Raw genomic sequence first — 121,668 nt, 5'->3', positions numbered from 1 at the left:
TAGTCTTAGCACTTTGGGAGGCTGAGGCTAGCAGATTATTTGAGTCCAGGAGTTAAAGACCAGCCTGGGCAACATGGAGAAACCCCATGTCTACAAAAAATACAAATAAGTAGCCAGGCGTGGTGGTGCATGGCTGTAGTTCCAGCTTCTCAGGAGGCTGAGGTGGGAGGAGTGCTTGAGTCTGGGAGGTTGAGGATGCAGTGAGTTTTATTCATGGCACTGTACTCCAGCCTCGGTAACAGAGCAATACCTTGTCTCATAAAAAAAAAGAAAAGAAAAGAAAAGAAAAGAAAAACTCCCAAATCCCCCAAAACAAAAAACCTTTTTTCTTTTCTTTTTGAGACGGAATTTCGCTCTTGTTGCCCAGGCTGGAGTGGAATGGCACGACCTCGGCTCACTGCAACCTCTACCTCCTGGGTTCAAGCGATTCTCCTGCCTCAGTCTCCCAAGTAGCTGGGATTACAGGTGCCCACCACCAGGCCCGGCTAATGTTTGTATTTTTAGTAGAGAAGGGGTTTCGCCACGTTGGTCAGGCTAGTCTCGAACTCCTGATCGCAGGTGATCTGCCCTCATCGGCCTCCCAAAGTGCTGGGATTACAGGCGTGAGCCACCGTGCCCAGCCAAAATCTTTTTTTTTTTTCAATTAAAAAAGTTGCAGCCAGGCATGGTGGCTCACACCTATAATCCCAGCACTTTGGGAGGCCAAGGTGGGAGAATCACTTGAGTCTAGGAGTTCAAGACCAGCCTGGGCAACACAAGGATACCTCATTTTGAAAATGACAAAAATCATTCTTAACCCACCCCCACCCCCATTTAGAGAAACCAGTCTTGACATTTTGGCATATTTTTAATATTTAAAAAATATGTGAGATTAGGTCAGACATGGAGTTTTATAGCCTACCCATTTTACTTACATCATGAGCATTTTTTCATGTCATTACATATTATTCACAAACATGCTTTTAATGGTTGCATAATATCATACTCTACAGAGTTCTTTAAGGCATTTTAAAAAGTGACAACTAAATTTATTGCCACCCTAGAATACGAAAGTTTCAGTGCTGTCGAACCTGTCTTCCAAGCAATTACTGGTTTATCTCATGCTATTATCAAGTTGTACCCTAAAGGATAAGTACATTTTAAGAAATATTAAAGTAAAAGACAAAACCTTAGCATAGGCTGCAATTTAGGCAAAGTAAAAAGAGAATCTGGTGTTATCTGTCAACAAACAATTTAGAAAGCTTTTTCCATAAAATTAAATAATGACGTGATATGTCATTCACTGTACTTGCAGCAGCATAATTACAATAATGAGACTTATTTAATATAATGAGACTGTATTTTTAAAATGTTATTCCAAGCATGCTACTTGGTGTTGCTTTGCTATTAAGCTACTTAACATTTTCCATTTAAGTTTTTAGGAAATCCAGGAAGCAATGTGAGGAGAAATTTTTGTTGAATTATAAAGCATATTGAAATGGAAAAACAAAAGCCTCTCTTGCATCCTCTAGAGTCATGTAGCAACAGAGTTGGAAGCGTATAGCTTTAGCTAGAGTCCATAAGCCCTCTGCAATGAATACAAATTTATAGTGCTTTAAAACATAATAAAAAGAGCATACTTGATATTTTATTTCCTCTCCTGTCATCGTGGCTATCAAAAAGTTGCAGTTAATGTCACCTTTGGAAATTTGTCTGGAAACAAAACCAAAATTATTATGGCACCGATGCACATAAGGATGATAAATGCAAAGAGCAGGGCACTCTTGGCCAGAAGAGAAAATGGAAATGGCACTGAAGAAATTACTTGCTGGTAGGAAAAGCAGAGTCAGGCTGATTAAGTGCTGTTGCACTTGCAGATAAAAGGCCCGGCCCTGAGAAAGACATTGACCACACATTTTCCAGGAGAGGTCTTTCCTCTCTAGAATGAGACTCTTCAACTTTCAATTTTGTGATTAGTCGCTTGTTTCAGAGGGAGAGGAGAGCTCATCAAATACTGATGGCAAGATCTGGGCCATTAGAAGGATGAGTTTTTAAATCCGAGTTGCTCTTGCACTGCCTGGCTAGATGACCATAAGCATGTTTCTGAAATTATTCAAGCCCTGGTTTTTTAATCTGGAGAATGGGGATAATGATATTACCTATATCATAATGTTGTTGTGAGGTTTCACTGAGATGGTATGTGTAAAGCACATAAAGAATAAAGTTTCAATAAATGTTTGTGTTTTTATTGTTACTTGCTATGAACTGCCCTAGATACTTTCTGGTTTTTCTTTCTTTCTTTCTTCTTTTTGAGACAGTCTCACTCTATCTCCCAGGTTGGAGTGCAGTGGCGTGATCTTGGCTCACTGCAACCTCCACCTCCCTGGTTCAAGTGATCATCCTGCCTCAGCCCCTCCAGTAGCTGGGATTACAGGTGCATGCCGCTATGCCTGGCTAACTTTGTTTTGTATTTTTAGTAGAGACAGGGTTTCGCCATATTGGCCAGGCAGGTCTTGAACTCCTGACCTCAAGTGATCCACCTGCCTCACCCTCCCAAAGTGCTGGGATTACAGGTGTGAGCCACCATGCCCAGCCTTATACTTTCTTTCTTTTGAGACAGGGTCTCACTCTGTTGCCCAAGCTGGAGTGCAGTGGCCATGATATGCAGTCTCGACCTCCTGGACTCAAGTGATTCTCCCATCTCAGCCTCCAAAGTAACGGGAACTCTAGGCATGTGCCCCCACCATGCCCAGCTAATTTTTTTTTCTTGTAGAGTTGGGGTCTCACTATAAATAGATGAATCCCCAAATTGGGATTGGACCAGTAGAGTTCTTGACTTCACACAGGAAAGAATTCAAGAGTGAGCCAACAGAATAAAGTGCGAGCAATGGAAGTTTATTACAGGAATAGAGTATGGGAAAATGACTGCTCCGTAGACAGAGCAGGGCTACCCCACAGGCAGAGAGTAGCATATACAGATTGCTGTCTAGCTAGATCTATAGCCATTCCTTAATTATATGCTACATAAGGGGTGGGTCATTCACAAATTTTCTAGAAAAGGGGTGGAGAGGTTCCAGAACCAAGAGTTCCTCCCCTTTTAAACCATATAAGGTAACTTTCGGGCTTTGCCATGGCCATTTGTAAACTCATGGTGCTGGTGGGATTGTCTTAGCATGTTAATGCATTATAATTGGCTTATAATGAGCAGTAAGGGCAACTAGAAGTCCCTTTCGTCGCCATCTTGGCTGTAGCTGGTTTTGGCCAGTTTCTTTACACCATCCTGTTTTAATCATATTCTATTATTGATCAGCAGGATCATGACGGGTGCTCAGAAAACAAGTGCTGCTGATTACCAACCTCAGCTACGTTGCCCTGGTTGGTTTTGAACTCCTGGGCTCAAGTGATCCTCCTGCCTTGGCCTTCCAAAGTGCTGGGATTACAGGTGTGAGCCACCATGCCCAGACTGGTTAAACTTTCTATTGGTAAGGTGCTATACCACCTCTTCACCTTGTGACAGGGACCACAATTACCACCAAAAAATCCATTCCCTCCTTTCTTATCATCAGAACCACAGTTTTACTTAGGACAGCAGTATACTCAGACAAAACATTACATTTCCCAGCTTCCAGTGAAACTGAGCATGGCCACTAAGATTTCGGTAGAAAACACCAGCTGGGGCTTCAAGGAAAGCTGGCTCAGATTTCAAGGTATGACTTGGAAGGTCAACAAGACGGCTGTAGCTTCAGCAACTCTTTTGGAACTACAAGGGAAAGACAAGTGTAGGGGAGAAGTTACCAAAGCTGTCTCAGTTCAGAAATTCTTGAGGCACTGAAGTAATGCTAGCAACCTTTTGTTTCCAGACTTTTTGTCTCTTGAGAAATACAAGCTCTTATGTGTTTAGGTCACCATTACTTTGAGTTTGTTATGATATGTTGCCAGACCAAGTTGTGACTCACATACATCACACCGTGTTAAATTCCTTGAAAAATAAGGACAACTTCATCATTCAAGGTATCATTACAATAACATCTCATTGTGTGAGGTAATCTGGGTGACTTTGTGTTTGAAACAAATAAATGAAAAACTGACTGCAAACTCTCCCTTACAGAATTTTTGTGAAGATGGAATGAAAAGAAAGCACGTAAGTTTACCTGCTTAGCACAGCCCCTGACACATAGTGGTTACTTGGTTCATAGTGGCTAACATTATAGGGCTACCACAAAGGGAAACAAGCTAGAAAAAAATCCTGTTTATCCTTGGAATAAAAAGCAGGGACAATCATTTTTATAGCTTAGCCATTGGCAGTCTGTATTGTTATTTTCCGAACCTCTTTTTGTCTGACAGTTCATTATTCAGGAGGATTTCAGCTCAAAAATAATTGAGAAGGCAAGGCCTTAAGGAAAGGCAATGGATTTCATGAGACTGCAATTACAAAAGGAGTGCCCTTCTATTTGAAGAGAGTGCCAGATAACAATTTGTGATCTCTGGATGTTATGTTTCTGGGACATGACCGCACCCTGTACCCAATATCTGAAGGGATTATGTCACTGTTGAGTGCTCGGGTAGGATGTAGATTCAGGAAAAGGCAGCTGTGCCTGCCGCTGAGAGTGTTTGTTGGGCATGGGCTGTTTGTTGCCTCTTCATTCTTCTTCATAGGTCGCACATGCAAATTCAGGTGGAGGTAGTATGTAACATGTGGTGGAAATTTGGGCTGTGATGTCAAAAGGTCACTCATTGGGTAAGCAGGTCTATTCTGAGCTGACTCTAGTCAGCCATATTGGTTCCAGCCAGTTTCAACCTGTCACCCAATTTTGTTGCAAAGGGAAGGGATTGTAACAAACTATTTCCTTATCTGCTGCCCTGCAAGACAACCTGGAGAATTTGTTGTTAGTTACCACATTCTCTAAGCCTGTAGGACACAGTTTCCAGAGGTTGGCTTACTCTTTCCTGATTCTCTACTCCTATTTGCCCCTAGTATAGTCAGGAACATAACATGGAGGAAGAAGGGACTCAGTGGCTCTTTGTGAAGTTTTTATTTTATTTTATTTTTTGAGAGAGTCTCACTCTGTTGCCTAGGCTGGAGTGCAGTGGCATGATCTCGCCTCACTACAACCTCTGCCTCCCACATTCAAGAGATTTTCCTGCCTCAGCCTCCTGAGTAGCTGGGATTACAGGCACATACCATCACACTCAGCTAATTGTTTTTGTATTTTTAGTGGAGACAGGGTTTCACCATGTTGGCCAGGCTGGTCTCGAACACCTGGCCTGGCCTCAAGTGATCTGTCTGCCTTGGCTTCCCAAAGTGCTGGGATTACAGGTGTGAGCCACCGCATCGGCCTGTGTGCAGTTTTTAAATGGTGAAAACATCTGTAAGGACCTTCCCCACAACCTGTGATGGTCAGTGTGACAAATGACTAATAATTAACTTTGAAACTTTCATATGGATGTCATTCCCAGAATGGAACCTGAGATCACTATTCACATGCCAAGGATTTTTTTTTTTTTTTTAAGACAGAATCTCGTTCTTGTCACCCAGTCTGGAGTGCAGTGGCGCAATCTTGGCTCACTGCAACCTCTGCCTCCTGGGTTCAAGCGATTCTCCTGCCTCAGCCTCTTTAGTAGCTGGGATTACAGGTGCCCACCACCATGCCCAGTTAATTTTTGTACTTTTAGTAGATACAGCGTTTCGCCATGTTGTCCAGGCTGGTGACAGTGAAAAGCTAATTCAACTCTATATTATATATAAGAGACACATATAAATCAAATAGATTATGGTATATCCACACAATGGAGTCTTTTGCAGATGACAGAGAAATAAAGAAAATTTTTGTGTACTGATATAGAGTGATCACCAAGATATATTTTAGCAAAACAAGATGAAGGTCTAGAACTGAATTATAGTATGCTAATGTTTGATTAAGACAAAGTGTGTGCATATGTGAATGTGTGTGTATACACGTGCACTCACACACACATCTGTATATACTTATATTAAAATGGTTATCTATACATAAGGTAGTATAAAAGTGAAAAAGATAGGGATGAAACCTGTCCCTAACTGCAATCCATTCCCTTTGCAACAAAAGGTATCTAAAAAATAACTTCAGCTGGGCATCCTGACTCATGCCTGTAATCCCAGCTACTTGGGAAGCTGAGGTGGGAGGATCATTTGAGCCCAGTAGTTTGAGCCTGTAATAAGCGATGACTATGCCACTGTGCTCCAGCCTGCGTGACAAGGCAAGACCTTGTCCCTACAAAAACCAAAAAACATGTCTTGATATATAATTCTGTTTTTGTAATCATATTTGTTTTATTTAATTAAATGAATAAAACAGAATCAAATGAAGACAGCAGGCTTTAAAAATGAAAAACAATCTGAAACTAATGAACCTAACTGTATGTCAAGTTGGTAGCATATTCACACAGAGAAAAAAATCACTTCAAGTGACTTTAAAATACAGTATTTTTCCTGTACATCTTTTTTTTTTTTTTTTTTTTTGAGACGGAGTCTTGCTCTGCCGCCCAGGCTGGAGTGCAGTGGCCGGCTCTCAGCTCACTGCAAGCTCCGCCTCCCGAGTTCACGCCATTCTCCTGTCTCAGCCTCCCGAGTAGCTGGGACTACAGGCGCCCGCCTCGTCGCCCGGCTAGTTTTTTTTTTTTTTGTATTTTTTAGTAGAGACGGGGTTTCACCGTATTAGCCAGGATGGTCTCGATCTCCTGACCTCGTGATCCGCTCGTCTCGGCCTCCCAAAGTGCTGGGTCCTGTACATCTTTATGAGATATAATTTAAGAACAAAAGAACTGCAAAGAAACTTGAAACGCGATCAGTATTTATTGATAGTAGAAATATTGGCATTGTTTGAAACTATTCTAGATATATTGAAAAGTAAAGTGAAATTAAAACTTACATAAATATAATTTAGAATGAAGATATTCAGTAATCAGTACAAGAGCAGAGAAATAATGTACAAAAATCAAGGATATTTATATTCGTGGGTAACAAAACCCAAAAGAAATGTATAAATAAATATGAATAAAATAATTTAAAACAATTTTACAAAAAGAAAAAAATATAAAAAAAAGATTTAAAAAATCAAGGAAGTTAAAACATTGTAATTTTAAATTTGAATTGAAAGGATGAACTCAAAATTATATTTTTCTCTTAAAAATGTAATTTTAGCTCTGTTCTCCAAAACACCTAGAAGTAATAAAAAGCAAGTAATGACGAGCTCCAGTTGTGCCTAGATTATAGTCTCTAAATATCCATTTTCTTTACGAAGCTGCCAGAGGTCTTTGGAAAAATGACAGGAAATGTACACTACCTTTATGAGCTGGAAAACAAAGAAGTTATAAATTGAGTCAACAGTATAAAAGAGCCATCTTTTTTTTTTTTTTTTTTTTTTGAGATGGAGTCTCGCTCTGTCCCCCAGGCTGGAGTACAGTGGCGTGATCTCGGCTCACTGCAAGCTCCACCTCCCGGGTTCATGCCATTCTCCTGCCTCAGCCTCCTGAGTAGCTGAGACTACAGGCGCCCGCCACCACACCCGGCTAATTTTTTGTATTTTTAGTAGAGACGGGGTTTCACCGTGGTCTCGATCTCCTGACCTTGTGATCCGCCCGCCTCGGCCTCCCAAAGTGCTGAGATTACAGGCGTGAGCCACCACGCCCGGCCGAGCCATCTGTTTTTTTGAGATGGAGTCTCACTCTGTCACCTAGGCTGGAGTGTGGTGGCATGATCTCGGCTCACTGCAACCTCCGCCTCCCAGGTCCAGGTGATTCTCCTGCTTCAGCCTCCTGAGTAGCTGGGACTACAGGCATGCACCACCATGCCTGGCTAATTTTTGTATTTTTGGTAGAAACAGGGTTTCGCCATGCTGACCAGGCTGGTCTTGAACTCCTGACCTCAGGTGATCCTCCTGCTTCGGCCTCTCAAAGTGCTAGGATTACATGCATGAGCTACTGCACCTGGCCATAAAAGAGCCATCTTGAAGGCCTTTCTCTGATCTGAGAAGAGACGTTTTGGACAGAAATCAAGATAAATAATGACTGCAGCTCATCAAATATATTAAAAATCTGTGAGTTCATAATGACACTGAAGGAAAAACTAATTGGTCACCATTTGGAGGTCGTTAGGGCATTATAACTCATTTACTGTCATTACCCTGAAAATAAGGAAAGAATTAAGCATTTTCCTGTATTTCCTGTATGCGCTATGCCGAGGATAGCCAAACTATTAATAAAGGAAAGTTTTTCTTTACATAAAAAAAATCCAGCTTATAATTGTAGGCGGAAAAAAATGAAAGGATTAGAAAATCACCATTTTGCAACTCCTGAAGATATAATGGATCTAGGCAACCATCTTCCGTGGATGCTAAAATAAGTAGATTAAAGGTTGATGGAGGAACTTTACAAATGAAGAATTAGGCTACTACTTGAACCCACCTGATCGATCTTAACATCACTAAATGTGGGCCAGCCAGACATTCCGTGCCTCTTGATGTGATACAATAGGAAGTGCACTGCAGCATCACCTATGAAGTGTTCTTGCCTAAAGTAGGTTGAACCAAATAGAATCAAATCTCTAAATCTAACTATCATTTTGCCGGAAATGCCGGGGATGGAGGAAAAGTTAAATGACATTATGAGAAAGCAACCAGCCACATCTAAAATGTGTAACACTCTAAAGGATAAATGATTCTCCAACAAATTTATTGTACGAGAATGAAAGGAGAGATGAGGGACTCATAAAATAAAAGAGAGTTAAGGGACTTTATAACCAGATAAAATGTGTAGACCTTGTTTGAAGCCTGACTGCCTTTGAGACAATCAGAGAAATTTTAACACACACTGGGTATTAGATGAAGTAAGTCAAGGAGCCCTTGTTAACTTTGTCAGGTGCGATAATGGAAAGATGATTATGTTTTAAAAAGTTTGTTAGTTAGCAATACATACTGAAATGCTGATTAATCATATGATATCTGGGTCTTTAAAATATGCCGGTGTCCTAAAATACTAAACAAAAAGATTTAAAGAAAGGTATAGCCATCAGGCAGAAATGTTTCAGAGATGACCAGGAGGGTAGAATGGGAAAAGTATTCCTTGGTTTAAACAGTAGGTGAGTCATTGGTGACTTTACAAGAGCATCTACAGACAGATGGGTGGTTGAGGAGCAAGCCAGACCAAATATTTGGGGAGTAGTTACAGGAAAGGGGGTGGACAAGTGCAGTCAGTGAGAAATTACTTATTTTTTCCTTTGAGACAGGGGTCTCACTCTATCGCCTAGGCTGCAATGCAGTGGCACGATCTCAGCTCACCACAACCTCCACCTTCCAGGTTTAAGCAATTCTCCTGTCTCAGCCTCCTGAGTAGCTGGGATTACAGGCATGCGCCACCACACCTGGCTAATATTTTGCATTTTTTAGTAGAGATGGGGTTCAATCACTTGAACCCAGGAGGCGGAGGTTGCGGTGAGCCGAGATCATGCCATTGCACTCCAGCCTGGGCAATAAGAGCGAAACTCCATCTCAGAAAAAAAAAAAAAAAAAGGCTGGAAAGATATAATAAAAATAGTAATAGTAATAATAATAGTAACTAGAGGAGTTTGAGAAAGGTTTGTGTGCTGACTTTTTTTTTTTTTTTAATGTGAAGAGATTCTATAGAGAGGGAAGGGGGATAATGCTTGCCTTTTTTTTGAACTTTCAGAATTCGGTCTACAACACCATGTTCTCTTTTCCTGTGACAGAGAGACAGGCAATATTCTCGAGAATGTCTTCTCCTTTTCCCCTGAGTCCCAGAGTGAGTAAACTTGGAGCAGAGTTTCCAGCCAAGGTATGATGGATGTGTAGGGAGAGTGAGAATAAACCTTTATTGTCTTAAGCAACTGACATTTTGCAAGTGTTTGTTATTGCAGCATAACTTAGCCCATTTGATTTAGGGATACATTTTAACATAATAAAATATAGAAGAGGTTTAATGGATTCTGAGAGTAGCATTCAGTCAGACATACATTTGCAGTAACATCTTATCAATGTGGCCAAGGGAGAATTTAATGCCACCAAGTGTGTGTTCTCCATCTGGGTCCCATAGTAATGGTACTTACATCTGTTTTTTCTGGTAGGACCACAGAGAAGGTTTCTGTGTTTTCAGAGAAGGCTTTTCTCTTATCTTTTCACAAGAATGGAAGTTAAAAATAGATCCCCCTTTGGCAGCATCACGCTACCCTTCCTTCCCTTCAAAATGGGTTGCACTAGCAGAGGGTGGCCCAGTCTACGGACCCTAAAATCAGAGCAAGAAGAGCTGGAGCTGGGGCTGGGGAGTGAGGCAGGTTGAGACACTTAAAACATTAGGAAGTCTGTAGAGGACTTGGTAAGTATTCAAAGAACACTCGTAAGGAAAGTAAAATGGTTGGAAACTTTGACCCAGTCTAGGTCTGGAAACTCTGAGGACCAAGCATGGTGGGATATTTGGAACTCCTTCCCCATCTTCAGGCAGGATCTGGGATTTGTTGCCTGCCTGAATCCTGGGTGCATTTATTCAGGCACTGCAGTTACCCACTTAGCAGCTCTCCCTGGTTTCCCTCGGTGGAGCCCCACTGGGCAGGAATGTGATTAATTTGCCCATGGCCTAAAATCCTAGCTAATGCTTTGGTGGATCAGGCTTTGTCTTAGAAATATTTTCCAGTGGACAGAAAAACAGCTCTTTCTGGCTCACCACAGGGTCTGTCTCTAAGGGTGCTCTCAGAACTGCTGACACAGGGATATATTTCTATGAGGCAGCAATTAGCCAACTGCCCTGGGGCTGATCCCTTCTACACTTGCAGCAGGTTCACAGGAGGGATCCCTGCTGGATAGCCTAAGCCCAGTTCATCTCAGGACTCAAACTTGCTTGGGCATGATCTGGAAGGCTGATGTGTCCCAGGGGGTTGGGCTTTTGAATGAAGAGCCTCATGGAAAGGAACCACATAAAGGGAAAAAAGAATTGAAGTTCACAGGTTGGTTTAAAGATAGCAAGAAGCCAAGTATTGGGGACAAGAGAGGGCAGGGTTGTGAGGGTGTTGTGGTGGATATCTGCCACTCCCATTCACTCCCATTGCCCTCTGTGTCAGCTTGCCGGGCTTCACTCCTACGTCCTGGAGGAGGGAGAAGGAGCGGCAATAAACATCAAATGAGAATGGAAAGAGTTGCTCTGCTGGTAACCTCAGTAAGACATAAAGGGGACCAAGACACCTTACTGTGAAGCTTCATCTGAGAGCTCCCTGATTTTTCAGTTTTCCGTGGCTATCCCCAGGGTCACCTCTGGCTCCTGCTCCCACTGGCCCCTTCGCCCCACCCCTCAGCCCCCAGATTTGGAATTCAGGCACTTTCCCAGGATTATTTCCCTCCCTCCCTCCCTCCCTTCCGTCCTTCCTTCCCTCCCTCCCTCTCTTTTTTTTTCTGTTTCTGACAGAGTCTCACAGTGTCACCCAGGCTGGAGTGCAGTGGCACAATCTTGGCTCACTGCAACCTCTGCCTCCCAAGTTCGAGCAATTCTCCTGTCTCAGCCTCCCGAGTAGCTGGGATTACAGGTGTGCACCACCATGCCCAGCTAATTTTTGTATTTTTAGTAGAGACGGGGTTTCACCATATTGGTCAGGCTGGTCTTTTTTTTTTTTTTTCTGAGACAGAGTCTCGCTCTGTCACCCAGGCTGAAGTGTAGTGGCGTGATCTCGGCTCACTGCAAGCTCCGCCTCCCGGGTTCACGCCATTCTCCTGCCTCAACCTCCCGAGTAGCTGGGACTATAGGCATGTGCCACAACACCCAGCTACTTTTTTGTATTTTCATTAGAGACGGGATTTCACCGTGTTAGCCAAGATGGTCTCGATCTCCTGACCTTGTGATCCGCCCGTCTCGGTCTCCCAAAGTGCTGCGATTACAGGCATGAGTCACAGCGCCTGGCCCTGGTCAGGCTGGTCTTAAACTCCTAACCTCAGGTGATACACCCGCCTGGGCCTCCCAAAGTGCTGGGATTATAGGCAGAAGCCACCGCACCCAGCCTTTCCTGCTTTCTTTCAAAGACCCCTTCATGGAAGGTGTTTATACATGTGGCAGATTTTATTGAATATTTAGGGTCCAGAAATGGTATCACATCACTGCCCAGCTCAGCCTCCCCTGGAAAGTCTATCTTACCACAAAGCAATCTGCCTGAGGTCACCTGCCAATTTTGGTGACTGGTTATCAGGCACACTGACTATTCCTCACCTCAGGGCCCTAAGTGCCTCACTGCTAAAGGGCATTCTCAGACACCAGACCTGAGACAGGGGGTTTTATGCCCCAATACCAAGCCGCAGCTGATGGGGAGCCTATGTTGGTAGATAAGTACCCCAGCTTCCCAGTCTCACAGTGGGGAGATCGTGTAGCATGTTCTACAGAGCTCTGCGGAGAGGCTCAGCACCAGCAGTGTTCTCATTAACATATGCCACTGTAGGGTGGCTATAATTAACAATAATATATTATGTCATTTCAATAGTGAGAAGGAAGATATTGGATGTTCCCAACACAAAGAAATGATAAATGTTTGAGATGATTGATATGCTAATTATCCCGATCTGATCACTCTACATATGTATTGCAACATCACTATGTATCCCATGAATATATACAATTATTATTTGTCAATTAACAAAATAAAATTTAGTTTAAAAAAACACAGAAAAACAAAAATCCTTCATGGCTTCTGTCTTTTTCCTGTCTCTCACTTTACCCACCCCCTCACTTCTGTTTCCTGGCAACACCTCCCGGCAACCTGCCTACACCTAAGCCCTTCCTTAGCAGCTGCTTTTTGTAAAATCTAAACCAAGACACCTACTCTCTGTATTTCATGTGCTACTAGTTTAAATTCTCTGCCCTCTCTTAGTTTTTCAGGCCTTTGGTTTTATAGCTGACGTCTCATGAATAAGGAGCTGTGTCTTTGAAATTTCAGCCTTCCTTTTCCTCTTGCCTCCACCAGTGTCTGTTTGCAGTAGATGGAAGCAGTAAAGAAATTTCTCTGCCCCTTGATATGAATTGTGCATGGACTGTGGCCTCTTGCAAGGCAGAAATGACTGCAGTAAGCTTGCTTTTATGCAGTTTTACTTCCATCCAGTGGCAGGATATGTTTCTCCTTGGATGCAGTTGGAGTGGGTGGTGGACACAGGGACTTACGGAGTAAAAGCAGGGAGGATATCAGGTCTTGCAACGTTATGGTTGCTTTAGAGGTCAAACTTGCTTGGGCATGATCTGGAAGGCTGATGTGTCCCGGGCTTGGGCTTTTTATTAAGAGCCTTACGGAAAGGAACCACATAAAGGGAAAAAAAGAATTGAAGTTCATAGGTGGGTTTAAAGATAGCAAGAAGCCAAGTATTGGGGACAAGAGAGGGCAGTGTTGTGAGGGTGTTGTGGTGGTTTCTCTGGGGTAGGATTAGCAGCATTCAGGCACTAGCTCCTCTGTCAAGGAACAGGCTATAGCAGGTACAGCTCCATTCTGAAGCTGGTCATTGTGGAGACAGGTTTCTTCTCATGATGGCTTCCTAATTGGATCAGTGATGGTATGACTTCATGGCCAACAACTGTTATGGCAGCTTGTGATCCACCCGCCTCGGCCTCCCAAAGTGCTGGATTACAGGCGTGAGCCACCGCACCCGGCCCTGGTCAGGCTGGTCTTAAACTCCTAACCTCAGGTGATCTACCCTTCTGGGCCTCCCAAAGTGCTGGGATTATAGTAAGTGCTGAGTGAGGTACATGGAAGGTGGCTTCAAGGGTACATTGGAGGCACCTAGTAGTGCTAAGTGGCACCATTTGGGAGGAATTTGATGGATGGTTGGATTTCCTACAGCATAAATGAGAATGAAATCAAGGTTATCCTTTTAGGTGATGTCTATTTTGATTATTTTTAACCTCCAGGCTCGTGTGTCCTGGAAATACGCATTACATCAAGTTGCTTAATTTTTTTATTTTTTATTTTTTTATTTTTTGAGATGGAGTTTCGCTTTGTTGCCCAAGGTGGGGTGCAATGGTGTGATCTCGGCTCACTGCAACCTCCTCCTCCCGTGTTAAGTGACTCTCCTGCCTCAGCCTCTGTGTAGCTGGAATTCAGGGGCCCACAACCATGCCCAGCTAATTTTTATATTTTTAGTAGAGATGGGGTTTCACCATGTTGGCCAGGATGGTCTTGAACTCTTGACTTCAGCTGATCCACTTGACTTCAGGTGATCCACCCACCTCGGCCTCCCAAAGTGCTGGGATTACAGGCATGAGCCACCACGCCTGGCTTAAGTTGTTTAATTTCACTGAGTGAATGCACAGTAGTATGTTCATGGACAAACCAGGTACAAAGGGATGTTTTCCCATAAAGCAAACACATGATGGCAGATACTGCGTGAGGCCAGAGGTTCTGTCATATTTGAACTTGGGTGGAACCCTGTGAGAATGACACAGCGGTAAGGGCTTCTGACACCTTGAAGAAAGCCTAGAATTGGGAATGATTTGAACAGATGAATCTGTTAAGAAAATTTCACTAGGAAGATTGTGTGAACCAATTCTTTGGAAGAATGAAATTCATAGCTGCTTTAAGATCATGCAAATGGCCAAGTGTGGTGGCTCATGCCTGTAATCCCAGCACTTTGGGAGGCTGAGGTGGGTGGATCACTTGAGCCCAGGAGTCCAAGACCAGCCTGGGCAACATAGCAAAACCCCGTCTCTACAAAAAATAAAAAAAAATTAGCCCAGTCACAGTGTTGTGACGCATGTACCTCTGGCCCTAGCTACTTGGGAGGCTAGTGTGGGAGGATTGCTTGAACCAGGAGGTTGAGGCTGCAGTGAGTCATGATCACGACACTGCACTCCAGCCTGGGCAACAGTGAGATTCTGTCTCAAAAAATAAAAAAGATCATACAAATTATTACAACATTAGGACTCAGTGAAACTCAATAACATTTATTGAATGTGTTATTTACTTGGGTACATAAACTCCTTAAAATTGAGTGTGAACTTTTTCTGGATAAAAGATTTGTAGTTTCATCAGATTCTCAGTGTTGAGTTTGTGACGCGCCCCCCCACACCCAAAGATTAAAAGCCTTGAGTATACTTTTTTTTTTTTTTTGAGACGGAGTCTCGCTCTGTTGCCCAGGCTGAAATGCAGTGGCACGATCTCGGCTCACTGCAAGCTCTGCCTCCCGGGTTCATGCCATTCTCCTGCCTCAGCCTCCCGAGTAGCTGGGACTACAGGTGCCCACCACCACGCCCTGCTAATTTTTTGTATTTTTAGTAGAGACAGGGTTTCACCATGTTAGCCAGGATGGTTTCGATCTCCTGATCTCATGATCTACCCGCCTCGGCCTCCCAAAGTGCTGGGATTACAGGCTTGAGCCACCACACCCGGCCGAGTATACTCAAAAGAGAAATACCCTGGGTCACATAAATCTACCAACATTTAACCTCTGTCCTGTTGCTGTTCATGAGTGCGTTTGTACTTCAATGGTAACAGAAACCACCACCACCACCTCCTCCATCATGAGCCTGAGGATCATGTTGCCAAGCTGACATATATGCTTTTGTGTGTATGGAAATGGGTTTTATACTCGGATATAGGTTTGAGTCCCTGTTCTGCTAGTTAATAATTATATGACACTGATTCAGGAACTTTATCTCCGGTGTTTTGTTTTCTCTTCTCCTAAGAGTCCTACCTCCTATGTTGCTGTGAGGATTAGAAAGAATGTATGTGACCTCCTTGGAATTCCTTCTTTACTCTCATAACTCTTTGTTATAGGACTTAGGTTGCTGTATTGATTAGGGTTAACTTTTAGAGAACAGAATCTACTCAAGCTATAGAAAAGTTGATTTTTTTTTTTTTTTTGAGTCGGAGTCTCGCTCTGTTGCCCAGGCTAGAGTAGAATTGTGCCCAGGTGGCACAATCAGGGCTCACTGCAACCTCCACCTCCTGGGTTCAAGCTGTTCTCCTGCCTCTGCCTTCTGAATATCTGGGGTTACAGGTGCCCACCACCACGCCTGGCTAATTTTTGTATTTTTAGCAGAGACAAGATTTCACCATGTTGGCAAGGCTGGTCTTGAACTCCTGACCTCAAGTGATCCATCTGCTTCAAGCCTCTCAGAGTGCCAGGATTACAGGCATGAGCCACCAGGTCCGGCCAAAAAGTAGAAATTTGAAGGACTAAAGAAACAGATTCTAGGCAGAGTATTCAGAAATGATTCTCAAAGCCACACTGCAGAATCAGAACACCAAGGAAGCTGCTGCATATTCTCTTGTCAGGAAAGCATTTATTGAATGGGGAAGCTGCCGTAATGGTTGTTGGCCATGAAGTCATACCATCGCTGATCCAATCAGGAAGCCATCATGAGAAGAAACCTGTCTCCACAATGACCAGCTTCAGAATGGAGCTGTACCTGCTGTAGCCTGCTCCTTGACAGAGGAGCTAGTGCCTGAATGCTGCTAATCCTATCGCAGAGAAACCACATACCTCTGTGACCATTTTTTAAAAATTGTTATTTTGAGACAGAGTCTTACTCTTTTACTCAGGCTGGAGTTCAATGGCACAATCACAACTCACTGCAGCCTTCAACTCCAGGCTCCAACTTCAGCCTTCCAAGTAGCTGGGACTGCAAGTGTGCACCACCATGCCTGGCTAATTCTTTAATTTTTTGTAGAGACAGCGTTTTGCTATGTTGCTCAGGATGGTCTTGAACTCCTGGGTTTAAGAGATCCAACTGTCTTGGCCTCCCAAAGAGCTGGAATTAAAGGGGTGAGCCACCATGCCCAGCCTCTTTGTGACCATTTTTAAAGTATAAATGTAGAAACACCAAAAAAGGGGGGCTCTTACCTCATAATCTGATTTAAGAAACCTAAATCATACCCAGAGCCCTAGCTGCAAGGGAGTCTGAAATATGTAGAATTTTTTTTCTTTAATCTTTCATCTTCTTCAATATAAGAAAGCACCCTAGGAAGAGGCCGGGCATGGTGGCTCAAGCCTGTAATCCCAGCACTTTGGGAGGCCGAGACGGGCGGATCACGAGGTCAGGAGATCGAGACCATCCTGGCTAACACTGTGAAACCCCGTCTCTACTAAAAAATACAAAAAAAAAAAACTAGCCGGGCAAGGTGGCGGGCGCCTGTAGTCCCAGCTACTCGGGAGGCTGAGGCAGGAGAATGGCCTAAACCCGGGAGGTGGAGCTTGCAGTGAGCTGAGATCCGGCCACTGCACTCCAGCCTGGGCGACAGAGCAAGACTCCGTCTCAAAAAAAAAAAAAAGAAAGCACCCTAGGAAGAGATAAGGTAGATATTGAATGTTAATCTGCCATGTGTATTCTAGTAGTTTTTGTGCAAGTATTATTAGCAGAGACAGAATTTCACCATGTTGACAAGGCTGGTTTTGAACTCCTGACCTCAAGTGATCCATCCGCCTCAAGCCTCCCAGAGTGCTGGGAAAAAAGGCGTGAGCTACCATGCCTGGCCAAAAAGTAGAAATTTGAAGGGCTAAAGATTATTGTTAATTATTTTGTCCAAGTAGTATTTTTATTATTTTTTCTGTTCCAGATGCTTTTTATTGTTGCTCCAAGTTTAAGAATTTTCAGTGATGGCAGAAAACCAACACTTTCAGACAACATCTCGCATAGCCCTGCTCAACTTCTGAATCTTGGTCTTGGCAGACATGTCAACATATTTCTTCCCAATGCACACAATCATTCCACCTATGATTGACAGATCAGTCTTACCCTCCAATTTCAATACTTGGCCTTGACTTAGGAATCTCTTCAGGACTGTTTTTAATTCAGAGAGTGTGGCTTCCTCTAAAGGAGATGCAGTGGTCACTGTGCAAGGTACCTCTCCACGGTGGACACTCATCATGATAGAAAAGGCAGAAACAACTCCTTGGGTGTTGCTTAAGTGACCATGTTCAGCAAGCAAATTGATCGGGGTCATGAAGGAAGAGAACGTCTCTTTGGCTGTGATGTCATTTAGGCTTTTCATTTAATGGAACGCTTCACATAGGGATTCAAAATAGAAGCAGCCACTTTGGGTTCCTTCAGGATTTGTGCTATTCTCAACAGCTCCTTTTCTACTTGCTCCAGCTTATTCTGGTTCGATGCAGCAGAATGAAGAGCCATGGCATAGAGACCTTCAATACTGTATACCTGAACAGGAGGCCTCACAGGCTTGGCAATGGTCTGACCACAGATGTACTGAAGCATTGCACCTGCAGGGAGAGCCTAGCCACTGCTGGAGGGTGGCCATCATCTCCCGGGCACCTTTTTACTATTTTTAATTATAGAAGTAATATATAGGCTGGGTGTGGTGGCTCACACTTATAATCCCAGCACTTTGGGAGGCAGAGGTGGGAGGATTGCTTGAGCCCAGGGGTTTGAGACCAGCCTGGGCACCATAGCAAGATGCTGTCTCTATAAAAAATACAAAAATTAAGGCCAGGTGTGGTGGCTCATGCCTGTAATCCCAACACTTTGGGAGGCCAAGGTAGGTGGATCACTTGAGGTCACGAGTTCAAGACCAGCTTGACCAATATGGTGAAACCCTATTTCTGCTAAAAATATAAAAATTAGCCAGGAGCGGTGGCATGCGTCTGTAGTCCTAGCTACTAGGGAGGCTGAGACAGGAGAATTGTTTGAACCTGGGAGGCAGAGGTTGCAGTGAGCCAAGATTGTGCCACTGCACTCCAGCCTAGGTGACAGAGTAAAACTCCATCTCAAGCAAATGAACAAACAAACCAAATATAAAAATTATCCAGTCATGGTGGTGCATGTCTATAGTCCCAACTACTCGGAAGGTTGAGGTAGAAGGATTGCTTGAGCCCATGAGGTCAGTACTGCAGTGAACTGTGATTGTGCCATTGCACTCCAGCCTGGGTGACAGAATGAGACCCTGTCTCAAAACAAAAACAACAATAACAAACAAAACAAAAAAGTAATACATAGATATATTCTCTTTGTAGAAAACGAGAACAGAACAAATCTGTAGAATAAAAAGTAAACATCCTGACCCACTCAGTTCCCACATTGCTTCCTAGCAGGAGTCACTGACAGCAGTTTATCAGCTATTGGTTCAATCTTTTGTCTGTGCCTGCATATGTATATAGAGGTATGTACACATATCTAAGAATTTTTTAAAACATAAATATGCTAATGCTAGTCCATAACTTTACTTAGAAATCTTTCCATGTCTGGTCATAAAGATCTAATAGGGGTCAGGAAACTTTCTGCAAAGGGCCAGATAGTAAGGATTTTAGGCTTTGTGGACCACATACAGCAGCCGTCCCCAACCTTTTCAGCACCAGGGACTGGTTTCGTGAAAGACAATTTTTCCATGAATGAGGGTATGGGGGAGATGGTTTCAGGATGAAACAGTTCCACCTCAGATCATCAGGCATTAGATTTTCATAAGGAGTGCACAGCCTAGATCCCTTGCATGTGCAGTTCACAATAGAGTTTGCGCTCCTATGAGAATCTAATAGATCTGGCAGTAGACAGAGCTCAGGTGGTAATGCTCTCTTCACCTGCCACTTGCCTCCTGCTATGCTACCTGGTTGCTAACAGGCCACTGATCTGATACACAGTCTCTGTGACATAGTCTTCTTTTTTTTGTTGCTATTTGTTTTTGTTTTTTTATTTATTTATTTATTTATTTATTTATTTTTTTTTGAGGCGGAGTCTCGCTCTGTCGCCCGGACTGGAGTGCAGTGGCCAGATCTCAGCTCACTGCAAGCTCCGTCTCCCAGGTTTACGCCATTCTCCTGCCTCAGCCTCCCGAGTAGCTGGGACTACAGGCGCCCGCCACCTCGCCCGGCTAGTTTTTGTATTTTTAGTAGAGACGGGGTTTCACCGTGTTAGCCAGGATGGTCTCGATCTCCTGACCTCGTGATCCGCCCGTCTCGGCCTCCCAAAGTGCTGGGATTACAGGCTTGAGCCACCGCGCCCGGCCTTGTTTTTGTTTTTTTAAACAATCATTTAAAAATGTCAAAAACATTCTTTTTTTTTTTTGAGACGGAGTCTTGCTCTGTCCCCCAGGCTGGAGTGCAGTGGCACTATCTCGGCTCACTGCAGCTCCGCCTCCTGGGTTCATGCCATTCTCCTGCCTCAGCCTCCCGAGTAGCTGTGACTACAGGCACCCGCCACCACACCTGGCTAATTTTTTTGTATTTTTAGTAGAGATGGGGTTTCACCATGTTAGCCAGGATGGTCTCAATCTCCTGACCTCGTGATCCGCCCGTCTCAGCCTCCCAAAGTGCTGGGATTTCAGGCTTGAGCCACTGCGCCCGGCCTTGTTTTTGTTTTTTTAAACAATCATTTAAAAATGTCAAAAACATTCTTTTTTTTTTTTGAGACGGAGTCTTGCTCTGTCCCCCAGGCTGGAGTGCAGTGGCACGATCTCGGCTCACTGCAAGCTCCGCCTCCTGGGTTCATGCCATTCTCCTGCCTCAGCCTCCCGAGTAGCTGTGACTACAGGCACCCGCCACCACACCTGGCTAATTTTTTGTATTTTTAGTAGAGATGGGGTTTCACCATGTTAGCCAGGATGGTCTCAATCTCCTGACCTCGTGATCCGCCCGTCTCAGCCTCCCAAAGTGCTGGGATTTCAGGCTTGAGCCACTGCGCCCGGCCTTGTTTTTGTTTTTTTAAACAATCATTTAAAAATGTCAAAAACATTCTTTTTTTTTTTTGAGACGGAGTCTTGCTCTGTCCCCCAGGCTGGAGTGCAGTGGCACGATCTCGGCTCACTGCAAGCTCCGCCTCCTGGGTTCATGCCATTCTCCTGCCTCAGCCTCCCGAGTAGCTGTGACTACAGGCACCCGCCACCACACCTGGCTAATTTTTTTGTATTTTTAGTAGAGATGGGGTTTCACCATGTTAGCCAGGATGGTCTCGATCTCCTGACCTCGTGATCCGCCTGCCTCGGCCTCCCAAAGTGCTGGGATTACAGGCTTGAGCCACCACACCTGGCCTTTTTTTTTTTTTTTTTTTTGAGATGGAGTCTTGCTCTGTCACCCAGGCTGGAGTGCAGTAGCATGACCTCGGCTCACTGCAACCTCCGCCTCCCAGGTTCCAGTGATTCTCCTTCCTCAGCCTCCCTAGTAGGTGGGACTACAGTTGCATGCCACCACGCCTGGCTAATTTTTGTATTTTTAGTAGAGACAGGGTTTCACCATATTGGCCAGGCTGGTCTCAAACTCCTGACCTCAGGTGATCCGCCCACCTTGGCCTCCTAAAGTGCTGGGATTACAGGCATGAGCCACCGTGCCTGGCCCCACATTTTCTTTATTCACTCATCCTTCAATGGATATTTAGGTTGTTTCCATAGCCATCTTGGCTATAGTGAATAATGATGAAATGAACACAGGGGTACAGATATCTTTTTGGGATCCTGATTTCAATTCTTTTGGATATGTACCCACAAGTGAGATTGCTAGATCATATGGTAGTTCTATTTTTAATTTTTTGAGGAAATTCCAAACTGTTTTCTACAGTGGCTGCCATCACTTTGCATTCCTACCAACAGCATGCAGGAGTTCCACATCCTTGTCAACACTTTCTGTCTTTTTCTTTTTGATAAGCGGGGATTCTGGGCCAACTCTCTCTCCCCTGGGAAAAGCTGAGAACTGGACTTTTTTTATCCACAAACTCTGTGCTGTGTGAGGGGAAGGGCCAATGGCGCCTATCAGCCAGAGACTCCACCTCCATTCTCCCCTCGGTATCCAAACTATAACCGATCATGAGACTTCCAGGACTGGCAAAATATAGCTAGTTTTTTGGGAAGTCCTCTCACAAGAGTTGGGGTGCTGGACACAAAGACCAACCTCTCTCCTCCTCTGGTGGAAGCTTGGGAGTGAGGGGATCTTCTCATGGTCATACGGCTCGGGGTTAGGGGCAGGGTCTCCAGTAAGAGAATGTCCATAGTCTCCTTACTGGCTTCGGTGAGTCTGATGTAGCATTTTCTGGGGGTGCAGGAGCCTTTCAGGTAGTTTCTGATCTTCCGCAAAGGGAATTTGTCAATGAATTTTTGTTGAATCAGTATGTGGAGGGGAGGGGGAAGGATAATTCAGGGTTTTTTATACTGCCATGTTGCTGACATAACAACCTTATTAACATAACTACTTATTTTTTTGTGAGTCTAGAAAGTTGTTAATCCTTTTTGAACCTCATTTCTTTTAAAAATAACTCTATAAGGCCGGGCGCGGTGGCTCAAGCCTGTAATCCCAGCACTTTGGGAGGCCGAGACGGGCGGATCACGAGGTCAGGAGATCGAGAGCATCCTGGCTAACACGGTGAAACCCCGTCTCTACTAAAAAATACAAAAAACTAGCCGGGCGACGAGGCGGGCGCCTGTAGTCCCAGCGACTCGGGAGGCTGAGACAGGAGAATGGCGTGAACCCGGGAGGCGGAGCTTGCAGTGAGCTGAGAGCGGCCACGGCACTCCAGCCTGGGCGGCAGAGCAAGACTCCGTCTCAAAAAAAAAAAAAAAAAAAAAAACTATAAATTAGAGGTGGCAACACTGAGACTTTATTAGGTTACAGTAAGTATTAAATGAAATCATGTATGCATTTTGTGTGGATGTTACTGGCTCCTACTCCCAGTTGAGCAGAAGACTAGATCCATTTCATGGACTCACTAGGGGTGGCTTACATTTCCTTAACACAGAACTGGCTAATTAAAAGATGGCTTTAGCCATTTGCTCCCTCTCCTACTCTGGATTATCTTCTCTGAGAGCCAATATTTCTGCCCAACACTTTTTTTTTTTTTTTTTTTTGAGACAGGGCCTCACTCTGTTGCCCAGGCTGGAGTGCAGTGGTGCTATCTCGGCTCACTGTAACCTCCGCCTCCTGGGTTCAAGCAATTCTCCCGCCTTAACCTCCCGAGTAGCGGGAATTATAGGCACCCACCACCACACCTGGCTAATTTTTGTATTTTTAGTAGAGACAGGGTTTCACCATGTTGGCCAGGCTGGTCTCGAACTCCTGGCCTCAAGTGATCCTCCCACCTCGGCCTGCCAAAGTGCTGGGATTACAGGCATGAGCCACCATGTCCAGCTTCTGCCCAGCACTTCTAACCCTCCTCCAGCATCTACTTCCTCTTCTTCTTCAATGCCTGGGAGATGGGCTTTATTCCAGGCACTACTGCTGGTTCCTCCACTAGGATCTGAACCTTCCTCTCACCCATAAACAGGTCCTTTCATAGGGTCAGAACAATGCTTTGGTCTGTGGTCTGTCTTGGGGGTTGGGGGACTGCCGCCCTCCCACATCCCTGTTAGAGATATGATAGGAAAGCTGGGCTGCGTGCGTACCAGCATCTTCCAGCATTGATATGTAGCCTTGCCCCTTACTGTTTAGAACCAGTTTCCTCTGCTCCTTCCTTCACTCTGAGGACTTTGTAATTGGACAAATGTTAATATCCCTGCTTTTTCCCCCTTAGGATCAATTTTCTCTCAGGAGGCTCCTCATTGACTCATGCAAACAGATTTCTGGCAGGAACTGCTCCAAAGCCTTCCAGATGTTCACAGGCATGGATGAATCAGAGCAAAAATGGACAGATGCAACTGAAATGGAGGGTTCTGCTATGTAAGTAAAGCATCCAGCCTTCCACATTGGGAGTCACCACTAGTCCTAAGCTTGAGTTCAGTCATCTTTAATTGAGGTACATAGAGTAGGGCAGCTTTGAAGTCATTTACACCTGAAACTGGACCCCTACCCAGTGTCTTTCTCTCTATGTGACCTGGAGTGAGCTACTTAACTTTCTGAGTTTCAATTTACTCACAGTTAAAATAGTAATACTAATTTTCATTTTATGGTTTGTTGTGTGCATTATTAAATAATATTTAGAAAATATCTGGCAAGCACTAGGTTTGCTTTTTATTCTTTTTCCATTGAGCATCTCTTTTGTGACTTACTAAGGCTGAGTTTTATTTTATTATATTTCTATTATCCTTCTTTTCGTGTAGTCTTTTTCTTTCTCTTTTTTTTCTTTTTTCTCTTTCTCCCCTCCTGCCTGCCTGCCTGCCTACCTTCCTTCTTTTTTCCTTTGCTGTGTTTTTAAAGCAGTAGATGAATGTCAGAGAACAGGACCCCATCATTAGAACACTGACAAGTTTTTCTAGCAGAAACAACAATATTTTGTTCCAACAATTGTGTAGGCTTAATATATAAGTAACTTCACAATATCCTTAAAAAATTAAACACAGATTAGAGTGTTCTAAAATTATTTAAAAATTTAAAAATGTTAAAAATCGGCTGGATGCGGTGGCTCACACCTGTAATCCCAGCACTTTGGGAGGCTGAGGCGGGTGGATCACCTGAGGTGGGGAGTTCGAGACCAGCCTGACCAACATGGAGAAACCCCATTTCTACTAAAAATACAAAATTAGCCAGGTGTGGTGGTGCATGCCTGTAATCCCAGCTACTCTGGAGGCTGAGGCAGGAGAATCACTTGAACCCAGGAGGCAGAGGTTGCAGTGAGCCGAGATCATGCCATTGCTCTCCAGCCTAGGCGACAAGAGCAAAACTACATCTCCAAAAAAAAAAAAAAAGTTAAAAATCACACAGAAGCTCACAACTTACATGAACAAAAGAACTTTTTATATTTTATATTACTTACCATAAACCAACAGCAAATATCTATTTCTCAAAGGCACAAATTCTGCATAAAATTTAGCAATGCCTTCCCACACCTGTTACCCAAATACAATTCAATAAAATCAGTGACGCCAGGGTATTGTGAAGCTTCAACTACAACTGGATGTAAAATGAGCTTATCTAAGCTGTTGTTATGGTGCTAACTTTATAAAAAATGTATCTGAGAATGGACTTTCTCTTTCTACCTAATCTAAAAGGTAGGATGCTGGAGATAGTGAATTACCCCAAACCACAAATGGGAAACAGATGGCTTTTCAGCCAGAGACAGAACCAATTATTTATAACCTTCTCCTCATCATCCTTTTTACAAACTAAACCTGGCAAATGGTTGGGAACATGAGCTCACAAGTCAGTAGGACAACAAAATATGCTGGTTATACTGTAGGCTAGTTTCTTCCTGAAAGAAAGCACAGTAGTGCAGGATGAAAATAGGGGTGATGAAAGCAACTTAAGGTTACTTTTGATTTTTAAAAATAGTAATTCTGGACTGGGTGCTGTGGCTCATGCTTGTAATCCCAGCACTTTCGGAGGCTGAGGGGGGTGGATCACCTGAGGTCAGGAGTTTGAGATCAGCCTGGCTAACGTGGTGAAACCCCGTTTCTACTAAAAATACAAAAAATTAGCCAGGCGTGGTGGCGTGTGCCTGTAATCCCAGCTACTTGGGAGGCTGAGGCAGGAGAATCGCTTGAACCCGGGAGGTGGAGGTTGCAGTGAGCTGATATCGCACCGTTGCACTCTGGCTTGGGCAACAAGAGTATAACTCCGTCTCAAAAAAAAAGTAATTCTGGCTGGGTGCAGTGGCTCATGCCTGTAATCCCAGCACTTTGGGAGGCTGAGGTGGGTGGATCACCTGAGATTAGTTTGAGACCAGCCTGACCAACATAGTGAAACCCCCCCCTAATAAAAATACATGGTGGGCATGGTGGCGGGCGCCTGTAATCCCAGCTACTCAGGAGGCTGAGTCGGGAGAATTGCTTGAACCCAGGAGGCAGAGGTTGCAGTGAGCCAAGCCATTGCACTTGACAGAGCAAGACTGTCTCAAATTAAAAAAAAAAAAAAAGTAATACCACCAGAGCTACTGAATGAAAGGTTTCCAAGTGTTCTAATATTAATTCTGAAGTGTCAACATCATGTTTTCAGAAGGATGTTATTGAATCACAACATATTGTCACTTGAAGGCACCTCTAATCTCAGTTTACAAATAAGAAAGTGTGATGTACTTGTTGGGCAAACACAGTGGGCAATGGACCAGCCAGTGGGGATACCCCAATTAATCCTGAGTTACAATTCTAAATACTACCTCATTTGTACACACTGGGAACTGGGAAAATGTCAGGTTACAAGCAAAATATATTTGCATAGACCTTTACATTTTTCACTGTGCTATTCTCGACAACACTGTCGATTACTATCCTCTTTGAAATTCACGTCTAACTCAGACCAGCAATGAAGTCTCTTTAATTCTTAAAACCAGTAATGTCAGTGTTGCTGATCTACATGTAGGATTTCAGAATTTAACCAGGCCAGAAAGTACAACTGTGTTCAACTCAACTAGGACCAGGAAGTTCCCAAGTGGACTTTGCATTGAATAGAGTTTTAAAATTCCACAGAGGCCCACCAGTGGATTAAGTATGTATTCTTGGAACACCAAAAAACAGGAGGCCTTGTTGGTATCACTGGCAATCCCTAGATGACAAAGTTTCAAGTAAGGTGAAATGAAGACAGGGTCTTGCTCTGCCACCAGGCTGGAGTGCGGTGGTATGACCTCAGCTCACTGCAGCTTTGAATTCTCGGGCTCAAGCGATCCCCTTGCCTGAGCCTCTTGAGTAGCTTGGATTACAGGCACATGCTGCTGTTCCCCACTATGTTTCTATAGAGACAGGGTCTCACTATGTTGCCCAGGCTGGTCTTAAACTCCCGGCCCAAAGCCATCATCCTGATTTGGCCTCCCAAAGCACTGGGATTACAGGTATGAGCCACTGTGCCTGGCCCAAGAAAGTAATGTGTTTTATAAAGTTTAGCGCATAAGGAATTCAATAAGGAGAGGTCATAGTCCTCCCTCAGGTATCATGTAGAAGCAAAGCAGAGCTCATATGTACTTAAAATGTCATCCAGGGTCACTGTCTGAAGTGCTAATTTTATGTTTCTTTTTACACAAAAAAAGAAAAAAAAGTTAATCTTCCAATTCAACCAGTCAGTCACCTAGTATAATAACTGAATGAGTTGCGTATAGTTCCTCCATTTCAAATGGTTTACATAATTGGATATAATAGAGAGCAATATTCAGCAAAAGGTGATCACTATAAACATGAAATATCATTATGAAAGTGCTTGAGGAACATTGGGGGTGGGTCAGGGCACTGGATAAAGGTGGAGTTAATCTAAAAAAGAAGAGACTTCATTGAGAAGGAGTTTGAAAGGAGATAGGCAATCTGGCAGCTGAAAAAGATGGAGAATCCAAGCCATGTGTAATATATATGTGCCTGCTTGAATTTTCATTAGGACCAAATTGTCCCTAATGGCATGAAAAATAATAAAATACAAAGTTGGATGAAAGTTAGATTTTTGAACCCAGAAGAAAGTGCTTATAGCTATGATATCCTTAATTTTTTATGAAATTTTCTGTTTAATAGTTTATAATGATAAACCTCTAGTTGAGTGGAAAAATCTGGCACTGGATAATTTTGCTTAATTATATAACTGAGAGTTGGCAGAGCTTTTAAAAAAAATTAGCTTGTACCATGTAAAAGTGCTGGTATTTGATCTTGACCATTTTTGACCTAACAAACTGGCAGTGTTTTATGCTTTGACATAAAACATGGATTAATAATGTCATAAAAATAGTTATATATACCAGGTGCGATGGCATGCCTATAAGCTCAGCACTTTGTGAGGCCAAAGCAGGAGGATTGCTCACATCCAGAAGTCCAAGACCAGCCTGGACAATATAACAAGACCTCGTCTCTCCAAAAAATCAGAACCTATCCAGGTGTGGTGGTGTGTGCCTGTAGTCCTAGCTACTTGGGAGACTAAAGTGGGAGGATCACTTGAGCTCAGGAGGTTGAGGCTACAGTGAGCTGTGATCGTGCCACTGTCCTCAGCCTGGACGACAGAGTGAGAGACCCTGTCTCAAAAAAATAAAAAAATAACTCAAGAAGAGCTATATATATTTATATATATAATATTTGACTTATTACATACAATTTGTCTTATTTCATATTTTATTTCTATACATAATATAATTCAATATATGTAACATTAAAACCCTACTAAACATACCATCATTTTGATGACTGAGAAATCACTTCCTTCTTCTTCACTAGACATTCACTGAGCACCTATTATGTTTTCAGCACTCTGCTCCTTGCTAAGATACAAGGATGAGTAAAATATATTTCTTGCCCTTGACCTTCTCAGTTTAGTAAGGGAGATGAACACCTTAACAGATCATTACTCAGAGAGACTGTGTGTATAGGGGTTAAGAAGGAAGGCCCTGAGGTCAGACAGACCCAGATGTTTAGTCTGGTCTTCACCACTTTTGCTAAGTGACAAAGCTCTCTTAGCCTTGTGGAAGTAATAACAGTACCTCCCAGGGTTCTTGTGAGAGTTAAATATGGTAATGCACGTGAAGTTGCTTAGCATTGTACTGTACTTCACAAGTACTCAGGAAATGCTTAGTATTACTATATGTGTTAAATGCGACTTATATAATTAGATGTAGTTGGTACTTGCTTCCTTTGAGTGGAGTTAGGTCAACTGGTTTTAAGGATAAACAACATATGACAGTGACAATGGTTTGTACTGAACTATAGTGAACTCCTCATAGTAGTTTAGAGAAAAATCTCATCATCTTTTCCTGGAAATGAAACCTGTTATCAATCAGAAGTGCTGGTCTAAGGAAGTAAGGAAGTGGCTGAACAGATTGAACACACCTCTCAGGAGTGGGGCTGGCTTTTCTAGGAACTCAACATTCTTTTAACGCTTTTGGTTAAAAAAAAAAAAAAAAAAAAAAAAGAGGGGCCGGACGCGGTGGCTCAGGCCTGTAATCCCAGCATTTTGGGAGGCCGAGGCGGGCAAATCACGAGGTCAGGAGATCGAGACCATCCCGGCTAACATAGTGAAACCCCATCTCTACTAAAAATACAAAAAAATTAGCTAGGCATGGTGGCAGGCAGGTAGTGGCTGCCTGTAGTCCCAGCTACTCAGGAGGGTGGGGCAGGAGAATGGTGTGAACCTGGAAGGCGGAGCTTGGAACTTGCAGTGAGCCGAGATCTTGCCAATGCACTCCAGCCTGGGTGACAGAGCAAGGCTCTGTCTCAAAAAAAAAAAAAAAAAAAAAAAAAAAGAGGAACTGAAACAGGAATTGATTTGATGATAATTAAGAACTTAAATTCTCTTCTCCAGTTCACGTTTGTCTTCTCAGACAAAATAGTTATTGCCAAGATGCCCAGACACATGAATGCCTTTATCAAAACCTACTGAATAGTCTTTCCTTCAATAAATACGATTGAGCCTTACTGTTTGCCAGGCACTGTGCTAGGCTCTGGGAGTATGAAGGTAAGCAAAACCACAGGCTGGTGGCGGAGACAGACATTCTTGAAATAAGCCTCCACGCTGGGCGCGGTGGCTCACGCCTGTAATCCCAGCACTTTGGGAGGCTGAGGCGGGCGGATCACGAGGTCAGGAGATCGAGACCATCCTGGCTAACACGGTGAAACCCCGTCTCTACTGAAAATACAAAAAAATTAGCCGGTAGTGGCGGGCGCCTGTAGTCCCAGCTACTCGGGAGGCTGAGGCAGGAGAATGGCGTGAACTCGGGAGGCGGAGCTTGAAGTGAGCCGAGATCGCGCCACTGCACTCCAGCCTGGGCGACAAAGCGAGACTGTCTTAAAAAACAAACAAACAAACAAAAAGAAATAAGCCTCCACATACATAATAATAGTTGCTCTAAGTGAGGAGCTTAGAGTAGGGGCCCTGATTTAGGCTGGGGCATAGGTTTGTGGAGGCAGGGAAGAGTTCATTTAGGGAAGTAACATCTAAAAGTACCACTTACCCTTTAGAAGAGCTGGCGATTGTCTCTCCCTCTCTTTTTTTTTTTTTTTTTTTTTTTGAGACAGAGTCTTGCTCTGTCACCCAGGTTAGAGTGCAACGGCGCAATCTTGGCTCAGTGCAATCTCCGCCTCCTGGGTTGAAGTCATTCTCATGCCTCAGCCCCCCGAGTAGGTGGGATTACAGGTGCCTGTCATCACACCTGGCTAATTTTTGTATTTTTTAGTAGAGACGGGGTTTCACTATCTTGACCAGGGTGGTCTCGAGCTCCTGACCTCATGATCCACCCCCACCTTGGCCTCCCAAAGTGTTGGGATTACAGGCGTGAGCCACTGTGCCTGGCTGATTTTCTCTTTAGTTCCAAAACCGCCAGCAAGTTCAGGAGATAAAAGCTTAGTCAAATAAATTTTTGGTTTCCATATGGAAAATGTCATGTTGATATAGATTATTTATTCTATCACCCAACTATATTGATAACATTAAACATGGCCTTTCTATCTGTCATTCTGCCCCAATGGAACTTTCATTTCATTAATATTATACAAAGTAAAATCATCTACCTCTGGAATGATTTTATCATTATTAACACACATATACACATATACTTAATTATGGTTCTTTATGCACACTAAAGAAGCTGGGAAAATTTTAGAAGATAGTAGAATGAAATGGTTCTTCCTTTCCTTTTTTTTTTTTTTTTTTTGAGACGGAGTCTCGATCTGTCGCCCAGGCTAGAGTGCAGTGGCCAGATCTCAGCTCACTGCAAGCTCCGCCTCCCAGGTTTACGCCATTCTCCTGCCTCAGCCTCCCGTGTAGCTGGGACTATAGGCGCCCGCCACCTCGCCCGGCTAGTTTTTTGTATTTTTTTAGTAGAGACGGGGTTTCACCGGGTTCTTCCTTTCTTGTCTGGGAGGGGTTCCTTGCTCTGGAAAGATACTTCATGTATAAATACAGTGTTTCTCTGTGGTCTTCCTTTCGGATTTTTGGAGGTTGATGGGAAGGGCTGAATTTCAGCACACACTGAAAACAGCGTATCTTGTAGGAGGGATTATAATATCCCAAACATTGTATAAAAGTGGCATTTTGAGATTTCCTCAGAAATGTATTAAAAACGCAGGGAGGAAAAAAATGATTGTAGCAAGTATTCAGCCATTTTGTCCTTTATTCAAATATTTACAGGAATATTCACACTTATTTTTTTCAGCCTTAAATAAGCAAAGCTTGATTTTTTAAAAGAGGCTGTCTTCTAGGTGTTGCAAGTGGAATCTGCTTGTATTGATTGGGTTGCTCTTCAGTCATTTCCTTCAGCGTGCACATATCTTCGTTTTTATGTTTTTCTCAAGCAATCAGTAAATAACGTATTTATCAAACTTAAGAGAGTGTCCAAACAGAATTTCTTTGGAAAAGCTGGGTTTCTTTCTTGCTGAGGCATACAGTTTATGAGTTCTTTAGCCAGTTGGATTATAGCAGCTCAGTGAGATCATAGCAAGTAACCTGGTTATGTTGTACTGATATTCATCACAGGAAATGAACTCATCTCCACAAATTATTTGCTGCAAAATAAATTAACTCCTTTAGTAGAAAATTATCACAGGATCAGCACGTCCCACTTGTCAAGGAAGGAATATGAGCACAGTGTAGCTTTACTGTAACAGCAGTAAACCATTATTTTGTTGCTCACAGTAGTTTCAACATAAATCTAAAATAATATCATCAAATGAACTCTCTGATTGGAGTCATTGATCACTAAATTATTAGAAGCCCAAGAAATTGCTAAGTTTCACCGGGCATGGTGGCTCATGCCTGTAATCCCAGCACTTTGGGAGGGCTAGGCGGGCGGATCACCTGAGGTTGGAAGTTCAAGACCAGCCTGACCAACATGGAGAAATCCTGTCTCTACTAAAACTACAAAATTAGCTGGGTGTAACCCCAGTTACTCAGGAAGCTGAGGCAGGAGAATTGCTTGAACCTGGGAGGTGGAGACTGCAGTGAGCTGAGATCGTGCCATTGCACTCCAGCCTGGGCAACAAGTTGGAAACTCTGTCTCAAAAAAAAAAAAAAAGAAAAAAAGAAAAAGAAACTGCCAAGTTTCAACAAAGTCAGTCATGTTAGTTGTGTGAAATATTTCATAATACATTCTAATAAAAAGATTATTCATGTAAGGTTATAACAATGATATTGTGCACTTTTACAATTGCATAGCTTTTCCTATGAACCTGACACTATGTTAGGCACTTACATGCATTATTTTATGTCCTTTGTACAGCAAACCTAGAATGGTTTACTCATGGGTTTCTTCCCCAGATCACAGATAAAGAACAGAGAACTGATTGTGCTAAAAAAATTTTCTGTGCCTGTGATCAGTGTATTATATTTGGTATCTATGTTGGGCTGAGAATAAGAAAATAGAAACTAGAAGGACACTAGAAACAGAGGGAAGATAGGGAATTGGAGGGGACCAGAGCTAGAAAAGGAAATTATAGTAATAGATTACTATATGCCAGAGACTGTGTATATGATGGGACAAACAAACTTTTCTTTTTCTTTTTCTTTTTTTTTTTTTTTTGAGACAGAGCCTTGCTCTGTGGCTCAGGCTGGAGTGCAGTGGTACAGTCTGGGCTCACTGCAAACTCTGCCTCCCTGATTCAAGCAATTCTCGTGCTTCAACCTCCCAAGTAGCTGGGATTATAGGTACGTGTCATCATGCCTGGCTAATGTTTGTATTTCTAGTAGAGTCGGGGTTTTGCCCTGTTGGCCAGGCTGGTCTTGAACACCTGACCTCAAGTGATCTGCCTGCTTTGGCCTTGAAAAGTGCTGGGATTACAGGTGTGAGTCATCGTGCCTGGCCAAAAACTTTTTTTCTATACTTTCACGGTATTCTTAATATTTCTGCCACAAGATTCAGGAGTTTTTCCCACAGCAAGCAATTTTCCAGTTCTCTATGGACATCAAGTAGTGTCCTATGAATCAACTTAATTCTGACTCTATCTCTATCTGGTGATAGTACAGACACCACAGGTCAAGGGCTCAGTCAAGACTGCCCCAATTTCATATGCCGGGTTGTAACCTGTTCTTATAGCCAACAGGAATCCAGGGTTCCTATGACTGCCTCTCACATTCGTTAATTTGCTAGACCAGCTTGGAGAACTCAGGAAAATAGTTAACTCCCTATATTTGCTGTTTATTACAAAGGTTAGAACTCAGAGGCAGCCAGATGGGAGTGATGCACAGGACAAGCTACATAGGAAAGTGCACAGCTTCTATGCTGTCTCTAGGTGGGATTTTTTTTTTTTTTTTTTTTGAGATAGGGTCTTGCTCAGTCGCCCAGGCTGGAGTGCAGTGGTGCAATCACTGTTTACTGAAGCCTCGACCTCCCTGGCTCAAGCAATCTTCCCACCTTATAGTCCTAAGTAGCTGGGACTACAGGCCACACTACCACGGCCAGTTAATTTTGGACTTTTTGTAGAGATGAAGTCTTGCCATGTTGCCCAGGTAAGTCTGAAACTCCCGGGTTCAAGTGATCTTCCTGCCTCAGCCTCCCAAAGTGCTGGGGTTACAGGCATGGGCCACCCTGCCCTACGGGCTTTTCTTTTCTTTTGAGACAGGGTCACCCAGGCTGGAGTGCAGTGGTGCAATCAGAGCTCGCTGTAACCTCAAACTCTTGGGCTTGAGTGATCCTCCTGCCTCATCCTGTTGAGTTGTTAGGCTTAAAGGCATCCACCACCATGCCTAGCTAATGTTTTGGTTTTTTGTTTTTTTGTTTCTTTGTAGAGACAGGGTCTTGTTTTGTTGCCCATGCTGGTCTCAAACTCCTGGGCTCGAACGATCCTCCCACTCGGCCTCTTGGAAGTGCTGGGATTCCAGGCAGGAGCCACCGAGCACAGCCTGCGGCTGGATGTCTATGTGAGACAGTAGGCGGCACTCTAAGCGTCTCCGAACGTTTTTCGGCACTCTATTGTGTGCCGTACCTCGTGCTGCACTCTACTCACGTTTGATTCTTTGTATACACTCTGCCTCACTCCTCATCTTGGAATCATTCACTGTACCATACGCCTCAGTCTTTTTGTCTTGGAATCTTGTTTGTTTGTTTGTTTTGTTTTTTTGAGACGGAGTTTCGCTGTTGTTGCCCGGGTTGGAGTGCAATGGCGCGATCTCGACTCACTGCAACCTCTGCCTCCCGGGTTCAAGCGATTCTTCTGCCTCAGCCTTCCGCATAGCTGGGGTTACAGGCGCATGCCACTACGTCCGGCAAATTTTTTATTTTTAGTAGAGACGGGGTTTCATCATATTGGTCAGGCTGGTCTCAAACCCCTGACCTCAGGTGATCCGCCCGCCTCGGCCTCCCAAAGTGCTGGAATTACAGGTGTGAGCCACAGCACCCGGCCCCGTCTTGGGATCTTTAGTAGTGCCGGATGCCCTAGGTTTTCATCTTGGGATTATTTGGGGGCCATATGCCCCAGTCATTTTGTCTTGGAATCATTTGGGAGACTGTATGCTCCTGTCTTTTTTTTTTTTTTTTTTTTTTTTTTGAGATGGAGTCTCACTCTGTCGCCAGGGTGGAGTGCAGTGGCTCGATCTTGGCTCACTGCAACCTCCGCCTCCCTGGTTCAAGCGATTCTCCTGCCTCAGCCTCCCAAGTAGCTGGGATTACAGGCATGCGCCACTATGCCCAGCTAAATTTTGTACTTTTAGTAGAGATGAGGCTTCACCATGTTGGCTAGGATGGTCTCCATCTCCTGACCTCGTGATCTGCCCGCCTCGGCCTCCCAAAGTGCTGGGATTACAGGCGTGAGCCGCTGCGCCGGACTGTCCCGGTCTGTTTGTTTTGCAATTGTTTGCAGTGCCGTACTCCCTGATCTTTTCGTCTTGAAATTCTCTGGGAAACTGTACACCCAATCTTTTCATCTTGGAATCCTGTAGCGGACCGTATTGCCCTAGTGTTTTTGTCTTGGCATTGTTTGCAGTGCTGTACACCCCAATCTTTCCGTCTTGAAAACCTTTGGGATACTGTACCCTTGGTCTTTTCATCTTAGAATTCTTTGCGGGATTGTACGCACCCGTTTTTCATCTTGGAATCTTTTGGGAGACCGTATGACCCAGTCTTTTTGTTGTGGGATTATTTGGGATACTGTATTCACCAGTCTTTCCATCTTGGAATGTTTTGGGAGATTGTATGCTCCAGTTTTTACGGCTTGGAATCGCTTGCAATGCCCTATGCCCTAGTCATTTCACCTTGGAATATTTTGGGATGTCATATGCCCCAGTCTTTTGTCTTGGAGTCATTTGCTGTGTTGTATGCGCTAGTATTTTTATCTTGGAATTCTTTGGTGGACTGTACACCCCACTGTTTTCATCATGAAATCTTTTGGGAGACGCTATGTTCCAGTCTTTTCGTCTTGGCATCTTTTGCGGTGCCACAGCTCTAGACTTTTTGTCTTGGAATTTTTAGGGGCAGCTTAAGCCCCAGTCTTCTCATTTTGGAATTCTTTGGCAGACTGTATTCACCAGTTTTTTCATCTTGGAATCTTTTATGAGATCATACATACCAATCTTTTTGTCTTGGAATCGTTTGCAGTGCCATCTGCCCCAATCTTTTCATCTTGGAACTCTTTGGGGGGACTATACACCCCAGTCTTTTAATCTAGGAATCTTTTGGGAGTCCGTATGCCCCAATCTTTTTGTCTTAGAATTCTTTGTGGCATTGTACACCCCAGTCTTTTCATCTTGGAATCTTTTGGGAGACTGTATGCCCCAGTCTTTCTGTCTTAGAATCATTTGCAGTGTCATACTCCTCAGTCTTTTAATTTTGGAATCGTTTGCAGAGCTGTATTTCCTGGTTATTTTTCTCTTGGAATTATTTGGGGGACTATATGCCCCAGTCTTTTCATCTTGGAATTTTTCAGGGAACCGTATATTCCAGTCTTTTTATCTTGGAATCATTTGCATTGCTTTATTCCCTACACTTTTTTTTTTTTTTTTTGAGACAGAGTCTCGCTCTGTTGCCCAGGCTGGAGTGCAGTGGCGTGATCTTGGCTCACTGCAACCTCTGCCTCCCGGGTTCAAGCGATTCTCCTGCCTCAGCCTCCCAAGTAGCTGGGACTACAGGCGCCTGCCACCATGCCTGGCTAATTTTTTGTATTTTTAGTAGAGATGGGGTTTCACCGTGTTAGCCAGGATGGTCTCCATCTCCTGACCTCATGATCCGCCTGCTTCGGTCTCCAAAGTGCTGGATTACAGGCGTGAGCCACCGTGCCCGGCCATTCCCTGGTCTTTTTGCCTTGGAATCATTTGTAGTGTCATACACCTCAGTTCTTTCATCTTGGAATTCTTTGGGGGACCGTGTGCCCCAGTGTTTCCATCTTGGAATCACTTGCAGGGCTGTACTCTTCAACTCTTTGGGGACACCGTATGCCCCAGTCTTTCCCATCTTGGAATCTTTTCGGAGACCCTATGCCCAGTCTTTTTGTCTTGAACTCATTTGCAGGGCTATATTGCCCCAGTCTTTTCATCCTGGAATCTTTTGAGAGATCGCATGCCCCAACCTTTCCATCCTGGGATCATTTGCAGTGCTGTACTCTCTGATCTTTTTGTGTCATAATAGTTCGTGGTGTCATCTTGGAATTATCTTGTCATCTTGGAAGTGTCTTTTCATCTTGGAATTATTTCGGGGACTATAAGTCCCAGTTATCTGTCTTGGAATTGTTTTCGGGGATGGATGCCCCAGTCTTTTCATTTTGGGGTCTTTGGAGAACCGTATGCCCCAGTGTTACTGTTTTACGATTCTTTGCAGTACCGTGCACTGCAGTCTTTTCATCTTAGAACCCTTTGGGCTACCATACTCCCGGTTCATCTTGGAATTATTTGGGAGACCGTATGCCACAGTTTTTTTCAGTGTACCACAGTTTTAAACATTTATGTTCACCTATTGAGAGACATCTTGGTTACTTCCAGTTGCCTCAGTTTTTTTGTCTTGGAATTCTTTGGAGGTACTGTATTTCCTCTTTTTGTCTTGGAATCATTTGCGGTGCCATACACCCCAGTCTTCTCATCTTACAATTCTTTGGGGGTACAATATGCTCCAGTCTTTTCATCTTGGGATTCTTGCACTGAACGCAGGTCCCAGTTTTTTTGTCTTGGAATTCTTTATGGGACCACACACCCCAGTCTTCCTGTCTTGGACAGGTTCACGGCACTCTATTGCATGCAATCCCGCCGGCAGCCCTCTACACAGCTTGGAGCCGCCTGCGCTACGGTATGCAGCACTCTCCACGGTAGCTCCCTGGGGACTCAGCTTTTCCCTTCCCCATCTTTAGGCTGCAACATCATGGCAATGCCCAATAAAAAACAACGTAAGCAGTAGCCATCACGCTGCCAACACTGGCAGTGCCCTCTTGGGCAGTGGCCACTCTCTGCTGGGCGCGTTACTAAGCCCAGAGCACTCTATGGACTCATCGTCTCCATCTGGTGTGCACATATCCTGCTTGCTGCTCCAGTTGCCCTAAAAATATGCCCCAGACTTGTTTTGAGCAGATATAGTAAGATGCACAGACACACAAATGATTGCCAATGAACAAGTCACAGTTTATTATACTCACAGTCCCCAAGACACGGGAGGGGGTCACTCCACACAGGGCCGCACAGGGAAGTGAAAAAGCAGAATGAGCAGGTGTAGAGAGAGGGAAAGCACTGGCAGACTCTTTATTATGGATTTCTCAGGAAGGAATGAGCAAAGCAAGGTAAGCAAATGGTGCAAATTTAGGATTGGGGAGTTTGCATTGTTTCAGCAGATTCTGCGCTATAGGGTGCATTGCCAATTGTGTAAAAACTGGTTTTGGAGAGTCTGAGTAAACTTGTAGCAATAAACACATAACATTAAATTTACCGTATTTACCATTGTAAGCGTACAGTTCAGTAAAATTAAGTATATTCACATTATTATGCAACAAATCCCCGGAACTTTTTCTTCTTGCAAATCTAAAAGTCTATAACCGGTAAACACTGATTCTCCTTCCCTCTTTCTGGCCTTTGGTAACCTCTTCCTACTGTTTCTGTGATTTTGACTGCCTTATTTAGTCTTTCTTTTCTTTCTTTTTCTTTTCTTTTCTTTTTTTTTCTTTTCTTTTCTTTTTTTTTTTCCAGACAGGGTCTCACTCTGTTACCCAGGCTAGAGTGCACGTGCCGCGTTGTGATCACAGCTCACTGCAGCCTCGAACTTCCGGGCTCAAGTGATCCTCCTACATTAGCTTCCCGAGTAGCTGGGACTACAGGCATTCACCACCACACCCTGCTAATTTTTAAATCTTTTATAGAGACAGAGTTTCCCTGTGGCTGGTCTCAAACTCCTGACCTCAAGGGATCCTCCCTCATGGCTGGGATTACTGGTGTGAGCCTCTGTGCCTGGCCGTTTTTTTTTTTTTTTAGAGACTGGGTCTCACTCTGTCGCCCAGGCTGGAATGCAGTGGTGGGATCTCAGCCTTTCAAATAGCTGGGATTACAGGTGTGCACCACAACACCTGGCGATTTACTCCTTTAGATCCTTCATCGGAGTCCTTTTGTGACTGGCTCATTTTTTTTTAAGGACCCTACGTATTGTTTTCCATAATGGCTATATTATCTTACATTCCTACCAACAGCTCCCAAGGGGCCCAACTTCTCCATTTTCTGGCCAACATTTGTTATTTTTGTTTCTTTTTTCTTTAATAGTGGGGATGTTATGGGCTGTGTTGAGGATCAGTACACAAACATTCGCATTTGAATACAATTCTTAACATACTAGAATGAAAATCTCAAAAGCCATGTCGTTGTGATCTTTTCTAAAATGATTCCAGTGACTTCCCAGCTTCATAGCTGGGAGCAAATTTTCCTTAAGGGCTGTTAATTTACAATGTAATATAATATAAATTACATGCTCACATTTTCAATCTTTCACGGCATATTAACAAAGTTATTAGGAAAATTGGACTGCCATAACCAAAGATGTTACAGAGTGCACATAATCCTTTTCTTTCTTTCTTTCTTTTTTTTTGAGACAGAATCTCAATCCGTACCCAGGCTGGAGTGCAGTGGCATGATCTTGGCTCACTGCAACCTCTGCCTCCCAGGTTCAAGCGATTCTCCTGCCTCAGCCTCTCGAGTAGCTGGGATTACAGGTGAGTGACACTATGCCTGGTTAGTTTTTGTATTTTCAGTACAGACGTGGTTTCACTATGTTGGCCAGGCTGGTCTTGAACTCCTGACCTCAAGTGATCCTCTTGCTTCAGCCTCCCAAAGTGCTGGGATTACATGCGTGAGCTACCACACCCCGGCCAAGTGCACACAATTCTGACAGGGAGAGTAAAGATTAAGGAGTGGTTTTCTTTTCTTTCTTTTTGTTTTTCTTTTTTTTAGACACAGGATCTTGCTTCGTCAGCCAGACTGGAAGACATTGGTGCGATCACAGCTCACTGCAGCTTTGAACTCCTGGGCTCAAGCGATCCTCACGCCTCAACTGCCAGAGTAGCTGGGACTACAAGTGTGAGCCACCATGCCCACCCGACACCGCCCCCCTCCCTCCAACCCCTTTTGAAAGTAAAATATTTAGAATGGCTTTTATTTTTAGGCAACTACCATTTATCCCCCCTGTGTCTTTCTATGTTCACCTGACAAGCTCCTGGTGGTAGCCAATAGCTCTGACAGAGAGTGACAGAAATAAGGTAAGGTCCCAAACTAGTCACCCCAGGCCTGGGTGGTATTTCATCTTTGGTGGTGCCATTGGTTTCCTGTTGTGAGATTATTCCTGCCGTTGGGGTTAGGACACTTAGGCCAGGGGCAGGGGACTGAGGGGGTGTGGTATGCGGTGTAGTGGGGGGTGGGGGGTGGGAGGGGTGAGAGAAGACTCCTTCCTTTCCTGCGGGTGTTACTTTCCTAGTTCACTTTAGCATTTAGCCCCTCCTTGGGCGGAGATAGTAATCTTGCAATTGTTCCATGCCCATCAGCTTTCCTTGGCTCGAGGCAGGGAGGACCTGGTCTTTAATCTGTCTTGTCTTTAACCTTAGTCAATCAGGAGCCGCTATGTGGTCAATTCTTGTTAGACCAGAGGCGCCTGGTCGAATGACTCTCTTTGGGAGGACTTAGGTTGATAATGGCAACCTCATACTTTAGGGTGGACACTGCAAACAACAGGCAGCAGAGGGCTTTATGCAGCTCGCAGAGCAGCGGCACACCCCTCCAGCAAGCAGTTCTGCTTCCCCACATTGTGCTAGCCACGGGGGAGAGCCACAGCAAGCTACACTTGGGTCAAAGGCATTTTGTTGTGCCCCTCATGGCTGTGACTACACACCCTGCTTGCTGTGCCAGTTGTGTTTTTCTCTAATTTGATCTTTCCTCTAATTTGCTCCCAAGACAGACAGTAGCTATGAAGTCTAGCTTGTACTGAAGGGGATGTTTATATTGTATTTTTCACAGAATACTTCTTTACCCTGACCTAATGCCCGATTGTCCAGCCTGTATCCGGCTGTCCCTGTCACAGGAAACTTGTTTATATGGGCAGATGCCCTTGTGGCTCTTGTCTGACCTGTGTCCAGTTTATTCCAACGAAGCCGGAATACTGTCTCTGAGGGCCCTGACTGGCAGAAGGGTTCGCTTCCAGTGTTTAGCTCAGGTGACACACAGCGGAGATAACACAGTGAAACACGTGAAATAACAAAAGCAGTGTGTCACTGACAGATCCCAGAGAGAAGAGGACAGCATGCCTTGCAGGGCCAGCGGGAAGAGAGGAGCCATCTGGGACATGCACGCTCAGGCAGTGGGTGGGGAGCAAGCAAGAGTGTGCAGGGGAACTGTGGGCCAAGCCTTTAGAGGGGTCCAGGGCGCCACCCAAGCAGGTTTCCCGCGGGGAGTACTTTTTTTTTTTTTTTAAATCGGGTTTGGCTCCTGTTGCCCAGGCTGGAGTGCAGGGGCATGATCACGGCTTACTGCAACCTCTGTCTCCCCATTTCAAGCGATTCTCGTGCCTCAGCCTCCCGAGTAGCTGAGATTACAGGTGGCCTACGACCATGCCTGGCTAATTTTTTTTTGCATTTTTAGTAGAGGTAGGGTTTCACCATGTTGGCCAGGCTGGTCTCGAACACCTTGACCTCAGGTGATCCACCTACCTCGGTCTCCCAAAGTGCTGGAATTACAGGCGTGAGCGACCGCGCCTGGCCCTCGTGGGGGTAGATATAAAACTACCCTCTCCACCTATGGTTTGTTACGTTGACACCCACAACAGTAAAGTGCTCCCATAATTTATATCCCACAGTTTTCTGGTTGTATAAAAAATAAACAGCAAATGATTTTGCCTCTTTTTTTAAATAAAAAAAAAACACTTAGTTGGGAAGCGGAGGCGGGTAGATCACAAGGTCAGGCGATTGAGACCATCCTCACTAACACAGTGAAACCCCATCTCTACTAAAAAATAATACAAAAAAAAATTAGCGGGGGAATGGTGGCACACGCCTGTAGTCCCAGAGGCAGGAGAATCGCTTGAACCTGGGAGGCGGAGGTTCCAGTGATTGTGCCACTGCACTCCAGCCTGGGTGAAAGAGCGAGCCTTTGCCTCAAATAAATAAATAAATAAATAAAAATAAAAAGCACTTAGGCCAGGCGTAGTGACTCAAGCCTGTAATCCCAGCATTTTAGGAGGCTGAGGTGGGAGTATTGCTTGAGCCTAGGAGTTCAAGACCAGCTTGAGCAACATGGCAAAAACCTGTCTCTACAAAAAATAAAAAAAATTAGCTGGGCACAGTAGCGCATGCCTGTAGTCCCAGCTCTTCGGGACCTGAGGCAAAAGGATTCCTTGAGCCCAGGAGGTCAAGGCTGCAGTGAACCGTGTTCTTGCCACTGCACTCTAGCCTGGGTGACACAGCAAAACCCTATGAAACAAACAAACAAACAAAAAAAGCTTTTATATTTTAAAAATTATATTTCTTCCTTCTTAAAAATATTTCCAGGCTGGATGTGGTGGCTCATGCCTTTAATCTCAGCACGTTGGGAGGCCGAGATGGGAGGATTGCTTGAGGCCAGGAGTTTGAGACCAGCCCAGGCAACATAGTGAGACACATCTCTTTAAAAATCAAAAATCAAAATAAATAAATAGCTGGGCATGGTGACTCGTGTCTGCACTCCCAGCTACTTGGGAGGCTGAGGTGGGAAGAGTGCTTGAGCCCAGAATTAAGGCTGCCGTGAGCTATGATCATGCCATTGCACCCCAATCTGGGTGACAGCAAAACCCTGTCTCAAAAAAAAAAAAAAAAAAAAAGCAGAGCTACTTGTATGTTTACAAATACAGTATTTGATACAAATATTTCTCAGAATTGCACAAGAAGGAAGACAGGGACCACTGATAAGACAAGGGTGTAGGATATGAACCAGACTTGGCTTCTTTCTCTCCTGCTTCAGCAGAGGCTGGCCTCTCCTTATTTTCAGTTTCTCCATTTTCTGCCGGAAAATCTTTACTTTCGGGGGTAGCTACTTTGGCCTGTTTGTCTCATACTCTCATTTCCCTTTTCTTTGCATTTTGTTTGTTTGTTTGTTTGAAGATTTATCCTTTCCTGCTGCCTGTTTTGGATTTGTTTTCACTTTTGTAGGAGCGGGTTTAGCTGATAATCTCACCAGTCTTCACTTCGACTCTTCCTTCACTGCCCCTTCAGTTGTGCGGACCTTCCTCTTGGGCGTCTTGGCAGCAGGGAGGGCGCCTGAGGGTACTGGTGCCGGCAGGCTTTGAGCACGGGGAGCCTTCTTGAAGCAGGGCTGCCTGGCCACTTGGAAAAAGGTAGGGAGAAATCCACGTGGAAGAAGGTAGGGAGTAATCAGAAAGTCCAAGGTGGGACGTGAATTTAGAAAGCCCTTGAGAGCCTGTTTGGAGGTTCTAACAGGGGAGTGCAGCTACTCACATACCCTCCATCAAAGAGCGATCCTCCTCTATCAGAGTAGGAGCTCACAGCTCCTACTTTGACAGAGCTCACAGCTTCAGGAGGGAGGGGACACCTGGCTAATCAGACAGATAAAAAACAAAGAGCTCTTAAGGTTCTCAAAAGCATCTTTGGATGGGGGATCCTAGGTGACCAGGCGGGCATATGGGGCAAGGCAGTTACAGAGAGATCCTGCAGTTTCTGACCCCAAAATCCCCTCTATTGTCTTTTTGTTTCTGGCAGAGTAAACTGTTGAACAGTAGAAGCCCAGTCTGTGGAGATAGTTTTTCCTGTGGCTGAGATATCATGACCCAGATATTGAATGCAGAACTTTGTCTTTAGCCACCTGGTGGCCCTTTATTCCTAATGCCTTAAGTTTTCAGAAGAGCACTGTCAAAACGGGCAGGACATAGAAATCATCCACATATTGAAATAAAGTGGAGTTTCCTGCGTATTTTAAGCCCCTTATATAGGACCCTCAGTAAATCCTTGGGGCATAACTGTCCAGATATATTGTTGTCCAGATATATTGTTGATTGTGAAGAAAAACAAATACTGTGAATCTTTATGAAAAACGATGCTGAAAAAATCTGAACACAAACTGATGACAGGTGAAATATTAGATGTTGGAAGGGACCACAGCCAGCCTAGTATTAGGGTTGGGCATCAGGGGAAATCTGGGTTGGACAATTTTATTGATAGCTCTCAGATCTTGGACTGGCTGAAAATCCTCTTCCGTTTGGCTTTGTAGTGGCCATGATGGGAGTGTTGCCTAGGCTAGAAGTGGGGATTAGCCTTTCTTTGTCTATAAATCTTGGGTTATTGGGTGGAGACCTTCAAGTCCTCATGGTTTTAAATGATTTGGGGTAGTTTGGGGAGGAGCGTGGGAAGATCTGTTTCCACCTTAAGGAATTCTGCGGGCCATGTACCAGTGGGGTTTGTCCCCCACAAAGGAAGGATTTTGTCTAACAGTTGATGTAAGTCCTTAGTAGAACAGTGCTAGGTTGAAGGGGGAAGAGGAATTCAGAGAAGTCAGACAAAGCCATTAGGGGACAGACATGGGGAGGGGGCAGAAGTTTGAGAGGGGTCCCTTGCAGGCACAGTGAATTTTGGTACTCCAATTCCTGAAAATATCCCTTCTTAACAGATTTACAGGGGTGAGAGAATTGAGAAAAAAAGTTGTGCTGAGCTTTAAGAGGCCCCCCAAAAACATTAAGAGGTTGAGAAAGGCAAATCGTGAGACAAATGATCAAAACCTGCCGCTGAAAAAGTCTAGTAATGCTGAGGAAGGAGCACAGGAACCAGAGTGGTGGGTGGTGTTAGGAGTAGATGATTGTGCAGTCCAGATATTGGTATCAATAAGAAACATGGGCCGGGCATGGTGGCTCACATCTGTAATCCAGCACTTTGGGAAGCTGAGGCGGGCGGATCACAAGGTCAGGAGTTCAAGATGGGCCTGGCCAACATGATGAAACTCCGTCTCTGCTAAAAGTACAAAAATTAGCTGGGTGTGGTGGCACACAACTGTAGTCCCAGCTACTCGGGAGGCTGAGGCAGGAGAATTGCTTGAACCCAGGAGGCGGAGGTTGCAGTGAGCCGAGATCATGCCACTGCACTCCAGTCTGGGCAACAGAATGAGACTCTGTCTCATAAATAAATAAATAAAAGAAACATGCTGAAGTGCCTTTCAACTTTCAGTCTGGTGGCAGTTGAAAGTGCTGGACGTTTACTTCCTCGGAGGGGAGTCAGTGATTTTCTACGAGAAAGGCCCTGAAAGTTTTCCCTCCTCTTGAGAGCTGGGCAATTCTGGACCCAGTGTTCTTTTTCTTTACAGTATTGACACACTTCCAGATCACTGAGAACCCATGATTTTGGAGCTTGCCCCGTGGGTTAAAATCTTGGGGTTTTTCTAATTGTTGTGATTACATTGATTGCATTGCCACAAACCTGTGTATTTTCCAGTTGTTTGGAAATGCTACCTTTATACTGTTGGACTAATGTCTGAAGCTCATACATGTCTGCATTTTTCTAGTTGATACTATTTTTTTTCTTTTTCTTTCTTTCTTTCTTTCTTTTTTTTTTTTTAAGACAGAGTCTCGCTCTGTCACCCAGGCTGGAGTGCAATGGCGTGATGTCGGCTCACTGCAACCTCCTCCTCCCGGATTCAAGTGATTCTCCTGCCTCAGTCTCCTGAGTAGCTGGGATTACAGGTGTGTGCCACCACGCCCAGCACATTTTTGTATTTTTAGTAGAGGTGGGGTTTCACCATGTTGGTCAGGCTGGTTTTCATCTCCTGACCTCGTGATAGCTGCCCACCTCAGTCTCCCAAAGTGCTGGGATTACAGGTGTGAGCCACTGCACCCAGGCGTTGATACTATTTTTTTTTTGTGATGTGTGAACTCCAGCCTGAGACCATTTACAAAGCTTGTGGCCAGAACAGAGGTTTTTAGGGGAAGTCAGTTCTCACCCTGAATGTTCCTTCCATGTTGTCTCCAGTCGATGACGGTAGTTTGCCACAGTTTCATCCCTTTGTTGTATACAGTTTTGAGTACATGGCCGATTGGTTTTGGTCAGATATTCAAAACTGTGCAGAGCAAAGGGGATAGAACTGAGGGATGCCTTGCAGTAGTTTATCTCTTATTTCTTTCAGTCTTCAAAAGGGGTCAGGGATAGGCTGAGAAAAAAGGTCCCCGGAAATGGTGGTCCATTTGGCTTTTTTAAACCAAAAGGAGGCATTTCCAGGTTCAACCAAGAGCTGGTTACATTGATATAAGTCAGGGAGAGTATGACCCCAGGACAATTCTAAATTGTTCAGTAAATTGTCCTTTTCCTTTCCTTTCAAGGGTGATGGCATGTAATTCAGACCAAGACCAAAGTTTAAATTACGTCTCTTTCCTCAGTCTAGCTTGGGAACAGGGGCCTGCTGTACCCTGGCTTCATCTGTAGGAGATTAGGGCCCAGTGAATCTTAAGGTTACGGGGAGCTGAGGGGCATTGAGGTTCCGTTGGTAGAGAATATTCTGGGAAAGAAGCATGCGGGAGAGAGCTGGGAGCAGGATATGGAATTGCTGTGGGGTTTTCTGGGTTAAAAACATGTTTCTGAAGGCATGATGTAAAGGTCTCAATGGTTTGAGTAAGGTGTGAATTATTTCGCTGTTTTTTGGCTTCTTCTTTAAATAAGCAGACCCTCATGCATCTGAGAATTTTGTTCCTTTTTGCTCTGGGTGTCCCTTTAGGTGGATTAATTTGGGATATCCGAGGAGCCCCAGAGGGCCATTGTAATTCAAGATCTTCAGTAAAGTTTTGCCGCAGAGAAAGAACCAGGCCAGTATTGGGACCATGGTGGTGGCGCAGGATTGGAGGAACAGAGGTTTCAGTTGACTGAGAAGTTCCTGTGAGAGAAACAGCCTCAAATAGGGAGAACAGAAAGATGTCGTGAGGAGTCAGGAAAGAAAATTTTCCAGGGGTCAGGGAATGAATTCCAATCAGAACAAGGAGCCAGCAAGAACTTCCAGCCTAGGAGGTACTTTTCAAAAGAAGCCTGGGACTCTAACCCAGCTTCCGAGAGTATACTCAAAATTGTAAGAATCAGGCAGGGCGCGGTGGCTCATGCCTGTAATCCCAGCACTTTGGAGGCTGAGGCGGGCGGATCACCTGAGGTCGGGAGTGTGAGATCAGCCTGATTAACAAGATGAAGCCCCATCTCTACTAAAAAAATACAAAATTAGCTGGGCATCGTAGTGCACGCCTGTAATCCCAGCTACTTGGGAGGCTTAGGCAGGAGAATTGCTTGAACCCGGGAGGTGGAGGTTGCAGCGAGCCAAGATCGCGCCATTGCACTCCAGCCTGGGCAACAAGAGTGAAACTCTGCCTGGGGTGGGAGGAGTGTGGGGGGGAAGAATTATAAGAATCAAAACCTGTGCTCCATGTGTGTCAACAAATGCTTGTTCAGGCACTGGATGTGGAGTTCGATTCCCCACTGGATACCCAAACTGCAGGAGGTAGGTGGTTTCCATCTGGACCCAAGTCGCTGTACCAGGCCATTGTCAGAAACAGCGGGACGTGAGTTAAAGTGGTGAAAAAACAGATTTTATTCAGTAACTACTGAAAGCAGGGAAGGAGCTGAGCTCTATTCCAATTTGGGCAGAGGTGATTTGGGTGTTTTAAAGAAAGAATGAGGGAGACGGGAATAAAGGAGCTCCGAAGTGTCGGGGAAGTGAAAAAGTGCAAAGGAGAGCTTCCAGATAGCAAAACACATGGAGTTCCTGGAGGGTGTCCTCCCAGAGAGGACGTGGAACCTTCCCGCTCCCACTGCACACTTGCCCTGTGCGTCTCTTCCATCTGGCTGTTCATCTGCATACGTGGTAATTTCCTTTATAGTAAACCAGTAAATGGAAATTTGCAGCAGCTGTGAAAAACTTCAATTTTCTGAATCCACTTTTGGTTTTTAGTGGTGATTGTTTAAATGCCTCAGTTTTAAGTACCATAACGAAAGGAAAGCATACGATTCCTTTATTAATGAATCAGAGGTACATTTTGCAGTTTTTGTTTTGCTTTTTCAGAGAGGGTCTTATTCTGTCATCCAGGCTGGAGTGCATTGGTGGGAACACAGCTCACTACCTACTCAGCCTCCTGAGCTCAAGCGATCCTCCCACCTCAGTCTTTCGAGTTGCTAGGACCACAGGCGCCCACGCACTACACCGCCCAACTAATGTTTTGTTTTATATTATATTATATTATTTAATTTTATTTTATTTTGTAGAGACAGAGGTCTCACTATGTCAACCAGGCTAGTTTTGAACTCCCGACCTCAAGCAGTCCTCCTCCCACCTCAGCCTCGCAAAGTGCTAAAATGATAGGTATGAGCCACTGCACCCAGCGATTTTGCAGTTTTTGGAAACCACGAGCTTGATTTTGGTGTGGACATTTTGGAAACAAATGCACTTCATGTGTTCTCAGTAATGTTGATGATAGATTTACTTCTGAACCTTTTGGACGTGTGTATGTTAGAAGTTCTCCACCAAATTTATATGGAATTAAATAGCTGTGAAATTACTGTAAGAAGAACCGAAGCAACATTGGAAATTTGGTAACTAATGCCATGTTGGAAGCTACTCGTGCCGATGTAGCATTGCTTCATACAGGTACTTCCAGATCTAATTGAATATATCCAGTGGGAAATTTCACTTTGCATGATTTTTTGGCTATCCTTCTCATAGTGGACCCCAGTTTTAGTTGTCGGAGTAACACAGGCACAGCTGCTTGAAGGTCTTGAAAATGAGGTTAACAAATATTCAGCTTTAGATGGGAGTTTTTCTCAAGTTGTTGGACTAGAATGTGGACTCAATTCAGATGCAGAACTGGGACACTGAACGATAAGAGATACTGTGAAAGTTCAAGGACCACACGAAAAAAATTTACCTTCTTGCTGCTATAAACAACATATTGCACATGGGAAAGATAGTTACATTATGCTTGATAGTTGTTGTTGAATGTTTGACACAGAAACTGTACAAGTACCTTCCACAGTCATCATGAATCACTTTGAATCAATAAAAATTTTATAGGGAAGGAAGCAGTGTCTTTCAGGCCATTGAATGAATTTGATTACTACTACAAACAAATCATCATTATTAACAGCCTTCAAGGAAGAATCAGATAAACCATCAGCAGTAATTGTAGTACCTGGCATAGAAGGGCGAATTTGCCATATTTCTCAGCACATGAAAGAACATTTGTGCCAACTTAGAGCTGGAGGGGAACAAGGTTTAAGAACTTTTCCCATTATTAGTGGTAATGCATCTGAAAATGTTGATCCTGATTGAAATACTATATGGGTAATATATAATCAATGCCCAAATGAATGGAGAAAACATACACTTTTAGCATTGTTAAGCACAGTAATGTAATTTTGGCCCTTTGGTATTGTTCTAGAATTAATTTTAATTCTAGGGATATTGCTCTAAATGTGCTTCTTATCACTTTTGACTCTTCAGTGTGTTATCCAGGAAACAATATATATATACACACACACACACACTTGTGAACTGTTGTTTGTAATTTAAGCATATATATTGAATAATGTTTCCAGATTAAATGACTTCCAAGCTCCAAAGAAAAGAGTGCAAAGCATTGGTCAATATAAACGTGATTAGGCCAGCTGTGTCTGCTAGCAGGCAGTTATCTGAATTAGGGATCTATCCTCCCACAGAGAGTTGGAGACAGAGGCCTTACCCTTCTTGATGATTATATTTTGAAGGAATGGCTCTCAGATCCTTGAGAGAGATGGTCCTGAGTTACAAGAGCTACATACGTACAATTGTGAGGACTTTTTGGTAAATGCCCTAAGAAAGGGTGGTCAAGGAGCTATCATCAGATGTGTGCTGGCTAGAGCACATAGTAAATTTTCCTGGCAGCATTTAGCTTTCTCAGGCAGGCATTATTTAGGGGCCTGGGATCATTCTAGGGACACAGCCTTATGCTGCTAGAAGCCAAACTTGTTTGATCAGGTCTCAGTGCAGGGATTTGGATGGGGTTTTCATGTGCCAAGGGTTCTGTACTCTTCCTTCTCTGCCGCTTGGCACTGTGCATGGTGATCTGTACGGTAATCTACACAGCGTGGTGCTCTTCACTGCAATCTGTGGGACAGCTCAGGGAGAACTCAGCTTTTCCAGCCCCCCAGTTTTCGGTTGAAAAATCATGGTAATACCCATTGAAAAACAATACAAGCAGTAGCCAGCAAGCAGCAAGGTGCCAACACTGGGGTGCCCTCTCAGGCAGTGGCTGCCGTCTGCTGGGGGCAGTTATTAAGCCCAGAGCACTCTATGGACTCATCATCTTCATGTGGTGTACACCACCTACCTTGCTTGCTGTACTAACTGTTCTAAAAATATACCCTAGCCTTGTTTTTGAGCAGGTGTAGTAAGGCACACACACCAGATGCGCAAATGATCGCCAGGAAGGAATATTGTTTTTTCTTTTCTTTTTTTTTTTTGAGACGGAGTCTCGCTCTGTCATCCAAGCTGGAGTGCAGTGGTGTGATCTAAGCTCCCTGCACTCTCTGCTTCCAGGATTCAAGCAATTCACCCCGCCTCAGCCTCCCGAGTAGCTGGGATTACAGGCGCGTGCCACCACTCCCGGCTAATTTTTTAGTTTCAGTAGAGACCGGCTTTTGCCATGTTGGCTAGGCTGGTCTCGAACTCCTGACCTCATGATCTGCCCGCCTCGGCCTCCCAAAGTGGTGGGATTACAGGCGTGAGCCACCGCACCTGGCACATTTTTTATTATACCCACAGTTCCCAAGACACGGAAGGCAGGCATACTACACAGGGCCACACAGGGAAGTGACAGATTGGGGTGAGCAAGTGTAGAGAGAGGGGAACTGCTGGCAGAGCCTTTATTATGAAATTTTCAGGAAAGAATGGGCAAAACAAAGTAAGCGAGTGGTGCAAATTTAGGATTGGATAGTTTGCATGGTTTCAGCAAATGCTGGGTTATAGGGTGGGTAGTCTAGTACCTGGCGCTATAGTAAATAGGACAGGGGATAGTGTCCCAGGCTGTAGAGTTCTGATAAAAGGAGATGGCTGGGGGTGGTGCACAGGTGATTGGTTGGTTTGCATAGCAAAGGCATGCTGGCAGGCAAGCTGTTTGTTATCTCTGGGAATTAGTTAAACCCTAGAAAGGTGGTTCCCCAGGTCCCAAAGGCCCTAATTGCATCAATAATACAGAAAATAAGAACATATAGTTAATCCAATTGGTCTTGTAGTGCTCTAGCATTACAAAATTTTATGGAGCCCTTACCATATCATAATATTTGAATGCTACCAATTAATTTTAAAAAATAGGATCTGTGGAATTCACAGCCTCTAAATTCTTCCTTATAGAGTTATTCTATTTGAATATAAATTGCTTTATTGTTGCCAGTTAACTGGTGAAAATGTCGGAGTTTAAATAGAACAGCTCAATAATATAGTTTTCTTTTCTTTCTTTCTTTCTTTTTTTTTTGAGACAGAGTTTTGCTCTTGTTGCCCAGGCTGGAGTGCAATGGTGCGATCTCCGCTCACTGGAACCTCCGCCTCCCAGGTTCAAACGATTTTCCTACCTCAGCCTCCAAGTAGCTGGGATTACAGGCATGCGCCACCACGCCCGGCTAATTTTGTATTTTTAGTAGAGACGGGGTTTCTCCATGTTGGTCAGGCTGGTCTTGAACTCCCGACCTCAGGTGATCCGCCCGCCTCAGCCTCCCAAAGTGCTGGGATTACAGGTGTGAGCTACTGCACTGGGCCAATAATATAGCTTTCATGTTGATGACCTCATTGTCTAAAAAGCAATAGTAATTCTTTCTTTAAAGTTAAATCTCTAGAGGACATAAGCTTTGGATAATTTTTGAATTAAAGAAACAAGTGGGACGTTTGTAGCATTTTCAGCCCCAATTATCACCAGACATTAAAAGCACTCTTTGAGGGCTACCAATTGTGTTTCTACTAGTGAGAAAAGAGAAAGGAGGAGAAAAAAATGGGTGGGTAAAAAAGAAAGAGGAGCAATAGACGAAGAAAAAAGAGAAAGGAGTAGAATATGGCAAGAATTGGTAGAGAATTATTGGAAACAAACACCTCAACTATGACTGTATGAAGGAGGTGTATTACAAATGTTTCCATAAAGTATGAAGTGGAAAAGACTAGAATGAAGGAAGAATACAATGTAAAGACTATAACTGAGAAGTTAAAATCACACTATGCCTAATTTTAAATTCATGTGGGGGGAAATGTTATCATGATTTTATTCTTATAGTGTCTTGCCCCTGCAACTCCTTTGCCCACATCTACTCCTGATAAGCAAAAGCAACTATTTTTAAAAATTTACTTTGAACTGGGCATGCTGTGGCTCATACCTGTAATCCCAGCACTTTGGGAGGCCGAGGTGGGAGGATCCTTTGAGGCCACGAGTTTGAGACCATATAGCCATATAGCAAGACCCCATCTCTAAAGAAAAAAAAAAAAAAATTGGCCTGATGCGGTGGTTTGCACCTGAAGTCCCAACTACTCAGGAGTCTAAGGCAGGAGGATCGCTTGAGCCCAGGTTGTAGGCTGCAGTGAATTACATGCCACTGCATTCCAGCCTGGTGACAGAGTGGGACTCGGTCTCTATTAAAAAAAATTTATTTTGTCCTAGGTGGATCATCTGTATGTTTACATTTAAAAAGGCTTATATTGCTATTTAGTGATTTGCTGACTGTAGACATTACATTATATATTAAATTCCTGCATGACAGACGAGGAGTTATTAATAACTCATTTGCACGATTTCCCCTTGTAGTCTTCTCCCCACACTTAATTATACTGCCATTCCGCAATTGTCTGTTGTATATTTCTGCAACTTAAAGCCATATACTTTAACTTTCTTTCTCTTTCTTTCTTTTCTTTCCTTCCTTCCTTCCTTCCTCCCTCCCTCCCTCCCTCCCTTCCCTCCCCGCTCCTTCTTTCTTTTCTTTTGTTTTGTGTTCTTTTCTATTCTTTTCTTTTTTTCCTTGACGGAATCTTGCTCTGTCGCCCAGGCTGGAGTGCAGTGGCGCGATCTTGGCTCACTGCAGCCTCCGCCTCCACCTCCCGGGTTCAAGCGATTCTCCTGCCTCAGCCTCCCAAGTAGCTGGGATTACAGGCGCGTGCCACCATGCCTGGCTAATTTTTTAGTATTTTTTAGTAGAGATGCAGTTTCACTATGTTGGTCAGGCTGGTCCCAAACTCCTGACCTCAAATGATCCGCCTGCCTCAGCCTCCCGAAGTGCTGGGATTGCAGGCATGAGCTACCACGCCATCCCCTTTCCTCCCCTCCCTGGCCCTCCCCTCCCTTTCCCTCTCTCTTTCTTTTTTCTTTCTTTCCTTTTTTTTTTGATAGTCTCACTCCATTGCCTAGGTTGGAGTGCAGTGGTGCAACCTCAGATCACTGTAGCCTTGATCTCCCAGGCTTAAGCAGTCCTCCCACCTCAGCCTCCTGAGTAACTGGGACTATAGTCATGAGCCTCTGCACCCACCCTGCGTGTTTTTTTTTTTTTTTTTTTTTCTTTTCTTGAGACGGATTCTCGCTCTGTCTTCAGGCTGGAGTGCAGTGGCACCATCTTGGCTCACTGCAACCTCCACTTCCCAGGTTTAAGTGATTCTCCTGCCTCAAGCTACCGAATAGCTGAGACTATAGGCACACGCTACCACACTTGCATTTTTAGTAGACAGGGGGTTTCACCATTGTTGGCCAGGATGGTCTTGATCTCTTGACCTCCGGATCCACCCGTCTCGGCCTCTCAAAGTACTGGGATTACAGGCGTGAGCCGCTGTGCCCGGCCTGCATTTTTTGCGTCAACATTTTTGTTCCAACAACTGGGAAGATGAGGACATTTAACACTACCATCTTTCCCTCTACCTTACAGGGAGGAATCAACATGACGAATGGAGATATTTTCTGACCATTCACATTACTTTAATTGGATTTTATTATTTATTTATTTTTGAGACGGAGTCTTCACTCTTTCTCTCAGGCTGGAGTGCAGTGGCGTGATCTCAGTTGCCTGCAACCTCCATCTCCTGAGTTCAAACGATTCTCCTGCCTCAGCCTCCTGAGTAGCTGAGATGCAGGCTTAAGCCACCATTCCCAGCCAAATTTTTATTTTTAGAAGACATGGGGTTTCACCATGTTGGTCAGGCTGGTCTCAAACTCCTGAGCTCAAATGATCCACCTGCCTCGGCCTCCCAAAGTGCTGGGATTACAGGCATGAGCCACTGCACCTGGCCCACAATTATTTTAAAATAATGATTTGGATGGGTCATGTGCATGAATCCCTTTATGCTTAAAGAAAACGTTTTACTTTTTAAAGAGCTAACATGCCAGGCTTAGGGGTAAAAGCTTTATAATGACCTCACCTGACTGAACAGGTAGAATGAAGCACACAGTAATAGAATTTGGGAAAAGAAATAGCCCACACTCTAAATTGATGAAATCTAAATTCTTTTATGACCCAGCTATGAGATCTTGTTTTTTCCCAATAGTCTTTCCTTAAGACATTAGCCTAATATTAGCTTAAATGGCTTACAAAATGTAGGCATTATTGGAGTGCTTTCTAGACACAAAAGAGCCGGTTTTGGTGTTCCTTAGAAGAAGGAAGAATGTGAAATAACATACGCCCAGCACTTTTTTCTCCCTGGACCAAATATGTTGGGGGAGGGAATGGAGTACATACAAACCCAACCCTGATCTCTAAGGTCCTTTAACTATGTTTAGATGTGTAATGTGTTTAGATCTGTAACGGGTTAGTAAAGAATTGAGGGGGAAATGACAACTTTTGGAGCTTAACCTTATAGATAACTAAGCTCTCCCACAAAACGTGCCCATGGCCAGTAGACAGAAATCTGATTTGTGCCGACTGCTGATCTGATGCAGAAAGGCACTCCCTTTGATGTTTTATGATAGTATCATGTTGGAAGAAAAATTTTGCCAACTAAACACAACAATTTCTTGTAATTTAGTGTTTTTCTTCTTCTTTTTTTTTCCTCTTTGAGACAGGGTTTCACACTGTTGTCCAGGCTGGAATGCAGTGGTGTGATCACGGCTCGCTGCAGCCTCTACATCCCAGGCTCAGGTGATTCTCCCGCTTTAGCCTCCTGAGTAGCTGGGACTACAGGCATGCGCCACCATACCCGGCTGATTTTTTTGTATTTTTTGTAGAGACGGGGTCTTGCTGTTTCCCAAGTTGGTCTTGAACTCCTGGGATCAAGCGATCCTCCCGCCTTAGCCTCCCAAATTGCTGGGACTACATTGCCAGCCACTGTACCTGGCCTATTTTTATTTCATACTCAGAGCACTCTCAGACCTTGACACATTTATTATGCATTGATCTTGTAAAATTGGTTTAGGTATTTCAGAAACTTATTCATATTCGGAACTCAACTTTTATTTATTTTTTTAATTTTTTTTTTTTGAGACGAAGTCTCACTCTGTCACCCAGGCTGGAGTGCAGTGGCGTGATCTCAGCTCACTGCAACCTCCGCCTCCCAAGTTCAAGTGATTCTCCTGCCTCAGCCTCCCCAGTAGCTGGGATTACAGGCACGCGCCACCATGCCTGGCTAACTTTTGTGTGTGTGTGTGTGTTTTAGTAGAGATGGAGTTTTGCCATGTTGGCCAGGCTGGTCTCAAACTCCTGACCTCAGGTGATCCACCCACCTCGGGCTCCCAAAGTGCTGGGATTACAGGCATGAGCCACTGTGTCGGGCCCAGAGCTCAACTTTTATGAATCACTTTTTGAATCAGTTGTCCATGGCTGTAGTTTTCCACCAAAGGTGTTGGTGATGCATCTAACCTTAAGAGTGCCCCAGCCAGGCACAGTGGCTCATATCTGTAATTTCAGCACTTTGGGAGGTGAAGGTGGGAGGATCCCTTGATGCCAGGAGTTTGAGACCAGCCTGGGCAACAAAGTGAGAACCCCATCTCTACAAACAATAAAGAAATTAACCGTGTGTGCATGGTGGCACACGCCTGTGGTCCCAGCGACTTGGGAGACTAAGGCAAGAGGATCGCTTGAACTTGGGAGATCGAGGCTGCAGTGAGCCGTGTTTGTGCCACTGAACTCCAGCCTAGGTGAACAGAAGGAGACCCTGTCTCAAAAAAAAAAAAAAAAAAGAGAGAGAGAAAGTAAGAATGCTGCATTATATTGTATGTGTATGCAGCATTTTCTTCCAAGCGGCTGATCTTATTCTGCAAGTTTTTATGCTGGCACCTTCTTGATCTTACCTGAATATGTCAATTGCGTGTTTTCACGCAAAACATTCAAGACTTGTTTTCCTTCTTCAATGGTGTTATTGAATAAAATCTGTAGGGGTTGTAATTGACTAACCAGGCTATCAAGAATAATATCCAAGTTATTTCATTTTCGGGAGGTGCAAGTAGTCTTAGTATTTAACTGTTCATTTTTTTTTTTTCTCCGCCTCCCGGGTTTACGCCATTCTCCTGCCTCAGCCTCCCGATAACTGTTCATATTATAGGTTCCCCAAATCCATCAAGAATGAATGTACTTGGTGAGTAACCCAGGGCTTCCAGAAGACTACTAGTTCTTAGCCAGCCCCATCTCTTTCTTTTCTAAATGCTGGGGAAATCTCTTTTTGGTCCTAGGAAAATCTTCTCCAGGAAAATCTTCCTTGTTTCTCTAGGAAAATCTCTCTCCAAGTTTGAGTGACTTTTGTCTGTTAATTCCCTTCCTCCTAGGGTTATGTGTTTTATTAAACAATGCACTTATCTCAGTTGAAATGAGAACAACCTGCACAGCAACATCCACGTTGTAATATGTGGAGGTAATGACAACCAGGTCTGTACTGCCACCTGGTCAACGAGAGTTTGTAAGATGCATCTTGATTTCACAGATGTTAAACTGTGGGGAAAAATGTGGCTTAACATCTGTGAAATACATAATGTCATGGTGGTTGGATCAATGTAAAGTGGGTGTCCTATAATTCCAAAGTTAGGATGTGGAAAAAACTTGCCTTAAAAGAAATCCGTACTTTTTGGTATGTTAAATCTAAGGGAGGTTATAAATCGAACAGTTGCAGGAGCCCAAGTTTAAAGTGAAAGAAAGATGTAGTGGGGGAAGGAGGAGCTGAGAAATACAGAAAGAATGAAAACAATGGATGCAAAAGCAACAGGCAAGTTTTGTTTTGTGTGTGTTTGTTTGTTTTTTAAAGGGACAAAATCACAAGCTTATTAAAAAGGGTAACGACAATTATAGCTACAGCCAAACAGCAAAGTAGCTCATTTTAAGATTATTTTTACATTAGACATAAGCTTTGCAACAGGGCCTCTCTTCATTTTAGTAAAATTGGTTTAGGTGTTTCAGAAACTTCTTATCGCAGATTATAATTTCATATTCAGTAGTGTGATTCATTTAGGTTTGTGATCTCCGTTACAATTAAACTGTTTTTGCTCACAACTATATTCGTAATGTGTAGCGCAGTGAATATAATTGCATGACCTAATGTTTGTTAATATTCGTAATCCTTTAATGTGCAGGATAGATCTTTGAATACCTAACTTCCTTAAGCCTCAGTTTTCTCATTTGTCAAAGGGGGGACAACAATAGGATTCATTCAGAGTTACTCTGAAATGAAATGCAGTAATGTATAGAAACCTTAACGCCTAGCACAGCAAGCGCTCATTGAACACCAGCTTTTGTGAGATGCACCTCACTATGAAATAGGCGTGGAAACAGAAAACGACTAGCTCTCTTAGCCCCGTTTTCTTTTTTACATTCATATGTTGCTTTGAATTGGCAAGCAGTTTTTATTTGGACCCTCAAACGCTAAAACCTTGGTTTCTACTTCGCGTCCTAACTGCGCTTATGAGTCTAGTCATTTTCGTTGGAACGTGATAGATTTCCAAGCTCTGGAGTGGGGCCCTGACCAGGGAGGAAGTGTCCGCTTTAAGAGCTCCTGGAGGGGAGGAAGGGGCTCCTCAGCCCGGGTGGGAGAGAGAGTGAGTGAGTGAGTGAGTGAGTGGGTGGGCGGGCAGGGGGCGGTCCCGCTGCTCCTGCGTCAGAAGGGGTCCAGTTTTCGCACCTTCCCTGACGTCAAACCTCCATCAGGGTTGCAACGCCACGTTGCCTTGGATGCCTGCGTGAGTGGAGTCGCGTCTCGGGGCCCGCGTCCTGCGAGACGCGCTCCCGCCCCGCTTCTCCCCTGCGGATCGCAGGGGCCGAAGGCGCCTATTTCTGGCTCCGCGGGCAGCGGGGCTGCGGCGCTTGGACTGTGTGGGGTTCGGGCGCCGCCACGGAACCGGAATAAGAAGGGAGACCGCCCGGCGCGGTCCTCGGTCTCCACCGCGGCCCGGAAGGAATCCGGGAGGCCTCCGCGGAGGTGAGTGCCGCGGCGGGGGCGGGGCGCGGCCGGGGCGACGCCCGCGGGCGGGGCCTGCTCTCCGGGCGCCCGGGGCGCCTTCTTCCTAAGGGACGCCAGGACCACTCGCTGGGCTCCCGCGGCCGCCTCGCAGGTCCTCGGCTTCCCCCAACCCCGCGTCCCTTTCTGCCCCTGCTGCGTGAGAGGTGTCGGCGGCTCCGGGCCGGGATCGAGGTGGCGGGGCGAGGGGAGGGGAGGAGGTGGGGCTGCACTGCGCTTCTGTCCGGGGCCCTGGGTCAGAGTGGCCGGCGGACGAGGCCTCGGGCCTGGGCTCGGGGAGGGGGCGGCCTGCGAGGTCGGATTGAGGGCCGGGAACCCGCGGAGTCTTGCCCCTGGGCACCTGTGGGGCCGAGATTCCGAGCCACCTGTCCACACACCCCCTTTCCCCAGCGCCCTGCGTTGGGTCCAGTTGGCCCCAGACCTAGGCCTTTCCCAGCCTCGGGCGATTATAGTTTATTTGGAAACGTTTGATTTTTGTGTTAGTGATCCTTTTACTACCGCCGTGCAACAGTTGTGTAAATGTGGTCATGTTACGCCATCGTTTTTACTTGCTGCTAAGGAGGCCCTTACCAGCTCCTGCGATTATCCCACGCGATGATTCTTGGTAGCTCGTGGAAAAAATGCATAACAAGATACTGGTTCTCAAGGGACCAAAACCCCACCCCCACCTAAAGGAAATAGCTTGTTTTTGTTTTTCTTTTTTACAGCAATATGCTACGTGTGGGGAGGGGGAGGGACGACGGAGGCAGCCTGTAGCGATCTCATCCTCGAGAGAATCTGCTAACAATTTGGGGGGGTATCTTTCCCTTCTCATTAATTAATACACAAACGTGTGTTACATAAGGGGTGTTTATTTGCTTTTTTCACTTAATACATGGAAGACCTTTTCTCTATCGTTTGAACCCAAAGCCTAGAAGGCAAGAAAGCAACTCGTTAGAGAGTTGATAAAGTATCACTGCAGTGGCCAGTGATTTGGATAGAAATAAGCTGAATTCAGGGTAAGAACTGGTTTCTATAAAATATTGTTTACTCTGCATAATAATTGGAGGCAGTGTTTTTTCAAACTGAGTTTTTTCAGCCGGTTCGTGAATTGTGAAATTAATTTAGTGGGTCATGACTAGCATGCAATTTTTTTTTTAAAAGATTGCATTAAAAAATCAGAATGCATTACATGTAATGAGAGTATTGTTTTGTGAAAAATGTTTTAACTGTGCGTGTGTGCCTGTGAGTGTGTGCTCGGTTGTAATTAAAAATGTATTGGTTCCTGTGTGTCATGTTAAATAATCTTGAAAGTCGCTAATCCAAGGTACTGTCAGCACTCAGCCGAGCAATGATGCAATTAAAATAAACATTAGTTTTATTTTTTCTTTGGAATAGCGTTGTTGATTGCAGCAAATAAGAGTTCTGATTATTTGTTTTCACCTAATATTAAAGCAAGTAGTATTCCTAAAAATACAGAGAGGAAGTGTCAAAGTCGTTAAAAGGTTAAAGCATAAACTACTCAAATTGACCAGTGATCACATCTCAGTTACGCTGGTTATTGGTGTGAGACCTGCAATGAGATACCTCTTTTCTCTCAACCTCAGTTCCCTGATTTGTTAAATGGGAATTAATCATGGCAGCTACCTTATAAAGCTGTTTGTTATTTAGATGAGATAATGCACAGGAAGCTGTTGACAGAGCGCCTGGCTCAGATTCAGTACTAAGTATTAGCTGTTATTATTTTATTAAGACTGAATAGAGGTGTCTAGGATAATGCTTGTCACCAGAGGAAAGCCAGCATAGCGTGGATAATCCAAAAAAGGGACAAACTGAAAATTAGTAGTGTTGTGTGGAGGAACTGACACTGAATTAGTGTGGTCTTTTTATGTCATTTGGCCATTGTTTTGTCATTGCCCCTCAATTGCTTCCCTACTACTGGACAGAAAATTCAGATTGTCTTATTCATAAAACCAAATGCCTTTCTATTGTCTTTCCTTATTACTATTTTTTATTAAGTTGATGTCTCTTTTGTCAGGCAGTTGAAAAATATGTTTTATGAGGATTGTGGGTTTTGTTGGTTCTTACCACACTGCCACACTCAGTTTGAGAAATACACACACCACAACTGCAAACTCATTTCAGAAATATTTTTATCGATGTTTACCTCTGCAGCTGGTGCAGATCTCAGGTGTGCAAGAAATATTTCTTAAAAAAAAAAAAAACCAAAATGCTGTTTTATTTTTATTTTAAGACATTTCTACCTAAGTCATCTGGGTAGCTCAGAAATCTCTGTTCACTGCCTGGGATAGGTTTATGCAATTTTAAATGTTACATAAATGAATGAAATAAGAAGGTGAACATAGTCATTTTTTAAAAATAGCATTGTTATTTTTATGAAAAATAAATAGAATGCTTTGGATTCATAAAAAGGTTATATTTGCAAAAGAACTGGGTATGATAACTGAAAGATTGGGGAAAAATGTTTAACATTGATCATAATTCTGCTCTCAGATTTGAAACTGCCTTCAGATTTTTGTTCTGCTTTAGAGGAACAAAAATGGAAACTCAGGGGTGAATTATGATGTAGTTTATGAAAAGACATGTCTCGAAACTCTAGCTAATCTGTCAAAAAAGAAAAAAAAGCAACAACCCCCATACTAAAAATACCAATGAAACAAAAAAAAGCCCAATTTGGTCTTAAACATGTATAAATTTAGAAGTTTTAAGTTAAATATTAAGGTTATGTGTAGATTTAAAAAATTATCTTACTGATTGACTTTAAGACGTTAACCCACCAATTACTGGTTCTTGTCTTGACAGGGCTTTTATCTACGCTGACAGAATACTATGCAATCATTAAACATTCTATTTATTTTACTTGATTTTCTTCTATTTTATAATGATATATAAAGGTACTCATTATATGTGGTTCAGTGAGAGAGGGTGGCTATAGAATAGAATGTACTGTACCATCCCATTTTTGTAAAAATATGTTTAGAACAAAGAAGAATACGACACGTTAATGGTGGGTAGATTATGGCTGATTTTTATGCTCTTTATTTTTATAATTGTACTATTATAAATGTTTTACTTGTGTAATAAAAATCAATAAAAATCATTTTTTAAAGAAAAATTAAATGTGTATTTTCTTGTTTTGTAAGCATACATGACTATGCTTTAAGGGATACTGACTCTTAACTTGGAGATTTTGGGAATTGACTAATTCTCCAGTATTTTAGGAAATGGTGCTGAGTAGTTAATAGTTATGTCCCTTACCCTTTGGAAAGCTGTTTTGAGTAGGAGAGAATCATTTTTCCAGAATTTTCTTAAAGCACTCTCAAATATACCTCTTTCCAGAAAAATCTTCCACAGTGCCTAAAGGTACAGTCTAAATTCTTTAGTCTGCATTTGAATACTACCATGTCAAAATCCAATCTACTTTCCCTGCTTTATTGCCCCTTAAATTCTCAAATGAAACCTTAGATTCAGCTGGATTTGTTAATTTACTGTCTCCAAATGTACCTTGTATTTTCTTGCTTTTGTACCTTTGCTTGTTTGTTAATTGGAATATCATTTCCCAACCTTTGAGTGAGTAAATCCCACCCATTTTCCAGTATCTGGTTAAAAAATCATATTTACAGTGGCATCCCTGACCACTCTAGCTAAAACTGAACTTTGCAGTTGAACTCATTAGCATTTATTATTTTTGCTGAGGCGTTTCTTAGGCAGCACCTCATTCTTTGGCTTTAATTTCTCAATTTCATTTAAAATTTTTTTGAGGGCAAGAAAACTTGTCTCATATTTGTCTCTATCCCTTAAAGTTTCTACCATGGAACTCTGCACTGAGTAGGTGCTTAATAGTTATTCTTTGATTATACCGTGGTGTCACTGGCTCTCTTGAGCCCATGTGTTGGAATTTTTTCTTAATCAGTGATCCTGGCTAAGGAGCAGCACTTTGCCCACAACAATGCGGAGGAATAAAAAACATGCTTCTGCTTAATAGTGTATTGATATAGATAGGTGATAAAAGAATTGACAGTATTTTTCATTAAAGCTAACGTGTACCTAAGCCTCGGGAAGTTTCTTATGAAGCTAATTTTGGGTTTGACAGCATTTTTGTTCTCAACCTTACCAGAGGCACAATTCAGCCTTATAGTCTTTTACAGCTGCAGTTCCAGGAACCCAGAGACCTGCAGTGTTTGATGGTGGGTTAGATGGGCCATCACAGTCACTGCGCCAGAACTTTAGGAGGTCATGTATGAGATTCAGTGGGTCATAGTATGTAAAGTGCTTTGTGTTCCAAAGTTAATATTTTTTATTTTATTATTGGGAACATGTCACTTTTCAAAATATATCTGGATATGTTTGGTCAATGGTAGACACTTATGGGACCTCTTTTAAAAAATGATTTTATTTTAATTTACAGATATTTGCCTGAACTAATACAGCTGATGAAATACCTGACTTTTTCTGCTCCAGGTAAATAATTTGTTACTTTAAAAATACCAGGTTCTAGTAGAATTCAGTTTGTATAAAAAGACCTATTTAGGCATGCAAAGTAATATAAATCCAGACCCTAAAGAAGTGATCCCTTTAATAAATAAGTTTTATTAGTTTATGAAAAATGATGACTTATGTTATTGAGTCAACTTATAGCAGAATCACCTTGAGCATTTTAGTTTAGTTTAGTTTAGTTTTTTGAGACAAAGCCTCACTCTGTCGCCCAGGCTGGAGTGCAGTGGCGTGACCTTGGCACACTGCAGCCTCCACCTCCTGGGTTCAGACGATTCTCTTGCCTCAGCCTCCCGAGTAGCTGGAACTATGGGCATCTGCCAGCACACCCAGCTAATTTTTGTATTTTTGGTAGTGATGGGGTTTTGCTATGTTGGCCAGGCTGTTCTCAAACTCCTGACCTCAGGTGATCCACCTGCCTTGGCCTCCCAAAGTGCTGGGATTGGAGGCATGAGCCACCATGCCCAGCCACTTTGAGCATTTTAAATATGCTTCATAATGTATGTCCTGGGTTCCCTCAACCCATGGGATTTTGATTTGGTAAGTTTCTGATGGGGTCCTGGCATGTTAATATTTTAAAATGCCAACACATGCTTCTGGTTTATTGTAACTCACTGCCATTATGGCACTAGAGATGATGGAAGTGGCAGGTGATAATGCCATGAGAGTTAAGGACCATAGGGTTAAAGACTAAAAATATTTAAGTATTTACATTTTGTGTATATGTGATAGTAGATTAATGATTTACTTTTGTCCTTTATTTAATGAATGTTTTAATTATATTTTCAATCCCCCAAAAGTTTATTTTAGGATTTTTCAAAGCTTACATTTAAGCTCTAGGTTCTCTCAGCTTGAAATTTGCCTTATGTGTAAGTACAATTTAAAATAAAAGTTTGTTCTGTTTTATTGCTGTAGGTTAATAAGTGAAGTAAATTAGTGGAAAAAAGACCAAATTTTAAGTAAGTAATGTCTTACATGTTTTTTGTGTCAGAGGCTGATTTAATTGATTAATTTTCCCCATAAATGTGAGAAGTCAGAAAATCAATTTCTCATAATAAGAAGTAATAGGTAAGTAAATATTATGCTAGCATTTTGATTTAATGAAGTTTTTTTCACCTCATCTTATGGTTTTAAGGCTGTGATTTCATTTTTCAATTATTGATTTTAATGATTAAATTTTTTCCATTGCAGAAATACTCATAACACATTATAGAATGATTGTTATATATTTTCCGACAGATGAGAATGCTTAAATTAATTGAAATACAAAATTATTTGCAGTTCTATTTTCAGCTTAACAAAGCAGCAAATAAACTGCATTCAATTTTTTATTTAAAATAATCATAAATTATATGTACTTTGTGTCAGTTAATACATTGACTGGGCATGAAAATTACTGGGGGAATTTTAAAAATTCTGAATCCTAGGCTCACCTCAGCTCTACTAAAATTTTGGGTATTCATCCTGGTTTGGCAGCCATGCAGTATGTAATGTTGAAGGATTAGACTTTTAGGTGAGTGGAAACTGGAAAACTATTTATTTGTAGAGAAATCTAAACACTAGTAGGAAAAAAAAAATCCCTCCTATTTATCTGGCTTACATAATTCTCAGAAGAAAAATGTTTTGTGTTTCAGAGGCTAAATTAGTTATTCTGATTTTTAGCAACTGTGTTGGATAAATTATTTAAAAATCTACCTCTTTGTGAGCTGAGCAGAAAATGCCATGTGGTGTCTTTACACTCATGATGACAGAGAATGAGACACTGTCAAATAATCTGGGGTTTGATGTGGAAACATGATGGGGAAATTAATGAACTCCATTAGAGTGTAGTAAATATGCCATAACAATATCATAGAAGTAATTGGTCTTCACAAATTTAATATTGTATTCTTTGTTACTAAATCAATATCTAATATCTCTAATAAGTTATTAGAAAAACTAAATATTTAGTCATCTAGTCTTCAAATATTAGCAACTAACTGTTCTTTCATAAGATACATAGTTCTTGTCTCTGCTCCAGGCTCACTTATTTATTCAGTGGCTCATGGCAGCCTTATATATTTTCCTAATTATTAGAAGTAGAAGTGAATTTCTGTTTTCTACTAATTATCATAGCCATTTTCCTCATAAGATAAGGAATTATCATGATTTTTGCCATTTTTCTTTTTGTTTTTCAGCTTGAGTATTCAAAGACAGTAGACATCTGACTTCAGTTATTTATTCAAGATGCAGAAAAGACAAGGATATTGCAGTTATTGCCGTGTGCAGTATAATAACCTGGAACAGGTGAGAGGTTTCTATTAATATGATAATATCTCAAAGGACCTAGTTGTGACTTTCTCTTACATTTTATTAAATTCATTTATTTATTTATTGAACAGATCATATTGGGAATCTGTTAGTTGGCAGACACTGTTTAAGGTTCTAGGGATACATGAACAAAAACCAAGCCTCTTTTTTCATGAAGCTTGTATTCTAGTGTAGTAAGACAGAAGATAAATAATATATAAATTTAGTACATAATATGTGAGATTGTGATAAATGTTATGAGGAAAACAAAATAGGGAAGGGGTAGGGTAGCCAGGTAAGGCCTTTTTAAGGAAGTGACATTGAGTTGAGATTTGGAGTTTGGGTCTCAGGTTTACATTTATCTGGGGAAAGAGTTTCTAGGTAGAGGGAAGAGACAGAGACCCCGAGGTTACAGAGTGGTTGGCACACTAACGAAGAGCCAGGAGGCTGGTGGCTGCGTGGATATGGGGGGGTGGGTGAGAATTAATAGGCAAAGAATTCAGACTAGTAAATTGTGTATTTTAGATTCAGGAGGTATATGGGCTTGTTTGTTACATGGGTATATTGCATACCCGGTAGGGATCGGGCTTCTACCGTACCCATTACCCAAATTAGAGAAGTAGATTCTTTAAGACATTGTAGGCTAACGTAAGGACTTTGAATTTTATTTCAAGTGAGATGGGAGAGCATCTCAAAGTTTGAGCATAGGAGTTAGGTCATCTACTTTGTGTTTTAAAAGGCTCACTCTGGCTGCTGAGGGAAAAATAGTTGGTATAGAGATTTAAAAATTTTGTTATTGTGATATAACTCATACACCATATACTTGACCCTTTAAGGTATATAATTCAGTGATGTTTTGTTATGTTCACAAAGTTGTACAACCATTGTCTAATTTCAGAACATTTTCATCACCCTAAAAGGAAGCCCTGTACCCACTGAGCAGTAACTCACTCCTCCCTTCTGTCACTAGCCCCTGGCAACCACGTATCTGTTTCCTGTCTGTATAGATTTGCTTATTCTGGATATTGCATGTAAATGGAATCAAACATTGTGTGGCCTTTTGTGTCTGCTTGCTTTAATGTAGCGTAATATTTTCACGGTTCATCCATGTTGTAACGTGCATCACGACCTCCTTCCTTTTTATGGCTGACAATGTTCCATTACATGGATATATCACATTTTGTTTATTTATTGAGCAATTTATGGGTATTTGGGTTGTTTTTGCTTTTTGACTGTTATGAATAGTGCTGCTATGTATATATGTGTACAAGTTTTTGTGTGGACATATGCTTTCACTTTTCTTAGGTTTACATGTAGGGTGGAATTGTTCGGTCATGTGGTAATTGTGTTGAACTTTTTTGAGAGGGTGCCTCACTGTTTGTCAAAGTGGCTGTACCTTACTACCAGCAATGTATGAGGGTTCCAGTTTCTCCACATTCTTGTCAGCACTTGTGGTTGTCTGTTTTTTTTTTTTTGTTGTTGTTGTTGTTATAGCCATCTTAGTGGATGTGAGATGGTATCTCATTTTGGTTTTGATTTGCATTTCCCTAATGACATACAGTGTCTTTTCATTCGCCATTTGTATATCTTGTTTAGAGGAATGCCTATTCAGATCCTTTTCCTATTTTTAATTGTGTTGTCTTTTTATTGATGAGTTGTAGAAGTCTTTATATGTTTTGGATACTTGACCTTTATCAGACATATAATTTACAAATACTTTCTTCATTCTGTGGGTTGTCTTGTTACTTACTCTTTTTTTTTTTTTGAGATGGGGTCTTGCATTGTTGCCCAGGCTGGAGGGCAGTAGTGCGATCATGGCACACTGTAGCTTCAGCCTCCTGGGCTCAAGCAGCTCTCCTGCCTCAGCCTCACAAGTAGCTGAGACTACTGGTGTGCACCACCATACCCAGCTAATGTTTTTTTTTTTTGGTAGAGATGGGGTCTCACTATGTTTCCCAGGCTGGTCTCAAACTCCTGGGCCCAAGTGATTGTCCTGCTTTGGCCTCTGAAAGTTTTGGGATTACAGGCGTGAGCCAACACACCTGGCCTTCTTTTCACTTTCTTGATGCTGTGTTTTGATGCACAAAAATTTTAAATTTTGCTATGTTTTGCTCATGTTTTTTGGTGTCAGAAGGGTTGTCTAATCTCAGGATTGAAGATATATGCCTATGTTTTCTTCTAAGAGTTTTATAGTTACTCTTACATTTAGGTCTTTTATCCGTTTTGAGTTCATTTTTGTATAAGGGTGTGAGATAGGGCTATGCTTTTTTTTCTTGTGTCTGTAAAATTAAATCTATTTCCTAGAAATTGTGTTAAAATTCATGCTCATCAGAGCTCACCCTATGCTACCTATAGTGGATTGATATATGTATGTATTTATATTGATTTGTTTACTTTTATTATTTTTACAATAATTATACATATTTATGGGGTACAGTGTGATATTTTGATACACGTATATAATGTGTAATAATCAAACTTGTAATTAGCATACTAATCGCCTCAAACATTTATCATTTCTTTGTGTTGGAAACATTTAAAATCCTCTCTTCAATTGTTTGGAAATTTACAATCAATTATTGTTAACTATAGTCATCCTACAGTGCTATATAGGACACTAGAACAACTAGAACGTATTCCTCCTATCTAGCTGTAATTTTGTATTCACTAATTATCCTCTCCCAATTTCTCTCCCCTGACTTCTTCCCAGCTTCTAGTAATCACCATTCTGTTCTCTACTTTTATGAGCACAACTTTGATGACAAGATTTTCTTCTTTTATGGCTGAATTGTATTCCACTGTGTATATATACCACATTTCCTTTTTTTTTCTTTTTTTCTTTTTTTTTTTTGTGAGATGGAGTCTTGTTCTGTCACCCAGGCTGGAGTGCAGTGGCATGATCTTGGCTCAGTGCAACCTTTACCTCTTGGGTTCAAGCAATTCTCCTGCCTCAGCCTCCTGAGTAGCTGGGATTACAGGAGCATGCCAACATACCTGACTGATTTTTGTATTTTTAGTAGAGATGTGGTTTCACCATGTTGGCCAGGCTGGTCTCGAACTCCTGACCTCATGTGATCCACCTGCCTCAGCCTCCCAAAGTGTTGGGATTACAGGCATGAACCTCTGTGTCTGGCCCTTTTTTCTTTTATCTGTTGATGGACACTTAGATTGATTCTATATCTTAGCTATTGTGAACAGTGCTGTAGTAATAAACGTTGGGGTGCAGATATCTCTTTGATATACTGATTTCCTTTCCTTTGGATAAATACCTAGTCAGTAGGATTGCTGGATCATATGATAGTTATATTTTTAGGTTAGTTATAAAACAGTTGTAGGTGCTTGGAGTGACTGTGGGACCAGAGTCCTAGGCTCATAGGCTTATGAACCTATTGTTGCACCTGGATCTTGGGGTACAGATTTGCTCTTTGGTGGAGTTGGATGTCTTTTCTCTTTCGCCTTTGCACGTCTGTTCTACCAGTGAGTTTTTTACTTTTGGAATTTTTCGTGATAGTAACTATTGACTTTTTTACTTGCCAGATGTAGGACTTCTTTGGTCATTTCCTGTAAGACTGGTCTAGTGGTGATGAATTCCTTCAGTTTTTGTTTCTCTGGGAAAGACTTGATTTTTCTCTCATGTCTGAAGGATAACTTTGCTGGGTATAGTATTGTTTGGCTGTTGGAATAGTTTTTCACACTATATCATCCCGTTCTTTGCCGGCCTTTAAAGTTTCGCAGATAAATCTGCTGTTAGTCTAATGATGATTCCCTTATATGTGACTTGATGCTTTTGCTGTTTTTCAGATTATCTTTGACAGTTTATAATGTGCCTCGAGGACATTTTTGGATTGAATGTATTTGGGAAATTCTTCGAGCTTCCCATATCTGGATGTCCATAGACTTGGGAAGTTTTTTGCTATTATTTCATTAAATAGGTTTTCTATGCCTTTCTTTTTGTCTTCCCTGTCTGATTCCCCTAACACAAATATTTGTTCACTCAGTGGTGTCCCATAAGTCTTGTAGGTTTTTTTCACCTCTTTTGCATCATTTCTTTTTTTTCCCTCTGACTGGGTAATTTCAAATAACTGATCTAAAAATTTAGAGATTTCTTTCTTCTATTTTATCAAATCTGCTGTTGAATCTCTCTATTGTATTTTTTATTTCGTTCATTGAATTCTTTAGCTGTAGGATTCCTGTTTGGTTCTTTTTTATGATTTTTTTCTGTGTTGAATTTTTGCTCATATGTGAATGGTTTTTCTGATTTTGTTGAATTGTCTATGTATATTTTCTTGTCTCATTGAGTTTCCTTAAGATCTTTATTTTGAATTCTTTTTCAGAAATTAGTTTATTTTCTTTTCATTGGGTTTTTTTTTTTTTTAAATGAGAAAGTTATGTTCCTTTGGTGGTGTTATATTTCTTTGCTTTTTTATGTTTCTTATATCCCTGCATTGATGTGTCTGCATCTGGTGGAATAGTCACTTCTTCCATAGTTTCTGGAGTGGCTTTCATATTGAATAACTTTCACCTGTAGTTGGGCTTTAATGTGCTACTTGGGAGAGTGTGGTTACTCTGTTGCCAGATAGATGCAGTGGTATATAGTCTTCATTCTGTTTCTTCAGCTGTGTTCACCATCAGCAACTGTGGGCACCTCAGTGGCCTACACTGTAGAAGTTTGTGGCAGTGGCAGCAGCATAGGCTGAATGTCCTTGATGTCAGGGGCTTCTGGCATCCACCTGTTCTTGTTTTCATTACAATGGGGAGACTTAGCTGAGTAGGTCCCTCTTGGTGTTAGGTCTGACACGGCCTGTAAGCAGCTTTAGTAGCACTGTGTTCCAGTTGCAGGTGTTTGGAGTGGCTGTGGGACCCGGGTCCTAGGCTCATAGGCTTATGAACCTATTGTTGCACCTGGATCTTGGGGTGCAGATTTGCTTTTTGGTGGGGTTGGATGTAGGTTGCCCACAGAGCCAGGACCTGTAACTTTTAGGCACCCCCTAGTATTGGGGCCCAGGGAGTCAGGTTGTAGCTGAGATTTCTACCCTTGAAGGGCAGGGCACAGCACTGACCTGACTCCAGGGAAAAATAGTTGCTCTGGAGGTTTGATCCTGGGAAGCAGGGTGTGGCTGCAGTTCAGAAACGTGAGCCAGCAGAGCTCAGTGGCAACTTAGGTCTCAGGGGATGAGGCATTGTGTAGTAGTGACTCTAGACACTGGGATGGTGGGACTCAGCAGCAGCAGACACATAGCTGTTGTTTGGACCCTGTGTAGGGCAGGGAACAGTACAATGACTCCATTCCCCAGGTAAAGGCACGTCTCAGCAGCTCAGACTCTAGGGATCTAGTCTGGTCTAGGAAAGCAGAGTACTAGAGTTGTTTGGCTAGTAGGATGAGGTGTCTAAGCTTAGCCACTGCTCTCTTTCCCTGGGACATGAGGTACTCAGCCCTGTGGTACACAGCTGCTCAGCTTGGCCAGGACACCATTTCCCCACGGGGCAATATGCTGCTTCAGTTCAGGTTTGGGCAGGGATCGGGGACAGTGGCGTGACTGTTCCGGGCGGCCATTTCTCTGGGATGCAAGGTGCCACTTCAGCTTAGGTACTGGGGTGTGTGACTACTCTAAATATCTAAGGCAGTTTCCTGCAATTCAGGATGCTACTTCAACCTAGGCACTGGGGATGCGTAACTGCTTTGAGCCGCAAAGGTACTATTTTCCTGGGAGGCAGGGTACCACTTCAGCTCCAGCCTGATGGGGTAAGAGCAGAGGTGGGTGAAGTGGCTTCATTTCTTCTTGGTTCTATGAGGAAGGATTTAACCACTGTTTGTATCTTGGCCTGGGGATGTCAGGCCACTGGGCTGGGATGATTCAGCAGTGGCTTAGCCTCAGGGATGAAAGGGAGCCATGGCTACTTGCCTCTGGAGCAAAACGCGTTTCAGCCGTAGTTCCACTTGCAAGGTGGTGTAGCCACATGGGCTACAGGGGCCGGGGCACAGTGTTGGCTTCTTCTCTCAGGGGAACACAGTGGTGTAGACTCCAGACAGCTCCCTCAGCTGGTCTTCGTCCTTGTGAGGACTGCAGGGGTGAGGTCTGTAGGTGTCCAAGGTATTAATGGGGGTTGGTTGTTGGAATCCTCTTGCTTGCCTCCTTGCTATAGGGAGAAGTTCTTCCTGGTTCCCCGCTGATCCCGGTTGGGAATGGGGTGCTGGAGGCCTGGCATTCCCTTCTGCTTTCTGTGTTGCCATTCTGAGTTCTTTGCTCACCCTGGTTTTTTTTTCTCCTCTGATGCACTCCATTGCCCTTCTTCAGTTTTTTTTGTTAAGATACAGTGGTTTATTCATTGTGCTGGCCATCTTTTTCCGAGTTTATTCTTTTACATGTGATGTAGAAGTACCAGCACCATTTGTTGAAGACTATCCTTTCCCGATTCAATTGGCTTGACATCCTTGTTGAAAATCAGTTGACCATAAATATAAGGTTTACCTCTAGACTTTCAATTCCATTTTATTTATCTATATATCTGCTCTGATGCCAGCACCACATAGTCTTGATTACTGCAGCTTTGTAGTAAAATTTGGAATCATGACATTTGAGTCCTCCAACTTTGTTCCTCTTTTTCAAGATTGTTTTGGCTCTTCTTGGTTCCTTGTATTTCCATATGAATTTAAAGATTACCTTGTTAGTTTCTGCAGAAAAGCAGCTGGAATTCTGATAGGGATTGTGTTGAATCTGTAGATACATTCATGGGGAATATACATCTTAATATTAAGTCTTCCAGTTCATGAATAGAGGTATGTATTTCCATTTACATAGAGATTTAAAATCTTTTAACAGTGTTTTGTAATTTTCAGTGTACAAGTTTTACACTTCTTTTTTTTTTTTTTTTTTTTTTTTTTGAGGCGGAGTCTCGCTCTGTCGCCCAGACTGGAGTGCAGTGGCCAGATCTCAGCTCACTGCAAGCTCTGCCTCCCGGGTTCCCGCCATTCTCCTGCCTCAGCCTCCCGAGTAGCTGGGACTATAGGCGCCCGCCACCTCGCCCGGCTAGTTTTTGTATTTTTAGTAGAGACGGGGTTTCACCGTGTTAGCCAGGATGGTGTCGATCTCCTGACCTCGTGATCCGCCCATCTCGGCCTCCCAAAGTGCTGGGATTACAGGCTTGAGCCACCGCGCCCAGCCAAGTTTTACACTTCTTATGCTAAATTTATTCCTAAACATTTTATTCATTTTAATGCTATTGTAAATGGAATTGTTTTCTTAAGTTCATTTTGGATTATTTGTTGGGAGTGTATGGAGAGCTTCAGTAGATTTTTAAATATTGATCTTGTATCATACAACCTTGCTGACCTTGTTTATTAGTGCTAATAATTTTTTTGTCGGTTCCTTAGGATTTTCTATATACTAGATTATGTCTTCTCCAAATAGTTTTACTAGTTTTTTCCCCAGTCTGGATGCCATTATTTCTTTTTCTTGCCTAATTGCTCTTGCTAGAATTTCTAGTATGATGAGTGTTAAATTACAGTAGTGAGAATTGATATCCTTGTTTTGTTTTGAATCTTGGGAGAAAACTTTCAGTCTTTTGTCATTAAGTTTGATGTTAGTTGTGGGTTTTAGCCTTCTATTCCTAATTTGCTAAGTGTTTAATCATGAAAGGGTATAGGCTTTTGTCAAACGCTTTTCTGCAACTATTAGATAAGTATGTGTTTTTTTTCTTTGGTCCATTAATATAATATATTACAGTATTCGTCAGCTCAGGCTGCCATAATAAAATACCATAGACTAGTTAACTTAAATCAGCAGTCCCCAGCCTTTTTGGCACCAGGGACCAGTTTTGTGGAAGACAATTTTTCCACAGACAGGGTGGAGGGGTGGTTTTGGGATTTAACTGTTCCACCTCAGATCATCAGGCATTAGATTCTCATAAGGAGCACACAACCTAGATCCCTTGCATGCACAGTTCATGATAGAGTTTACACTCCTATGAGAATCTAATGCCTCCACTGATCTGACAGGAGGTGGAGCTCAGGTGGTAGCGCTTGCTTGCCTGCCGCTTACCTCCTGCTGTGTGGCCCAGTTCCTAGCAGGCCATGGACCAATACCTAACAGCCCTTCTTACTGTGTCCTTCTGTAGCAGAGGGAGAGGGCGATTTCTCTTCCTATTTTATAAGGCCACCAATCCTATTGAATGATGTCGCTACTGTTATGACTTCATCTAACCTAAATTACCTCCTAAAAGCCCTGTTTCCAAATACAGTCACATTAGGGGTTAGAACCTCAACATGTGAATTTTGGGTGGGATGCAGTTCAACCTGTAGCGGTTAGATTGGTTGGTTTTCAGATGTTAAACTAATCTTGCATTTGTGGGCTAAATCCCACTTGGTCATGGTGTATAATCCTTTTTATATGTTGCTGGATTTGGTTTGCTATTAACAATATTTTGTTAAGGGTGTTTGCAGCCTTGTATTTCAAGGCTTTGGAGAACTATAAAAGCAGGGAAGTAATATGGGGCCCATATCTAGTGAAGTATTTTACAGAAACAATGGAAGCCAAAAGAAAGAAAACAACTGCACCTAGAATTCTCTACTCAATACGTATATCTTTTAATAAGGAAGGTGAAATAAAACTATTTTCAGGAAATAAAAATTAAGGGAATTTGTCACCAGCAGACTCTCACTAAAGGAAAAACTAAAAAGGAGTTCTTCAGGCAGAAGGAAAATGATTCCCGATGGAAGCTCAGAGATACAGGAAGTAATGAAGAACAGTGGAAAGGTAAATATGTAGGCAATCTAAGTGAATTCTGTCTTGTGGGATGAACAACAATGGCATATAAATTGGGAGGGGAGTAAATAATGTTAATTTCTAAGGACTTTACATTGTTTATAAAGAGAATAAAAGTAACAAGTAATTTTAGACATTGACAGTTCAGGGTTGCTCATTGTAATCTCTTACCAAAATATACTATGAAAAGTCTATAACTAACTACAGAGTTAACAGAAAGGGAAAAATTGAAATGATGAAATGTAGTCCACAAGAAGACAAGAAAGGAGAGGAAAAGGGATAATTGTATAGGCAAGAATAACAGATTGAAAAAGAAAAAGTTAAATACAACTCTATCAATAATATATTAAGTGAAAATAGATTTGATGCTTGAATTACAACTGTATTCAATATTTTGTCAGAGGTCCTAGTCAAGGAAATAAGGAAAGAAAAATAAAAATGATAAAGATTGGATAAGAAGAAATAAAACTATTATTTATACACAACATGTGGACATAAAAACTCAAAAGATATCTAGGTAAACCATCAGAATCAATAAGTGAGTTAAAAAAAGGTTGTTAGACCAATGTAAAAAGAAACTATTTTTATATACAGATACCATGTAGAAAATGAGATTAAAAAATTACAATAGCATCAAAGAACATCAAAATCTAGGGAATAAACATGAGAAAATGTAAGATCTTTAAACTAGAAACTATAAACATTGAAAGAAATTTTCATGTTCATGGATTGAAGAATCAATATTGTAAACATTGTCCATTGTGCCTAGATTGTTATATTTATCCAACGTAATTTCAATCAAAATCTCAGAGAATTATTTTTTTTAATGAAAAGCCAATTCCAAAAATAAATGTGGGAAAGTAAAAGGCTCCAGAAGAACTAGGATAATCTTAAGAACAAAGTGAATAGATGTCCTCTATCAGATACTAAAACTTATGAAACTTTAGTCTTTAAAATAATATAGTCTTGCTGCAGAGTTAGACCATGGAAACAAACCAGGAATTCCAGAAACAGACACATATATGGACGTCTGATTTGTAACAAAGGTGGTGCTGCACAGCAGTGAGTACAGAACTTTCTTCAATAAATGATACTAGGTCAATTGAATATTCATATGGAGAGGAAAGTGAAACTTTATTGCCGAATCACCCTGCATATAAAAATCAGAAGTAGACTATAGACGTAAATGTTGTAGCCAAAATAGTCAAGCTTCTAGAAACAGGAGAAAATCTCTAGGATTTTGATGGTAAAGAGAGATTTCTGGCCACAAAAACCACTGACAAAAAAAGATAAAAACTCTGGACTGCAGTAAAGTTAAGAAACAATGGAAGATGATTAAGAAAGTGAAAAGAAGCTCCAGAGAGGAAGATGGTACTTGAAACACATATAATTGAGCAAAGAACTGGTGTCCAGAATAAGGAATTTCTACACGTCCATAAGAAAGAGACAGAACATCCATTTGAAAAACAGAGAGACTTAACAGATCCACCATAAAAGAGGATATCCAGATGGCCAGTAAATATGAAAAGCTATCACAAAAATTACAGATTAAGGCCACAGTGATATAACAATAAACATCCTTATAATTGCTAAAATGAAAGAGACTGACAATACCAAGTGTTGATAAGGAGCTAGGAATACTGCTGGTAGGAATATACGTTGGTACAGCCACTTTGGAAGACTGGTCAATAGTGAGTACTAAAGCTGAATGTGCGCAAATTTTTATGACCCAGAAGTTTCACTCCTAATAATGTACTCAACAAAAATACATGCACATTGGCACCAAAAGACACATACAAGAAGGTTCTTCACAGCATTATTAGTAATAGCCAAAAGCTGGAAACAACAGAATTGTCCGTCAAGAGTAGAATGAATAAATGAAATATGGCATATTCATACGGTGAAATATTATGCAGAAAAGAAAATGAACAGATTCAGCTAATATGGATGAATATCACATATAATATTGAGTAAAATAAGCTGAATGCAAAAGCATACATATTATATGACTCCATTTATATACATTTCAGAAAATTTCAAAACTATAGTATTAAAAGTTAGGTAATAGTTACTTTTGAGGAAAAGGGAAGGGATATTAGATTGGTATGGGACATTACAGGGATTTCTGGATGCTTGTCAACTTTTCATGGATAGATGGTAAGGATGTGTCTACTTTGTGATAGTTGATTGAGCTATATGCATATGATTTGTGTACTTTATGTATGTTATACATCAATTCAAAAAATCTAAAGGAACTGACACCTTATAGGATGTAAATGAAGTTTTCTATTCACATTTCTTTTTTCTTTTTGCCTTGGCAGAGAGAGGACAAGGTTGGATTTTATTATTTATTTTTGTAATTTCAACTTTTATTTTAGAGTCGGGGGGGACACATGTCCAGGCTTGTTACGTGGGTATATTGTGTGATGCTGAGGTTTGGGGTACAAAGGATCCCATCACTCAGGTAGTGAGCATAGTACCTGATAGGTAGTTTTTCAGCCCTTGCCCCCTGCCCTGTCTCTCCTGACCCAGTATCTCCCAGTGCCTTTTATTCCCATCTTTATGTCCACATGGACCTAATGTTTAGCTCCCACTTAAAAGTGAGAACATGCGGTATTTGGTTTTCTGTTCCTGTGTAAATTTGCTTAGGATGATGGCCTCCAGCTGCATCCATGTTGCTGCAAATGACATGATCTCATTTTTTGTGGCTGTGTAGTATTCCATGATGTATATGTACCACATATTCTTTATTCAGTAAGGTTGGATTTTAACTGAATATTTGTTTCCTTGTGCATTTGTCCCCTTTAACCACCAGGCATTCTAACTCTGGTAATGGGTCCTGGACAGTGGAGAGTTTTGTAGCAGGATTTTGAAAGTGTCATAATGTAGATTGTTCCTGGGGCTAGGAGCACTAGCATGGACCTCTGAAGTCAACGTGGAAGAAAATAATGCCAAGAGTTGTAACAGTGGTCAGGAGTTAGCAACCTGATTTAAGTTCTTTAACACCTTTACTGGGATATTTTAAAATATCTTTTCTAAGTATTGTTAAATTAAAATGCACTATTAAATTATAAATAACATGTTAGAAATATGCCATTTCCTAGCATGATACAAAGAAAGAGGATAAGCTTTGGAGTTATTAAAATCCTGGTCTTGCTGTTTGCTCAGTGTAAAACTGGGCAGTTTACTCTAATTCTTTTTTTTTTCTTTTCTTTTCTGTTTTTTTTTTTTTTGAGACAGAATCTCACTCTGTCGCCCAGGTTGGAGTGCAGTGATGCAGTCTCAGCTCACTGCAACCTCCGCCTCCAGGGTTCAAGCAATTCTCCTGCCTCAGCCTCCCCAGTAGCTAGGACTGGGCACACAGCACCACCATGCCTGGGTAATTTTTTTGTGTGTGTTCTCTAGAGACGGGGTTTCGCCTTGTTGGCCAGGCCGGTCTTAAACTGACCTCAGGTGATCTGCCCGCTGCAGCCTCCCAAAGTGCTGGGATTACAGGCCTGAGCCACTGTGCCCAGCCCAGTTTACTCTTAATTTTTTGTGCCTTAGTCTTTTCATGCTAAATGGGGACAATATTCTTAGTGAAAAGTCAGTGAAGATTACTGTGTAAATGGAATAGCACTGTGTTTGGTACATCATAGGTGCTCCATAGGTAGACTTTAGCCCATTCTGCTTGCTAGTCCACTAAATAATATTAGTAAAGAAAGAATCTTTCTAACTGTAGAGAGAATTACAAGTCTGAAAAATTTAGTTTATTTATTTAATTTTAATTTTGTGTTTAAGTTAGGATTTTTAATTTCTGAAAGAAAGGGGCCTTTTTTGTCAGTTAATCTTTGACCTCTTTTAATACAATAATCCAACCCTGTTCTCTCTCTTAACAGATTTTCATTTTAAAAAACATTTACTCATTGAAAAAGATAAGAATTTATAAGAAAAATTGAAAAATTACTCGTAACTGCACCACACTGACATCTGTACTAGTAAGGTTTGGTATACATATACACTAATCCCCCCTTATCTGTGGTTGGTTTCAGTTACAGCCAAACATGGCTCGAAAATATTATATGGAAAATTCCAGAAATAAATGGGCAAATATATTGCACGTCATTCTGAGTAGCTTGATGAAATCCTTCGCTGTCACTCATTGTCCCACTCAGAATATGAATCATCCATTTGTCCAGCATATTCCTGCTGTATATACCATCTGCCCATTAGTCACTCAGTAACTGTCTTGGTTATTAGATCAACTGTTGGATATCACCGTGCTTGTGTTCAAGTAACCCTTATTTTACTTTTGTTACAGTGTATTGTTATAATTGTTTTATTTCATTATCAGTTATTGTCGTTAATCCCTTACTATGTCTAGTTTATAAATTAATCTTTATCATAGGTACGTAAGGAAAAACATATATACATTTGGTACTATCCACTGTTTCAGGCATCCACTGGGGGTCTTGGAACAAATCCCCTGAGGATAATAGGGGACAACTGTAATTTCTTCCATTTACTTGTCTGTATGTTTTTAAACTGTAGTTTGACATGAAACCATACATGTGGTTTTTGCATTCCTCATTTTTTTCTAAATCCAGCGCCTTAGACCGCTTGGCCACACTACTACACTCATTTTTTCTTAATATGTAACGTTTCCCCATGTTATTAAAAATTCTTTGTATTATTTTAGATAGCTGCATAGTATTACATCTTAGAACCTATTATAACTGAAGTCTTTTACTGTTAGAAACTTAGGAGGTTTCCAGTTTTTTGTTATGCTATGATAATGATATCTTTTTTGCATGAATCATTTACCTTTAAGACTATTTCCTTAGGCTATACTTAGGGAAATCTCATTATTTTACCGAAGGGAAAGTAGTTTTATGGTTTTTAGATGCAAATTTCAGAATTGCTTTATAGAAAAGCTGTCAGTTCATAATTTTACCAGGAGTATATAAATGAATCCATTTTGTCGAACTCTCACTACTAAGTACTATCCATTTAAAAATATTCCATTTCTTTTTTCTTTATAGCATTTGTTCAGTGCTCAGCACAGGAGTTTGACCAGACAGAGTAGACGTCAAATATGTACCAGCAGTTTGATGGAGCGTTTCTTACAGGATGTACTGCAGCACCACCCATATCACTGTCAAGAGAGCAGGTAAAGTAGTTGATTGGAATAATATTTATACATAGTTATATGTTACAGTGGGTGTTTGTGTTCGTGTCCCAATCAATACTATAAGTGAATCTTTGAATCAAGGAATATAAAGTGAAATTTTAGTAACTTTCAGTTACTAAATTTTTAGTAAATTAAAAATTTGCAATTTTAAATTTTTCTTAGCTTAAGTAAGAAATTTCACTATAGAAGATATAGACTACATTATATTTTTTTCCTAAATAAAAGTCTAAGGCTAATAAATAATTGTATATCATTAAGATGTTTTATAAGTATGTTATAGGATTAAGCAGGGGGAAAAGGAGGAAGAAATAGTTTTTATCTGTTTGTTTGTTTGTTTTTTCTGAGGTGGAGTTTCACTCTTGTTGCCCAGGGTAGAGTGCAATGGCATGATCTCAGCTCACTGCAACCTCCACCTCCCAGGTTCAAGCGATTCTCCTGCCTCAGTCTCCCAAGTAGCTGGGATTACAGGCATGCGCCACCACGCCTGGCTAATTTTTTGTATTTTTATTAGAGGCGAGGTTTCCCCATGTTAGTCAGGCTGGTCTGGAACTCCCGACCTCAGGTGATCCACCTGCCTTGGCCTCCCAAAGTGCTGAGATTACAGGTGTGAGCCACCGCACCTGCAAAATAGTTTTTGGAAGGTTAGCAACAGAAAATCTGGTGACAAAAGCAGAGTAAGGACAATCAAGTCAAAACTGAGTCAGTTCCACATTAATAGAACTCTGCTAATTCTGAGTAAAAGAGATATCAAAAAGAATTGGGTTTTTAAATAATCTGTTTTTATTTTGATAGCTTTTCTTGTATCCATTTATTTTAGTTGTTTTTAATAAAAGTAATTATTTTGATAACATTTAAGAGTTAATGCCCTATGTTAAAGAAAAACATTGGTGGAAAATCAGATTAAATACTGTGGTAAGTTTTTAGCTCCAGCTGTACAAGATAAGGTAAAAATAGATCATTAGCACGTCTGTGCAGAATTAACTGAGATGTGCACCAATTAGTAGAAAGAGATAAACTTCTTTACCTTGCAGATCACTAACATAGACCTTAGAAATGGCAAAAATATTTTAATGGGGAAAAATTAGAGGAAAACAAGATGATTTCTTAGCTGATGGGAAGATAGAATTAGCCTATCCTGGGGTCAGTATAAATTTCCAGTTTTTTTTTTTTGTGTGTGACGGAGTCTTGCTCTGTCACGATCTCAGCTCACTGCAACCTCTGCCTCCCTGATTCAAGCAATTCTTCCTGCCTCAGCCTCCCAAGTAGCTGGGATTACAGGCACACATCACCACGCCTGGCTAATTTTTTTGTATATTTAGTAGAGACTGGGTTTTGCCATGTTGGCCAGGCTGGTCTTGAACTCCTGACCTCAGGTGATCTGCCCGCCTTGGCTTCCCAAAGTGCTGGGATTACAGGCATGAGTCACCACGCCCAGCTCCAATGTATAACTATCATGAGCAGTGCTTCAGCAAACATGTTTTTACGTGAAACGGTTTCTTTGTTGTTTTGTTTTTTGTTTTTTTTTTTTTTGAAGATTTCATGGACATTTTATTACTTCTCCAAAATGTATACTTTTGTAATTTCTTATGTCTGTCTTTAATCTCTTAATCGCACCATTTTCTTTGTAAGCTGAGGAGGATATATGTCACCTCAGGACCCTGTGATGATTGTCTTTTTTATTTATTTATTTATTTATTTATTATACTTTAAGTTCTAGGGTACATGTGCATAACGTTTATATCATGTATAACTCCCCAATGCAATCCCTCCCTCCTCCCCCCTCCCCATGATAGGCCCCAGTGTGTGATGTTCCCCTTCCCGAGTCCAAGTGATCTCATTGTTCAGTTCCCACCTATGAGTGAGAACATGCGTGTTTGGTTTTCTCTTCTTGTGATAGTTTGCTAAGAATGATGGTTTCCAGCTGCATCCATGTCCCTACAAAGGACGCAAACTCATCCTTTTTGATGGCTGCATAGTATTCCATGGTGTATATGTGCCACATTTTCTTAATCCAGTCTGTCACAGATGGACATTTGGGTTGATTCCAAGTCTTTGCTATTGTCAATAGTGCCGCAATAAACATACGGTGTATGTGTCTTTGTAGTAGAGTAATTTATAATCCTTTGGGTATATACCCAGTAGTGGGATGGCTGGGTCATATGGTACATCTAGTTCTAGATCCTTGAGGAATTGCCATACTGTTTTCCATAATGGTTGAACTAGTTTACAATCCCACCAACAGTGTAAAAGTGTTCCTATTTCTCCACATCCTCTCCAACACCTGTTGTTTCCTGACTTCTTAATGATTGCCATTCTAACTGGTGTGAGATGGTATCTCATTGTGGTTTTGATTTGCATTTCTCTGATGCCGAGTGATGATGAGCATTTTTTCATGTGTCTGTTGGCTGTATGAATGTCTTCTTTTGAGAAATGTCTGTTCATATCCTTTGCCCACTTTTTGATGGGGTTGTTTTTTTTTTCTTGTATATTTGTTTGAGTTCTTTGTAGATTCTGGATTAGCCCTTTGTCAGATGAGTAGGTTGCAAAAATTTTCTCCCATTCTGTAGGTTGCCTGTTCACTCTGATGGTAGTTTCTTTTGCTGTGCAAAAGCTCTTTAGTTTAATGAGATCCCATTTGTCAATTTTTGCTTTTGCTGCCGTTGCTTTTGGTGTTTTAGACATGAAGTCCTTGCCCATGCCTATGTCCTGAATGGTACTACCTAGATTTTCTTCTAGGGTTTTTATGGTATTAGGTCTAACATTTAAGTCTCTAATCCATCTTGAATTAATTTTCGTATAAGGGGTAAGGAAAGGATCCAGTTTCAGCTTTCTACTTATGGCTAGCCAATTTTCCCAGCACCATTTATTAAATAGGGAATCCTTTCCCCATTTCTTGTTTCTCTCAGGTTTGTCAAAGATCAGATGGCTGTAGATGTGTGGTATTATTTCTGAGGACTCTGTTCTGTTCCATTGGTCTATATCTCTGTTGTGGTACCAGTACCATGCTGTTTTGGTTACTGTAGCCTTGTAGTATAGTTTGAAGTCAGGTAGCGTGACGCCTCCAGCTTTGTCCTTTTGACTTAGGATTGTCTTGGCAATGCGGGCTCTTTTTTGGTTCCATATGAACTTTAAAGCAGTTTTTTCCAATTCTGTGAAGAAACTCATTGGTAGCTTGATGGGGATGGCATTGAATCTATAAATAACCTTGGGCAGTATGGCCATTTTCACGATATTGATTCTTCCTATCCATGAGCATGGTATGTTCTTCCATTTGTTTGTGTCCTCTTTGATTTCACTGAGCAGTGGTTTGTAGTTCTCCTTGAAGAGGTCCTTTACATCCCTTGTAAGCTGGATTCCTAGGTATTTTATTCTCTTTGAAGCAATTGTGAATGGAAGTTCATTCCTGATTTGGCTCTCTGCTTGTCTGTTACTGGTGTATAAGAATGCTTGTGATTTTTGCACATTAATTTTGTATCCTGAGACTTTGCTGAAGTTGCTTATCAGCTTAAGGAGATTTTGGGCTGAGACGATGGGGTTTTCTAAATATACAATCATGTCATCTGCAAACAGGGACAATTTGACTTCCTTTTCCTAACTGGATACCCTTGATTTCTTTCTCTTGCCTGATTGCCCTAGCCAGAACTTCCAACACTATGTTGAATAGGAGTGGTGAGAGAGGGCATCCCTGTCTTGTGCCAGTTTTCAAAGGGAATTTTTCCAGTTTTTGCCCATTCAGTATGATATTAGCTGTGGGTTTGTCATAAATAGCTCTTATTATTGAGGTACGTTCCATCAATACCGAATTTATTGAGCGTTTTTAGCATAAAGGGCTGTTGAATTTTGTCAAAAGCCTTTTCTGCATCTATTGAGATAATCATGTGGTTCTTGTCTTTGGTTCTGTTTATATGCTGGATTACGTTTATTGATTTGCGAATGTTGAACCAGCCTTGCATCCCAGGGATGAAGCCCACTTGATCATGGTGGATAAGCTTTTTGATGTGCTGCTGAATCCGGTTTGCCAGTATTTTATTGAGAATTTTTGCATCGATGTTCATCAGGGATATTGGTCTAAAATTCTCTTTTTTTGTTGTGTCTCTGCCAGGCTTTGGTATCAGGATGATGTTGGCCTCATAAAATGAGTTAGGGAGGATTCCCTCTTTTTCTATTGATTGGAATAGTTTCAGAAGGAATGGTACCAGCTCCTCCTTGTACCTCTGGTAGAATTCAGCTGTGAATCCATCTGGTCCTGGACTTTTTTTGGTGGGTAGGCTATTAATTGTTGCCTCAATTTCAGAGCCTGCTATTGGTCTATTCAGGGATTCAACTTCTTCTTCTGGTTTAGTCTTGGAAGAGTGTAAGTGTCCAGGAAATTATCCATTTCTTCTAGATTTTCTAGTTGATTGCGTAGAGGCATTTATAGTATTCTCTGATGGTAGTTTGTATTTCTGTGGGTCGGGTGATATCCCCTTTATCATTTTTTATTGTGTCTATTTGATTCCTCTCTCTTTTCTTCTTTATTAGTCTAGCTAGCGGTCTGTCAATTTTGTTGATCTTTTCAAAAAACCAACTCCTGGATTCATTGATTTTTTGGAGGTTTTTTGTGTCTCTATCTCCTTCAGTTCTGCTCTGATCTTAGTTATTTCTTGCCTTCTGCTAGCTTTTGAATGTGTTTGCTCTTGCCTCTCTAGTTCTTTTAATTGTGATGTTAAGTGTCAATTTTAGATCTTTCCTGCTTTCTCTTGTGGGCATTTAGTGCTATAAATTTCCCTCTACACACTGCTTTAAATGTGTCCCAGAGATTCTGGTATGTTGTATCTTTGTTCCATTGGTTTCAAAGAACATCTATTTCTGCTTTCATTTCGTTATGTACCCAGTAGTCATTCAGGAGCAGGTTGTTCAGTTTCCATGTAGTTGAGCGGTTTTGATTGAGTTTCTTAGTCCTGAGTTCTAGTTTGATTGCACTGTGGTCTGAGAGACAGTTTGTTATAATTTCTGTTCTTTGACATTTGCTGAGGAGTGCTTTACTTCCATTATGTGGTCAATTTTGGAATAAGTGCGATGTGGTGCTGAGAAGAATGTATATTCTGTTGATTTGGGGTGGAGAGTTCTATAGATGTCTATTAGGTCCGCTTGGTGCAGAGATGAGTTCAATTCCTGGATATCCTTGTTAACTTTCTGTCTCGTTGATCTGTCTAATGTTGACAGTGGAGTGTTGAAGTCTCCCATTATTATTGTATGGGAGTCTAAGTCTCTTTGTAGGTCTCTAAGGACTTGCTTTATGAATCTGGGTGCTCCTGTATTGGGTGCATATATATTTAGGAGAGTTAGCTCTTCCTGTTGAATTGATCCCTTTACCATTATGTAATGGCCTTCTTTGTCTCTTTTGATCTTTGATGGTTTAAAGTCTGTTTTATCAGAGACTAGGATTGCAACCCCTGCTTTTTTTTGTTCTCCATTTGCTTGGTAGATCTTCCTCCATCCCTTTATTTTGAGCCTATGTATGTCTCTGCATGTGAGATGGGTCTCCTGAATACAGCAGACTGATGGGTCTTGACTCTTTATCCAGTTTGCCAGTCTGTGTCTTTTAATTGGAGCATTTAGTCCATTTACACTTAAGGTTAATATTGTTATGTGTGAACTTGATCCTGTCATTATGATATTAACTGGTTATTTTGCTCGTTAGTTGATGCAGTTTCTTCCTAGCCTCGATGGTCTTTACATTTTGGCATGTTTTTGCAATGGCTGGTACCGGTTGTTCCTTTCCATGTTTAGGGCTTCCTTCAGGGTCTCTTGTAAGGCAGGCCTGGTGGTGACAAAATCTCTAAGCATTTGCTTATCTGTAAAGGATTTTATTTCTCCTTCACTGATGAAACTTAGTTTGGCTGGATATGAAATTCTGGTTGAAAATTCTTTTCTTTAAGAACGTTGAATATTGGCCCCCACTCTCTTCTGGCTTGTAGAGTTTCTGCCGAGAGATCTGCTGTTAGTCTGATGGGCTTCCCTTTGTGGGTAACCCGACCTTTCTCTCTGGCTGCCCTAAGATTTTTTCCTTCATTTCAACTTTGGTGAATCTGGCAATTATGTGTCTTGGAGTTGCTCTTCTGGAGGAGTATCTTTGTGGCGTTCTCTGTATTTCCTGAATTTGAATGTTGGCCTGCCCTACTAGGTTGGGGAAGTTCTCCTGGATGATATCCTGAAGAGTGTTTTCCAACTTGGTTCCATTTTCCCCCTCACTTTCAGGCACCCCAATCAGACGTAGATTTGGTCTTTTTACATAATCCCATACTTCTTGCAGGCTTTGTTCATTCTTTTTCTTCTTTTTTCTTTTGGTTTCTCTTCTCGCTTCATTTCATTCATTTGATCCTCAATCGCTGATACTCTTTCTTCCAGTTGATCGAGTCGGTTACTGAAGCTTGTGCATTTGTCACGTATTTCTCGTGTCATGGTTTTCATCTCTGTCATTTCGTTTATGATCTTCTCTGCATTAATTAGTCTAGCTGTCAATTCTTCCACTCTTTTTTCAAGATTTTTAGTTTCTTTGCGCTGGGTACGTAATTCCTCCTTTAGCTCTGAGAGGTTTGATGGACTGAAGCCTTCTTCTCTCATCTCGTCAAAGTCATCTCTGACCAGCTTTGATCCGTTGCTGGCGATGGCTGCGCTCCTTTGCATGGGGAGATGTGCTCTTATTTTTTGAATTTCCAGCTTTTCTGCCCTGCTTCTTCCCCATCTTTGTGGTTTTATCTGTCTCTGGTCTTTGATGATGGTGACGTACTGATGGGGTTTTGGTATAGGTGTCCTTCCTGTTTGATAGTTTTCCGTCTGACAGTCAGAAGGACTGTCTGTTGGTCTGTTGGAGATTGCTTGAGGTCCACTCCAGACCCTGTTTGCCTGGGTATCAGCAGCAGAGGTTGCCGAAGATAGAATATTGCTGAACAGCGAGTGTACCTGTCTGATTCTTCCTTTGGAAGTTTCCTCTCAGGGGTGACTCCACCCTGTGAGGTGGGGTGTCAGACTGCCCCTAGTGGGGGATGTCTCCCAGCTAGGCTACTCAGGGGTCAGGACCCACCTGAGCAGGCAGTCTGTCTGTTCTCAGATCTCAACCTCCGCGTTAGGAGATCCACGGCTCTCCCCAAAGCTGTCAGACAGAGTCGTTCGCGTCTGCACCGGCCCCCGCTGCTTTCCCTATTGGACTGCCGCTGTGCGCTGTCCGCAGAGGTAGAGTCTACAGAGACAGGCAGGCTTCCTTGAGCTGCTGTGAGCTCCACCCAGTTAGAGCTTCCCAGCGGCTTTGTTTACCTACTTAAGCCTCAGCAATGGCGGGCGCCCCTCCCCCAGCCTCGCTGCTGCCTTGAGGATAGATCGCCGCAGACTGCTGTGTTAGCAGTGAGGGAGGCTCCGTGGGCGTGGGACCCTCCCGCCAGGTATGGGGATATATCTCCTGGTGTGCCTGTTTCCTTAAAGCGCAGTATTGGGGTGGGAGTTACCCGATTTTCCAGGTGTTGTGTGTCTCAGTTCCCCTGGCTAGGAAAACGGATTTCCTTCCCCCTTGCGCTTCCAGGTGAGGCGATGCCTCGCCCTGCTTCAGCTCACGCTGGTCAGCTGCAGCAGCTGACCAGCACCGATTGTCCGGCACTCCCTAGTGAGATGACCCCAGTACCTCAGTTGAAAATGCAGAAATCACCGGTCTTCTGTGTCGCTCGCGCTGCTTTTGTTTTGTTTTGTTTTTTTGAGACAGAGTCTCACTCTGTCGGCCAGGCTGGAGTGCTATGGCATGGTCTTGGGTCATTGCAACCTCCATCTCCCGGACTCAAGCAATTCTCCTGCCTCAGCCTCCAGAGTAGCTGGGATTACAGGCATGTGCCACCATGCCTGGCTAATTTTTGTATTTTTAGTAGAGACGGGTTTCACCATGTTGGCCAGGCTGGTCTCAAACTCCCGACCTCAGGTAATCTGCCCACCTCGCCCTCCCAGAGTGCTGGGATTACAGGCGTGAGCTACTGCGCCCGGCCACATGCAACTATTTCTATGTTATATCTTGCTAGAATTTGAAGTTCTGGGTCAGAGTTTATGGACCTTAAAAATATTTTTTTAATTTTTTTTTTATTTTTTAACTTTCCTTTTTGGAATAATTTCAGGCTTACAAAAATGTTGCAAAACTGGTACAAGAAGTTCTTGGATCACCTTCCCCTGTCTCAAATATTAAATCCAAAATAACCACAGAGGGCCAGGAGTGGTGGCTCATGCCTGTAATCCCAGCACTTTGGGAAGCCAAGGAGGGCCGATGGCTTGAGGTCAGGAGTTCAAGACCAGCCTGGCCAACATGGTGAAACCCCTGTCTCTACTAAAAATACAAAAATTAGCTAGGGATGTTAGCACATGCCTGTAATCCCAGCTACTCGGGAGGCTGAGGTAGAATAATTCCTTGAACTACACTCCAGCCTGGGTGACAGAGCTAGACTCCATCTTAAAAAAATAAAATAATAAAAAAAAAAACCACAGTACAATGATAAAAACCAGGAAACTACAAATGCAGTACGAGGATTACTTGACTACGCGAGTTGGAGGCTGCAGTGTACTTTGACCTCCCCGCAGCCCGTGAATAGGTACATCCAGCCTGGGCAACATAGTGAGGCCTGTCCTGGCCTCTAAAAAAAAACAAGCCCCAAGCTGGACGCAGTGGTTCACACCTATAATACCACCACTTTGGGAGGCCAAGGCAGGCGGATCACCTGAGGTTGGGAGTTTGAGACCAGCCTGACCAACATGGAGAAACCCTGCCTCTACTAAAAATACAAAAAATTAGCTGGGCATGGTGGTGCATGCCTGTAATCCCAGGTACTCAGCCGGCTGAGGCAGGAGAATTGCTTGAACCCGGGAGGTGGAGGTTGTGGTGAGCTGAGATTGTACTATTGCACTCCAGTCTGGGCAACAAGAGCGAAACTTCGTCTCAAAACAAACAAACCCAAAGCAAAATCTCCCTGAACCCTGCTCAGAGGGAGCCAATTTTAAAAACACAAAAACCAAAACCCAAGAAATTACATTGATACCATACTAACAGCTAATCTATAGACCTTGTTTAAATTTTGTTGGTTGTCTTAACTCATGTCCATTTCTTGGACCAGAAGCCAATCCAGAATCACACATTGCATTTTGTTGTCAACATCTCCTTAGTTTTCCTTTATCTTAAATAGTTCCTCAGTTTTTCTTTGTTTTTAAGACCATGATACTTTCTTTATAGAGTACTGGCCAGTTAATTTATGGGATAGTCTTCAATTTTTGTCTGTCTGATATTTTCTTATGATTAAACTTTGGTTATGCATTTTGGGCACGAATATCTTAGAATCGATGTTGTGCCCTTCTTAGTGTGGAATCAGGAGACACATAATGTTGCCATATCATTTGGGTGATGTTAGCTTGAGCCACTTGATTAAGGTACTACAGTCTGCCAAGTTACTCCACTGTGAAGTTACTGTTTTTCCTAATTAATAAGGATCGGTATGGGGAAGAACTTTGAGACTGTGTAAATACCCTGTTTCTTATCTTACTTTTGCCCACTTATTTTATGCAGCCATTAATGATTCTTTAATCAAAATTCTATCATAAAAAAGATCTTGTTCTTTCACTTATTTATTCAAATATTTAATATTTATTTATATCATTATAGACTCATGGATATTTCTTTTATTCTATGGGTTTTAATTTGTTACTAGTTATTATTTATTTTGTTGCTCACATTGTGTATGGACCTTTGAAATCCTTGCTAGACACTTCCTAGAAGGCTATACCAATTTATACTCACACCAGCAGCATAAGAGAATGCCGATTTCCTGTCACTGTTGCTAACCCTGGGATTATCAGCTTCTTTTTTCCCTACCAAAATAATGGGCCAAAAATGTGTAGATATACATACTGATAATCCCATATTATCTATTTTCAGGTGGAACTTTTTTGTGTACTGATTGGCCATATTTTATTCTATGATATGTTTGTTAATATACTTTGCCCATTTTTCTATTGAGTTATTTGTATATTTTGGCTTTGTAAGCAGTATTTGAGTATGAGTAATATCCTTTGTATTTTAAATGTGTTACAAATTTTTTTTCAGAACCCAGTTGTTTGTCTTTTAACTGTATATGTTATTCTTTATCCTACAGAGATTAAAATTTTTGATTTAATCAGATGTAAGGAGAATTTTTCTTTACGTCTTCTTTTATGCCTTTTTCTTCATGCCTTTGTTTTTTGTTTTAAATATTTGTAATCATCTTGGAGTTTGTTTTTATATGTGGTGTTGAGGCAGGACTTCTTGTATCTCTCATTATCCCTGCTGATATAAAGTGTCACCACCTGTGTCATAACCTGAGTTCTTGTATTTGTGTCTATGTGTGTATGTAGATCTTTTTGCATACCATTTTGTTTCCTTGATTTTAAAAAAATCACATGCCAATAGTACTTTTTTTAAATATATGTATAAGCTTTCTAACGTACAGGATTTATGATTTTAAAAAATTTCCTTTCTGTTCTCCTCTTGTCTAGACATTGTAAATTTTTCTATTTTAGCTTTCCTGAAAATCAGCTCTTGCTTTATTTTTGTTTTGTCTTCATTAATTTTTTCCTTTTCTTAATATATTTCATCTACCTTCTTATGGGGGCAATTTGGTTGTTATTTGTTTCATCTTAAATTGGGTGCCCAGTTGTATTTATGAATTCTTTTCTTAATGGAAGTATTTAAAAGTATGACGTTTTTATTTTGGCCATATCTCATAGTTTTTATTTCTTTTAGATAATTTAAAAAATATTTTCTTTTTAGCTTGAGTTTTTCTTTTTAGCTCAAGAGTTTGACTGTTTTTTGTTCGTTTGTAGGTCTCACTTTGTGGCCCAGGCTGGAGTGCAGCGTGTGATTATAGCTCACTGTAGTCTCAAAGTCCTGGGCTCAAGTGACCCACCTGCTTCAAACTCTTGAATATCTGGGACTATAGGCATGTACCACCACGCCTGGCTTATTTTTTTAAATTTTTGTAGAAACAGGATCTCATTATGTTGCCGAGGCTGTTCTCGAACTCTTGGCCTCAAGTGATCGTCTCACTTGAGTCTTCCAAAGTGAGGGGATTACAGGCATGAACCACCACACCTGGCCAAAAGAGTGGTTTTTAATTTTTAATGGTTAGCTTTTTAGAGAGCTTTTTTTTTTTGTTGTGTAGTTACAAATGATGTGTTAAATGTGGATTATGATTTAATTGTTAAACATATTATACACACACAAATACAGATGCAGATCAAAGCATCCAGATGGCAGTTCATGATCTTCTTGGGATTTTACCAACTGTATGATTTTATGATTCTACCTTCTTTTCTTTTCTCCCTTCTCTTTCTTTTCTTAGCTACATGTTGCAAAATTCGTTTTATTTTGAGAATGTTGTGGTAGTCCTTAAGACAAATGAAGAAGTCTAGGGTTCTGAAGAACTAGAATAAAGTGGTTGTTGCACTGCAATGTCATTGTTGAGAAGTATGAAAAATTAGGATTTTTTTTGCTGCATCACATACTTTGGATGCCAGGTTAACTTTTTTATTTTCCAAATTCAAAATTAATATTAAGGCAATCAGTTTATATGGGAAAGATAGTAATAGTAATACTTAGGCTAAAATAAAATTGCATATGGCTGACACATGTGCATGTTCTCTTAGACAAATGACATCTCAAATTAGAAAAATTCAATACATTTTTAGGTGTTTATTTTTAATTTTTATAGGCTATTTTTATAAACAAACAGTTTTAGATTAATGGAACCATTGAGGAAATAGTACAGAATGTGCCTATAATGCTCTCTCACCCAATTTCTCTATTATTAACATTAATGTGATATATTTGTTACAAGTAATGAACTGATATTAGTAAAGTTCATGGTTTATTCAGACTTCTAAGTTTCTACTTAAACTAAGTTTTCTTAAACTAAGATTTCCTTAGTTTTACTAGTTTTTCTGTTTCAGAATCACATCCAGGATACCACATTATATTAACTTGTAATGTCTCTTTAGGTCCCTCTTGGCTGTGACAGTTTAATTTTTTTTTTTTTCTTAAGTCTAGATGTGATGATACTTACCTCCTTGAATTGTTATTATTTTTTATGTGTCTGCCTTCTGCAGCTACTTGAATGGTCTTTAAGAGGCAGCTCAACTTTTTTTGAATTTGCCTTAGTACCTAGCATAGTGCCTGTAATGCAGTAGTAAGTCCTTAGTAGATGGTTATTGCATGAATGAATGTTTGCCTGACTTTAAGAATTCAGGCCATGGCAATATCATTAGGTCAGCTGGTTATATACATGAAAGAGCAGTCCCTGAAATGCTTTGGTCAAACATGTTGTCTTGATACTGATAGAAGAGATTCATAGACTGATTTTAGATATGAAAGTTTTGGGTCTTTTAAAAAATAATGGAATTTAAATTTTGAATGGGAAATACATATACATAGACATAATTCACAGGGCACGTTCAAAAGTAAGTCTTCTTAAATTGCCGCCATCCTGTAATCACTTCACTAGAGGTAACACGTAATACCTCTAGACTTCTACAGTTGTATGTGCCATTCTCTAGATATTCTAAGTACATTATTTTTTCCCTTCTATTTTACATAAAAGGTAGCTTTCTGTGTACCCTTGCTTTTCACTAACAATGTTTATAGTAATTGGTTTTTATTTGTATGTATAGAGCTGTTTTATTATTTTTAAAACCCACGTTGTATTCCATTAAATACCATTAATTATTTAACCAGTACCTAGTTACTGAGTATTCAGGTTGATTCTAGTCATTTGCTATTACTCCTCCCTCCTCTCAAAAGTAGCAGTAAATATTCTTGTACATGCCTCATTAAACTAATGAGAAAACCAAAAGTGGAATTAGAGGTCAGAGGGTATGTACATTCTTAATTTTTTTTTTTTTTTTTTTTGAGGCAGAGTCTCGCTCTGTCGCCCGGACTGGAGTGCAGTGGCGGATCTCAGCTCACTGCAAGCTCCGCCTCCCGGGTTTACGCCATTCTCCTGCCTCAGCCTCCCGAGTAGCTGGGACTACAGGCGCCCGCGCCTCGCCCGGCTAGTTTTTGTATTTTTAGTAGAGACGGGGTTTCACCGTGTTCGCCAGGATGGTCTCGATCTCCTGACCTCGTGATCCGCCCGTCTCAGCCTCCCAAAGTGCTGGGATTACAGGCTTGAGCCACCGCGCCCGGCCTGTACATTCTTAATTTTAATAGACATTGCAAAATTACTTTTTGTAGAGGTTACAAATCTACATAGAGGTTAACCAGTAACCGTTAACTGATCTATATTCCTGTGAAGAATGTATTAAAGTGCCTTTGTCCTTACACCCTCACCAAAACATTGTGTTAAGATAATAATAGCTAACATTTGTGAATGCTTACTGTGTGTCGAACTGTTTCTTCATTTTAATGCTCCTTACATGTAACAATTAATTTACTCATCAAAACAATCTCATGAGGGAAAATAGTGTAAGATTCCCTTTTTTTGGAGGCAGAAACTGAAGCATACAAGGTTAAGTAACATGTCAAACTTTTTGCTGTTACTACTCTGATAATTGAAAAATAATATATGATTTTATTTGTTTAATTATTCATGTTTAGGGGCCATTTGTATTTAAGTAGCAATTGGTAGCACCACCTCCACCTTCTGCAGTAATTCCCTCCCCACAGTCCATGCAGTGTTCAGCCTGTGGTGACTGCCTGGATTCCTTGTCCTTTAAGGATAGTCCAGAATAGAAAGCAAATAACATTTATTATGCCTCTCTTTTAATATTTTAAACAGATATTAGAATATGTTTATGAGTCTCCCCCCTTTCTTTTTAGTTCAACACAAGATGAGACACATGTGAATACCGGGTCATCGTCTGAAGTGGTGCATTTGGATGATGATTTTTCTGAAGAAGAGGAAGAGGATGAGGATAAGGTTGAGGAAGAGGATGCTCCCGAAGAGAGACCCTCTGAGGCTTCAGAACCTATTGAAGAGTTACATTCCAGACCTCATAAATCTCAGGAAGGCACACAGGAGGTTTCAGTTCGACCATCAGTTATTCAAAAACTGGAGAAGGGACAGCAGCAGCCCTTGGAGTTTGTTCATAAAATTGGGGCCGGTGTGAAAAAATGTAATCTAGTAGATATTGGTCAGGCTACAAATAATGGAAGCAACTTGGTACGCCCCCCAGTGATTTATAATGCTCCGGCTAGTTGTTTATCTGAAAGCTCTAATGATAGACCAGTTACAACTAATACAACTGGTTTACCAGCAGCAGCTCATTTGGATTCAGTTAGCAAATGTGACCCAAACAAAGTTGGCAAACATCTTGAACAGTCAGACGGGGCCTCTAGAAATCCTGTGCCATCATCCCATGTAGAAACTTCTTCATTTTCACATCAGAAACCTAAAGAATCAAATAGGAAATCTTTACGCATGAATTCAGATAAGTTGGTTTTGTGGAAAGATGTAAAATCTCAGGGTAAAACTTTGTCAGCTGGCTTGAAATTCCAGGAACGCATGGGTACTAAGGGCTCCTTCAGAGTTAAATCTCCTTCCAAATTAGCAGTAAACCCGAATAAAACTGACATGCCTTTAAATAAAGGAATCTTTGAAGATACTATTCCAAAGCACCATGAGGAATTCTTTTCTCATATGGATTGTACCCAAGAAGAAAAGCGTTTGGTTTTTAACAAGAAAGCCTTTTGGGAACAGAAGTGCTCAGTGAGTTCTGAAATGAAGTTTGATCATAGCTCTCTTCAGTCAGCATCTGATCAGCCCCAAGAGACTGCACAAGACATAAATCTTTGGAAGGAGGAGCAAATTGACCAAGAAGATAACTATGAATCTAGAGGTTCAGAAATGAGTTTTGATTGCAGTTCCTCTTTTCATTCACTGACTGACCAATCTAAAGTGAGCGCCAAAGAAGTAAACCTTTCCAAGAAAGTATGTACTGATGTACAGTATAAGAATAATACATCTTATGTTTCTAAAATAAGTTCTGATTGCGATGACATTCTTCACTTGGTTACCAACCAATCCCAAATGATTGTTAAAGAAATAAGTCTTCAGAATGCAAGGCATATTAGCCTGGTTGACCAAAGCTATGAATCTAGTGATTCTGAAACAAATTTTGATTGTGATGCTTCACCTCAGTCCACTAGTGACTACCCTCACCAATCTGTAAAAGAAGTAAACCTTCCTAAGGAAGTGCACATTGGTTTGGTTGATAAGAACTATGGTTCCAGTAGTTCTGAAGTAAGTGCTGATTCTGTTTTCCCACTGCAGTCAGTGGTTGACCAACCCCCGGTGGCTGTCACAGAAACAAAACTTCGGAAGAAGGCTCATACTGGCTTGGTTGATAACTATGGATCCAGTTGTTCTGAAACAAGTTTTGATTGTGATGTTTCTCTTGAGTCAGTAGTTGATCATCCCCAACTGACTGTCAAAGGAAGAAACCTGAAAGGTAGACAAGTCCACCTAAAACATAAGAAGCGTAAACCCAGTAGTGCTAAAGCACATCTTGATTGTGATGTCTCACTCGGGACAGTTGCAGGTGAATCCCAGAGGGCCGTTGAAAAGATAAATCTTCTAAAGGAGAAGAATGCTGACCTTATGGATGTGAACTATGAATCCCATGGTCCTGGAATGGGTTTTCACACCGATGCTCAGTTAGTGGCTGACCAGCCTCAAGTAGCAGAAATAGAGCCTCAGAAAGTGGATATTGACCTTGAGAATAAGAGTGTTCAGTCTAGCAGTTCTTCTCTAAGTTCTGATTCTGTGGCTTCTCTTTATCATTCAGCTCACGATGAGCCTCAAGAAGCTTTGGATGAAGTAAATCTTAAAGAGTTAAATATTGACATGGAAGTTAAGAGCTATGATTGCTCCAGCTCTGAGTTGACTTTTGATTCTGACCCGCCTCTTCTGTCAGTTTCTGAGCAGTCTCATCTGGATGCTGAAGGAAAAGAACGGCACATTGACCTGGAAGATGAGAGCTGTGAGTCAGATAGTTCTGAAATAACTTTTGATTCTGATATTCCTCTTTATTCAGTAATTGACCAACCTGAAGTAGCTGTTTATGAGGAAGAAACTGTTGATCTGGAAAGTAAAAGTAATGAATCTTGTGTTTCTGAAATAACTTTTGATTCTGATATTCCTCTTCATTCAGGAAATGATCACCCTGAAGTAGCTGTTAAAGAAGTAATTCAGAAAGAAGAGTACATTCACTTAGAAAGGAAGAATGATGAACCCAGTGGTTCTGAAATAAGTTCGGATTCCTATGCCCCTCGTCATTTAGTGACTAATTCTCCTGAAGTAGCTGTCAGAAAGCTAAATCCTCAAAAAGAAGACCAGGTACACTTAGAAAATAAGGAAAATGAACCTATTGATTCTGAAGTAAGTTTGGATTATAATATCATTTTTCATTCAGTGACTGGACATTCTGAAGATCCCATTAAAAAAATAAGCCGTCACACAAAAGAGCACATGTACTTAGAAAATAAGAGTGATTTTGAAACAAGTTTGGATTCTGATGTCCCTCTTCGGCCAGCGACTCACAAACCTGAAGTAATTGTCAAAGAAACATGGCTTCAAAGAGAAAAGCATGCTGAATTCCAAGGTGGAAGTGCTGAATTCAGTGGTTCAAAAACAAGTTTAGATTCTGGTGTCCCTCATTATTCAGTAATTGAACCTCAAGTAGCTGTTAACAAAATAAACAGAAAGAAGCAATATGTTCTAGAAAACTATGATAAATGTAGTGGTTCTGAAATAATTTTGGATTCTAACGTTCCACCTCAGTCAATGACTGACCAAACTCAGCTAGCTTTTTTAAAGGAAAAACATGTTAATCTGAGAGACAAAAACAGTAAATCAGGTGATTCTGAAATAACTTTTGATTCTGAACAACTTCAGGAAGCGGTTAAAAAAATAGACCAATGGAAGGAAGAGGTTATTGGCCTGAAAAATAGGATTAATGAACCTAGTACTTCTAAATTAATACATGATTCTGATGTTTCTGTCCAATCTGTGGCTGATCAACCCAAAGTAGCTATTAAACATGTAAACCTTGAGAATGAAAACCATATGTACTTGCAAGTTAAGAACAGCCAATATAGTTGTTCTGAAATGAATTTGGATTCTCGTTTCTTGGTTCAGTCAATAGTCAATCGACCTCAAATAACTATTTTGGAGCAGGACCACATTGAGCTAGAAGGTAAGCACAATCAATGTTGTGGTTCTGAAATAAGTTTTGATTCTGATGACCCTCTTCAGTCAGTGGCTGACCAGCTGAGAGAAACCGTTAAAGAAATAAGCCTTTGGAAGGATGAAGAAGTTGACATGGAAGATAGGAGGAATGAAGCTAAGGGTTTTGAAATTATGTATGATTCTACTGTTCTTCAGCCAGTGGCTGGCCAACCTGAAGAAGTAGTTAAGGAGGTCAGTCTTTGGAAAGAGCATGTTGACTTGGAAAATAAGATTGTCAAACCTACCAATTCTAAAATAAATTTTGATTCTCATGAACCCCTTCTGTCTGTGACTAATAAAATTCAAGGGGTGAATAAAGAAATAAATCTTTTGAGGGAGGAACATGTTTGTCTGGATGATAAGGGCTATGTGCCCAGTGATTCTGAAATAATTTATGTTTCCAATATCCCTCTTCAGTCAGTGATAAAACAACCCCAAATTTTGCAAGAGGAGCATGCCCGTCTGGAAGATAAGAGCAGTAATTCTTATAGTCCTGAAGAAAGTTCTGATTCCAATGACTCTTTCCAGGCAGCAGCAGATGAGCTTCAAAAATCTGTCAAAGAAATAAATCTTTGGAAGGAAGACCATATTTATCTGGAAGATAAGAGCTATAAATTAGGTGATTTTGATGTAAGTTATGCTTCTCATATTCCTGTTCAGTTTGTGACCGATCAATCTTCTGTGCCTGTCAAAGAAATAAACTTGCAAAAGAAGGATCATCATGATCTAGAAAATAAGAACTGTGAAGTCTGTGGTTCTGAAATAAAATGTGATTCTTGTGTTCATCTTCAGTCAGAAGTTGACCGACCTCAAGTGTCTTACAAAGAGGCAGACCTTCAGAAGGAAGAGCATGTTGTCATGGAAGAAAAGACCGATGGACCTAGTGATTCAGAAATGATGTATGATTCTGATGTTCCTTTTCAAATCGTGGTTAACCAGTTTCCAGGGTCAGTCAAAGAAACACATCTTCCAAAGGTGATACTTGTGGATCTGGTGCCCAGTGATAGTGATTATGAAGTAATTTCAGATGATATTCCCCTTCAGTTAGTGACTGACCCACCTCAGTTGACTGTCAAAGATATCAACTGTATAAATACAGAATGTATTGATATAGAAGATAAGAGCTGTGACTCTTTTGGTTCTGAAGTCAGGTGTAGTTGTAAAGCCTCTACTCCCTCAATGACAAACCAATGCAAAGAGACTTTCAAAATAATAAACCGGAAGAAAGACTATATTATTCTGGGAGAGCCAAGTTGTCAGTCTTGTGGTTCTGAAATGAATTTTAGTGTTGATGCCTCTGATCAGTCCATGACTTACGAGTCACAAGGACCTGATGAGAAAATGGTGAAATATATTGACTCAGAAGATAAGAGCTGTGGATATAATGGTTCTAAAGGAAAATTTAATTTGGGAGACACTTCTCATCGAACGACTTACCGACTGCAGAAAGCTCACAAAGAAGCCAAGCTTCGGAAAGATCCAAGAAATGCTGGCCTGAAAGGTAAGAGCTGTCAATCTAGTGCTTCTGCAGTGGATTTTGGTACCTCTTCCAAGTCAGCGCTCCATCGAAGGGCCGATAAAAAAAAACGTTCAAAGCTAAAACAGAGAGATCTACAAGATGTGAGCTGTGAACCGGATGGTTTTGAGATGAATTTTCAGTGTGCTCCCCCTCTTCCGTCTGATACTGATCAGCCTCAAGAAACTGCTAAGAAAAGACACCCTTGTAAGAAGGTGTCTTTTGACTTGAAAGAAAAGAACCGTGGTTCCAGGTCAAGCTGTGTTCCCAAGGTTGATTCTGTAAGGAACCTGAGAAAAGCAAAGGATGTCATAGAAGATAATCCTGATGAACCAGTTCTTGAAGCCTTACCTCATGTACCTCCTTCATTTGTGGGGAAAACATGGTCTCAGATAATGAGAGAAGATGACATAAAAATTAATGCTCTTGTGAAGGAATTTAGGGAAGGTCGTTTCCACTGTTACTTTGATGATGACTGTGAGACCAAAAAAGTTTCTTTGAAGGGGAAAAAAAAGGTTACCTGGGCTGACTTGCAGGGTAAGGAGGACACTGCACCAACTCAAGCTCTGTCAGAAAGTGATGATATTGTCTGTGGTATTTCAGATATTGATGACTTGTCAGTGGCCTTAGATAAACCATGCCATCGTCATCCTTCAGCAGAGAGGCCTCCTAAGCAAAAGTGGCGTGTGGCTTCTCAATGCCAGACAGCGAAAATCAGCCATAGTACTCAGACCAGTTGTAAGAATTACCCAGTGATGAAAAGAAAAATAATTAGACAAGAGGAAGACCCACCAAAAAGTAAGTGTTCACGTTTACAGGATGACAGAAAAACCAAAAAGAAAGTCAAAATTGGGACAGTTGAATTTCCTGCATCATGTACTAAAGTTTTGAAGCCCATGCAACCCAAAGCCTTAGTCTGTATTCTTTCTTCTTTAAATATTAAACTGAAGGAGGGTGAAGGCCTCCACTTCCCTAAAATGAGGCACCATAGTTGGGATAATGATATTCAGTTTATATGCAAATATAAACGGAATATCTTTGATTATTATGAGCCCCTGATTAAGCAAATTATAATTAATCCTCCCCTGAATGTAATAGTACCAGAGTTTGAGAGGCGTAACTGGGTTAAAATTCATTTTAATAGGAGCAACCAAAACTCCAGTGCAGGAGATAATGATGCTGATGGACAAGGCTCTGCTTCAGCACCTTTAATGGCAGTGCCGGCAAGATACGGATTTAATTCACATCAGGGAACCAGTGACCCTTCTCTGTTTCTGGAAGAATCAAAGATTCTGCATGCTCGTGAGGTTCCAAAGAAAAGAAATTTCCAGCTAACATTTTTAAATCGTGATGTTGTCAAAATCTCTCCAAAATCAGTTAGAAATAAGTTTTTGGAAAGTAAAAGTAAAAAGAAAATTCACGGAAAGAAGGTGACAACTAGTAGTAATAAGTTAGGTTTTCCCAAAAAGGTTTATAAACCAATTATTCTCCGGCAAAAACCCAGAAAAGCTTCGGAGAAACAGTCAATTTGGATTCGGACCAAACCAAGTGATATAATTAGAAAGTATATTTCAAAATACTCTGTTTTTTTACGTCATAGATATCAGTCCAGGAGGGCTTTTCTTGGAATGTATCTGAAAAAGAAAAAATCTGTTGTCAGTAGGCTAAAGAAGGTGAAGAGAACAGCTAAAGTGCTTTTGAATTCCTCAGTTCCACCAGCTGGTGCTGAAGAGCTGTCGAGCGCTATCGCAAATCCTCCTCCAAAGCGACCTGTGCGGGCTTCTTGCCGCGTCGCACGAAGGAAGAAGAGGAGTGACGAAAGCTACCATGGCCGAAAGAGAAGTCCTTCTGGACCTGTGAGAGCATATGATCTGAGAAGCTCATCTTGTTTACAACAATGTGAAAGAATGATGACTCGGCTAGCAAACAAATTGAGAGGTAATGAGATAAAATAGAAGTTGTTTTTGTGTTCAGGCTAGTTGAGGATTCAGTACTTCAATTGAAATATATTTGGTACTTTGCGCACACAGCTTTCCCAACTTTGGTGAGAAAACTAATCTTGAACTATTTTGCTATCAATATTATTTTTCACAATTTTTATATTCATTTAAAATGAGTGTTTAGAGTCCTTTCATTTTAAGATTTAAAGCAACCTTTGTCCGACATTTTCTGTAGAAGAACTTCATCTTAATTTATGTCACAAAATAATTTAGCACCATATATAGAATTTGGTTCCTCAAATCATATCCCTCTTATTTTTTATGATTATCTCTCTCATCCTTGCAAATTTAACATTGTGAGAATGAATATAGCAAACTTATTACAAAGAAGGAACTATAATGAATTATGTCAGCTTTTGAAAGGGGTTGACTTAAATGAATACAAACAAAATATAGTTTGTCTTTCTTTTTAAAACATTCCAGAAAATGAGATTCCATAATCTTTAATACAGTTTTTAAAAACTGGTGATTTTTTTTATGCCTAACACAAACTCCTCCTGCTTCATTTAAATGGAATCTGCAAGTCTCTAACTTTTATCGTTTGGACACACGCACACATACAGTCTCTATAAATTTTTTGGGTTAGCCTTATTTGATCTTAAAAGGGAAAATAATTTTGCCCATGTGTTTAAGCACTCCCCCCCCCGTTTTTTTAACCACCTTTACTCCCTTCTACATGAAGAGTTGGTGGTTTAGTATGAAAATCCAGGTTACTTTGTGGCCTTATCTCCTAAAAATATTTTAGGCATTACCATATTAGTTTTTATTTTTATTTTTATTTATTATTATCATTTTTGAGACGGAGTCTCACTCCGTTGCCCAGGCTGGAGTGCAGTGGCCTGATCTTGGCTCACTGCAACCTCCGCCTCCTGGGTTCAAGCGATTCTCTTGCCTAAGCCTCCCGAGTAGCTGGGACTACAGGCATGTGCCACCATGCCTGGCTAATTTTTGTATTTTTAGTAGAGGCGGGGGTTTCACTGTGTTGGCCAGGCTGGTCTCTAACTCTTGACCTCGTGATCCACCTGCCTTGGCCTCCCAAAGTGCTGGGATTACAGGCGTGAGCCACTGCACCCAGCTTACCATATCAGTTTTTAATAACTTGAACTGAAATTCTTGGCTTGGTAATATTTGGGCAGGCCATTAATTCTCATTAGAAAATTACTTAATATTTCAAAGAATTGAATAAAACTGGTAATCTTTGCGGAGGCCCATTTTGCGAGTGGAAACCTGTGTTTATACATTAGTTTGTCTTTAACTTGTTAACAGATTTTAACAATTCAAATAAAATATGTTAACGAGATGCAGTTTGAGTCTGGGATACTCAGAGTATATCCAGGACTTGTATTCAGGGACACTGGTTGAGTTGGTACAGGTGCATTCAGTTGTCGTTCATTCATGTTAAGCCAAGATCCTGGATCTTCTATCGTTAATGTTAAGGGGAAACGTGAATTACAACTATATTGTATGACTGCCATATTTTCTTGAAACTAAGGTCAGTGTTAAACCATATCTTGATTTCAGAATTTAAAATGTGTTACCTTAGAAATAATGAAATATAGTGTAACAGTTGGTTTCTAAATGTGGTTTTATTTCAGGGGCCATTGTTTAACCTGTGTGTATGCTATGATGGAGTTCTTTTGTAATTTCTTTACTTCTAAATTTAAATAGTAATTATGTTTAAAAACAAATGTTTTTGTTTTTAGTTGCAAAGCAGCATATATCTCATTTCCTTCAACCTTGCCTCCTCATACACAAATATATTTTCATCTCTCTTCTTAAAAGATCACTGTGGGCCAGTAGTTCAAACTAATCCTCCAGTTTTAATTTAGAAACAAGGCTTTGTCCTAGTGACTAGGAAGTAAACAAACAGCTGATACATAAAATATTCTATTTGTGGGTATTGGTGTCTTTTTTCCCTATGGAATAGACACATAGTTCCCTTAAATTTTATTAATAGACATTCTGTATTCTTTCGGTGTAAGTTTAAAAGCAAGAGATCAAATGAAAATATGTACTACGTACTTATGATGTGTTATATCTATTGTGATTACATCATGGGAGAGAACAGTTCTTATAATTCAAGTAATTCAAATTTCAAGTTATACAAATGTTACCATTTTCACATTGGAAGCCCTTCTAAGTACCATTCTCACTGGGGGCAGGGAGAAGGTTTATATTTAAATTTTATATTACCAAACATAGAAGCACAGTGCAGTACTGATGATTTTGTTTAAAGTTTTTGAAATGTTTACTAGTTCTTGCAATCATTATTTTAGACAAGCTTGAAAACTTGAAATTGTTGAAACTTATAATTTAAATTAAATTGGAAATTACTTTCAGAATTTGGTAGTATACAAGATGTGCCCCTTTGTCTAAATAAATGTTGGCTTAATTTGCAGATTAGATAAAACAATTGATGTTTTTGTGTATTCAAGAGTGCATTAAATTCTTTTAATAGTAAAAAGTCAAATTACAACCATAATGAGTATTTTATTAATCTTGTTCTTGTTCAGTATTTTGCATAGATTTTTATTGTAATTGTCCTGAGTTCTACAGTATGTGGACAATATCGTGTGAAGTGTGTTTTTGCATTTGTGCATTTAAATTATTTATGTAACTAGGGCTCTGAGTAACACTTTTTTTTTTGGTTAAAGAAAAGCTATATTTAAATATTCAAATAATTATATATTTCCATGTAAAACTAATGTGAAGACTAATGTATTTTTTATATTGCAATGTAAAAGCTAAACTTGTTTTTGATGTTATCAAGATAAAATTTATTAAACCTTGAAATTTGTCTCTGTTCTCTCTTCATGTTAGAAACTTTTTCTGGGAATACTCGAAGAATAAGAGAATAATGGCCTGAGAGATAATAAATGAGAGAATGTAAATGTTGATGCCAGCGAGAAAATAGTTTAACCAAAGATATACAGATTATATTTGATGCAGTAGTTATTTCAAAGGATTAAAATGAAACCATTTATTTGGCTGGTGGAGTGGTGGATTAGCAGCTTTTCACTTTGTGTACCTGGATTGAAAGGGCCCGTGAACAAGACTGAGTTCATGAGGCTGCATCTGTATCACTGTTCGACACCTACTGGGAAGGGAGAACTTGGGAGCCTCCACTGCCACAGCATGTATTATAAAGGACAAGAAAACATGAGAAAGTCTATGTGGGTCAGTGAGGTGCCTTTGGCCCCAGTAGTACTGACTTCCAGAGTTTGTTGGCCTAGATGTTATTGCCAGGATGAACAACATCCTAATATTTTTTTTTTCTTTCTTTCTTGAGGTGGAGCCTTTCTTCTTTGCCCAGGCTGGAGTGCAGCAGTGCAATTTCAGGTCACTGCAACCTCTGCCTTCCAGGTTCAAGTGATTCTTCTGCCTCAGCCTCCCGAGTAGCTGGAATTACATGCATGTGCCACTACACCCAGCTAATTTTTGTATTCTTTGTAGAGACTGGATTTTACCATGTTGGCCAGGCTGGTCTCGAACTCCTGACCTCAGTTTGAGACCACCTGCCTTGGCCTCCCAAAGTGCTGGGATTACAAGCATGAGCCACCACACCTGGCCTCTAATATTTATAATAAAAATCACGACTGGGCATGGTGGCTCACGCCTGTAATCCCAGCACTTTGGGAGGCCGAGGTAGGTGGATCACGAGGTCAGGAAATCAAGACCATCCTGGCTAACATGGTAAAACCCCGTCTCTACTAAACAAAATACAAAAAATTAACCTGGCTTGGTGGCAGGTGCCTGTAGTCCCCACTACTCAGGAGGCTGAGGCAGGAGAATGGCGTGAACCTGGGAGGTGGAGCTTGCAGTGAGCTGAGATCAGGCCACTGCACTCCAGCCTGGGCGACAGAGGGAGACTCCATCTCAAAAAATAAATAAATAAATGACTAGAGTGAAAATGTAAAATGGAATCCATTTCTTTACATAGAAGCAAAGGGCTTCTATGTAAAGAAAATATAGTTTGTTGAATCTTTAAGTATAAACTTATAATTTTCTGTGTTTATAATTTATTACATGAATGTTGTAATAAATTTATTTCCAGGTTTCCTTATTTTAAGGTTAAAAGGGGTGTGTGTGTGTGTGTGTGTGTGTGTGTGTGTGAATATCTTGGGCCCTTACTGAGTGCCAGACATTGTTCTAAGTTTTTAATCTGTTATCTCATTTGGTCTTCAAAGGACCTTTATGAGTTAGATACTGTAATTTTCACGATATATTAGATGAGAAAATTGTGGCATATTGTAGTTTATAGTTAATCATCATTCCCACCCCCCAGTTCCAAGCCAGCACTAATCTACTTTCTGTCTTTATAGTATATCCTTTTCTGGATAGTTCATATGGATGGAGTAGTAAAATGCGTGGCCTTTTGTGTTGGCTTCTTTCATTTACCACGATGTTTTGTCATTGTGTTGTAGCACAAAATTTGTTCCTTTTTATTGCTGAATAATACTTACAGTTCGTTTTTAATGAAAATAATAACACAGCCCTGGTCTCCTGGTAGCAAATATGAGAAAACCACTAGGTTTGAGCCTAGCTGTTCCCTTTGTCCCTCTTCTATGTGTTATCCTTGGTAATTCCCCAGACCCAAGACCAGACAGGACCATTGCCTTCTAGAGTTCTCTTATTCCATACCTGGATGTTTGTGCTTCCTCTCTTGGACTTTTTGTCCCTTTACTACCCTTCCTGGCATTCTTTTCACTGTTCTGTGACTTCTCATTTTCAGTGTCAACACATTACCCTGTGTTCTCAGTGCTTTCACAGTGGATTGCTGGCAGGTAATTGGAATTTGAGAATTTTATCCAAATTGCCCATTATTCTCATCTCCATGAGCCACAGAGCCAGGAACTGCTGATGGTGTACTGGTTGTGGCGAACACTCTTTTTTGAAAATTACTCTCTTACATAACCACAGCACATACCATCAAAATCAGGAAATCAGCATTGATCTGATAAGACTATCTACTCCACAGACCTTGTTCAGGTTTGGGGGATTATTCCAGAATATTCTCTCCTCGTCCAGGATTTGATCCAGGATTATCTACTGGCATGACTCTAATTTTCTTCAGTATGGAGCAGTTCCTCAGCCTTTCTTTGTGTTTCATAGCATAACTTATTGAAGATAACTACTTTTTTTTTTTGGTGGAAACTCAGTTTAATGTTTCTTTATAATCTGCTTTTCTAGGGGAGGAGCAGAAATTCTGTATTCTTAATGTTTTGTAACTAGAGCCATGTGATGTCAATTTGAATAAATGTGACAGAAGATACCCAGTGTTGGTCCTTAGGGAAAAAGGTTTTCATAATCAGATAGAAGTGGGGGCTCTCACTGAGGCTGAGTTATCAACAAATAGTTACATTTTCTGGCAGTGTTGACTGTGAATTTTATCTAATTATTTAACTCATAGAGAAGACAATCACTTATTCATACATTTAACAAATATTACTTCTACCCCTACTACATGCTTACCCCTGTGTGGGTGCCAGGGATCCAGGCATCAACCAAACAGGCCTCTGGTTGCTCACCCTCATGCACTGATATGTGTGAGGGGGAATTTGAGTAGTGGTAAGTCAGTGGGCTTGCAACATAATTCTTGTGCTTTCAAAGATCGTTCATAGACTCATATAGCTAACACTCACAGGATACTGCTCTTTGGCATTGATCAATTCCTCCACTTTCTGCCCTGAGACCCATTGCAAGCTGTTTCTGATCATTGTCTGGAAAGATTGTTTTCCTGTGTTTGTGTTATTTTGAAAAGGCTCTCTGTGTTGGTTTGGTGCACCAGGATAGTGTTATATAGACTCACTTGCCACAGCAAAAAAAAAAAAAAAATGACATCCTAAGGAGAAGTTGGTATACTCATCAGATGTTAAGTTTTTGAGCTGAGATTTTGTCAGCTTTTTTGACCTGGAAAAATAGAAGGCTTACTATTTTTATTTTTTTTTCGAGAGTTGTCACTGGTCACAGATAATTAAATAAGTAAAGTGAGTGGTGTTTATCATCCATTGAGCTAGACCTATTTTACTAGCTGATTGACTACCTGAAAATCTGAGTTTGAATGTGGTTATTTCACTGTGTCAAATGGTAGCCTAGTAATTGATTATTAGTGCTGTTTTACACAGTGGCCTTCTTATGTCTAGGATATATTTAGGTGAGTGAGTGAGGTAGCTTTGATGCCTTAATGGAACCAGAGAAACCACTTGGCCATAATAACTGATAGTTGTCGGGTTTTCATACTGTGCTTACCACTTAACACATCTGTAACCTAGCAGAGCTACAACGTTCTTCTTCTTTTTGTTCCTACAGAGAAAGGATCTCAAATCTAACTTAGAATGTGGCATAACAATGTCTGACAGTCTTTTGAGGAACAAATCACAGTAACCCCAAATTGCCCAGGGTAATCGATAGCAACTGCCAGATTGCATTTGGAGCCAGGACATTTCTTTGGCTATGATGATCATGTAAGATCTGGAAGAACATGAGGATGGTTATAAGTGGCTGGATAAAAACAAAACGAAAATATATGAGTTCCTGTTGAGCTAAAGATGTTGATGAGAATTATTCTGAAGAAAAATGGCCACTACATTTTAAGTGCTAATTTAAGAATGGCTGCTGCTGCTTAGAGATTGTTGAGTATACTGATTCTAAATTACATAGTTGTGTAAATTTAAATTCTGGAGTAGGTTTATTTTTTAATATCCTATCCATCATAAAACAGCTGTTTTCACTTGCCATAGGTGAAACTATGGGCAAACATTTATGTGCAGGTGTGTTGTAGCAACAGATCTTGTTAACAGCGTAAGTGCTTAAGGAATTTTTTAGTACAGATTCTGTGAGTTAAAATTACAGTATGGAATGGTCATGAAGCCTGATTGCCTTCCTCAGCCCCACTGTCCAGTAGAAAAAACAATCCTGATTTAGTCTTCAATATGTAATCTATCTTCTTCTTGGACATACAGAAGGGTTTGTATTATATAGTATTTAGGGCTTAACATCTTGTGCCAAGTAATTTTGTTTTTCTTCTGAATCACAGTAAAACTATGTGGAAATAAATTCAAGAAAAATTTGCTTGATGCTAGTGCATGACGGTAAGTGGGGGCATTGGGAGTTCATCCTGAGTAAAGGAAGAGAGCCTGTTCCTCAAGCAGAGTCCATTCTGCCAGTGAATTGCCCACATCTCCAAATGAACATAATGCAGTTGGGTCAGGGAGAATGACACAGGAGGCTCAGCATCATTTCTGTCTCCTCACTTTTCTTGGCACCATATCGTAACACAAAGTTTTATTGAATATTTACCTAAAAATTCTCCCATATTGGTTATTTTCACTTCTGTGGTTTGACACTGTGTTACCAGATGGAACAAACAAGAGCCTGGTCAAAACTTCAAACAAAAAATCTGGGGAACAAGCTGTCCACAGGGTCTTTGAAAAGCTCTAATACATTCCCGGGGATCTAAAAGGTTGCATAAATGTGCAAAGCTGTGGGCATGCCTGGGAAAGACCTGAGAGGGCCCTACTCTTTCACCTCTGGCTGATTGGAGTTTCTGTGCAAGTAGGAAGTGAAGGCTAAGGCAGAGTTCTAAGCTGCCTGAATGTTGAGGGCATGTCTTAACACACATACATACATCTAGAGCTTCTCAGCAAATAATGGAACATTTATTGGTTCACAGAATTTAAGGAAATGTTTGTCAAATCATTGGCTGACCACTAAGTTAACTGAGCAGAGACTTGCTGTACAGTACAGGGAATAAAGACTATTGAATTAGTCCTGGAAGGTCACTATGCTAACAAATAGCAGCAGCAGAAACAACAAAACAGCAATTACAACAAACCCTAAGGGTGGGGGAAATCTGATTTCCAGAGTTTCTATATTATCTAAAATACTTAGTTTTCAATTAAAAATATTGAAATATGCAAAGAAATAGGAAAGTATGACCTATGCACAAGAAAAGAACTGTCAATAGAAACTATTCCTGACAGGTCTTATTGCTGGACTTACAAATACTTTAAATGAGCTATTAAATATATATATTATTTATAGGATTATATATAAAAATATTATAGACCAGGTGAAGTGACTCATGCCTGTAATCCCAGCACTTTGGGAGGCTGAGATGGGTGGATTGCTTTGAGCCTAGAAGTTCAAGACCAGCCTGGGCAACATGGCGAAAGCCCATCATGCGTGCCTGTGGTCCCAGCTACTCTGGTGGCTGAGGTGGGAGAATCGTTTGAGCCTAGGAAGTTGAGGCTGCAGTGAGCTGTGATTGCACCACTGTACTCCAACCTGCACAACAGAGTGGGATCCTGTCTCAAAAAATATTTTTAAATATTAATATATACATAAAAATAAAGTCTAAAGGAAACTGTCTAAAGAATTAAAGTATGAGAACAATGCTTAACCAAATAGATAATATCAATAAAGAAAAACTGGAAAAAAGAACTAAATTATAAAGTTGGAAAGCTTTTTAAAATATATTTCTTGATAAAAATGTGTAAACCTTGTCCTCTTCACTAGGTTATGTAGACTTCTTAAAGGTGTTAACAGTTATTGTGTACATTACATTTTTGTGTCGGTCAATATGCCTACTGTAATAAAAGGTTTTCCTTCTTTCCACCTAGCATCACTTGTGTATATATATTTATTGTGTGCCTGTCTTCCCTACTAGCACAGAGACTTGATGAGAATGGGGCCTTGTTTACTCACCAATTTCTATCCAGCATGTGTGTATTAGTCCATTTTCACACTGCTATAAAGACACACTTGAGACTGGGTTGTTTATAAAGAAAAGAGATTTAATTGACTCACAGTTCTTCATGGCTGGGGAGGCCCCAGGAAACTTACAATCATGGTGGAAGGGGAAACAGGCACATCTTACATGGTGGCAGGTGAAAGAGCATGCAAGAGCAGGGAAAACTGCAGTATGAAATCATCAGATCTCGTGAGAACTCACTATCACAAGAACAGCATGGGGGAAACCACCCCCATGATCCAGTCACCTCCCTCCCTTGACACATGGGGATTCGACACAATTCAAGATGAGATTTGGGTGGGGATACAGAGGCAAGCCATATCAGTGTGATTCAATATCTGGATGATAGTTTTCAAAACATATGTGTGCAATCAAGAAATTACAAAATAAACATGGTATAAAATGTTAAAAATATGGTATAAAATATAAAAAATAGTACACCTGTATAGGGCTCTTAGCATAAATGGAACTTGCAGTTTAGATGTTGCTCTGGGTAAAAGTGAGTGATGAGTGAATGTGAAGGCCATGACATTATTGTATACTACTGTAGACTTGAAAAACACCCTACATTTAGCTACACTAAATTTATGTAAAAATATTTTTCTTTGATAATAACCTTAGCTTACTGTAACATTTTTACTTTCTAAGCTTTTACATTTTTAAACCTTTTTTGATGTTATAATAACACTTATTAAATACTTTGTGTAGCTGTACAAAAATATTTTCTTTTTTATATTCATACTCTATAAGCTTTTTTCTATTTCCTCTTTTTTTTTTTTTTTAACTTTTAAACTATTTTGGTAAAAACTAAGACACAAACACATACATTAGCCTGGGCCTACACAGGGTCAGGATCATCAATATCACTGTCTGCCACCTCCACATCTTGTCCCAGTGGAAGGTCTTCAGGGACAGTAACAGGCATGGAGCTGTCATCCCCTGTGATAAAAATGCCTTCTTCTCAAACACCTTCTAAGGAACCTGCCTGAGGCTGTTTTATAGTTAACCTTTTAACAAACAAAAGGAGCCAGGTGCAGTGGCTCAAGCCTGAAATCCCAGCACTTTGGGAGGCTGAGGCAGGCAGATCCCTTGAGGGCAGGAGTTTGAGACCAGCCTGGCTGACATGGTGAAATCCCACCTCTACTAAAAATAAAAAAATTAGCTGGGTGTGCACCTGTAATCCCAGCTACTCAGGAGGCTGAGGCAGGAGAATCTCTTGAACCCAGGAGGCGGAGGTTGCAGTGAGCCAAGATCACGCCACTGCACTCCTGCCTGGGTGACAGAGTGAGACTACGTCTCGAAAAAAAAAAAAAAAACAGAAACAAAAATAACCTAAGTAAGAGGAGTACATTCTATTAAAATAAAAATAAAAAGTATAGCACAGTAAATACATAAACCAGTAGCATAATTGCTTATTACCACTATCGGGTATTATGTACTGTACATAATTGTATGTGCTATAGTTTTATGTGACTGGCAGCATGATCGGTTTGTTGTACATGAGCATCATCACAAACACAAAATGTAATGTCACATTACAACATTGAGATGGCTATGACGTCACTAGATGATAGGAATTTTTCAGCTCCATCATAATCTTACGGGACAACCATCATATATGCAGTCTCTTCTTGACCAAAACGTTGTTCTGTGGCACATGACTGTATTATTAGATGTCAAAATTCCTGTAGCCTAGGCACTAATTTCCTTATCTTGGAAGTGGGAAAGAATATTAACTAAACTGGCACTATGTGCAGTTTAACAATCATATGGTCTCTAGATCAGGAATTCTTAGCCTCCCTGGCTGTCCCTACTGAGTATGATTGGTTGAACAATTGGTGTCCTCCTGTCCTTTGCAAGAAAGCACACACAGAACTCCAAAAGTTATTGTCTTTACATGAGATTCCCGATGATAGACTCCCTGTGGGGTCGCTAGGGGAATGGGCTCCACTATGGCACACTGGGTGATCTTGGACATATCCACATAGGCTGTGCAGGCAGAGGCTGGAACCACAGCTAACTTGAGTCTTGGCGGAAGCACCTTATTGTTCTCCCAGCACATGATAGAATGTGAGGTCCATGATTAGCGGCTCCAAGGCCATCTCTCAGGAGTCTTTTATGCCTCCTGGGTTCTGGTGAGGTATGAAGTTTTCTGCCTTAGAATACAGCTGCAGACTCTAAAACTGCCTACTTGCAGTTTAGAATGAGCTTCTCAGCAATGTGATGTCCCACAGCTCACGTGGCAATCATCTGGCCCCCTTTGTTTTGGGTCATCCTTTTTGTTGTATGAGACAAGGATCACAGGGAGCTGCAACTTTTGGCTACCTTCTGTCTAGGTAAGTAATACATTGTCGAAGTCTAAAAAGGATTCCTGTGTCTCCTCTGATTGAATCTGTCCACCAGGCCTTGGTCTTGGCCCTGCTTGCTGCTCTGTGCTTTATGGGGCCCTGATCCCAGTGTGGGAGGCCTCTCAACCCAGACCTGGGGGGCAGCTTTCTCACCTGGCTGCGTCTCCCCTCCTCTGTGGGATTAGCCCACAGAATTTTAAGTCCAGATCCTGGTTCTTTCTCCTATGTAGGGGATGAGTTTTGTTTTGTTGTTTTTTTCCCCTAATTTTCAAAGTTGGACAGAAGAAGGTCCTGAGATTCACTGAGGGCCATAGACTTGGTGTGGCAGCTTGCTTCTTTTTTCTTTATAATTGGCCTTGAAAAAAACTTATACATGTATAAAATTATACATATAATTGACATATATTGAAATTCAAATACCTAACACTGGGATTCTGGAAGGGTTAATTTCTGTCATGCTATATAACACGAATGAACCTTGAAATCATGATGCTCAGTTAAAGAAACCAGATCAAAAAGCCACATTTTGTATGATTGCATTTCTATGAATGGTTCAGAGCAGGCAAATTCAAGACATAGAGCAGTGATTGCTAGGAAACAGTACAAGGGGAGATGGACAGTGACTGCTAATGGGTTTTTTTGGGGGAGTAATCAAAATATTCTGGTATTAGTGGTAATGGTTGTACAACTTGTGACTACATTAAAAATTACTTATTATACAGTTTAAAAGGGTGAATTTTATATGTAAATTATGTCTGAGTTTTTTAAATTACATAAGATAAATTATAAACTTGGTGTATTAGTTTCCATGGCTGCTCTAACAAACAACCATCAACTTGGAACTTGTGGCGTAAAACAACAGAAATCTACCCTCTCACAATTCTGAGGCCAAATGTCTGAAATCAAGTTGTCGGCAGGCCTATTCTACCTCTGGAAGCTCTATGAGAGAATCTGTTCCTTGCCTGACAGCTTTGGTGGCTGCTGGCATACCTCGGTCACATTACTCTAATCTGCCTCTGTCCTCACATTGCCTTCTCGTGTGTGTGTGTGTGTGTGTGTGTGTCCTCTCCCTCTGACTCTGTGGAGTCAATTCCCACACAGCTTTTGCTTCTTATTATGCAGAAGAGGGTTTGTTTCATTGAATTTCATTTAAAAATACTCTCTAATAACTTTCCATTTTAGTCAGTCTACCAAAAAAAATGCAACAGAGATTTTACATATGGTTCTTTCTTCTATTTGTTCATAATAAAAAGCCAAGGCTGATGTTTGCAGTGTCATACTGTGAAAGGCAAATCCATTGAGGAATAAAAAGCAATATGCATCTTTCTGCTGTTTTTTTTTTTTTTTTTTTTCACTCTGTCTCCCAGGCTGAAATGCAGTAGTGCCGTCATAGCTCACTGAAGCCTTGATCTACCAGGCTCAAGCAATCCTCCCACCTCAGCCTCCCAAGTAACTAGCACTAGGGGTGCCCACCAACATACCTGGCTATTTTTTATTTTTTATTTTTGCTTTTTATAGAGAAGGGGTCTCTTTATGATTTCCAGGCTCTTCCCGAACTCCTGGACGCAAGTGATCCTCCTGCCTTGGCCTCCCAAAGTGCTGGGATTTCAGGCATGAGTCACCGCATTCGGTCTGGTCAATTTTTAATTGTCTGTCTGACTGTCTCATTAGAATGTAAGTTTCATGAAGATAAGAACTTTTTTCTGTTTTGGTTCCTGTTGTATTCCCATTGTGTATCAGAGTATCTAGAATAGAGTAGATACTTCATAAATAATTGTTGAATGAATGAATTAGTGACTTTAGGTCTATTGCAGGTGCTGTAGCTAACAGTACAAATTGAGATCCTTAATGAGTACTTCATTGTGTGCTGTTATTTAGAGGCCCATTGGTGGGGTGATGGTGAAGTAAGAAATATAAGTTAATGTTATTAGATTGGCTGGTAAGAAAAATCGATCACATGTGTCAGTTTAGGCCCTCCAGGAAGGAGACACTGGGATGGGTTAGACATGCAACAGCTGTACTGTGAAAGACACCTGTCAAAACTGCCTGGGAATTAGAAAGAAGGCAGAACAAGAGGAGGTGGAGGAAGTCTTCAGATGCAGTGCAAGTCTGATGCCTATGTAAGATGGGGGAAAGAAAGAGGGTTGTGTGGGAACAGCCACAGACTATGGTGCCTGTCTGAGAAAGTCTCAGCCAACCCACCAGAAAGCTCCGGTATAAAGATTTCCCATAGACGAGTTCCACCTCGGGCAGCAATGGCTCAGTCATTAGCTGGGGGCTATCCAGGAGGATCATGGACTGAGCCCAAATACTTCAGGTTCTTGAAGGGAGATCCACGAGGTGCACTTCGTGGTTACCACGGTCCTCCCATGCCATGCAGATCCACTTCTCCACACACATTTGGGGAGCAACTTTTTTAGGGTTTGCTACAGTGTTGCCTCTCAGCTTGATTCTTGGCAGATCATCTCACCAGCCAGCCAGCTCTAGAAGCCTGGTTGCATTTTGGATGGCATTGTGTCTGGTATAACCAGAGGATCCCATGGTCATGGACCCACTACTCTACTTCCTTTGCTATCAAGTAAGTTGGACGCTATGTTGTGTGTGATTTCATGCCTGCAGATTAGCTACTCTAAGCCGCCCGATCATGGTGCTGGCAGGAAAGGTGTACGTAGGAAAGACAAGCCCTTAATTGAAGTAAGTGTTTATTCCTGAGAGAATAAATCATTGGTTCTTCCATGACATAAGAGGTCCAATGTAGTCAACTTGACCAGAAATGGCTAGTTGGTCCCCTTGAGGAACAGTGCCATCTCATGGGTTCAATATTGGTCTCTATTGTTGGCAGATTAGACACTCAGTGGTAACAGTACATAGATGAGCACTGGCAAGTAAATGCTGTTGTCTATGCTGTTGGGTCCATATGTTTCCTCATCTTTGCCAGGGTAACTACTCCATTTGCATGCCATTCGTTTCAGTTGTATTTTATTTTATTTTTTGGGATGGAGTCTCACTTTCTTGTTCATGCTAGAGTGCAGTGGCCTGATCTTGGTTCACTGCAACCTCCACCTCCAGGTTCAAGTGACTCTCCTGCCTCAGCTTCCCGATGAGCTGGGACTACAGGCATGCGCCACCACGCCTGGCTAATTTTTGTACTTTTAGTAGAGATGGGGTTTCACCATGTTAGTCAGACTGGTCTCGATCTCCTGACCTCAGATGATCTGCCCGCCTTGGCCTCTCAAAGTCCTGGGATTACAGGTGTGAGCCACCGCACCCAGCCCTTTCCAGTTCTTAAGTGATGGATAATGAAAACTGGCTAATGTCAGTTGGCTGAGCCATTTTATCTACTTGGTTGCTTATTGCCTCTTCTCTGGTACCTGCTTTCTGGTGGGCATTAATGTGTGATACAACAATTTACACTTTGTGCTTATCTCCATACGTCCACCCACTTGCCCCTACTCCAGAATTCTTTGCATCAGTCTCTCAGAATTTGCTTTCTAGGCCCTTGACCAGCCTCCCGAGCCATTAATGACTGCCCATGATTCCATATGTATTCTTATGTCGGACCACCTCTCCTTCCACACAAAGTGAATGACCAACTGTACCTGGTGAAGCTTCTGTCATTGGAAAGATTGTATCTCACTACTGTTTTTCAAGGGCAGTCCTGAAGGGGACTGTAAAGCAGCCTCCCTTTATTTTCAGCTTTTACCCACAAACAGAGCCAATACATTTATAAATGAAGCTCAGATTCTCTTCTGACTTCAGCTGGTCATGTGGGACCCTCTGTATGCCCAGTAGGTATAAGCTAAAGAAGGAGCGTTGAAGTGGGAGCCTGCACTACCGCCTCAGGCAGGTCACAGTGCTACTTGTTCTGCCTGGGCTAATCACAGGTGTACCCTTTTCTATCCTTATGGGGGACTTCTGCTGGGCAGTTTTCTACCACCACCTGGCCTCTAGTCATTGTCACCACGGCTATTAGCAAGCTACTCTCTGAGACTGCTTCTCCTTTAGTCAGCCCTGGACTATGGAAGAGGACCACCACTGAATTCCTTAGTTATGTTGGTACTTCTCTAACCACTGCATTTCTGATGGCCTTTAGGTGTCTTCTAGGTTCTCCTCTGAAGCATAATCTTCTGATTGGTCTTCTGGCCCTACATAATACATACATTCCAGCATGCCTATTTCCCTGCCGTGTCATTATTTCACCCCTACTTGATAGTAATTCATGCACTTCAAGTTCACTCAGTATGGGCCATCGCTTTCTCCAGGTTTTTAAAACCACCCTTAGGCCAGGTGTGATGGCTCATACCTGTAATCCCAGCACTTTGGGAGGCCGAGACAGGTGGATCACTTGAGGTCAGGAGTTTGAGAACCGCCTGGCCAATATGGTGAAAATTAGCTGGACATGGTGGTGCATACCTGTAATCCCAGACACTCAGGAGGCTGAGGCAGGAAAATCTCTTGAACCCAGGAGGCAGAGATTGCAGTGAGTCGAGATTGCACCATTGCACTCCAGCCTGGGCGACTAAAGTGAAACTCCATCTCAAAAAATAAAACCACCGTTTCAGTTAGTTTGTCCCAACCCCTTCCTAGGGTGTTAAATCCCGTGTTCTAAGAAAGTGCTCCTAAGTCAATAAACTCTTAAACAAACAGCAGTTGATCAGGCATACTCAAAATCCAATCCCATGGTTTCTACTAGTATATCCTAGCTAATCCTTGCAGCATCTGTCTTATCATTGCCAGTATGTGCCCAGTTGTTTTAGTTGAGATTTAACCCTAGTTAACAATCTGGCAGCCAGGTGAGAAGTGGGGTCAGCTTCTGAAGGGAAATCAGTTGTCTTGCAGAGGAGGGGTCTTTTCACACAGGGGAAATGCTAACTCAAATAGGGTCTCATGGAAGAATGACTAACTCTTAATACGGAGGAGTAGGGAACCTCAGCAGGCTCTGAGAGCCAAAGTCTTTGAGGATTCATCCACATTCCATGATTCAGGGTCCCATCGTTTCTAGACAAAGCCTCGATCTTAGCATAACAGACTTGCCTTGGCTGAGTATTCATTGTCTTTGAAGTTTGGCTACCCTGAATTTGCTCCACAGCTGTGTCTGTTCTCTTACTGCAGGAGATAAAGGCCTCTTTGTAAGCTGCCAGAGAGGTCCTTTGGCTCTCATACTTAGTTTTTAAATGTTTGTTAACTGCCTTCAATTTCTCATTATCCTATTGTATGGCATCAATACAAATTAATAACCAGCCAATTCCATTGTCCTTGTATGCATCATTCCCCCTCAACTGCCTGAATTATTGCACTGGTCAGAGAAGTTGCCTCCACCAGAATACTGTTCTGAGTCACCATTGGTAAAAGTTTAGCAAACAGACCCCTACATTCTACCAGAGACTAGCCATGTCACCGGGGTATGGGGTCATCATTTCTAGCAAGGAAGTGAATTACCTAATCCCCAAGGTCCGTCTTGCTATCTGCTGTCTTGGACCACTCTCAGTTATCAGTGGATTAAGTCTGGTTTCTCTAAGGGAGAAGACGCCAAGCACAAGTTGGCAATGCGAGAGATTCATGAAAGTGACGCTGTGAAATGTAAAAGGAAGAAGAAATAGGAATGGGGAGGTCAGGAGAAGAAGAGAGGTAGATTAAGGAGGAAGAGCTAAATCTCAGGCAAGCCAATGGGGAGCTCTGGTGTAAAGACTGCCAGGAGATGAATTCCATGCTGGGTGAATGAGTAGATTCTCATATATCGCCAGACTCAGTTACTGGCTTGGGACTGCTTGAGAAGAATGTAGCTTCAGCTCAAATGATGTGGCATATCCTGAAGGTGATATAGCTGGAGGCTGCCAGCTAATATACAGCTTCATGCTGACTGGCAAGTTCTTTCTTTCTTTTTCCTTTTTTATTTTACTTTAAGTTCTGGGATACATGTATCGAACATGCAGATTTGTTACATAGATATACATGTGCCATGGTGGTTTGTTGCACCTATCAACCTGTTGTCTAGGTTTTAAGCCCCGCATGCATTAGGTATTTGTCCTAATGGTCTCCCCCACCTTGCCCCCCACCCCTGACAAGCCCCAGTATGTGATGTTTCCCTCCCTGTGTCCATGTGTTATCATTGTTCAACTCCCACTTATGAGTGAGAGGCAAGTTCTTTCTTGAAGGAAAATTCAAGTGGCACACATGGATGGCTGTCATACCACATCAGTTATTTATCTATAAACCCAGGTGTGGTAGGTTGATAATGATTCTCAAAGATATGTCCACTTTAGAATCACCAGAACCTGTGAATATTTGGAAAATGGTTCTTTGCAGATATGATTAAGTTGAGAACCTTGAGATGAGATGATCTTGATGGACCCTAAATGCTACAAGTGTTTTTACTAGAGAGAGGCAGAGGCAAAGGGGACACACACACACAAACACACACACACGCACAAGAAGCCAATGTGAGGACAGAGGCAGAGATTGGAGTAATGTGACCAAGGAATGCCAGCAGCCACCAAAGCTGTCAGGCAAGGAATAGAACATCTCATAGAGCTTCCAGAGGGAGTGGAGCCCTGCCGACACCTTGATTTCAGACTTTTGGCCTCAGAACTGTGAGAGAATGTATTTCTGTTGTTTTAAGCCACAGGTTATACCTTTAGAGTTGTTTGTTACAGCAGCCATGGAAACTAATACACTGAGTTTATAAGTTATTTTATGTAATTTTTAAAGCTCAGACATCATTTACATAGCATTAAATTCACCACTTTAAAGTGTATAATTGATTTTTAATGTAGTCACAAGTTGTACAACCATTACCACTATCTAATTCCGGAACATTTTCATCACCCCTAAAAGAAACTCCATCCCCCATAACAGTCCCTCAGCATCTCCTCTCACTCTGCTTCCTAGCAATCACGAATCCATGTTAAGTCTCTATGTATTTGCCTGTTCTGACCTTTCATATAAAGGCAATTGGCTGGGGGCTCACGCCTTTAATCCCAGCACTTTGGGAGGCCGAGGCAGGTGGATCACCTGAGGTCAGGAACTTGAGACCAGCCTGGCCGATGTGGTGAAACCCCGTCTCTACTAAAAATACAAAAATTGCCAGGCGTGGTGGTGGGCACCTCTAATCCCAGCTACTACGGAGGCTGAGGCAGGAGAATCGCTTGAATCCGGGAGGCGGAGGTTGCAGTGAGCCGAAATTGCACCACTGCCCTCCAACCTGAACAACAGAGTGAGACTCCATCTGCATAGATAGATAGATAGATAGATAGATCAATCAATAACGGCAATCATACAATATGCTGCTTTTGGCCCAGTTTCTTTCATGTATCATTATGTTTTCAAGGTTCATCCATGAATGTTGTGGCATGAATCAGTACTTCATTCTTTTTCATGGTCAAATAATATTCCAATGTACAGCTATACCCCCTTTGGTTTTTCCATCAGTGATGGACTTTTGGGTATAATTTCTTGAAATCAAATTTCTATAGGTAAAAAGTTTTTATTTGAACCATGTGTTACCCAGATGTCAATTTGAATCATTGTTCCTCTCAATATTTTGAATAAATCTCAATTCTGAATCTGGTAGAAAGTCCAAAATGTCCTCAATATATTTCCAGCAAGTCCACGTTTGTTCTGCCTGTGAGCAGTAAATCAATCACTGTGACACGAGTTTTACAAAAGAGAAAAGACTTATTTGCAAGGGCACTGATCGAAGAGACAGGAGAACAGCTCTTGAATGCACCTCCCCAAAGATAAGGCTTAGGGATATTTATGCATCGGGGAAGTGGGTGGTCTAAGGTGTGGGGAAAGGTGATTGGTAGTGGGGAAAAATGAAGCAACAGGTTCATTCTGTGCAAATATAGCTGAAGTTCATGGCATTTTGGAGGACATATGTACAGAAAATGGTGATGCTACCATAATCTAAGGGTGAAGTTTTCGGCCCTCTGATGTCAAAAAACCACCCCTCAGGCACTTGCACAGGCCAGGCTGAAGGGCTGGTGGTCTCCACTAGTTTGAACCGGACAGGAGCCGGCCCAAGTTTCTGAAAAACAACTGAAGCGACCATTCCATGGTGATCTATGAATGTTATCTCTAAAGTAGCCAGTGAAGGTTAAGTTTTGACGTCCAGTGGTAAGATCTCCAGCTTCATGGAAAAAGAAAACAAAAAACAAAACAAAACAAAAACACCCAAAACACAAAAAGCAAGTGAACACAAGCAAGAAGGGCAGGCAGACCTGATCAAATTGACCTCTTGGTTTCCTGTTTTTATAGATCCTTAAGTTTGGAGAGCAAGGAAGGCTTACATTATCACAATCACCTCTGGTTCCTATAGTTTGCATTCACTGAATTCTTGTTGTTTGTTCTGAATATTGAGGCTGACTCTTTATCTTGGCATTGGAATGTTCCCAAACTTGGAACTCAGCTCCTTTCCTCTTCTCCTATATCAGTTCTGACTTTTGTTGCAAATGGCAAAAAACTGACTCAAACTGGCTTGGGCAAAATAAGTACATTAGCATCTCAAGTAGCAGTTCTCAAGCTTTCTGAGCTCAGAATGTCTTACACTCTTCAAAATTACTAAGGATCCCAACGAACTTTTGGGTTACTTCTATTGTTATGTATTGCATTAGAAATTAAAACTAAGAAAGGTTTAACATTTTTACTCATTAATTCAATTAAAAACAGCAATAATAATCCTAGTATATGCTACCACAAATAACACATTTTAAATAAAAGAGAATTATATTTTCCAAAACAAAAAATTAGTGTGAAGAGTGACATTGACATTTAAAAAATATTTTAGTGCTTAATTTAATAGAAGACTGCTGGATTCTTATATCTTCTTCTGCATTCAATCTGTTGTAAAATGTGGCTTCTATATAACTATAAAGAAAATTTGGTCTCTTAGAGATATAAATTAGAATGAACAAGGAGTATTTTAATAGCTTGTCAGATAATTATTGATCTTGTTCTTTGAAATTTCACCAAAATTTGATAAGTGGTAGTTTCTTAAAGATTAGTTGCAATGTGGAATGTAAAACCATACCAGTGATTTTTTTTTTTTTTTGAGTGGCAGTCTCGCTCTGCTGCCCAGGCTAGAGTGCAGTGGTGCAATCTCGGCTCACTGCAACCTCCGCCTTCCAGGTTCAAGCAATTATCCTGCCTCAGCCTCCCAAGTAGCTGGGATTAGGGGTGCTTGCCACCATGCCCAGCTAACTTTTGTCTTTTTGGTAGAGACGGGGTTTCACCATTTTGGCCTGGCTGGTCTGGAACTCCTGACCTCACATGATACACCTGCCTAGGCCTCCCAAAGTACTGGGATTACAGGCGTGAGCCACTGCACCTGGCCCATACCAGTGATCTTTTTATACTTTCTTACATTCAAATCCTTTGCTCTAATTTGCACTTTGAATGGATCTTTTACCCATGCATGATTTTGTAACATTATGAATTAGTTGTCTGGAAAGTATCGTTTCCCTGAGTTATGTAGATCTTTCAAATGTTGGCACATTTCATTATACAATATCAAAAAAAGCACATTTGTTATATTATTACCAATTTAATCATAAAAGCTGTTAAGTATGGGTAAACCGTTATGTACTCAGTGTTGGATACAAGTTTTCCAAAATCTTAAGTGTTTACTTGAAAGCTAGCATTTTATCATTAGTAACAAAATTGTCAGCTGTTTTCTTTGAAGTTAAAGTCTCACTGTGTTCATTTTCAATAAAATGTCTGCCAAATACCCATATCTGAATTAGCATTGTGCCTGTCAGTTGTTCTTTCTAGTAAAATAGTGTTACATGAAAAAGCAGCTAGTTCAGCTCGCGAATCAACTTCACAAATGCTTTCCTAGAGACAAAACTATTTTATTTTAGCATGCAGTAGAAGTTCCTTATGCGTGTTTTCCATTTCATCTTACAGAATATTTTAAAATACATGTTCCCAACAGTTCAAATTTAAGAAAATTAACATTTTTTTGTGCTTTATGAAGGGCAGTATTAAGTGAAACTGCCCTTTTCCCCCTCCAGTAAGTACATGTTGGTAAAGAATAAGAGGACCATTGGCATAGTTTGGTGCCACTATATTAAGATGTACTGAGGGGCAGCAGTTTTATTCACTATTGCTCTGTGATATCAATAGAAACTTTAACATGGTGAGAGGCAGAAGCAGAACCCCCAAATTATGTCTTAGTAATATTATAAAATTAATTTTTTGTCTCACGGACTCCCTGAAAGGGGCTTCCAGATTCCCAACAGTCCACAGGTAATCCTTTGAGAGCTGGTGACTTGCAGCATGCTGTTCTCGTAGGATTAAGCCTTCATCATTTCAGTCAAGGAACCCTGAGACAGGAGGCTGGGAGCTGCAAACATCACAATTTTGCATTGAAATTAGGCTTGGACAAAGAGTATTTAAGTTGTTTAATCTACCAATTATCTGTTTATCATGTGACATGTTTACTTATGTACTTATATCACTTAGTTCATAAGGTTTATCTTATAAGTTAGAGCAACGAATTCATCAGTGGAATTTTATAAATATTTTATAGTTAGTAAGAAATAGTTTGATGAGATAAAAGATAATCTTTCAGCTTGAAAAATGAAGTTATTCAGTTTCTGTAGAACTCTAGATGTTCCAAGGACATAAGTCACCTAGAAGAATAGAGAAAAAGGCAGAAATCAATGATAGTATTTCATACTGGGAAAGTGCATTTTCACATTCTAAAATTAATCATTATTGTATTGGAATCTAAAAGGAGAGCATTTTCAATATCAATTCTGTTTCTATTACTTGCTATTGGAAATGGGTAACATTTATTGATAAGCAACTTTATAGAACACAGCAAGTTATATATACACACACACATATATATACATATATATGCATACACACACACACACCACACATATATATTTTGAGGTGGAGTCTTGCTTTGTTGCCCAGGCTGGAGTGCAGTGGCATGATCTCAGCTCACTGCAACCTCTGCCTCCCGGGTTCAAGCGATTCTCCTGCCTCAGCCTCCTGAGTAGCTGGGATTACAGGCGCATGCCACCACGCCTGGCTGATTTTTTATTTTTAGTAGAGACGGGGTTTCACCATGTTGGTCAGGATGGTCTCAAACTCCTGATCTCATGATCCACCTGCATCGGCCTCCCAAAGTGCTGGAATTACAGGTGTGAGCCACTGCGCCTGGCCAAGTTCTATATTTTTTAAGGACACGTTTTGATTGAGGCCAGTTTCAGTTTAAGCAACAACAAGATTAAGAAGTTGTTATGTGAGTGGAGAGTTATACTAAAAGGTTTTTAAAATGGTCATGAGGATATGCAAAAATAGAATTCCAGTGTGTCTTCAGGTGATAAGAAAGGACTCGCCTTACACATTAGTAGTAGCCAGTGAGAAAAAAATAGAAATCCATAGATACTGCTGCTTTGAGGGAACCAAGATATGCAGTTGTCTTGCTATGAAGAATAATTGGGAAGTTTGATCAAATCTCTGCTAAGAAAACGTGCTATGATCCTAAGAACTTAAAAGCTTCTTGTCAGGGAAGTATCTGATGC

The 121,668-nt window shown here is 41.4% G+C and overlaps 1 protein-coding gene, 1 long non-coding RNA gene and 1 pseudogene across 10 annotated transcripts; 2 read left to right on the top strand and 1 right to left on the bottom strand.

The window, feature by feature from the left end:
- Positions 1-17,602: 17,602 nt before the first annotated feature.
- Positions 17,603-23,312, bottom strand: LOC117094173 (annotated as a pseudogene).
- Positions 23,313-23,424: 112 nt separating this feature from the next.
- On the top strand, positions 23,425-47,804 carry LOC117095333. Its single transcript, XR_004441927.1, has 5 exons — positions 23,425-23,570; positions 38,723-38,839; positions 39,289-39,382; positions 42,296-42,480; positions 45,855-47,804. It is a non-coding gene; the product is annotated as an uncharacterized LOC117095333 (long non-coding RNA).
- Positions 47,805-57,202: 9,398 nt separating this feature from the next.
- ZDBF2 (zinc finger DBF-type containing 2) lies at positions 57,203-101,824 on the top strand. Of its 9 annotated transcripts, none has more exons than XM_033230564.1 (7): positions 57,567-57,636; positions 61,951-62,003; positions 62,952-62,995; positions 64,214-64,322; positions 72,976-73,078; positions 78,109-78,236; positions 92,107-101,824. In XM_033230564.1, exons 5-7 carry the CDS (start codon positions 73,025-73,027, stop codon positions 98,984-98,986), a joined length of 7,062 nt encoding a protein of 2,353 aa, XP_033086455.1. In that variant the 5' UTR covers positions 57,567-57,636; positions 61,951-62,003; positions 62,952-62,995; positions 64,214-64,322; positions 72,976-73,024; the 3' UTR covers positions 98,987-101,824. The 9 variants fall into 9 exon arrangements, with proteins under 9 accessions (XP_033086453.1, XP_033086450.1, XP_033086455.1 ...); XM_033230567.1 differs by lacking the exon at positions 72,976-73,078 and having other exon boundaries at positions 57,575-57,636; positions 92,107-97,829; positions 98,176-98,385; XM_033230562.1 differs by lacking the exons at positions 57,567-57,636; positions 62,952-62,995; positions 72,976-73,078 and adding exons at positions 57,203-57,503; positions 63,028-63,104.
- Positions 101,825-121,668: the final 19,844 nt, after the last annotated feature.

This window comes from Trachypithecus francoisi, unplaced genomic scaffold (assembly GCF_009764315.1).
Source record: "Trachypithecus francoisi isolate TF-2019V2 unplaced genomic scaffold, Tfra_2.0 Lachesis_group13, whole genome shotgun sequence".
Lineage (NCBI taxonomy): Eukaryota > Metazoa > Chordata > Mammalia > Primates > Cercopithecidae > Trachypithecus > Trachypithecus francoisi.
Note: the sequence above shows the minus strand (reverse complement) of the source record. Positions and strands in the feature narration are given on the sequence as shown.

Excerpts from the sequence above, each read along its gene's own strand:
- ZDBF2 (XM_033230562.1), top strand. The coding sequence starts at position 64,263 with ATGCAGAAAAGACAAGGATATTGCAGTTATTGCCGTGTGCAGTATAAT. Across the intron at positions 64,323-78,108 it reads AGTATAATAACCTGGAACAG|CATTTGTTCAGTGCTCAGCA; the intron begins GTGAGAGGTTTC and ends TTTTCTTTATAG. Across the intron at positions 78,237-92,106 it reads TATCACTGTCAAGAGAGCAG|TTCAACACAAGATGAGACAC; the intron begins GTAAAGTAGTTG and ends CTTTCTTTTTAG.